Source organism: Sprattus sprattus, assembly GCF_963457725.1.
Source record: "Sprattus sprattus genome assembly, chromosome: 16".
NCBI lineage: Eukaryota > Metazoa > Chordata > Actinopteri > Clupeiformes > Clupeidae > Sprattus > Sprattus sprattus.
In genome coordinates this window covers 13,807,272-13,916,029 of record NC_137914.1, presented here as the reverse complement: position 1 = coordinate 13,916,029, position 108,758 = coordinate 13,807,272, and the positions used below count along the sequence as shown (strand labels likewise).

General features: G+C 43.4%; 5 protein-coding genes across 6 annotated transcripts; 4 read left to right on the top strand and 1 right to left on the bottom strand.

The window, feature by feature from the left end:
* The first annotated feature begins 877 nt into the window (after positions 1-877).
* On the top strand, positions 878-24,646 carry fgd1 (FYVE, RhoGEF and PH domain containing 1). The gene is made up of 17 exons (XM_080853974.1): positions 878-1,322; positions 15,523-15,741; positions 16,279-16,465; positions 16,834-17,542; positions 17,750-17,988; positions 18,582-18,738; positions 20,369-20,507; positions 20,969-21,027; positions 21,489-21,635; positions 21,911-22,003; positions 22,294-22,373; positions 22,653-22,683; positions 22,814-22,915; positions 23,025-23,153; positions 23,413-23,571; positions 23,837-23,983; positions 24,358-24,646. The coding sequence occupies exons 1-17, from the start codon at positions 1,163-1,165 to the stop codon at positions 24,625-24,627; spliced, it is 3,027 nt and encodes a 1,008-aa protein (XP_080710100.1). The 5' UTR covers positions 878-1,162; the 3' UTR covers positions 24,628-24,646.
* A 5,212-nt stretch (positions 24,647-29,858) lies between these two features.
* Positions 29,859-44,167, top strand: tfe3a (transcription factor binding to IGHM enhancer 3a). Of its 2 annotated transcripts, none has more exons than XM_080853969.1 (10): positions 29,859-30,106; positions 33,249-33,362; positions 35,156-35,393; positions 36,279-36,503; positions 37,957-38,052; positions 40,201-40,318; positions 40,676-40,726; positions 41,136-41,211; positions 41,779-41,935; positions 42,715-44,167. In XM_080853969.1, exons 1-10 carry the CDS (start codon positions 29,934-29,936, stop codon positions 43,195-43,197), a joined length of 1,731 nt encoding a protein of 576 aa, XP_080710095.1. In that variant the 5' UTR covers positions 29,859-29,933; the 3' UTR covers positions 43,198-44,167. The 2 variants fall into 2 exon arrangements, with proteins under 2 accessions (XP_080710095.1, XP_080710096.1); XM_080853970.1 differs by lacking the exon at positions 29,859-30,106 and adding an exon at positions 32,078-32,384.
* An 8,144-nt stretch (positions 44,168-52,311) lies between these two features.
* LOC308377785 (uncharacterized protein) lies at positions 52,312-57,112 on the bottom strand (the record flags this gene model as incomplete). The annotated part of the gene is made up of 4 exons (XM_080854522.1): positions 56,987-57,112; positions 55,103-55,231; positions 54,469-54,726; positions 52,312-52,568 (listed from the first exon to the last, which is right to left on the bottom strand). Exons 1-4 carry the CDS (start codon positions 57,108-57,110, stop codon positions 52,312-52,314), a joined length of 768 nt encoding a protein of 255 aa, XP_080710648.1. The 5' UTR covers positions 57,111-57,112.
* Positions 57,113-59,598: 2,486 nt separating this feature from the next.
* On the top strand, positions 59,599-65,712 carry cxxc1a (CXXC finger protein 1a). The gene is made up of 15 exons (XM_080853384.1): positions 59,599-59,757; positions 59,947-60,062; positions 60,312-60,412; positions 60,555-60,685; positions 60,786-60,941; positions 61,282-61,431; positions 61,701-61,808; positions 62,034-62,221; positions 62,538-62,745; positions 63,312-63,419; positions 63,612-63,661; positions 63,774-63,870; positions 63,972-64,124; positions 64,747-64,899; positions 64,985-65,712. The coding sequence occupies exons 1-14, from the start codon at positions 59,755-59,757 to the stop codon at positions 64,891-64,893; spliced, it is 1,716 nt and encodes a 571-aa protein (XP_080709510.1). The 5' UTR covers positions 59,599-59,754; the 3' UTR covers positions 64,894-64,899; positions 64,985-65,712.
* A 7,814-nt stretch (positions 65,713-73,526) lies between these two features.
* Positions 73,527-82,001, top strand: mbd1a (methyl-CpG binding domain protein 1a; the record flags this gene model as incomplete). Its single annotated transcript, XM_080853798.1, has 16 exons — positions 73,527-73,813; positions 74,170-74,304; positions 74,430-74,544; positions 75,495-76,024; positions 76,345-76,412; positions 76,571-76,617; positions 76,873-76,923; positions 77,061-77,105; positions 77,332-77,367; positions 77,542-77,589; positions 78,094-78,270; positions 78,455-78,760; positions 78,966-79,049; positions 79,438-79,482; positions 79,767-79,895; positions 80,131-82,001. The coding sequence occupies 16 exons, from the start codon at positions 73,527-73,529 to the stop codon at positions 80,623-80,625; spliced, it is 2,598 nt and encodes an 865-aa protein (XP_080709924.1). The 3' UTR covers positions 80,626-82,001.
* Between the last annotated feature and the right edge of the window lie 26,757 nt (positions 82,002-108,758).

The following is a 108,758-nucleotide window of genomic DNA, read 5'->3' as shown; positions in this document are numbered from 1 at the left end:
GGGAAGGAGGAGGGGGATACGCTTGGAATTGCATTTTGACGGCGTCGTCGAAAAGTTCCACACAAAGAATGGACCAGCAGCCGGTAGGGACTAGGGGACAAACTTTCATGGATTTGATGGAGGCCAATCTCTTCCAAGGCAGTAAATACGTAGAGGATTACATCTGGACTTCTTTATAGAGGCACACGAGAAGGATTCAAAGTTTTTTTCATACGGATTTGGATCTAGCTTGAAGGAGCTGAGTGAGCACATTTTGGGGTAACATCTCGAGAGGAAATGGGGAGAAAAGTCAAAATTAGTGAAGAGAAGACGGCTTCATCCTCGCTTTAATGAACTCGTCTATGTTCGAATAGGCTGTCCTATAGCCTAAAGTGGATGCCTTTCTTTCACGTAGCATTGCATGCTTTTAAACCATGACATTAATAGATGAATGAATTAAGGCATAATAATCAGAAAGCTGTCAGAGCTTTGTTTCGGGATGTCAACTGTTGCGCGAGTGTTGGGTAGCATTTGCGTTTATGAAATTTGAGTATGAAAGAGACTACAATTTGCTTAAAACGGTTAAGCTACTTTGTAGCACTGGGTCGATGTTACTCTTAAGATAAGTTAAGCCTTTTTCGTTCGTTAAATTGAGAATCCAAACCCCTCCCCACTTCTGTTTGAATTGTCCGATAAAGTTACATCCGTAAAACATATGGCATAGAATAGCTGTCTTTTGACCACTGAAACGGTAAGCTACTCAGATGATGTGGCTATGATCCATTATAACAGGCTACTTAGACCGAACAATTGCTATAGCCTATTTGACCTACATGTGACGTGAATCAGATTGTCTTTGATGGCGTTTTTTATCGTCCAGAGAGATTTTGATCGTAATTACACTTCCACAGCACAGATTCGGTGCACACAAGCTGGACACTACATTTTAGTGGGAAGGTTGTTTTTTAGTTCTGTTTGTAGTCCACAACTGGACAACGACGATATTCCAGTGGTCACTACCGGGACAGGCATCTTGACCGAGTGCCTGATGGTCGACCAAGACCACTCTGAAAATTCAGATTTTTGCTGGATTTAACGCTGAACCTGGAATCTATACCTTAATTCGTCTTTAAACGGAGAACACCACATCCTGTATCGTATGCCTGTGTGACTGTGACCAGGCATGCAGCTGAATCGACCAAAGAGCGCTCTAATCAGCTTCACTCCGCCGCTGTTGCCCTCAGAGACACCACATTCCTTTTCTAGTCAGTTCAAAACAATGCGGTTTTCATACCACATCAGCAGCGGCTTGCCGAGTCCTCAGCCGGCACTGAGAAGGATAGGTAAGTGCTGAAGGCTACACGCAGATGTTCATACTTTTCTTTCATCTGTCTGATCACATGCGGCATTCCATAGTGACATTTGTCATTCTGATCTGAATGTGTTTGCGGTCACCGAGCCCAGTGACGGTGCTTCCACAACAAATGTGTTTGTCCTTGTAAAGTCCGAGCCTGCAGCATCTGGAAATAGCTTGGGGGTCGAATTTAGTGAGTTGCACCTGGTGTCATAGTTAACAAAATAAAGAGGTAGCCCAAGTACTTGCCTTGGCAGAAATTAAGTCTGTGATTTCGTGAATCCAAACTTTTAACTACAGCACACATTTGTCAGGGGCAGCTGGATATGGATGGGGGTCATGATTTCATCATGGGATATTGTCATGCCTCTGATTCATGACCCTGCTTAATGTTTCAGGCTTCAAAGGGGCATAAAAGTTGTTTTGAAACAGTCTTGAAAGAAAATCTGTACATTAGCGGGGGGATGTGCTGTAGGCTATTCAAGCATTGAGAAAGCCTACACATGATGAAAAGTCATCTTGATGCTGCACTTAGGCGATAAGCCAGTGACAAAGGCCATGGCGGTGGAGTGGTATTGTGGCTGTTCCTTCTGTGCTTCATGATGACATTACACTGCCATGTTTGCCATTCAAATGTGTGTGAGTGTGTAGTCCCTTGTGTGGCAGTCAGTTTTTTTCCCTGTTTGCCCAAGCACCACAGTGTGAAATCCAATTAAGGATTGTTGTGAGATGCATCTGTGCTGACCAGTGGATATGATAGTTTGCGTGAATCGCGGTTCAGCCACTGCAAGTTGAAGGTGTAGAGAAAGTGCTTCAAATGGAACACTAAAGCCCATTTCTGCAAATATGAATGCCTAAGAAGGGGGTTGGTGAATGCATTCATGAGATGTGGAGCAAAAGCTGTGATGGGGCGATTCAGTTGCACGGCAGTGGAATGGATCGAGTGCTGTCAGGAAGAGGAGGAAGACTGTCACGCTCAATTGACATTGGTTCACCACTTACTGAGGGCAAACGGAAAAGAAGATCTCTGGGAGCTAAGTGACAGGCCTATCACTATGACTTTTTATGACCATTAAGGACAAGAGGATTACATTTTGTGTTTGTTCTCATAAGAACAGTAAATCCCCTTCAGACTTGCTGATTTTTGGGATCAGTCCTTTGACCACTAATCATGTAAAATTATTTTAATCTTTTGTTGTTTTTAAAACATTCACACTATCATCAGCTATACGATTGGGGGTTGGGGGACTTAAGAGGGCAGATGGAGAGTTTCTGCTTTTCTGTTAAAGTTGGTAGAGGCTTTAATCCAGATCGTCTTAAATAAATCCCTTTCTCCAGCTCATATTTGCATATATTAATGACCACTCTTCCTCACAGCTTAGGTTTGCATAGGTTTGACCAAACACCATAGTGTGTGGCACGTTTCTTACTGTCTCCCAGTCAGATGGGATTAAAGAATGACATATTTTTCCAAATGAATGTATTACATATTGTCTCCATGTTAATTGGCATTTACAATTGTAATATAAGGGGACTACATATAGGATGTTGTCAAAATGCTTTACATTTCTAAATCTAATGAACCAGTGGAAACTACATCATGCGTAACCGTTGTACTCCAGTTTAACGGTGTCTTTTTCTTAGAAGAAAAAAGTTGCATTATTTTCTTTTAATAAATTAAGAAGGCCTGTTCTGATTGATTGGGGTTTCCTGTAAACTCAGGGAGTCATTGTAGGCACTATGTAGGCGATGGCTATCATTATTTAACTCTAATCAAAGAGTAATTGCATCTGTCATCAAACTCTTAATCAAACTGTCCAGCTTAATATCTTCTATGGTGTTTTCCTTCTGCAAAGTGCAGCACAAACCCCAGAAGAAAGGCTCATTTTAAGTCAGCTGTCGACATTCATAAACAGTCCATCTCACATTTCCTTTGAACGCTGCATGCAGTAGAGTTTAACTTGTCTGAATGATTCAACTTCCCGGTGTGGGTGCTTCGATTGTACTGTATATTTGGGTCAGGAATGGGAGAGGCAGTCTCTTGTGGATCATTGTATACATGACTACCTAAATAGTTTAGATGAAGGAGCAGACGAAATGTCCTGCCTTGGAAATCTCTCCAGGTTGGGCAGAGGCACCCAGCTGACCTTTGACCCATTAGGTAAATATGCCACAACAGATGTACTCCACAGTAACCTGTGTAGCATTTGAGCTTGCTTCTGAATTTACAAACAGGGTAGCCATAGCCAGACAGAGCAGTCCACGGCACTCATCGCCACAGCCTGAGTTAACAAGATGCTAGCTTTAGCACTCTGGGCTTTAGTGAGTAGCAGATGGAATAATTGGCTGAGTCAGTTCTTTCATGTTGCATTGATAATGACAACCCCAGCAGTATAGTCCTGAGATACATTGAGGATGTGGTTTTATTTATTAACATATCAAGCTTGTTCTGTTTTCAGTTTTCAAATGTAGAAGTTAAGGTTATCTGGTTCTTATCTGTAATTTGGCACCGTCCCTGACAAACTGGAATCCTGTAATAGCAGTCCCTCTCTCTATATGCTGACCTCACTCAACTGAACAATGGGACCGGCACTATGCCTTTAAATCGCCTGTCATACCCTTTAAGACGTTTCATAAACGCCCCCAGTCTTGTATAAAGACCATCTGCTAGATAGATTAGATTACATGGAGATGGCTGTTTCCATTCTGTTGGTTGTGCATATCTGCATTTCTGATATCTTGCCTAAATATTGTGTGTCTGTGTTTAAGGGAGCAGTTAGGCTGATTTTCTGTCTGCCTATATTTTGCTATTTCAAAGTTGAACAGCCAGATTCATTCTTCACCATTCTGTTTTCTCTCTCCACACAGTTGCAAAAGTTCAACTCTTATTTACTCGAATACACAGCAAATCTAACGTCTTCACATTTTCTTGTCAAATTGAAGTACTGAGCCACATTGTCACATAAAATTCAGTTCACAGTCATGAATACATTGTCAAAAAAACTAGCGTTAATATTACATTGAGTATTATCATGTGGCTGTGTATCGCTGTGTGTTCGGTATGTCTTTGTCCTGTACTGTGTTTATTTGTTCACTGCAACGGTATACACCATCAACTCCATAAGATGGTGTGCACTCCCAGTTAAAGATGGTTTATAGAAGACAGCTCTCAGAGAGAGGTGTCAAGAGCTCCTGTCTCACCCCATGACGGTATAAATAGCAACTTAAGCAGCCAGTTTGGCAGGGGACTCACTTGTCCTGAGTTCTGTGGGGCCTTGGCACGATCCAGGGTTACGGCTCCACTTCCCTGGGATGGACTCATGGGACTGGCAGCATGGCGTTGTGACCCGCCTCCCTGCCACCCCTAGGAGTGTTGCTGTGTGTTCCTCCAGGCTGGGAATGTAAAATCATGTTCACCTCCCCACCCCCACCCCCCAAACTGTAAATGGAAACACTGATGTCAGCTGTCTTCCAATGAATATATTATCACCTTGAGTTGCCATGTGAGGAATGGTGGTGTGTCTTGGGAGAGGGCTTTCACAGGTACTGTGGGATGGTGTAGGAGAGTGGTGATGGTGGCTGAGTGGGTGGAGGCGGTGCTTCAACGTCTCATTTCTGTCTCTCTCATCTTCTCTCTCTTTCTCTATCTCTCTGACTCTTTTTTTCTCTTCCTCTCTCTCTGTGCTGCTCACGTGAAAAACACTGCATCCATGTTCTCTGGCCCTACCTTCTATTAGATTTGTGTTAAACGCAGCAGCTAACTCAATCAGGAGGAAATGTGGTTGCTGCGCAGTCACCGTCCTCCAGTGCAAGACGGCAGAGGACAAAAAGCAGCTTTGTGAATCCTCTTCTCTTACAAACCCAGCTTTGCATTAAGTAGGACTGAGTGAGTCTTTTCTAAAAATCTGTGTGGTTTCAAACCAGAGGCTGCAGCCGCTGGGTTTGCACTTTGTATGACAGAGTGTGTGTGGTTGTGTGTGTTTGTGTGTGCGTGCGTGTGTGTGTGTGTTTGTGTGTGTGTGTGTGTGTGTGTGTGTGTGTGGGGGGGGGGGGGGGGGGGGGGGTTACGTACATGTCTGCATTGTGTGTAAAATCAAGCTGGCAGCATGTGTGGGTAAGTGGTCTTAGTGTGGTCCTGTGTGTGTGTGTGTGTGTGTGTGCATCCGTGCTTGGAAACGCTATCTCAAGGAGCAGCTGCAGAAGGAGCAGCTTGGAGAGAGGGAGAAGGAGGGAGCGAGGGAGAGTGTGTCACGGTGTCAGTGTGTGGGAATGCCATGCCATAGGGAACCACAGACAACGTGGCAGGACAAGGAAGGAAAGAAGGAGAGAGCGAGTCAGTGAGGGAGGGCGAAAGAAAAAGGGAAACCCAGGAACAGAAATCAACAGAGACGGAATGGCAAGAGGCAATTAAAAGCCTAAAGCACTTGAAGGGGCACAGTAGAGAAATCCTAATCTTGGACAATTCCAGAGGGGCCACCATCAGGGGACAGGCAGGGTGCTGGGAATGGGCATGAGAAGGGATAGTTTAATGGGATGGGATGCTGTCTGAAAATGTTTACACAAAATAAAACCCACTCTAACTCACCTCTGGCTCTGCATTGCCTTTGCTGACATGCAATGAGATCAGGCAGACTGAAGACAAGGTGTGATTCATCATCGAGCATCACTGCATCTCAGCTAAGGGCTGGTGGAATATGCTCTCACTAAGCTGAAGCCTCTCGTTCTCCTGTGTGTGTGTGTGTGTGTGTGTATGTGTTTGTGTGTGGTGTGTGTGTGTGTGTGTCTGTACCTCTGGATAACATTAAAAGCAGTTTGTCCAATGGCTTGTTATTTATGTAGAGGTCAGCATAATTGTGATGAGAGACAATAATAAGCTGTTTTCGAAGAGGCTTAAAGGCTTTTCGGTTCCTTGTGATAAGACCAGGGGCAGCTTCACATGCATGGTCAATAGATTCACTATAAACAGATATTAGACTCAAGGGATTGCATTTTTTCCTTTTCAGAAATACAGGTCTATGGTGATGGGTGCATGGGAATATAATTATGTTTCCACTATAGTTACCACATGGTCTGCAGAGAGGAGGATTGTGCCTAAATGTCTCAATAGTCTATGGGTATTTAAAACAGTCTATCTTGCCACCCCACATTTCCAAAGGACTCTATTATGCATGCCATTTTGGTCTCAAAAAGGCCAAGTCAAAGATCATCAAACTGGCATTCCAAGCTTGTTGTTAGTGCACAAAGCACTTGCATTCCAGAACACACACATACTCACGTTCACCATAGAACAGAAATAGAAGGATGCCACAATGACAGCATCAAAATGGGTCCACCAAATGGCTACTGAGCCAGAAGCAGTTGTCTCCTAAAGGCTGATCTCTCTGTTTATCCTCATCTATGCCCTTAACACATATGCTGTAACATCTAATTCATCGCTTGTCATGTATGGATATCAATATCACATTCATGTACATATGTATTAGCAATAATTGGTGTAATACTAAGCTCTCTAACGCAATGGTAGATTGTTGTGGTTTCTACATTATATGCATAACCAGTCACACTAGTGGTGAGAGGGAGATTTCAGACACATGACCACATTCAGACTTCACATGAGTCATATTACATTCAGACAGCAGTCTATTAGAAGCAAAGGACATGCGATGTTAAGCCATTTAAATATCATTATCAGTCAATGTGTCAATGTTTTGTACAATTTTGTGCCTAATATCCCAGACAAGTTATAAACATACATACTGTATATATGTTTTCCTTGTGGCCCATGTGGTGTTTGAAGCTGCCTGCATATGTGGGATGGAAACGCTCTCGGTTTTCTCAGGCTTCTCACAAAAGGAGCCCCCCCAGCAATCCTGCAGAGGAAACTCAGATAAAGGCCTCCATTGTAGCTACCCTATCTGGCCTTTGATGTTTATCATGGTGCTTAGTGTAAACAGCTTTGTTTATTCACGCTAAGCTTTACTAGGTATCTTTTGTGCTGAAGACTCCTACCCAAATTACCCACACATTACAAATGTTAATATGGTTATTAATCATTGACCTCACATATGTGATGCTATCATGAACTGTATCAGCTTGGAGAATTTGGTACACAACACTTTGAGTGAATGCTTTTCATAGCCGCTTGGAAAAAAAGAGAAGGCAAAAACGGGGGGGGGGGGGGGAATGCCCCTGCCTGTGGCTTTTTAAGAGCATTTGTAGACAGCTTGAAACGGGAGAAACAGCTCTTCCCCACTGGGAAGGTTTTTACCATGACAGTGTCCAAACAGCTGAAACTCTCAAGGCTGTGGCATCTCCCAGGCCCAGCAACACCACCTCTACTGTACCTGGCCCACGTCCAAACTCAAGCTGGCCTGCGTCCAGTGTTGAGTTTACCTTTGCTCAAACTGATAATGGAGTTGAGGAAGAATTATATGTGGGTTTTGAGTTGCCTGGATTTTAAGCCAACTGGTAAAAGTATTAATGAAACAGTGAAGGGGATTCATGTTCACACTCTTTTCACTCTTTTAGTTAAGCAGCTGGCATGAGTGGGAAAAACAACATGAAAATCCTCAAATTCCCTGAGATTTATACCTTAAGTATAAGTTGTGACCGGCGATACGAGACAATTAAAAGTAAATATATTTTGAGTTTAAGATCTTTAAAATAATTTCCGACCGATAAAAAATCATTTGCAAGGTAAAAGACAACCAAAAACAGGTGTTGCATCTCATTGTATAACAACTGCATCTGCAATGCAATAGGATTGATTACTCAGGGATAAAGTGTATTCCTTTGTGAGCTCTGAAGACCAATGCAATTCTAATATATGCACTCAGACTAAAGGTCAAGTCAGTTGACCTTCATCCGAATAGCATCCGTGGCATAAAAGGATCAATGGGCTGTCAGGATGGTTCTTGTTTTACATTAAGTATATCTGGAATGACTGTGTAGGCTGTATTGCATACCGTATGCCCTATAAACAGTCACCAAGAGGATGCTAATGTTATAAGGCACACATTTTATTCACTGACATCCTGTGGTGTACTGTCAAACGCAGTGTATAAAAAGATGAAGATGGTCATTTGCACTGTCATGATAACTTTTTATTTGGGTCATAAATATTACTATGCTTCCGCTCACGCTTATCCGCGTATTAAATAAATCTGTTTGTGCTTCAGCCGGCATGTGCATGTACAGGAAGTGTTACGTCGCCTCCCACTCCACGCATGCGCAGATTGCCTGTAATAATGGGACTGGTGACAGTGGGCAGATGGCCCTGTCTCTTGGGAAATCAGGGGGGTAAATCTCTCCATTTAAAGCAGACAACCTGCGCCAGGGCTGGGGAGAGGAATGGCTCAGTGCCCCCAGCAGGGGTGACAGAACTAGAGCGGCAGCGAGAGTAAAGCAAGGGCAAAAAAAAGTCTCAGTAGTCTCTAATCCCAATTCACTCTCGCTAGGAGATTATGAAGCTGTTTGACAATTAAGGCACAGGAAAATATTCTGGCACCAAAGAATGACACACTGCTAATGTTCTCGTAGCCTACACGTTTGTCTTTTTGAAATTTGAAAAACGTTTGGCCTGTGGCTTAATGTCAGTAGTGCTGGACTTAGGAGGACATGTGGGGTGACAGTGACACACTTGTTTTCTGTGTTCCTGAAGCATTTCTCTTTCAGTGCTTTGCGTCTGTTTTAACCCCAGTGTTAATCCATTCTGAATGCCCATCTGGTTAGATGAGGTAGCTACACTGTAGAATGATGTCAACATGCTACAGCTCTATCACTTTTAAGGGTGTAACTCAGCACATGACACAGCCTAATGCTCAGTGTATTGTCAGTGAAGTGGCTCACAATCTTTTACTTGAACTACATATGCATTGTTTTTATCAAAGTAGCTACAATCTACACTCTTTTACCATATTTCTACATAAGTGACACATCCATGTTTTATTTTTCATTAGAAACCCTTGTCACTGTGAAAAACCTTTTCTCATTTTAGATACAATACCAACTGGCACTGAATACAAATAGCATAAACATTTTAGTTTGCTAAAACCATTGAATATCCATTGAAGGTTGAGCCTATAGAGGCCAGATAAGGAGGTGTAGGGTAATATCTGCAATAGAGCCTAAATTTGGTAGTGTATATTACACTGTTGCAATACTACGCTTTCATGTGTTTCAAAGGCATCCGAAAATCATTGTCAGACGTGAACACGTTTTAAAAAAATTAAACGGGCATGCCAAAACATTACTGTGGGCACCGACATCTAGTCACGGCAAATTTGTTGTCAAGGAAACTGAAATAGAGGGAAAGATGCGCGATAGAGTGAGAGGGGCGATACGGAAGAAGTAGGCCTATGTCTGTGTGTGTTGAAAAGGGGGAGGGTTGGGGTCATATTCTATGTGAGTCCCTCTGTAGACGGTTCTGCTGCTGCTGCTGTGGAGCTTCGGTATCAGGGCAGCCGGAGAGGGGTGGGGGGCTGTGAAGGAGGATTTTCATTTCGTTTCTGCTCGATATTTTGAAACACCACAATGCTCCGTCGTTGTGTGCAATCCTTTCATATCACATTTCATTAATGTGCGAATTAAATTAGCTTTAGACGACGGGAAAATAGCATTTTTACATCATTCGTTTTTGACCTACTGAGGATGCTCGCAGGCTCGCAGCCCACCCGACTCTTTGATGAGGGCTCTCTCCCTCGCGGTTAGCTTGTTTAACCTACATATTTGATTATAGGCTACCGGTGACAGAGCGACCGGTTTTTTCATTTGCATACGCCTTAATTGTGCTTGTTAATTTGTTCTTATTTCGTTATTTGAGCGATTGGGGGATTGCGTCTCCCGTTCGGTTTTTTAATGACTGGTTTCGTGTTTTGCTGCGCTATGTACATGGATAAAACCAGTGTGCTCCGGGGTAAGACAATTCACCTTATTTCCAACATTATTTCATTAATTTCTTGTTTCTGATGAATAGCCGACTTGAATCTTGTGCGGCAGATGTTTCGCTGCAGTAGCCTACACCAAATGTCCAGTCAATGCGTCTGTAGCATGTAATAGATCATACCGAGACATTATCCATGGATGTGATGAACCATAGTTCAGTGTGTCAGTATGCAATTGCTAAGGTCTATCATATTCTTTCGTCTGGGGAAAGAGACCATGCGATAACGCAGAAATCTATGTCGTGTGTGAGAGTATTGTCATATGTGTGTCATGTTAGCAATTTGAAATGCATTTGCAATAGTCTACGAGCTACATGCACCTAGGGGATGTGATTCAAGGCACACATCTCTGACGCTGCAGGTTTGTGAAATTATATGCCTGGATTGACAAATGGCTGTTGAGATATCCAGTATCCAACACAGTACAATGCCACTTTATCTCTATTCTCAGTTTTTTGGGCTGTTGGCTTTTTTACGTGATGCTCACCCCTCCATGCACGGATGCAACGCAGAATGCAACTGCAATAACATGTAGGCTACATGTAGGAATTGCCTTCAGGTGGTCCACATGAGCTTGGAGCTGCTGTCTTCATGTATTGCAGATCTGCAGCGTGAGGGCTGTGAAATGTTAACTTGTCAGTTCTGTGTATACATTATACAGTATATATTAATCCTGTATAGATATGTATGTGTGTGTGTCAGCCAGCTAATGTGTGCATATGAAACAGAAAAAAGGGGCATAGAGGTATGTTTCATTAATGAGATTCTGTGGACAAGTTCGGCAGGTTATGCATGGATGCAAATATTCATTTTCCTGTGTAATATTACCCTATATAGGAATAAGTTATCTTTGTACTCATCACTGAGTGGGTGTGCCTGGCCTTGGCATCAGTGCTTCTGTCGTATTGTTCACCCATGTGCTTTTCCAGACATGCTTTATCAATTTGTCAATGAAAAATATGGTGGATGTTTGTCATGTCAAGAAACATTGCCATTTACATGGTTCAAGGGTGTTCTTCCGAGGGGTTGGTTTGGTATTTTTGCCTTATTTATGAGATGTGACACCGCTAGCAGAGGCTTGTGCCTCAAATTAATTCAGAGCAGCCTGTTACTGTTTAATAGTCATAGGTGCAAGCACATCAGCACATCACCATGTGCATCTGTATGAAATTAGACTACCAGAAAACCACCACCAATTTGGAGGTCACTTGTCAAGCAGGGTCTCAGGGGACACAGACACGATGACAACCTATTTCTTAAATTTCGCTGTCTTGTGTTTAATTATAGGTATATATCTCAGTCACTCTCCTTAATTAATTAGACACATACACAGAGAGGATGGCAAGTTGTATTACAGTGCCATTGTTGCCCTTGTTCCAAAGCCTGTCTAAAAGTAGACTGTGCTTTTGTTTCTTTGAGTACCTGCAAAACATGGCTTTGTAGAGAAGTGATCACAAAACATCTGCCAGTGGCTCAGAGTTGGTTGTTGGCCTGCTGTTGACTGTCCTGTCAGTCAACGCTACTGAAGAGGATAAAAATAGGCCCTGTAGCTCGGAGCCTTCAACACATCCCTCGCCTGTGTCACGGTGGAATGGAACTTAATCATATCTCAGTGTTTTTCCATCAGCTTATTATTATATTTCTCACTGGAAATAGACCATAGAGTGCGGTCATGATGCCCAGGTCCGTCCCCCTGTCAGGTCAATCTTTGTCATGTCGGTGGTTTATTGACATGAAACAGCATGAATATTTAACGAGTTCTGAAACCTAGTGGACAGTCAGCGAAACAGTGTGTTTTTGAGTGGGTTATTGATTCGTCAGGGATTGACAGTTGAGGATTGGTGTGTTAGAGTCGTCCCCCCCCCACCCCCTCAGGAAGGCAGAGGCCATAGCCGATATCGAGTTTCTGTGAAACACTACAGATAAAGTTTAGCACTAACCAAGTCAGAGTTCGACAAGGTTATGTCTTACAACCTCGGGAAGCAGAATAATTCGGTCGTCTCTGTTGAGTGAGTTAATTGGCCCAGATGTGGCTCCTCTGGAAACACACATTTTTTTTTTCACTTCAGTGCAGAATGTTAGGTTTATTGCAGCCAGTATTCAAAATGTTGCAGTAGTGGTACGTGTTGCATTATGCTCTATACAGCATGTAATGCAGGGTGGCAAAGGCCTTCAGGGCATCCTTGGCAATGAAGTAGTTAAAGGCTCAGAGACGGATTGTGTCACCAGGTACTATAATTATTTGTGTGATATTTTGGTATTGTTTTAACCCTGCTGAATTCAATAATATTTTTTGCCATTGTCGACAGTTACTTGGCCCGCACTTCCTTTTGGCATTGTGATAATTTATGTTTTCTCTACTAGCCTTGCCACAGTACAAGCAAAGATTGGACTTAGGCGGCTAGATGGGATTTCTGCTTGAGAATGGCCTGTGGTACAGCCAAATGCTTTAATAGCTGTATTTTCATGAGCTTGCACTGTACCTAAGCACATATTTCCCACTGACCTTTCAAAATGGGTTGAGATGTTTTCTCAAGGAACAATGGAGGCTGTTGAATGGAAAGCTAAAGCGCACATTTCCTTGCCGCACAGGTGCAGGATATGTGTGTTTGTTCATTCTGTGCAGGCCAGGGAGCCACTGAATCGAGTTGTTCAACACACTAACTTTGAGTGTGATCTTGAAGGGCATTTTCCCCTTCAGGCAGGTTACAGTAGTGCTTCACTTTCCTCCCCAGAAATCTGTACTGCTGCTGCTGCAGTGCTCTCATCACCAGCACAGCTGCCATCGCTTCCCATCCAGACACGATACCCAGACGAAACAATAAAGCTCTACTTGATTTAATGATGTAATGGTCTTTGCAGGATACATATTTTGTTCTTTTTTTGGGGTACTTTAGTCTGAAACCCTCTCATGCATTATTTAGCTATGAAAACACTGGGTACAACGCAAACATTGCAACATCTGTAAACACACAGGTAGTCTGTTCACTCCGAGCTGCAGTAGTGGCCTGTGTGTGTGTGTGTGTGTGTGTGTGTGTGTGTGTGTGTGTGTGTGTGTGTGTGTGTGTGTGTGTGTGTGTGTGTGTGTGTGTGTGTGTGTGTGTGTGTGTGTGTGTGAGTGAGTGTGTGTAAGAGAGTGAGTCTCTGTCGGACCTCTTTAGGGGAAGTGGGGCATGAAAATGGCAGTCAGTCATGAGTAAAGTTTAGAGAAAAGAATCGGGGGGGGGGGGGGGGGGGAGTATTGAGTATTGAATATTGTCAGGGTACATTCATGTCTAGCTCTAGTTAGACATACAGCCGGCCAGCGCTTAAGAAGCCTCTTCCTGAATTCATTAAAGCTCTTGTATGTCAGTGATTATTGACATACAGAAAGAGACAGCATGAGAGGCAGAGAGGGAAGAAAAACAGCCCATCTGTCTAGTTGTCTGGACAGCTTAGCTTTGTAACTGCAAAGAAAGAAATGGAAAGAATTTTTCCCTCTGTCTACCATTTGACGACCATGGAAAATAGCGATTGTGCAGAATAGTAGCATACCTTAAAGTTGTGTGAAAATGGCTCAGCTATACAAATAAGGTTAGAGTGAGACTTTGTACACTTCGAAATTACTATGTTACATTGTGTTTTCAAGATGATGTGTTGTGCATAGCTCTATGAACTTCAGCTGTATTACATCTGATTGGCTGACTAACTAAGTGACAAAGACACACATCAAAATGAATTCAATACAATCCCATAGTCTTTTTATGTCAAACCACTGTGTGCAAGCCAAAACATGAAAACATCCACTTATTTCGGGTAGAAGGGCCCCTCCAGTTAAAATATTCAGTGTATTTCACCAGAAATGTGCTTGTAGGTCATTGCGGAAGATCAGGGAAAGGCCTTCAAATTTTCCCTGTCTAAACATTTGAATGGTACGAGGCACTGATTGATGGGATTGGCTGAATGGGCCATTTCAGGAATACTTTAAGAGGAAAAAAAGCATTAACTAAATAAGAAAACAGTGAAGCGAATCTCTGGCCAAGATAACGTGGGTTTTCTTTCTGTTGCTCAGTCTGTCTCTGTTTTCTCTCTGCCTCGCTCTCTCTTCCCCTCTCCCACTCTCTCTCTCCCCCTTAAGCGATCTCAGAGGAACATGTGGAAGTCATTTCAGCCCCCTGCCTGAGCAAGTGGGTATGAGTGTCATCATATGGAACCAATTAGGCCTGTGTAGGGGACTGGCGTGCTTTTTTTAAGATGGCAACATTGCCCGGACGCCTGCTCCTCATACCAGCTGATCTGGCACTGTCTCTTTAAAAGACTACTGTACTGACATTCGGTGCAAGACTATGTAGCTTTGTCTGTGGTCGTCTCCAGGTCAAATAGTTTTCTCTCTCTCTTTTTCTCTTGAAACATATTAACTTCCCGTAAAAGTGCCGCTACCCACCCACCTACCCTGCAGGCATGGAGAGAACAGATGCTATTTCAGCAGTTCTTGCACGGTGTGTTTTGTCGCTCGAGTCACGCTTCGCCTCGGCGGATTGACGGGATCTCCAGAATCCAAATTCGGCGCAGGAAAACAACGACCTGCTGAGCACACTCTTGCCCTTCTGTGTAGCACACTGACCTACTTAGAAACACTGCAGCCAGCCAGCCAGCCAGTCACTACAGAAAGGTTTCCAAGCCAACTCAACCCGCTGCAGGTGTTCTAGAATCATGACGTATTGCTGTACCTTCTGACAAAGTACAGTGGCCTACCTAACCACTTAGACACAGTCTCACAAACCCAGGCTTCACTAAATTACCTCTGAGTGTATATCTATGAAGGCTTGGGGGTCAGCTGTGAGGTAGAGTCTGTGGTGAAGGAGGGAGGTGAAGTGAGTTGTTTTTAAGTGGGAGGTTGGGGTCTAATTTGCTCCTTATTAGCTCTTATTAAGGACTTCTCTCTCCACCTGGTCAGTAATCTACTGCTGCTCTCTCAGACCTTACGTGGCAAATATCTCTTTTGCAGGCCGGACACAGTCAGTATTTTCCCCTCTCCCCTAGGTCTATACTCTTAGGAAAGTTAAATCTGGTTCCAACAAAGACTCTTCCAGTTGTGTCTGGTAGAGGCATTTTATGGATTCTTTGGTTGTAGCTTTTGTAGCAATTTGCAGTGGTGCTGAAGTCTTTATGGCTCTTTTTGGATTATTTGGGTGTAAAATGTGCTTGGTAGAACTGATTTAGGTTCTAACATCCAGGGTTAATTTTGTCACTCTTCCCCGTCCACAGGCCCTTCTTCCTCTAGTCCTCGGCTCCTCACAAAGAGCCTCTCCCTGGAGCCTGGAACTGGTCCTTGCCTTGGGGCGCACGAGACCCCCCAGCGTCTCTCCTCCGACCCCGGACCTCTCGGACCCATGCACTGCAATGGCACCAGTGAGAACGGAGCACAAGAGACGCCCCCCATGGCCCCAAAAACACGACCGCCTTTGCCTGGTCCAAAACCACAAGGTAGTCCACCGTCTCCTATCTAATGTTCATGTCTTAATTTTGTATTTTTGTGCTTGCATCAGTGGCAATTTCGACAGTTGATCAATCAATCATCAACACCATTTAAAAAATGTATGTAAACAAAGTATTGTTTTTAATTATTAAAAATGTATTATTGTGTGCTTTAATCTGGTTTCATATAATAATTAATTATTAATCTAATCTATTAATGCATAGATTTCTTTTTCACGATTTTTTTGCATAAGATATTTAATACAGTTCAAAACAGGACATTTGTAAGGACAATATTAAGAGAATAAACTGAGAAGTGAAAATGAAAATGCTGGATCAAACTGGAAAATGTCTTTGACATAGTGACATGAATATGCATATTTTCTGTAAAATGATACATTTTTCTTACAAGACTATGTATCTTTGGATGAAGTGTATTTTTTACCATATGTGTTGACATTTATATTTAGGCAATGTGTCTTGTGTGAAATGCTGCTCAAGGTCAAATGTGGTGTCATAAATCTCTCTGTCATGTGTCTCCTCAAGTGCCCCCAAAGCCACCTCATCTACAGCAGAGTGCACGTCGACCCCGGCCTCCAGACAAACCTCTGCCCCCACCACCTCCCTCCCGACCCCTCCCTGCGGACCCTCGTGCGCCCCGGCCAGCCGCCCCCCGGTCAGAGGGGACATCGTCCCCCACCTGCGTCCACTCCCTCATCGAGAAATTTGAGAGGTGAGATGTCAGCACTGTCTCAAACTGCTTCCGAGATCAGCATAAAGTCTGACACACATATTTGTGAAAACTGTCACAAAATTGCAACACGAATCTCCAAGGCTATGTTAAAACAACTGAAAATATTATTCACTATAAAGTCACTTTAAATCTTCCTGCCTGAATCCCTATCCTATGAACTCTATCGATTTTTACATAAAGTGAATGAGTTGGTGAGTGGACATTTTAAAAACGGCTCAAATAGGCCCAATTGATTTCATTCTTTTTCTTGGCTACAATATGTTCATTTCCTGATGCAACGTTTGGTTTTCATTTTTTTAATTTAATTGTTTTCACTTGAATGACAAGCTTTTTTTTCTCTTCCATAGAGAGCAAATCATTTTGGTGCCAGATATCACAGGTGGGGCTCTGTGTATCCCAAGAGTCCCTGAGCCTCAGTCAGGAAGTGGTTCCCTTACCCCCCCAGTATCAGACTCCCCCCTGCCCTGCCCCCTCCCTCAGGACGCCCTGGAGATGCCGCTGTCTTCCACTGAGAAGGAAACAGAAGTCAAGGAGGAGGAGATGGATGAAAATGAGGAGGAGAACGAGGAACTGGGCGCTTCTTGTTCAGAAAAACGTCTGTCTATGGAGTCGGGCTACAGTGCTTCCGACAAACTATTGGATGCAATGGAAATGAGAGACCTGATGGCGAGCCAATCAGATGTCCCGGCCGACAAGCTGTCCCTCCCTGCTCAGCAGACGGACGGAAAGTTGGCCAATAGGGACAGTGGCATCGACAGCATCAGCTCCCCATCTCATAGCGAGGAGTTGTGCTTCGCCGGTGACGATGACAGAGTTGGTCACGAGCGTGAGATTTACCCCTGCAGCCCTTTGCCGACTCTTCCTCGTCTTTCCTCCTCATCGTCATGTGGTTATACAGACGGGCCAGGAGAGGAGGGAGGGGCATCTGGAGGAGGGGCACGAGACTCGGAAGGGGACAGCGACCTGGAGGAGGGGAGCGGAGATGAGGGCGAGCTCAATCCCATGGTCCTACAGCCTCTCACCCTTCCCAAAACGGAAAGGCAAGACTCCGCTGAGGTAAGCAAAGGAACTTCTAACAAAATGGCTGGTTTACTTTAAGTGCATGCTATGCAAGTGCATATTTAATGGCATCCCAGCAGATGCAGACAGTATTCCCTCCAAACACAACCAAAATATAGACATATGCACACCTTTAACCCATCCCCAAAAGCTTTCAATTAGGCTTTCTATTTATATCCCCATCTGTTGTGTGTTGTTGCGCAGCTGTCGATTCAGCAGAGAGTGTTCAACATTGCCAATGAGCTGCTGCACACAGAGAAGGCCTATGTGGCCAGGCTGCACCTCCTGGACCAGGTGTTCTGCGCCCAGCTGATGGAGGAGGCTCGAGCACGGGGCTCTTTCCCCTGTGAGGTAGTCATGGGCATCTTCTCCAACATCTGCTCAATCTACTGCTTCCACCAGCAGTTCCTGCTGCCTGCGCTGGAAAAACGCATGGAGGAGTGGTAAGAACCGGATTGGGGCGCTTTGGAGTTTTGTGTTTCTTTTAGAAATACCAGTTTGTTATTCACCTGGTTTGTTTTTGTGAGAGAGTAAACAGAGAAGCTGAAGAACTTGCATGCACACACACACCGCAACACAAACAAACACACACTCACACACTCACACACTCACACACACACACACACACACACACACACACTCACACACTCACACACTCACACACACACACACACACACACACACACACACACACACACACACACACACACACACACACACACATACACACTCAGACATACACACTCAGACATACGCCCACATGCATAAACAAACAAATGAAACAGATTATCATTAATCTGTTCCAAGTCCTCTCATGTTCTCCTAAATGTTATTAGACTGCAGGCATGAGGTTGTTGGAGAGGAGCATAAGTGTTGCACACATTTAAACACTCTTAGGCAAACGTCCACAACAAGGGCCGCCAGGGAATGGAATTTAGAATTCAGACCCAGACACTGTGGGATGGAATTCTGGAATGTTGCCGTCCTTGACCTTTACTGTGTCTTCTTTTCTTTTTTTGTCTTCTCTCCCCCTCAGGGAGCAAAACCCTCGTATTGGGGACATCCTGCAGAAGCTTGCTCCCTTTATGAAGATGTATGGAGAGTATGTGAAAAATTTCGACCGATCAATGGAGCTGGTGAACACCTGGATGGAGCGCTCGTCCCAGTTTAAAGCCATCATTCACGATATCCAGGTGGGACCCCACAGCTGAAGTGAAGTGTCAACACAGTGGAACCTCCCCATAGGTCCTTTAAAGGCCAGGAAATGGCTCTAATGAAGGGGTTGCCAAAAAATAATGCAGGGGCAGTCCCTCCGCTTTCTTTATCCACCATTGACTAAAATGGAACTTTTTCCTTTTGGTCTTAGTTGGCAAAATGTCAAAGTTGTGGCTGAAGGCAGAAATGTATTGGTTAAAGCAAAACACGTCAAAAAAATCTCAGTATGTATCTTCCAAGTGCTAGATTTAGGCTCTGTATTTTCTATTATAGCCTCCATAATAGGGACTTAACTCATTTTTAGTAGGTTGCATGTTACACAAACAGTCCCAGAGACAAAAGTTTGGAGAATATTTCTGCAAGAGCAAGCAGGAGATGAGATCTTAGATCTAGTATACTTCATTGCAGCACCAGCACAGCTGCTATTCCCACCCACATGGAGGGGAGCAGGAGAGATTAGATTGGATTAGCACATAACTGTGGAGTACGTATGTGATGCATATGATCTGGACTCTACGCCAAGGCACAGAATATTGGATGGTATGCAGTTTATGCCAAAGTCCTTCAAATATCCACCTGGTTAGGTCTATAAAACACCAGAAGGTTCTGATGAATGGGCAGGATCAATTATGGCACATTCTCACCTCCAAAAACTCACTCTTTCAAAACATTTCAAAGAAAGACAAACCTTTAGTGAAAAATAATGAGACCACTGGACTACCTCTGTGAGGAATAATCTAGCAGATGAAAGCAGGAGTGATTCTTCAAGCCCTGCGTTTCTTGGAAGGAGTATAAGTATAAGCACAGGGAATACAAATAGAGGCCGAACGGGGGCCTACTGCACCACTTCAAAAGTCTGCATCTCACCTTGTGAGCAGAATACTGACATGGCCCCTCCTGTGCGCGTCTGTGTGTCTCTCTGATGGGGAGTGGGGTGGGGGGGAGTAGGAATGGTGGTGGTATGGGTAGTGGAGGAGCAGGAAGGGGGGTTTATGCTGTGGAGAGCCAGTAGAGCTGCACACCCACAGGGGCAAAGCACCGGAGCTTCCCCTTATAAGGCCATGGAGCTGGGAGTCTTGTGGTCTGTAACAATATAGTGGCTGCGTCCTCTGGTGCCGACGCTGGTGAATAAGTATCTGATGTTGCATTATCTTTACCACATGGAGTGGTGCAGAGAAATTCCTGTTTGTGTTCTAGATTTTGTTTCTGTCTGTGTTTGTGTGTGTGTGTGAGAGAGGAGGGGGGGCATGTTTCCCAGCATGTCAACTGATGTCTTGTGATGCTTGTTTGGTTTAGTTGGTTGTGTGTAAATGAGGTGATGTCTGTGTCTTTCGTAATGTCTGTAAGCTGGTGTTGTGTTGAGTCATATGTATTTCCCAACGGCTGTGGTTGTATGGTGGTGTGCGGGGGTGGGTCTCGGCTATTTAGTACCAAGTTCAGGGGTTAAGTTCCCAAGCAGAACATTTAACAGATAAAATCACTGACTTCCTTGTACCCATAAATCACTTAATATAAATAGCATTGTAGAGCTGCTAAATTACAAAATATTAGGTTCTCAATGTCTTGTCTTTTTGTGTGTGTGTGTGTGTGTGTGTATGTGTCTTTCAGAAAGAGGAACGGTGCGGAAACCTGACCCTACAGCACCACATGCTGGAGCCGGTGCAGCGGATCCCGCGCTACGAGCTCCTGCTCAAGGACTACCTGCACCGGCTCCCCGAGGATGCAGACGACTCTAAAGACGCACAGAGTAAGAAGACCTCTCCATCCCCACATCTCATACTGCCCCTCGTACTGGGAGTAACAGCCCTTAAACAGCACCCTCGTTAGGGGGCTGCAGTACTCTGTCAATGTCAAGGGCATAATGTAAATAAATATGTGATAGCACTGATACTATCAAAGTCATAATAGCATGCTGAATTTAACTTGACAAGGGCAGGGACAAAAGCCATTTAAGAAATGTAAACGTGTGTGTTCTTGCAACTTATACAGGTCAAGGTTCATTAAACATAAACTTTCTCACGCAGACCAAAAACCTTAATTATAGAAATTGATATTGTTAATTGTTTATCTGATACTTGATATTTGAGAAACCACAGATAATCGAGGTGTTTGTGTTGTCTAGCAAAGGCAGCAACAAAAGCGGAAGTAGCCAATACAAATTTGAGACGAGTGTTGTTTGTGTAACCCAGAAATGTATCTCCCTCTCAGAATCTCTGGAGCTAATCGCCACAGCTGCAGAGCACTCCAACGCAGCCATCAGGAAGATGGTGAGTGTTCAGCCTCTCACACCAAGCCAAATCTCTGACCACATCAGCAACTCACACCCCCAGCTTCGACCCTGCTGCAGGCAGCTCCAGCGAGCAGCTGGAGGAAAAAGACACTGCTATTTAGCAGGAGTTAGTAATTAGGAGACGCCTGCTTCTTTCATGTGCAGTTGTTTTTGAAAGTCTCTCATTTGGAACTGTTAATTGGCATCGCTTCAAGTTACAGCAGTGCCTCGATGCAGAAAGCAGCAAGGTCGTCCATTTTCTTTCCCTTTAACCCCTGGAGACAGTTCTGTTGAGTTTGCATTAATTATTGCTCTGAAGTCACATCAATGGTTCAATGGCTCAATTGCTACAGTGATTCAATGTGGCTGAAATATGTGCCTCTGTGTGCACATTTTGTGGGATGTATAAAGCTGGCAGTAAAAGCTCTGGCACCCGTGTTTTGTGTGCGTGTATCCTAGGAGCGCATGCGAAAGCTGTTGAAGGTGTACGAATTGCTCGGAGGAGAAGAGGATATCGTTAACCCCACTAATGAGCTCATTAAGGAGGGGCACATCCTCAAACTCTCGGCCAAAAATGGAACCTCGCAGGATAGATACCTCATACTGGTGAGCGTTTTGATGTGGCAATGCTGGGCGGTCATTGTTTTCGCAGGGTTTCACTGCTATTATTCATATTTTGGCTGCAGATTCTTGGACACATCCCTTTGTTTATAGGTCATATGAGTTTCAGTTTTTTGGTTCCTTGATATCTGAACATTCTGTTTACACTCTGTTTTTTTTAAACACTTCACATTTTGACATTAGTGTTATTTAACACATTTCTATCTCCATCTTTTTTACTCCCTCCCTCCATATCTCTCACTCTCTCTCTTTCTCTCCAGTTCAATGACAGGTTACTGTACTGTGTTCCAAAGTTGCGACTCATTGGGCAAAAATATGGAGTCCGAGCCCGGATAGATGTAGACGGCATGGAGGTTTGTCATCTACCTAAAATGCACTCTCATATTCAGAATATGTATTTCAAATGTATCTTGTGATAAATACTATTATTCTATAAACATTTTACATGTGGTACGATGAAACAGACTGAGGATGCAACTCCCACTGACTCATTACCAGTAGTACTCTCTTTGGATCAGAAGACGTTTTTGTGGATATTTGTAGTTCTCTTGTCAACCTCTTTGTGAGCAGTGTGTATCTGCATACTGTAGTGTCATTGATAACATGTAACATTTCTTTTTCCATGTGTCTGGATGATTCTCAGCTGAAAGAAACCAGCAGCATGAACGTCCCACGGACATTCCTGGTGTCAGGGAAACAGCGTTCGCTTGAGCTTCAGGCCAGGTTGGTAGCCCAAGCAAGTACTGCCCTTCTCCGCGTGCTTCCCTTGCTAGGCAACAGCACTGTTTGTTTAAGAGAAGCACAATGAACCAACAGTCTAGAGATTTCACAAAAGATGGTAGAAAATCTATACTAACCTTTTCTATTGTAACTTTGTTTGGGAAGACAATGGGTGACTCAGAGAATTCTGAATCACAATCCCACTGGGGGTATGCCATGTATAAACACTGCTTAAATGGATTAGAAAAAGTGAAATCCCAATGCCTCTTTTGTTTCTTGCAGGACTGAAGAGGATAAGAAGGACTGGATTCAGGTACAGTTTTTTGAAAATCTATAAAAGCATTTTATTTCCCTATTCTGTTACTACCTACTATCCTTTCAAATGTACCTGCCATCTTACACCATTTATAACTGCGTTCATCTCTTCTGCCGTTCCTCTCCAGGCTATCCAGGCCACTATCCAGAGGCATGAACAGACGCTAGAAACATTTAGGATGCTGAATTGCTCCTTACGTGAAGAGGACTACACCCCTCCTAACTCTCCTGTAAGATAACCTTACTCTCAGGATGACACATCCCTCCTCGAGTAGTTTTATGTGTTGTATGATGTCTGGTAAATGGTATCATAACAGTCCTCTTCTTCTTGTCTGTCAGAACTGCACAGAGCTAGGGAAGCGTGCCCCTACACCTATCCGGGAGAAGGAGGTGACTCTGTGCATGAAGTGTCAAGAGCCGTTCAATTCAATCACCAAGAGACGCCACCACTGCAAAGCCTGTGGCCATGTAAGGATCCTAACACTAGGTTTAGATTGTTCCTAGCCCACTTTTCCACCGAAGGCCCATATCATATTCCTTGCATGTCAACCTTACTCAATTAACAGGGAGACTTACTGAGCAAAACCCTGTTTTTTCCACTCTCTATCTGCCATCAATGATTATGATTATCAATGATTTCTCTCATATAAAAAGTCTAGAATATACTATTCCCCTGGAAGTCTTCATGCTACTCTTAGAGAAGTGACTCTTACAATCTTCTACTCAGGTGGTGTGCGGGAAATGCTCAGAGTTCCGCGCTCGACTGTTGTATGACAACAACCGAGCGAATCGCGTATGTGTGGATTGCTACACCACGCTTGTGGGAGTATCTCCCTCTCCTGCCTGCCTGAGTAGCAGTACCCATAGACGTCGCTCCATCCTGGAGGTAAGCAAGTCCTAGGCCGCTCAGATGACTTGGACGCAGTGCAGGGTAGAGTGGCAGACATCACTCCCTTGAAAGTTCTACAAGCTTTCCTGACAGAGCCAAGGCTGTTGGTTAATAGTCTGTTTAAGCTAAAGCTGTTTTCCACATTATATCTCAGACAATAGCAGGATAGCATAATTTTGACGGGACATAATTATAATAATAAAAATTCATAAATGAGACACCTGACTCTTACTATGTCTGTGTTTCTGTGTGTGTCTCACAGAAACAGGCCTCTGTGGCAGCAGAGAACAGCATCATGTGCAGTTTCCTGCACCACATGGAGAAGGGAGGGGGGCGTGGCTGGCAAAAAGCCTGGTTTGTCATTCCAGAGAATGAACCTTTGGTGCTGTATATCTATGGTGCACCACAGGTGAGATATTTCTATAGTCTTGTTTTTTCTTTATTCTTACGTATTCCAACCTCTGTCTGCAGCAGTTCAAATCTACCTTTCACATCTGTGAATTATTATATGAGGATACTCCAGTTAAGTGTTAATGCAATATAAACATTAGACAACCAATTGTAAAAAAAAACTTTAAACCCAGTTACCGCATATGTTTTATTTCTATCATTATACAGTACAGTTTACCTTAGATCACATGCAATGTTTTATTTCCTCTTTTTCATTTAAGAGTCACAAAAGGTTAGCAAACCAAGAACCAAGAGACATGTTTCATGTGTACGCCTGCTTGAGGCATCAGCTGATTGCTTGTTCTCGTTGTGTGTGATGTGTGTCGTGTGCAGGATGTCAAAGCTCAGCGCAGTATTCCCCTCATTGGGTTCGAAGTCTCCCTCCCTGAGCCATGTGACCGGCTGGAACGCCGCCATGCCTTCAAGATGAGCCAGAGTCACCTGACGCTCTATTTCAGCGCCGACAGCGAGGAGTTGCAGCGCCGCTGGATGGAGGTCCTATCACGAGCTGGCAGGGGGGAGGACTTACAGGCCCACGGGCCTATCTCGGAGGCCCTGGAGGAAGAGGGGGAGGAGCTAGCCCCTGTGGGAGAAAGCACATGATTTGTTTATAAACAAAAATATCACAGATATCATCCCTTTTGCACACACTCGAAACTGTACAAAAAAAGCGAGCAAACATAACCAGTCAAAAAATTCAGACACCCTTTCAGACATACAGACAAATGCCAACACACACACACACACCGGACACACACACACACACACACACACACACACACACACACACACAAACACACACACTCTTCTCTGTACTAAGTGTCAGTTGTCAGTTGCATGCAATATCTACAGGTACGTTTCTCCGTGTATTGCTCATCTTGTGAGTGACCAGTGTTTGCAATCCAGCCAAAGTGTGCACACCCTCAAAGAAGACGTATCAGAGACATAAGACCATATACGCTCTTACTGAATAGAAACCCCCATTCCCTCTGGCTAGCGATATTTCTTCTGTTGTTCAGTTGCATAGCACCCCACTCTTTCTGCCAAACTTTGCTGTGTTGTTTATTAATGAGTGAGGTCTGTTTGGGGTGGAGTGTTTGTAACTTTGTCCTTGCTGGCAGAAGGATTGTGATATTTCTTACTTCGCCGTGACAGTTCTGTTATCATTAAGTGTATTTACATGGAAAGGACTGGTCAAGTTCAGTTGTGGGATATGGTGAGCTTAGAGATGGATTGAGGAGAGGAGATACCACTGTCAGCCTCCATGCTGATCATACTCCAGCTTGCACAATTAGAGAGACTGCAGTGTTTGACTGATGGGTGGTGGCGCAAAAGGGTTTTAGAGACTTGTATTTTTTAGAAAGATGTATGTATGTATAATCTGGCAATAGGTCCCTGTTCTGTAATAGTTCCCACAATGGTGCTTTTTACAAGCGTATACATTGACACTTTAAAGAACATCTGAAAGGGGTCAAATGGCTCTGAGTTATTGAATGCCTTGTGGGCAAGATCTCCTGTAGTCAGGACAACTCCCAATGGTGCTGTATTAAGAGCTTCAAGACCAATCAAGCGATTCAACCACTTTAACAATCTTATTAGGGCAAGTGTCTAGTGCCTGTCCAGTGTCAGTTTGACGCAGGCTTGAGAGTGCTAATACTCTTCGACACTGGAGAGAGGATTTGCTTTTTTATGATTCAATCCTATTTTACTAAACAGCCCCTCTGCCATCCAGTGGAGTATGACTGTATTACAGCCTCTTTCTGAGGCCAAAGTTTTTCCCCTCAGTCAATCACACATAAAGGAGATACAAACTTCCAAATAAGATAACTATATATATATATATATATATATATATATATATATATATATATAGTGTGGCTGGAATTTTAGCTTTGGAGATGTATACCCTAAGGCTCATGTTTTTAACTTGAGTATGTCATTTTGTGAATTTGTGCATGGAGGTCGGTCAGCGACAGGAAGGCTTTTTTCTGGTATTTGATAAGATTGTAGATAATGGGAGTGTATTTGTAGCAAGATGATTTTTAAAAGTCTGAAACTGGGGCAGATTTGTATCATCATAACATCAGAGGTAATGCCTTATGAAGCATTTTGATAAATAATAGAAAGAGAAAGTATATATGAAGAAATACATGGCAGATGTTATGATTGAATTGTTGAGTGTTTTGAATAGCAGTGTTTTTGTGTATGGAAAATACAAAAGGTTATTGGCACCTGCATTTGTAAATATAATTTATTCTCCTCAAAGCCCAGTTTTTGTGGGTCTGGTATCGTTGAGAAGCTTGCTGTTATCTGTCATTTGTGGTCTGATTTGGACTTCTGATTAGCGTGGTGGGTCATACCACGGGGTATGTGGGAGTAGCTATAGTTATTTTGTCTGCTCCCAACCAGAGGTACTCAGCATTCGAGAAAAAAGAAACTTTATAACTTTGATTTGATTCCTAAAATTCTTACCCAACACGACACACCTGTAAAATGAATTCTGTGTAGTTTTTTTTGGTACTGTTTCTTGTCAAATTATTGCTCTATTCAAAAGCCAGGCCGACTAGTCAGAAGCATAAGGGTTGTATATAAACAGTTTAGTCATCTTGTGTCAGATTTTTCTTCTCTTCCACGTGTGCTGTCCAGCAAGATAATTCAGAATATGCGTACTTCAAGTGGTGTAAGATGAGTATGTGGGACAAAGTCAACCAGTTCCAGATGTATTAACATAATTTAGTGCTGATTAAAGCTCAGTAAAGTATTTGTTTCGAGCAATCATTTAGTCATTCGGTGATGAGATGAGATTGACCATTGTATGGATCTGCTGTACGCTGGGTTTTTCCCCCCTCAGCATTATCGTTTTTGAATCATGCCTTACAGTACTTGTCACTTAGCGCTATCATCATTTTATTTTACCTCTGCTTTTGCCAAAGTATACTGCAGGAACACGACTGAGTCATTGAGTCATTCAGTACATTTCTGTTAATTTGTGTTTATCTATATGTGTGTTTTTTATTTTTATACCTTGTATTTATTGTAATTTTCTTTTTCTTAAATTCCAGTTGAAACTGCATTAGGCCAAAACTAAAATCAAGCGTTTTAACATGTAAAAATGGGTTGATCAAAGCAAGTAGAATCTGTTCATGTCCAGATTAAATATTCTGTACCTCTAATTTAATTTAGTGCATGAATTTCTGTTTTATTTTTTTCCGTTATTTCTGAGGCTTAGTCAGATTATGTAAACTCTAGCAAGTAGGCATGAGTAGGCTGACGCCTTGGTGACATGGTCATGTTATCTTAAAACAGCAATCTTGTCTCATTTTCGCAGTTTTTATCCAGTCACAGATATCTGATTTTTCTTTCTCGAGTTGCAGTTCAGCGCATGTTCATCTTGACTACAAATGCATGTATCAGTTTAGGTCGCTTCAGCCTACCCCTTCTGAAGAGATTTTGCGATTTCTGATATCTTGAACATTTGAGTCCTTTTTTTAATAGTTACCCTTCTTTGAGCTCAGCTAGGCTCTTTGCAGAACTCTTTCAGTGGGCTTCTCCTACAGCAAACACTACCAGATTGCTGCAATGTCAAGGGAACAGCTGTGCTGGCGTTGAGCTTTTAGTTACTGTAATTTAGCTTCAAGATGGGCCCAATATGGCACCACTGCAGATGTGAATAACTATATCAAAGGATTACAACCTAGATATGAAAACCTGTGGTTCTGTTAACAGTTACAACCCTGTGAAATGGACGGCCACCACAGTCCATGATACCTCAGCAATATTCCTTCTCATGGGAAAGTCTGGCAAGATTGAAATGGTGAATGATTCTCCACAGTGACGCTCATATGGCTACATGTTAGCAACTCTGTAAAAATGATACTCTGCCACTCCACAACAAGTTAATAGTGGTCCTCATTTGTCTACATGTAGTTACATTTAAAATCAGGGATATCTACAGCTGGCCATCAGTGGCCTTGCAGCACTTCACCTTTGGAACTCCCCTCAGGGCATATTATTTCACTAGCTGTGTATGAGTCTAAAAATGTCTCTGTGGTCGAACTCAAATGGGGACCACCTAGTCGGTGTTAAATGAAATGCTGTTTGGAGTAAAGAATATATAATGTACTTCAAAAAACATTTTATGAGAGATGAAATCAGCTGAGATGTCCATAGCAGACTTGCTTGTAACAATCTTCCACTTTATAGCTTGAACACCACAAATAGTTAATAGTGATCAATCAGCTAATTAGTTTCTGTATTTCAAAAAGTTGCCCAACAATAGACCACACACACTACACACACAGAACACGGCTCCCATGGTGGTTGGAGAAAAGTGCTTGACAGCACTGTACAGACATCAAGGCAAAAAATAGCTGGGGCAGCAGGAGTATGACAAGGCTTAGGTGCTTATGTTTCCCTATGACAATAGCTGAAACAGTAATTGATTTGTGCCTTTACCTTTTTTTCGGGCTTCATCCATACATGCCAAACTCCCAGAAAGAGCAAGTGCCTCAGCCCCATCAGCCCTAGCAGACTCATACAGCACCAGTCCATGCATCTATGCACTGTAAGTATGATATGAGTGTTGAGGAGAAAATAGACTGCCTGTTACATCTTGCCAGACAACCCAGTCAGGAACATTGGAGGATACACAGGGACTGTGATAGTCTATGGTGAAATATGTTGTAATGACACAGACATGAGCAAAGTTCAATGTTGGTTTAATTAAGGAGCCTTGCTAAACCAAACTATATGGCACAGTTTTTCATGGTTACAAACTGTATAGGTTAATTGTAAACATGACCTGAATATTACAACAATTGCTATTATAATGATTATTGTTATTACTATTATTATTATTTTAGTGGCAGGCCACTGGGTACCATTGTATGTTGACATCCCGATTAAATCTGTGCAAGATCATGACAATGTTTATGAATTTAAAAAGAATAAAATAAACGGTCAGTGTCAATCAATTTGACAACACTTTTCATTGTGTTGTCTACACTCATAAAGAATCTTCAGGTGACCCTTTTAAATAAGAACATTTTAAAGCTGTTTAGTGAAAACCAAATGTTCTATGACATACACAATATATCACTGAATTTAGACTATTCATAATTTGTAATGTATCATTCACATGTTATTTATACCAAAAGAGTTTGATGTTATGGAATATTTGTCGCTGGTGTAAGGGGTGATGAAATATTTGGTAACGTAAACAAACCTCTACTGTAACCACATTGGTTAAAGAGAAACATAGTACCACTGTGCAAGCTCATTCATTGGTTCTCTGTCTTGCCTATCCAACCTCGGCTGATCCCTTGTTTTGAAGGTTGAGTCATCATGGATTTTCCCCTCCCGTAATTCTTCAACTGAAAAGATACAGTGGACTACTTTCACCGGTCGATACAAGCTAGAGGGCTAAATTTTTCGGTCTTGGTCGCACGGCCGGAGTAGCCTATGCTCATTCATTCCAGGAACGGGGCGAACGGGTAAACTGTTAACTCGCTGGTTTTCTTGGTATCACTGGTTAGCTGTTCAATTCAATGGATGATTAACAGCTGGCAGTGTTAAGTCAGATTTCTGCAGGAATTATTTTACGCTTGCGATATAAAGGTATCTAAAGCAGAGCTAGCTAACCCGTTAGCAGTGTATCGTCATCTGAAGTAGTCTCTAGCCGTTCGTCGTATATCTTATAGCTTTCACTTATTAGCCGATACCGCTAACTTTAGCTCACATTACCTTGGTAAGAGCAAGGAGTTGGGAGCAAGTTCCTTCGCTGGTCATCATAGCAGCTAGTTAGTAGGCGTAACTCTACTAGTAGCATCAAATAAGTAGCCGCTAGCTTCAGACCTTATTCTCCTCCTCCAACGACATACCTACGATCAAAAGTGCATTCCTGCGGAGACATGTATGCCATCTCTGGTTCAGAACAGAAGAAGGGCGAGGGAGAAAAAGTTAAAGTGGAATTTTATCAAAATGTCAATCCGATGGCATCACCGGGGCAGCGGGTGCCCCATGATCAACCCCAGACAGTGTTCGTGATTCTTGACTCAAATACGGAGGCCATGAACCTGATCAGGTAAGCTGATGTGCGACAGTAGACATTTGGGGACCACCAGCTGCAATGTTGTCAAACTTGTGGGCCTGGTAGTAGCCTGTTTTTTGTAATGTAGTCCTAGTAGTTGCCGTTGATTCTCTTGTCTCTGGAGCTGATGTGTACATGTTTTGGCTTGCATTCGAACTGAAGTAGCCTTATTTGTAAAATACAAGAATGTTAAAAGTCCACAAGGCTTTAGAGAATACTCAATCATGGTTATTACAGTTATATAATGATATTGTTGTATCAGTGTAGTAATTGATGTGTACTAATCACTGATAATTATGCCAATTTAGCCAGTAGTCTTTATCAAGTTCAACTAGTACACTCTAAAAGGTTATTTATTTCTGAACTTTGTGTCAACCTTATCTGTGTTTGTTTTTTGTGTGGGCTGGCCGGGCCTGGAACATCTGCTAAATGTTTTGACATTTCACAGTGGCCGTGCATTTTCTGCTGAAATGGCCTTAATGCTTGTAGTGTAGGTCTGTCCAGCCGTTTCTGTCACCAAACTTGTCTAATACCATAGAATCTGAGATCAGGAAAAGGTAAATAAAGTGCTAAAAACGTGCTATAAAAGTGCTAAAAGACTGGCCCTTGTTACCATGTAATGAATGCTGGTCAAATGAATGCCATTCTTCCCGGCCACAATTCAGGTAATTAGGTTAGGGGGAGATGTCAAATTGTTGATGCTATGATTAGATATCACAAGAGAATTGTTATCCGTTGTCATTAAGGTTGACACAAACAGGCTGTTGTCCAATGTAATTAATAGCTTGAGTGAGTAGATGTAGCCAAGGACAACAACCCAGCCTACCTAAAACCTAAAAGAGCAACTGATTTCTTCTTTGGTTTTTTGCTATTACCCAGGGCCCATTATAGATGGTTCACCACACAGCATTCCGGTTACTGTACAGTCACTGTTCTACAATGAAATGTTTTTTCAGTTTGAGATTTTGTTAACCGAACTGGCTCAGCCTGAGGTTTAATGTTTAACTTGTTAAAATGACAGCACATGGCTTTTTTACAACCACAGCCAGCCACACTGGAGACAAAACATCACAAACGTTACTCACTCAAATATATCACTATTGTTATGTTATCCAATTAAAATCACAACATGCATATCATTATAAGATATGCTCTGTGCATAGCAGCTCTGGCTTTATGATGGACTTTTCCATGGTTTGAATGTAGGCACAGTACAGCCAAGTACAATCAATTCCAGAGTAAGGCTTTGGACTTATTTTGTGGACAGTATAGTTCCCCAAATGTTTGTAAGCATAAAGTCAAAGAATGCTTTGAAAACTGTTGTCAGAAAAACCTCATGTGCTGTAAAGGCCTTTTTTATAACCTCTGGCCAGGACCTTGAATCCAAGAGGATGTGACTCAGCAGATCGTCCCACAGACTTCTTTTTTTTTTTTCATTCTTCCCTGCTTCACTCAGTTGTTTGGGGGATTTAGTTCAGCAGAGCTAAGCAGTATTTCTTCATCTTATTGTCTGCAAGGTATAGACCTAGTTATAGAAAAAGTTAACTTTCAACACAAAATGTTGTGACTTATTTTGTGGCCCTTTGTTTTTGTGTTCAATTAGTCTTACTCTGGTCAAGTTTGTTTCAAAATAGATGAGAAGTAGCCCATATGTAGGCCTGCGTTTTTTTGGCTGAGGTGTCAGATAATGTTTGACAATCAGTCAAACAACATGGTCAATACACGATGTGGTTTTGCAACGAGCAGTAGCCTATAACGTCGAATTCAGTCACACTGTGTCGCCCTCTTGTGTTCATGGTCATGAAGGATTTAGTTTAGTAGCCTCCTATTTATAGAAACTCAGTCGATGTGTTTTGGTCTCTGGGACCTTGCATAACTCTATTACCTGAGTGCGTGAGAGTGTCCCTCGGTGCATCGATTCTTCACGTCGCGACTTACGGTTACCTAGCTGTCAGTAGATGGATAGGCAATCTGGCAATGAAATGTAGGCCTAATCCCTCCATGTTTTTTTTTGCCGGAAACCGGTCTGGAAAAGAGTGCGTCGGCTCGAACGGAGAAACATGGCTTCTCATTAGCGCGTAGTGGTTAATAGATTGTTGGATATTTCTTACGTCGCTGTTTCTGCAGTGTTACTATCGACCGTTAACAAATGAAAGCAGAAGAAAACGATGCTTTTCGAATTAGAAATTGGCCGTTTGGATAAAGGTCTGCTTTGCTTTTTTGCGTCTGTTTGCCCATTCACTTAACGGAGGCGGCAAATCGCTTCCAGAAGGTATGGGTGTTCATTTTTCCCACGACACTTTAATATTTCAGTGAGATACCTTTTTTAATTTACGGGCCAGACGTGTTGATAACTTTCGTTTCATGTCACATTGCTTGTGATGTGTAATTTGAATGGCGGACATGCTGGCAGGACACCAGTCTGTTTACATTCGTGTGGATCAGGCACAGGATGTCGCCCACGTCTGTCAAGAATCCAGAGAACACCTGCTGTGTTAAAGAGGATAAGCTATAAACCATTTGCGTTGCGTTCTCGAGTTTTACTATGTAATGGCAGGCGTGCGCATTTTGATTCGTAGTTATATTCCCATATTTGTATTGCTTTATGCAATGATGCCTGACATATTCAGATGTCATATCACGTAGCAATTATTTCCGCTGATCTGTCAATTCAGGCTTCTTACTATTGTGGCTACCTTGTGTTGCAAGTGTTAGGCTAATTATATAAGACCAGTTGTAAAGCACTGGGGATTAAAACCTTAACAAAATGGAAATTATTAGCTTTTATGTTGCATAGCTCAACCTGAAGGACAGCATTTCTTCCTGCTCGGACTTAATTACACCTTGCCGTTTTCCTTTAAGTGTAGCTTGAAGGATGTTATCATTGGTGTGAAGTCACCCTTAGAAATATTGAGGGGCTGGTTGTTGACAGCATGGTTGAGTGGGCAGAACCAACACATAGCACAGCACTTAGTCATGCTCCTCCTCAGTTCTTTTGTTCATTGCACTGTCAATCTGAATTACTGCAAAACAATCACAGAAACTTCCTGAGGCATTGAAGTTTGTCAGTCCTAATGTAATTTGAATGTTGGCCTAATTAGTGCCTGATGCATTGTGGTGTGATTCCATTTTTCAGTTTGGAACCTGTCCTTCCTGAGTCTGGCATAGTCGCGGACATCGAGGTGGAAGGCATTCTCACGTCTGATTCTGACACCTTCTATCAGCTGAAGAGCCAGCCAATCTCTCTCAGGTGAGTCACTACCTACCAGCGTGCCACTGCTAGCCAGCGAGGTACAGCCTTATGTGAACTGCTAAACCCTAAAGCGTGGTAATCCCACCCAATTTAAAACCTGCAGGCTGCCACCCCCTCACTACAGCTTTGTGAATGTAGTTTTTTTTTTACAGGAAACCAAAGCTAGATAGCCTCAACTTCCTGTGCTCACAATGCACATTTTATTAAGGGGATTTCTTTGGGGAACTTTGTGTTTGAAGGTACCATATGGTTCATGTACTCCATGAGAATCTGTCGCTAACCATGATACATGGATCTGGCTTTGTGGGAAAGAATGTGAAATAGTAATTTTAATAAACATTATCTTGAAATGTACATGGTAAAATCATGCACAGTATGGGTGTTTGTTTGTTTTTTTCATAACATTATACATTTCACTGACCTTTATTTACCAACTATTAGGCAAGTCTTCAGGTTTGCTGGTTCAGTACCTAACAGTAGCATGTCCAGACAAACCTCTCAACTCACTAATAGCTTCTCAGCTGTTATCGTTATGAGATTATGCAGGCCTTTTCAGCGAGCTATTGTAAACGTTGTGGTTTTCATTTTCCTGACAGCCTGGATTGTTGGTCCTGTAGCAGGTTTGCACACGCAGTGCAGGGGGAAGAGCAGAGAGGTGTTGGGTTCTTGTTTACAGAACATCCCCTCCGTCTCCATCCAGGGACTTCCCCATGACTCAGCTTAAATGCCAACTGAATATATAACTGGATTGAACGCTGAGGGAGGGAGGGAGAGAGAGGGAGAGAGAGGGAGAGAGAGACAGAGAGAGACAGAGAGAGACAGAGAGAGACAGAGAGAGACAGAGAGAGACAGAGAAAGACAGAGAGAGACAGAGAGAGACAGAGAGAGAGAGAGAGAGAGAGAAAGAGAAAGAGATAGAGACAGAGACAGACAGAAAAAAGCTCTCATAACCTAAACACACTCACAGCCCCTCCCCTTATTTGACGCTGTGACCTTTTCCTTTGCGTTGTTGATAGATTGAACTCTGATACGCTGTCTGAAAGAGATAAAAACCCCAGTATTGACTTCCTTACTTTGCTCCAGACTGTTTTGAATACCAGAAGCATCCCAATGATTCAGCAGAAAGGCACACCCTGTGCAGAGGGGAAACACTTCTAAAAATATACACCTCAGTGACTTTTGATTCTGTGTTAAGGCTAGATGAATGGATTAGAGACCAATGCCTTGGATTACTGTATTTTAAGTGGGAAATTCCTCTGGGAAGGTTTGCCATCTGTTTCATTGTCATACTCCAAAAAAAAAATCACTTCATGTCTTAATTAGCGTGCAAGTCTTTAAATAGCCCAAAAAATTGTAGAACACTACAGCACTGCAGACTTCTGAAATCCCTGTTTTGTAAAGTGATTATCATAGGCATGGTCTGGTAGGTAGCAGCCCTGAGTTGATTTAACCCATATAACCCCAGTCGTTTGTAATCACAGTGAAATATACAGTAGCAGCTATTGTTTCTGCTAATGCTTCCCCCCTTCTGGATCAGTGGTGTGGTGTCTAGTTCATTAGGCCACAACCCTGTGCTAAACCCACAAACTCATGCCTTGCGTCATCCAGCTTGAGATCAACAGGAGGATCATTACCAAGCGTGCACACACACACAGACACACACACACACACACACACAGATAGACACACACACACAAGTATACAAACACATAGAGACATACAAGTTACAGTAACCTGAAGTAAAATGGGTGAACTGACTTGAATGTACACCTCTTTCCCCGCACCCATAGTTCCTCTGTGACCCCAGCCGACCCGGCGCCGTCTCTCAGCACCACCATGACGTCGCGGGTGCTGATGCGGCAGGAGCTGATGCGACAGCAGGCGCGCGACCAGGAGCGTCGTGAGGCCCAGCAGCAGGCCAACAGCGCCCAGTTCCGCCTTGCCGCTGAGGCCACGCCCGCCATCTCCATGGCAACTGTGCTGCCCGCCTCCAGAGCCCCCGCGCAGGTGCCCGTGGAGGTGCTGAAGGTAAGAGGAGTGGCCTGCTGCACTGCCTAAGTTTGGTCTCAATCAGGAGGTGGACCCACAGCTGTTGAGTAGGGTAGGGTAGGACAGAGTAGAGAGTAGGGCACATGTGACATGCTGTGTTGACAGCAGCAGTGTTGACAGTACCTGATCTGGTTGTGTGTTCGTATTGTTGTCATCCATTTTTATCCATATTTCTTGGCCATTGTTGTGTACTTCATGTGCACATTGTGTTAAAATTGAATTGAATTGAATCGAATGACAAACAGTACATCCATACACTGTTTTTTTGTGGTAGCCCACCTGAAATTTAGGTACTGAAAACTACAGCTACTGGAAGTCTTATTGCTGGATTTTAAGGTTGTAACTCTCAAATGTACTGGCTTTTCTGAGTTGTATGTCTTGTTTGGCTAAAGTCGGATATAATGCTGAACATATTTTAGTGCTATGTGATGGTGTTATGTTGTGGTGCAACAAATTAGTTTGAACACATCAGTGGCTCACTTGATTCTCTAGAGCTTTTAATTAGCTTTATCCCAGCAGATTTCTCTACCATGTGCCATTGACAGTAATTACAGAGCCACTTCTCACATAGTCCTACTGCATCTATTTAGAACAGAAGAAGCTGTAATACAACTTCCTTTATTTTCATATGCTGATGAAGAAAACCCTAGTTAGAGATATTGAGTGTACTCAGTGTAGCTTAAGCATTCTGGTGTGCGATGACAAAGCACCATCAGCTAGCTGTCTGTAAATCTAGGCCAGTTCATGGCAGGTCATGAAACAATATCCCATGCTGTTCCCATGCTCCTGTGCCTCCTGTTATTCTTTCTGCTGAACCATTTTTCTGCCAACCCTAACCTCGTGGGATTATGTGGGCTTTCACAGGTGCAGACACACCTGGAGAACCCCACCAAGTACCACATACAGCAGGCCCAGCGGTTGCAGGTGAAGGAGTACCTCTCCCACACGCTGGGCAACAACGTGGCCATTCAGAAGCTTGGGGCCTCCCCCTCCACCATCTCGGGCTCCGCCCCTGAGCTGGCCCCTGCAGCCAATAGCACACCCACCAGCCCGATGGCTGTTCTCAGTCTCAGCTCCGCCAAGGAAGAGGTGCGTAGCCTTTCCATTGCACTTCATCGTGGATGTGGCAAGCATAATCAACAACTCACACACTTTTCAGTTCATCTTTCAAGTCGTCTTTCGGCGGAATAGAAAAACCTTTGTAAAGAACCAACAAAAGAATAAAAAAAGAATGTAGTCTCATTACGTTATGATTATCTATTGCCACGCCATTGCTGTTAAGTGGCCATTGATTAGTCACTTTTTTCACTTATTTGTCACACTTCAGCAAGGAAGCAATTACACGACATTACTTTTGCTTATTATGGGATAGTAATACTGACATGTAGGTGGATAAATCACTGATCCGCTACCATAGGTTTTGCTGAAACACTGCCCCATATGACCGTCATCCAGTAGACTCCATTTGCTCTTTTTCACTCTACACATCAAACTAAGAACACACATAGATAGACAGATACATAGCTTTCCCAATTGTAATTAGCTCATGCAGTAATTAAATCGTAAAATATGTGTTTATTGGATGGTGTTGGAAGGTGAAACCTTAAGCCTTATTTTCTTCCACTTTAGCTTGTGTGTGTAATGTACCAGTGGCAGATACAGCAGCAGCAGAATGACAGATTTGCTTTACATTTATTTCTGTTTGATTTATATTCTACATCCACGACCCATACATTTAAAATAAATAACAAGTGAATGATTGAAATGTTCCTGTCTGCATTAGCACAGTAAGCCCTTAACGATGCTATTTAGAATGTCTTTGACAGCAGTTAACTGTTTGCCTCGACTATTTGGCCACAGACTCAGGCATTGTAGTTCTTTTCTGAAGTGTGCTCAGTTCCCCCCTCTCCGCATACAATAGCATGCTGTGTCACCCGCGTGTGAAGCTGGTCGAGCTCCCCTCATCAGGGCTCTGTGTGTTTGACACCACACAGTGCTGGGAAATGCCTCACGCACAGCCCACTGACCTCTGCACACTTAGCACCCATAGGCCATACAGCCAGCCTTAGCTACCACAGGTGCCCCTGTTAGGGGGTTTGCTGCTTAGCCTTAAAGCACACAGGGAAGGGGGATGGTGGGGGGCATCCAGAAGAGGCAGCTGGATGCTAAATGCTAGGAGGCCATGAGGCCACCTGTGTGGAAGAACAGGTCTGACTCATCTGATTGCGCAGAGCTGAGCTGAAAAGAATTATTTGTGGTCGTCAGGGTCTGCTGGCAAAGAGGTACTGCCCGTAACTGTGTGGAAAGAATGAATGGGTGCTGAGTGTCAGTGCCCGTCATTTGTACGTGGCCAATGTGTCATCCCCAAAAGCGCTACGCGGTGTGTTTTTATAACCCTCCGTCGGCTGACTCAGTGGGGAAGCGACGGCCCTCCAAACCGAGGCCTTTGTAGAAATGTGTGAAACGGCTACCATCGGCCACAAGAGTTTCTGTTAATCTATCAAAGTTGTTCACTTTGTTCCTCGTTTGTTTTCCCCTGTAGATTGAAGACGTCATTGAGGACATCATCAGTTTGGAATCAAGTTTGAACGATGACTTCATCACGTTGATCGATTCAAGCTTGCAGCTACCCAACACGGTATGATGCTGAAAACTGGTTAATGTGTAGGGGAAGGGTGTTTGGGCTGGCGTCACTTCTGTCGTGTGTGTGTGTGTGTGTGTGTGTGTTTGTGCGCACGTCTTGTTGTCCTTTGTGTTTTCTGGAATGCATTCAATCAGTGATCTTTTGGAAGTGTGCTTTCCACTGTAGGCCTTAGCCTTAATCATTGATTTGTGCTGCTCCTTGCCCTTGTCTGAAAGAGTAGACAGATCTGACAGATGTGATACACCCGTCTGGTTCAATAGGGATGGCGATAGCCACAGAGGCAACGATACAATGCTATCATGATTTCTTTTTACGTTTCACAATACAGCAGGTGTTGCGATTCGAATCTGTGATCCATTACGTTTCGTATACTAGGAGTCTCTGCAGCCATCTTGCCACTGGAAATTTGTTCTCAGCTCTGTAGTTTTTTTGTCCCACTTCTACTTTTGTCCAACTTCTACTGTTCAACCACATTCTTGTCTGATAAGGTTCAGATGGAAAGCTGCACATGCACACAGCTTACCAATTTCTTCATCATATCAAACCTATGCGCCTGTATTTATTGACTCACGTTAATTCACTCAAAGGTAAAAAAAAAAAAAAATGAACTGAAGCATCTGAATGCTAATTATAATTAGCAGCAAAGTTCCCCATTATCAGATATATCTTCACTTAATTTGGTTTATTGCCATACATTTGGTTTATTGGCAAAGCCAGGTTGCTCTATCTCTGTTTCAGCGTGTGTAGGCTGACTGGCTGGCTATCACTGCTGGGTTAATTGTGCAGTAGAGTTTGTGTGCCAGAGCCCCAGGAATCCTGTAATATGGCAGTGGGAGTAAACATTCACTTCTGACACATGGCTATCAGTGGCCAGGCCTGAGGTAGCGTAGGGTCAGTTTGGGAGAGGAGAGAGAGAGAGAGAGAAGAAAAAGAGAGAGGAGGAGGAGACAGAGAGTGAGGGAGCAAGCGCAAGAGAGGGAGGAGACGGAGAGAGAGAGAGAGAGAAAGAGAGGATCTGCAGTGACGCTGGGCCTCTGCGAGTGTTAGAGCAGATAGCTAACTGGCTGTGGTCTCCTCCCGAAAACCATTTCCCCATTTTACAACAGTCCTCTCTTTTTTTGTGTGTGAGAGAGGCAGATAGGAAAGAGGAAGCGCTGTGCATTGAATGGGAGAAGATGATTTTGGTTTTACTACAAGAGCATGAAAAGAAACGAAATAAGACTGAGGTAAATGACTTATTTTGCTGTTGTTTTATGACTGTTTTAAATGGATGTGGTTTTCACGTGTGCTTCACATTTGACTGTCTGGTGATTAGTGTTTTCACGTTGAAGCTATATTTAACTTAACATGAGCCAAAGTGCACAGTGTGTGTGTGTTTCGGTTTTATGTTGTGGTATGGTGTAGGAGCACATGTTATTCAAGTGTGGTGTGAAATCACTTTAGCATTAGTGACTTCTGAGGACATCAGTGATGTTTAGCTGCTCCTTCCTCGTCATGTTCTTTAGTTAATCAAGCATCTACTTTTTTTTTTTTTTTTTTTTAAGTTATTTTCGAACCCATTCGATTGTAGCATGAGTCGATGCACAGAAGTATATGATCAGTGCCACGCCGCCAGTGTCATTGCCCAATCAAAATCCGGTGCTGGACATGCAATGTCTAACTGCTGTTCGACTGACTGCCATGCGTGAGGGTGTGGGGGATTTCTCAATGTCCGTGCTGACAGAAGTAGAATTTTAAACCACAGGTGCATTTCAGCAGAACTACAGCGGAGGACAGCGGGTTGTGGATTGGGTTTGTTTGCACCCGTGTAGTTTCATATCACTTTTTCAAATCTATCTCCAAACTTAACAATGACTGCCTCCTTGTTTTGCTCTGTCACCCATTGTATTCTTTCTGCACTGTATGAGAATGGTGAAGCCAATCCAGCTGGAGTAACGTGGCTAACGTTAAATGTTTGTGTCAGATTAGAAGCTGATAACCCAGTGCATAGTTCCTCCCTAGCCGAGGCTATCAGCAGAGGTTCTCCATATCCTCCTGCTGCAGAATGCCGTCTAGAAACCCTGTTATCTGTGGCTCGCCATGGAGATAAAAGAGTGGACGGGCCCTTGTGTAAACCGGCTGTTGTGATTGGTTGTCTTGCAGCTGCCAGTCTCAGGGGACCTCCTGGATGTGTACAGCAGCGTGGGGATGGCCGCCTCGACCATCACCGCCAGCAACTCCTGCCCTGCTAACCTGCACCACGTCAAGAGGGAGCTGTCGGGTAAGGGCCGCTTCATCCCCCCAACCACACACACATACACACGTCTCTTGTATTTCTTTCTTTTCTGTACATCTTTAATTTTTCCGTTCTGTACATATTTCCTTTTTCCGTTGTTTCCCACCTTTGGATGTGTCCTCTGCCCCAGCTCTCCCAGCCATCCCTGGCCTGGCGGCGCTCTCTGGCCGCTCAGCCTCGCGGCTCTGGCTCCAGTCTCGTTTCCACATCCCACTACTCACTTCCCCTTTTTCCCTCAACGCACAGCCGATGCCAATAAATATTTCATCTATGTACCGTTTATAAAGTTCTCCAGAGCAGCGCTATATAAATGGAGTGTTTTCTCTCCTCCGTCAGATGCAGAGACCAAAGCATTTATGAAGGAGCGGCAGAAAAAGGACAACCATAACCTCAGTAAGTTCCCCTTGTCCACTCATATTAAATCTCTGTTTGTCATGCATCCACAGGAAGCCTTTATAACCAGATTTACGTTCTAGACTTTAGACTCTTCCCACCCACCCACCCCCCCTAATTCTCATTGACCTGCACCCTAAATGTGCACGGCGCAGACATTTTTAAGAGGCGTTTCAATTCCAAGCATTCTGGATCAGACGGCAGACAGGTCTGGACTGTGCATTGCTGCTGAACTTTGACACTGGTGGATTATCCAGGGAGAAACATTGCCTCAGAGATCCGTCTGCGTGTTAGCCATTTCTTTTGCCTAGCTTTCTCAGGAATTTGCATCAAAGACAACATCGGGTTGACCTAACGACCCGTTTCATGCTCTCCCTGTTGACAACTCCTACGTGTCCCTCTCTTGCAGTTGAGCGCCGGAGACGGTTTAACATCAACGACCGCATCAAGGAGCTAGGTGCTCTCATCCCCAAGACAATTGACCCGTGAGTTTTAATGATGTTACACTTTTTTAATCCATTTCCCATTAGCAGACACTCACAGGGGTTTAGTCCAATGTAGTGCTGATCAAAAGCAGAAATGAGTAGAGGAGGGTATGACCTGTCTAGTTCCTCCTCCAGCCAGATTGCAATCTTTTGTTCTATTTGTTCTTTTAAAGTGATGACTACTACTGGCACAAGAGGTACTGTTAAGGACTTGTACTTCCTCAAACTGTAATGTCTCCCCCCATTGTGTCCCTGTGATTGCTGTTGACCAACTGTACACAGGGGTCATGCTCATTTAAGTAATTTCTAGAGAGACCTTAATGATGATTTTATCTTAAATACGCTGTACAGAAATAGTATATAATATATAATATATAATATAATAGACATTTCTCACTTCAGAGTTTTTAACTTAAGAGTTTAACTTAAGAACTTAAAAGTGTATCTCTCTCTCTCTATTTCCTTTCTGTCTTTATTCTCTTCTCTCTATCACTATCTGTCTCTGTTTTTGGACTGTTGCTCTCTCTCTCTCCTTCTCTTGCTTTGCGGCTTTGCTCACCACTGCAGGGGGGACAGGGATATGCGCTGGAACAAGGGCACCATCCTGAAGGCCTCGGTGGACTACATCCGAAAGCTGCAGAAGGAGCAGCAGCGGGCCAAGGAGATGGATATGAGGCAGAAGAAGCTGGAGCACGCCAACCGCAGCCTGCTGCTCCGCATCCAGGTCAGGGGAGAGATATAGAGAGAGAGACACACACACACACACACACACACACACACACACACACACACACACACACAAACAAACTCACACTCCAACTCACACACTCACACTCACACTCACACACAAACACACACAATCTCTCCGTCCCTCAATGTCATTTTGGCTTTGTATTCTGTAGTTGGACCTTTTGCTTAAAGGTTTTGCTCCGGTGAGAGCTATAAGAGTGAGAGAGAGAGTAAGAGAGTGAGAGAGAGTGAGTGAGTGAGAAGTGAGTGACAGTGAGAGAGAGAGAGAGAGAGAGAGAGAGAGAGAGAGAGAGAGAGAGATAGATAGATAGAGATAGATAGAGAGAGTTAATGTTGAGGACAGAAGGCAGAGAAAGGGAGATCTAGATGGAAAGGAAGCCCCAGAAACAGCCACTCATTTCCTTTCTGCTGTGATTGCAAACATCCTTCCACATTCATCCTGTGCTGGAAGTCAGTTTAGGGGCGACAGTGGTACAGGAGGTAGAGAAGTCGTTAGGCTCTAGTAATTAGTTTGATTCCTCACTGTTGAAGCGTTCTCGAGCAAGACACTGAACCCCTCATTGCTCCTGATGTGCAGTGTGCCATCAGTGTAGATGTAAAATGTATATACTCGCTTGTAAGTCTTCAATAAAAGCATCTGCTATTTGACTAAATGTAAATGAGACGCCAAACAGAAGGCAGAATGATGGTTGCCATGAAGTTTTTCATATTGCATCAGACTTACGGCTAGCTTCTCCGCTCCCATTCCCACAGGAACTGGAGATGCAGGCCCGTGTCCACGGCCTCTCTGCCTCCGCAGTGCAGAGCTCAGACCTCCTCTTGATGCAGCAGCAGCTGCTGCAGACGACGCCTCTGGAAGCCGCTGGGGCCGACAGCCTGTCCAAGACCCTGCTCAGCCTGGGCGGGGGGTCGCTGGGCCAGTCGGCCGCCTCCTCCTTCCTGTCAGAGGCCACAGCCGTGTCCCCAGGGGCCGGCGGCGGCACCCTGAGCTGCACACTGGACCTGGGTTCGCTCTCCTTCAGCGAGCTGGCCGACGACCCGACCGGCTCCATCTTCCACACGGCGCTCATGGCCGACATGGGCCTGGGCGACATCCTGATGGACGACGGCAGCAACGGCATCGGGCTGGCGCTCTCGCCAGTAGGGGGCGCCGACCCGCTCCTCTCCTCCGTCTCGCCGGGCGCCTCCAAGACCAGCAGCCGCAGGAGCAGCTTCAGCATGGAGGAGGACTTGTGAAGGAGGGACCGGTGCGTAGTGGCGTTACGTGATGTGAACTGACACGAACTCAGAATCACAAGGCCATTCCACCCTTCCCTGGGGGGTGACGCCATGGAGACATCGTGCTCAGATGTCCCCCAATCATGTTGAGTTTTTGGGCCAACTGTAGCGCAGTGGACCTTCTGGCATATTCTGATGGTGCTGTGTTTTAGCAGAACTGCCCCTCCCTCCATCCCCCTCTACTCTCTGCTCCTGTCCTGGCTCTGTAGTCTCCTGTTGGCCACTCAGCAATGCAGCACAACTTTCATAACCAATGCAATGCAGATTTTTCTTTCAGTTTTTTTTTTTTAAAAACCTTTTAGGTTTCTTAGTGATGTGATGTAAATTAGATGTACCACAGAATTAGAGACAACCAATTCAAAAAGCCCCTCCCTGTTTTCTCTAATTTCACTGTACAGCTTTAAACCTTGGTCGGAGCACCCTATTCACTGTATACACAAGCCAACAATGCTTTTGTTTTCAGGACACACCTGTCTCCATTCTGTTTCAGTGGAGACAGCAGAAAATCTGACATAATGTGGGGTCTGACCGAGCACCAGGCACCATCTTTATATCATGTACACCCTAGCTGTGTTTAACTTTATCATGATGACCACACAGCTGCTTTCTTTCTTTAGCTGGGAAAGCCAATTTACGTTAAAGGGATAGATCAGCATTTAAGAATCAGAACGTACAAACACAACCAGTCTTTAAAAAAATAAGCCTTTTTTTAAAAAGCCGTCTTCGAAGGTGTAACTACGGTGTGCGCACGTTAAGTAGAAAACGTATGTGTAAAATTCTCAGGAAAAAAAGAACAGAGACATGAACTTCCTGTTCAGCTGTGTTTTTCCCCCATATTCACCTCTTTTTTTTATAGTCTGCTGGGAAATTGTTTAGTTTGCATCTTTCCTGTGGATTTCGCTGGAGCCGTGAGGCGGTGATAGCGAAGCAGTGGCTGTATGTGTGTGTGTGAGATGGAGAGGGTGGGGGGGGGGGGGGGGGGGTTACACCTGAGGGAGAATGTGACAGTAGACAGAGCTGCAGAACATCTCACATTATAGACCCTCTGAGTTTGTCATTTGTGGTAGCGATGCCCATTGTATTATCATTTGTATTTGTAATATTCTCTGTGTTGTTTTTTTATATAGTATATTTTCTTAACCTTCAACCTGTAAATGGTGGTCTTACATGAATTCACTTTTGCCCATGATGACATATACTAGGTTAGGCTCAGGATTTTGGTCTTTGATTACTGGTAATCTACATATGCCCCATTGCTGTGTGTGTAGGCTCCACCATTAATCACATGGCAGTTAAGACCGTAACACCGTACAAACACCGTACAAATTTGTATTCAGTTCACCCTGAGTACCACATTCCTGATTGACAAGCACCTAAATGAAAACATTTTCCACAACAACGATCCTTATGAATCTCAGTCATGTCCCTGCCTAAACCATGCCCCTGTGCATAATCCTGTCCTGCACTGTTTGTGTAAAACCGCTTTTGGTATGTGTCAGATGCGTCAAATTCCAGTCTTTAAGCTGCTGTAAGCAGTTCCTTGTAACTCCATCCAGATGGGGGTACCCTCTCCCCTCCTCTCAGTGTGTTTTAAACATGCAAAATAATTGCCAGGCAAGTCTTCTCAGAGGTTTCCAGAGTTTGACAGAGTTCAGATTTGAGAGAGAGAGTTGAGAGTCCCAGAGACCTTACGTTTTTCTCCAAACATTTAGTTTCTAGTTAGCTCTGGCAATGTATGGCTAACCAGCTTGATGAGGATGTTAGCTCCTCATGCATGTTCCCACCATAATAGCTCTAACTGAAATAGTCACGTAACATAACACTGGTATTGCATAGAGAGTTGTGTTGTTGTTGTACAACTCCCATGATGCATAGTCATGATCTGACACCGAGATTTTTTATATGGCCCTAGCGAAGGGATTGCGGTCATTGTGGATGTGTTGATTAAATGGTGCTGGTATTTTTTTGTTTTTGTTTCCACACAAGTCAATCTTTGAGTTGCAAAAAAGTTTTATCTTTAAGTTGGGTGTATAAATTGCCGTTTTTACAATATTGTTGTTTTTACACGTCCTTTTTTATCCAGGATCACAGTTTGCATGCAGAATTTACGAGTATTTCCAAGTGGGCCTATTCCAATGACCAACAGGTTGCTCTTGAGGGGGAGAGAGAGAGAGAAGTCTTGTTCAAAGCCAGATCAGTGCCATAAAAGCACTGCACAGATTGTGTAGAGGACACCGAAAACATGGCCAGCACAAAACCTCCAAGACCTGTTTTGTTTTTTCAGAAATTACTCAGCTCAGAGAGGCCTGGCTTCAGTTCCCTGGTCAACACACTAGGACAGCTAGTTCCTCTGTTCTTGGCTGTCCACCCATGCTGTATAGCTTGTGTTTGTATGTTTGAACTTATTGTCTGATTCTGTGAAAAGCAATATGAATGGAGGACGAGAATAGCCAACACTTTTATGTGTAATTGTAATAGCACTTGTAAAGACAATTACATTTTGTTTTTAATCCTCCCGTTAACATTAACAAAGAAGAATATTTTTATTCCATTCCTTAGTGTATATATATCTCAAAATGCCATTATTTACTGAAAATGAATTATACCATTCAATAATGAATTGTGAACAATATAGTAATCAATATATGTAGTCTTAAAGATAATAATCATAGTTTGTTAGAAAACAAAGTTTATTTTCTTTAATACTGTTTCATTGTGTAGGTGAGAGTCTGAGATTTTTCCCTTGAATTGTTTTATGAGCGGTGAGGTTCTAAATGCAGGACATTTCAGGAGAGGCCGTTGTAGTCCAAAGGGAACGCCTTCCACGGGGCGTGTGTATGTGTGTGCAGTTAGTGTGAGTGAGCACTGTCTTGTGGTTCCTTTCCAATCTCTACGCTTAAGGCCGAGTTCAGCCACTCAAACGCAAGCAATGATGTCATTGGCGCAGCCTCTGTGTTGTGGCCTGCCTGCCTGCCTGCCTTCACCTGCACATACAGCATAGTGGTGGTTTAAGTGGTGTGTTCTCCAAAAAAGAAGAGAGACAGTGAGCAAGTTTCTATGCAATTGTTGCAAACTGTGATGGTTTGTGTGGTCACGGTCAAGTCACACTGTGTATTTGCTGCAGTCACATGTCTTATTTTGGCGGATTGGGCGCCAACGTCGGTTACTTGTTTTCATGGCACATAATGTGGACAATATCCAATGTTGTTAGGAAAACCGTCAAGCTAGGCGTTCACTATGGAATGTGACATCATGAATACCTTTTTTTTTTTTTTTTGAAAAAGTAATGATTCAATGAAAAACAAAAATGTTGTATCAACTGAAGTGGCATTTCTCCCCTATAAGACATACAAAAAAAAATGTTAATCAAGACACCTTTACAAATATATGTAAAATATGTGTGTGTCCTGGCTGTATTGTGCTATTAACGTGTACTACAACAAAGAAAATCATCATAACTTCATGATGTACACTAGACATGGTATCAGGACTGTAGTGAAACCATATGAGATGTGGTAATGTTTACTTTTCATATCTGTTTTGCATTTTGAGTTGTATTTTATGATAATCATATGCAGTGCACAAGTGAAACCTCTGAGACATGAAAGGGAATTTTTTTATGTCTTCTGTCTGTTCTGTCTTATTTTTTCTCTCAGTTCTGCTTTGGAGTGCGGTGGCTGTCATATGCTGTTAGCACCGCAGCTACCTGACAGTGATTTTCAATTCCCTTGGTTTTAGTCACTGTGTAGGTTATTTTTTACCTTTTATGTAAATGAGCAATTAAAAACGAAATGAAATTTCCATTTTCTGTCTTTGTCTTTGCTGCTGTCTTTTTTTTCTAGAATTTAAAAACCGTCATTAAATGCTTTATAGTTGTACCATATTTACCAAATAATTATCAAGCAAAATAGTAATGAATATACCTTTCATGAGTATATATGTTTCTGAGCATGACGAATGTTATCTAAATCTTTTTAGTACCTACAAAGATACCCTTGCTAACTGCTTTACTTGTGGAAGGGTGTTTAAAGTAGATGTTGGTAAAAAAAAAAAAAGTGTCATTTGTTAAACAGAATAAGGTGACTCTACTTGCAGAATCAAATATTTACCACTAGATGGCACTCTTGGTCATCTCACTCCTTACTGTGCTGCATCGGAAAGCTGTTTTTGCAAATAAATGTTATTTATTCATACAGTGCCAATAACAACTGCCTCTAGGTATTTTACAGAGCCCAGATCCTGAACCCAAACACTTAAGTGATGATGGCGTGGGGGAAAAAAACTATTAACTGGAAGAAACCTTGAACAGAACCCAGCTCATAAAGGGGTACCAATCTGTTTGTGGCCGGCCGGGTAGAGAGACAGAGGGCAGGCAGGAGAAGAAAAGAGAATCAGAAGCAAGCCCTGAGTCCATGATCTTGATGAGTTCATGTTCTTGCATTCATACTAGCAGTGACCTAATAACGGATCATTGATGAGCTCACCGTTAGATGTCAAATTAATTTGATTGATGATGAGGCATTAGCATGTTACTGTGAAATTGTGTGTTTTTGTAATAAGGTAAATCGATGTTTAAAACAGGGCTGGCTTAGGGCTGGGGGGTTGAGTGGGCCGCCACTGCCGGCAATTAACTTTCAAGGACTCTGGTCCTGCTTATTTCAACCGTATTTTTAAGAGTAGGCCCTGGTTTGTCTTGGCGGAATTTGCTTATCCCCACTTTAAACCCCAAACCACAGCAGCACAGAACAATCACATTCTCTCTCTCTTTCTCTCTCTCAGTCTCTCTCTCTCTCTCCTTCTATCACGCTCTTTCTCTGTCTCTGTCTATCTTGTTAAATTGGGAGCTATTTGTCCATAACCCCATTTCCCCGGGCTGTCTGGCCTATTAGTGTTGGACACTTGTCATGCCACCTGTTGAGCGGTGTTAGTTTAACCTAGTGCTTTCGTGGGCTTTTGGAATGGGTGGGCATGCTGTTTTGGTAAATGAATACTGGATGAATTTCCTGGCTTGCATGTTTTAATAGCATATTATACAGTCTGTAACGGGAGGGTGTTCCATTTTATCTCTGGGTGTTGCAGGCAAAGGATGGGGCCTTGTGTTGTTATTCGAGGCATGACCTCTTTAAAGGACCAGGCCAGTGGGATGGGTTGGTATTGGTTTTGGCAGGCACTGTCCACTAGCTCTGTTTTTGGACCAAGTGTGCACATTTAACTCAAAATGAACAAGGCCTGGTGCTGTCCCCATTTTTTTTTTTCCCTTTAGCTTCCGTTGTTGAGAAGGGAAGATGTATTAGAAGTTAAAACATTTTATGTTCAGATTTTTAAAATTCGACCAGGCCCAGAATAGGTTACAGATGGCAGATTATAATTATATTTATTTTGTAATTCAATTATGTAACTCTATAACTCTGTTAAGTGACTTACAAAACAAGTCAAACCTAACTTTTTTGATCATTTATGAAATGCCAAATGGTTAAACGTTACCAAAGTGGACAATAACCTCGGTAAGAGATGGAATTAGACTTTATATTACATCAACATTTTTAATACCCTGACCTCTACAGTTCAGCAGTCAGTTTGAAATGTTTGACAAATTAATTCTGAATTTGATTCAGAACACAGATTTTTTTCACACTTCAAAACAAGCGTTCTTTTATAAGACATTGGGCCTCATTTATAAAACGTACTTACGCACAGAATTGATCTTAGACTGTGCGTGCGATCAAATCCACGTCTAAGTACAGATTTATAAAAACCGTCTTAGACATAGAAAAGGACGTATCTCTACGTCTGGTTTTAGTTCGTGTAAGTACATTTCCTTGTGGCAATACTGGAGTACTGCAGGAATTTAGAACTCAAAGTGCCAACACGCAGTTTCATTATCATCATCGTGCACCACCGTCACCATTAGGGCGAATGTTTCGCTCAATAAAATCAATTAAACTATTAGAACAATTCACACATGAATGAGATTCACGTCTAATAGGTATTCCGTTTTTATTTCACAAGTGTAAAACATTTCGCTCAATCTATAGCCTATAGAAAGTCTAATAGTGGCTTAGTTTTCATTAGGAGATATAGCTGCATTGGCGTTGTTAGAGGATATTGCCAACTGCGCAATAAGGAGAGAAAGGGTTTTTTCGTGATCGCACACTTTTTGACACAGGATGATGTATGGCTGATAAGCAGGTAGGCCTACAGCTTGTCGAGAGCGTTGTGCCCAAATAGCCTCTCGTCTACCGAGGCGCACCAGATGCAACCAGGCCATTGTGCATTGAGGATGCGCTCTGTTTGTGCATTGATAATATGCTGATTAGATTAAATAGGGGCGTTTTGAGGGCGGAGATTCAGTTGCGCACAATTTCACGACCATTTGTGATTTATAACCGAAGGATTGGCGTACACGTGTTTTTTGTGTGTACGTCTGTTTACTGTGGATCTCACTTACGCTCATTTCAGGAAATGTCTTAGACAAAATGTAGGATGGTTTCTACGCAACGTTTTATAAATGAGGCCCATTAGCTAGTGTCCATTCCAGATGTCATTTGCGGTCTGACTAGATTTATGGGGTGTCATTTACGTTCTGAAAAATCCTCCACCAAAGAATGCCATTTTACCCATAACCGCAATATCCTCCACACAATATGTTCATGGTTTCTTCCTTCACTGCACGGAATGTGAAGAACAGTTGTTTTCATCTACTGTAAGGGTTGAGGCCATCTGTTTTTTTCTTTTGCAATGTCAGCACTTTCTCCCCTGCAAACCTGCTCAAAAGAGACCGGGTGTGAGAAAGAAACCAAGCGGAGGCCAGCCGTGTCAGTGAGTGAGAAAGTTCTAGAATGCGTGACTTTAGAACATAAATCAGCTGCTGTGGGATAGCAGTGTCGTGAGTAGAGCTTTTCTTGTGTTATGCCACAATTGTGTGTTTGGTTATCCATATCCATGGAGTGTCTATGTTCATGTTGTGTGAGTATTTGTGCCTGTCCATCAAGTGTGTGTGTGTGTGTGTGTGTTGCACTGCTGTGCATACACATGGTTGAGTGCGTGTAATCCGTGTGCGCGAGCCATGAAAGCTGTTTCCTGGCTGCTTGGCTGGCGCGGGCCAGCGGCTCGTTTGATGCGTGGTGGGCAGAGGTCAGGAGTCAGCGGCGGAAGCGACCGGCCGCTCCCCCGGAGGCCGACCCTCACCTACAGCACTGTCATTTCAGTCACTTCCTCCACTTCCTGTTGACGCCACTTGGCATGTAGCTACAATAAACAAACCCTTCCTGCTTGTCTCACTGCCCACATCAAGTCTGATCCTATGAGAAAAACACCCCAGTCCACCAACTGGTCGGGCAGAAGAGCCACAAGTGGCATAGGCACTGTAATATTGTGGATGTTAACTAGGTGTGATAATTGCAGAAAGACGAAGACAAAAGTTGCAGTTCTCATCAACACAGATGACTTCAGTTAAAGTAGTATGTGTGTGAAAATTAAAAAAAATGTGTGGCTCTTGCTCTTTCTATTGTATGCTGTGATTATCTAGCCATGGTGAGAAATTGGTTGTTATGCGGGGGGATTTTTCCGTTTCAGAAGGTAAGCAGTAAATTGAGATTTGTGACTGAGCCCATCTCTCTTCCTCTGAGGCAGAAATGTCTGCCAAGTCTGTTAAAGGTCACAAACCTCTCCATTGCACTTCAAATTCTAGGCGAGATGGACCTTTGACAAACAGGTGGTGATGGCCCTGGAACAAATGCTGTGTGTATGTTTGTGTGTGTGTCCTACTTCCGGAGAGCCCACTTGAATCAGGGATTTACTGAAAAAGGCCAGGTTTCTTTTTCCATCCTCTTTTTTAGACTTCCTATTATATCCGGCAGAATGTTTTCTGTAAATGTACTAAGCTTTCCACAAGCGACTGAATTAACTGATGTCCCACAGTGCTGTGGTTTCACCCGTCCACTGTTCAATGCTAAGCTTTTTTTTTACACAATGTCCACTGCAGAGAAGGCTGTACAAACAAAGCCGAAACGAATCGAATAAAAATTAAACAGAGGCATATTTTGGCTTGGACAGTGACGACTGTATTTAAAAAGCCATTTGGGGGTTTTCCTGCCAGACTAGGTTCATAGGCCAACCAGACCAACCACGGTTTCATTGAGCACTTTCTTTGTCACCCTAGCAGATGGGCCAGCAGTGGTCTCTCTGAAGTGATGTCCACTGACACTCCATTAGTTGCTGCTGCCTTTGGCAGAGTCATCTGGAGAATGGCTGTGAAATTCAACAGGCACAGGGGAGAATGCAAAAAGGCTTTATGATTTATCCAGGCCAGCTATTTTTGCATCGGTTATAGAGAGAGAGAACATTCATTACCCCGGGTGAAGATTAAAAGGCCCTCTGTTGTAAGAGAAACACAGAAAAAAGTGTAGGAATACACCCAGTGTGGAGTGTAGGAGGACACTACTACTGTATAGGGAGTGGCATGTGTGTGAGACACAACAAAATGTCATAAAATCAAACCAAAACATGATTAATGTTTGGTAAAAATGTCATTAAGTCAAAGTCAGTAAATATGAATGAGAAAACAGAACATTCAAGAGAGTACAAAAAGACAAAAGACATTTTACTACTTTCTGCAGCAGATAAATATTCACAGGGACATATGCAACAGTCATGTAACTTTGTAACATGTAACTTTTTTTTTAAGGTGACAATCACACTTGATGCCATTCTTTTTCTAAGATTCATTTTCACATCACATACTCTCCACAGCCCAGCGGGGCTTCTGTGCACCTCAGTGTGTCAGAGTGAAATTGTCTAAAACACACCATACATAACATAACATACCATGCCTTGTCTGTGAGCTTCATGGGCTGCTCACATGAACATGTAGGGCATTTAGAGCCTAGCTCATCCAACAAGAAAGTCTCTTTCACCAAACATTACTCATCCATCAATCACCCCTCTTTTGACAACATTCCAATATATCAAAATAAATAAGACGATCAGGCCAAATAACTACTTATTTTACAATACTGAATTACCGCTTAGTTTCTAAGCCCTTGGATTGAATTCCACCAGGTAAAAGTGGGTTTAGGCAGGAAAGCAGATCGAACAACATTCCAAACAAATCTCTAGACAGTCTGAGGACTGGCAGCAGTCCTCCAGTATCCCACAATCCAACAGGGCCGAGCAGGCATCCTCGCTGCAGGCCAGGCCCCCGGTGGCTGCCTCACCGCAGCAGCAGAGGGCTTCACAACCGGGCCCACAGGTCAGGCACTGGGCGAACGCGGAGCACAGAGACGTCAGCTCGCAGAAGAGGCACGCCAGCACGCAGTGCACGCAACAGTCTGAGACATAAAACAGGACACACATCAGTACAGCTCAGCAGCCATATGCACACAGACCAGCAAAAACATAAATACACACACATGATCACACACCAGCACACATATGAAAACAGACCAGCACAATGAGCACATACATGAAGATAGACTGACACACACATAGACCAGCACACACGTGAACTCCAGACATACAGCTGAGTAGCATGAACTTAAATAGCCCAAAGTGCAGCGATAAGCCCCAGAGGCCTGGCGGTACAAGTCATTTAATAGTGGACCTTAACATTTTCTGGTAGGGTTTATTTGAGCCCACAGAAGGTCTAATACACACACAGCTGTGTAGTACTTGGCCCACTGTATTGGCCTAGTGTCATTTAATTCAGGCGTGATGGGGCTAATTATTTCATAAAACATGTTTAAAAGTAGAGGATTTCAGTTAAACGTTGCACATGTTGATATTTAAGCTGACAAAGCACTCAAAGTTACATGTCAATATATCTTGATATCAAGCTTGTGCGTCTCAAGTAGAAATTAGTAAGAATATGAGCTGAGTGTGTGCTACTTCTGAAACCCAGCTCACAGAAACCTATTACCTGCAGTTGCTATGCACACAAACCCAATGCCTCCTCATAGTTTGTTATATAGTGAGATTGGAGCCTGCCATTTCTGTTTTTAGTAGGTTTTGTTTGGCAAAGACGGAATACAGAAATGAAAAAGAGAAAAGAGAACACAGAAATGTTTTTGTGCCATTGCTGGGGTTTGCCATCTGAACCATTGAACCAAAGGTGCTATACCAATATAACCTGCTAGTTACAGACCACAAACTGTGCTTCTATTGCTGTTAACTATTACTGCTGTTAGTGCTGAGGTTCTCCATTTTGTTTCAATACTCTCTTAGAAAGATCCCTTTCAAAAATAATATGGTTGACCTGTCTTCAGAATATTTGGCTTGGCGTGGTATATGGATGGATCCTATGGCTGAAGTGTCCATCCGTTGCTCATTTGAAGTAGGAAGAAAAGTGTAAACACATATTGGAAACGAGTGCGTTTCAGTCGTCCTATCTAGGCCACAGCCTCTGCTGTCACACAACTCTGATGGGATTTGGTGAGTCAGACAGAGTAAGAGTAGCCATTCGACACAGATGTGTCACCTACACAAGCACTTTATCAAAGGCTGACAGACGGACAGAAACTGAGACATGAGATAAACAGCGTGGCAGGAATGTCTCAGCGTGGCTGTAAGATAAGGCTGGGTCCAGCGCTCACTCCTACCCAGGTCAGGGGCGAGGTGGGGGGGGCTTCGGATAGCAGAGGCTCTCTGGGGGTGCCAGGGGGGTGTATCTGTACTCTTAACACTAGCAAACACAAAGCGAAACAAGGATCTCTAACGCTAGTGAAACAAAGATCTGTCCCAGTGAGCGGATGAAAATCGACAAGCTTGGTTTATATTAGCCAGGTTTCAAGGCATAGGTTTAATTTAGGGTTAAAGGTGTAGCTTGTGATTCTAATCCACATCCTTATCCTAACCATACATTTATCTGTCAAATTCAGCTAATAGATCCTCACAGTCCTCTAGCTGTTTGTTCAGTGTCAGTGCTAAAAAAACACTCCAGTGTTCGAACACGGCCCTGGCTCTGTAAATGGGAAGCAAACATGGTGACTTGGGCCGAGCCATAAACAAGCCCAGCCCATCAATATGGTGCGTCATTGGCTACTGAGCTCAAATAACAACAACCTTTCGCAAAACCGAAACCGAATCATGGACTGCATCTTTAACAAAATAAACTGTGAGTTCGGATGGACATTTCCTTTCTCAGCATATAAGATTATGTGTTTGTGTAATCTGAGATTATGGCATATGCTGACATTTCACTCTGAAACAATAACGGGCTCCTCCGCAGCATACCGTCTCCAGCCACCTCCTCGATCTGGGTGGCATTGGCTTTGAAGCTGTGCTGGCTCTTGGTGGTGGAGGTCAAGCGCTTATTGTGTGGGTGGCGGTTGTGCCCGTTACACTTCTGTGGTGAGGCCGAGCCGGGCTTCACCGGGGTGCCAGAGGCCGCCGGAGGAGTGCAGATGGGTGTGGCTCCGTTGGCCACACCTTCTTGGAGGGGGTGAGCAACCGGCTGATTGGATACCACAGGGTTCTCTAAGTGATGATCATCTGAAAGTGGAGGGCAACAAATTATCTGAAGTCGCATAATTAATTTAAGAATTTGTTTGAATTTATCCCATCACTGTGGCTGTTTTTTCCTATGTCTTTAGCAAAACTAAGGTCAACCACCCCCAAATGGTCTTTTTCCAAAATTCACCACTATGAGCTCAACCCAGAACTAACTGCTGATCAAAATTAGCACAATAAATAATCTCTTAATCAGTCACAACAGACACATCCAGTGATACTTTTGTTAAAAGGGAAAGTTACTTACAACGTATGTGCTTGAGTAGCTGACTTTGTGTGATGTTAATATAAACTAATGATATGCAATAAATAATAATAGACACAGACAGGGACACAGACATAGGAATCAGGGAATTACCTTTGTTTATTGTCTGCGAGATTGTCGGCGTATGGTTTGGAAGGAGAAGAGTGTCTTCGTTTGTACAGCCCACATCTGTTATAGACTCATTACTGCTGCACTGGTCTGGTCTGTCGGAGAGAAGAGCTTCTGCACAGAGGGAGAGAGGGGTCTATTCAGACTACAAAATCCAAGCAGTAATAACACAGTCACAAGTCACAGTCCCTGGTCTGATGTTAAGTGGTAAGGACCAAATGAAAGCAAAAGGGAGAGAGTGAGAGAAATAGAGCAGTAGGTCAAGACTTCAGACAGAAGGCTAAAATGAAGTGACGATGACTGAATTGAAAAAAAAAAAATGTTATTGTGGGAGGGCTTCACTTCAGGCCGAATCGGGACTTTGGGGAAGATTTAAGGATGTTATTGTGTCCAGGAGCTGCCTTTTCTACAGAGGACCTGAATGTAAACAAAACAGTATGTTTCACTCTCATTCTTATTGAATCATGAAAACAAACTAATTCTGCCAGTTCAACAAATACAGTTTAAACACCTTTCATTGAAATGCTACAGACATAATGCTGTTGCGAACTGTCTACCCATAATTGGACATTTTCTACCAGCCACACACAGTAGGAACAGATTAATGTAATGTAGGTAACGCCCAACGCCCCAGCATGACTTGCAAACACATGATGAGAGGTCCATCACTCACAACAAAGTTAATATGAGTAAATCCAAACTGCGTTTAAAAAATGTTTTTATGCATATTATATATTTTTTTATATATATTAAAGGCACCCAGTGCAACTTTATGTAAACATTCAATGAAAAATAAACATTCAATTTCTAGTCTTTTTTACACGTAGTAAGTTTCAATAACTCCATACCATTACATATCGTCATTCAAGGAGCAAAGATGAGACGTCATTGTGTGGTGAGAACTGATAGAAAATCGTAAACAACAACAATCGCCGGGGGGGAGAGGCCATTTTTCCATTGACTGGAAGCCTGCTGTATTTATTGTAGGTTACAAAAAATAAAGAAAATGGCGGCGATTGTTGTTGTTATCGATTTTCTATCAGTTCTCACCACACAACGACGTCTCATCTTTGCTCCTTGAATGTCGATATGGAATGGTATGGAGTTATTGAAACTTACTACGTTTAAAAAAGACTAGAAATTGAATATTTATTTTTAAGCCTCGAAAGTTGCACTGGGTGCCTTTAAAAAGTAAAGTGTTTTATAATTAAGCAATAAGCCCCAAGAGGCCGTGGTTTGCGCTGATTTTAGAACACTCCCCTTACCTGTTCTAAAATCACCGCAAACCACGGACTCGCAGGGCTTATTGCTTTTCTAAAACTGTTACTACAAATATTTTATATGGTTTCATTAAATAAAAACAATTCAATTTAAGACATTCTTCCGCCACTACAAAATATAGTTCCTAAATAAATCGTTGCCAAGCAACCCTTGAAGCAACCCAACAGCCAGATGGAACACCTGCGCTACCGACAAAAAAGGAGTGCTTATATATTCACATTAATTTGTATATCGCCATTAATAGTGCAAATAGGCTCCTCTTTGCTGATGCAGCGACAGGGGTATCCTGATTTTGACCCTTCAGTGTCCCAGATGATGTTGCTCCACATGTGTATGAAATGTGATGTATGAATTAAATTGCCTTGCCTTGCCATTCGCTGCGCAGTAATATGGAATGTTATCATAGAATGTTATTAGGACAAACTGTTAGGTTATGCTGGATTTTACAACGGCTTTTAGCCAATCACAATCAAGGATTTGAACAATCAGTTTTAGAATTGTACACAACTCTATCCTTGGTCTCAGTATACAACCAATTCTCCTAAGTCGATGTTTTCACTAACCATACAGGAGTAATTGCAGATTTACCTTTTGGTTCCACCTCTGGTTCCTTTGTGGCATGCTGGAGACAGTGGCCCTGAAGGCTGTCCACACTCTTGGGCCAATCCTGTCCAACGCCATCACCCCCCTGTGCCTGTGGATGCCCATCCATGGCTTCTGTCTCCTCCTGAGACACAGAGAACCCCCCCTTACAACCGAAGAGAGGAAAACAAAACAATCCAGCTAGCTAATCCAGTCCAGTTTATCCTACGGTTATGGATATCATGGGTGACACAACACCTCTAACGAGTAACGTCTGTGTGTGTGTGTGTGTGTGTGTGTGTGTGTGTGTGTGTGTGTGTGTGTGTGTGTGTGTGTGTGTGTGTGTGTGTGTGTGTGTGTGTGTGTGTGTGTGTGTGTGTGCGTGCATGTGCATGTGCATGTGCGTGTGCGTGAATTATGAATGTATGATATAAATGTGTAATAAGATATAATAATATGTCGACATGGATCATCACATATATGACATACGTACATGTATCAAAATGTAATAAACAGGAACAGGAAAGCACAACAAAATATGTACTTTGTTATTTCATCTTCAAACAGTTCCTTCTGTTTAAACACCTGCATAATTAGGTCATCTGACATGGATTCCTTGAGTATTTGCAACAGGTGTGACAAGACATGCAATAAAGTCGAGGTGTTTGTATTTTGTACCACAACTCATAAGTAGATTATTAGTGTCACCTTCAACTCTCTATCAACCTACACAAAATAGATTGGAGGGCTTACAAAATCCTGTGATATTTTGTCCCTTCCACGACGGGCATAGGATACTATATATGTTAAGTTAAGTGATATTGTATAACTAAAATTCCAAATTTTGAGTAAGAATGCATTGAGGTTTACACACTGGTTCTGGTTTGGGTTGAACAGAACCAAAATAAATGTTCCTGGTTGTGCATTTCAGACAAAAATGAAGGATAAATCCCTTTCCTCCACTAAAATATCAAAAAGCTTAGAATAAAGCATAATTTAGGTATCAATACTTTTCTGATCCATTTTCAATTGTTTAAGATCCACTAAGAACTAGCCTATTTTTTTTCACTAGCCTATAGGCTACTTCGCCTGAACGAATCTCCGTGATTTTGCATTTTACCACAGACAAAAGCAGTGGAAAAGGGGTGACCATATGACATGAAAGTTTCATGTTATTAAATGATAATTCACATGTCCTACCTTGTTTTATGGCAGGTTTACAAAAGTAGGCTATTGTCTTTTTGTTTGTAATACTTCCTAAATGCATAGCTCTCGCATATTATATTTTGATTCAGCAGTCAGCTTTTGACCAAATTGGTTACTAACATGGGTTACTAACAACTAACATTCGATATTTTACTGTAAACTGTTAGCCTACCTTGACTTCTTTTGATCCAGTCTTAGACCACGGTAGATTAAATTATATGAAAAAGGAGCATGTCAAGTCTGAGAATTCCCCTTAACCCTGTTGGCGGATTCGGAAACGTGGGTTCGTGAAGTTCCTCTGAGGAAGCCGACTACACTACATCTGTGTGCTGTCAAGCCACAGGCTTTAACAGGAGGGTCTAGTGATATGTCGGAAGTTAATGTGCACCTCCTCCCTATGAACGTGACCGCTATCAGTTTAACCAATCCATTTTGCAACGTTAATAATTTCAGGACCCTACAATTGAGAAGACTGTGGGTTACTTAATTAATTAATTGTTGATTGTTGAGTAATAAGATCCACCAAGTTATATGGTCAGTTTCATATGGCTAGATATATGCTAAATAGCCTACCATCTCATCGTAAGAAATCATTGAGAACTTGGAGGTAGCCTTTTAGTTATAGCCTTTCATGTGTCCCTTTTCTTCTTTTAACATGTTCCTTATTTATTTTTTAAACTAAAAAAAAAACCCCAATTTCATGGAACCGTGGTTAATGAATCACTGAATGGCATAGGCTAGGCCTACTAAATCATATTTATTAGGCTATGGTGCCCTCACAACTGACACAAAACCCTGAAATACCACTGGGCAAATTAATTTATTTTTAGTCAATTCATTTTATGTATTTAAAGTCAGGTGGTTTTAAGATAAATGTACATTACACCATTACTGTTATGATGATAGGATGATGATGGGATACTTTTCATCTGGGTAATTTTCATAGCATTAAAATATTCAAGACAATTCTACAGGTGGGGTCTTCATAAGTGAGGTCCACTTTCCCTACAGGCTACGAATTTCTGTTCTACTGTAGAGACAAGGATAGCCTATACACAATGTGGAATACATATGAATATGAATAGTCCAAACGATAATAAAGTTATTTTCACAATTGTTAAGTATGGCAATAGGCCTACTACACAGCTTTAAGAAAAGAACATGTCTGTCACACACGACGACATAGCAACATCAACATGATTTTTCCAAAACCACTTAGGCAGTGATGTCCTGAGTCAGTAGGTTGCAGTTTCTAAACCACGAGTAACCTATCTTATTGGTGTAATGTATGCTGGCTGTACAGTAGGTGGCACTAAAGATTTTTTTTTTTCAAAGGTCCCACAAAATGAAATGACCGAAGAAAAGCTAAGCGGAAGTTCATCGAAAAACGACTTGTCTCGATAGCTTTCGAGTACAGGTTGTAAACAAACTTCGAGTTTGAGCAACAACTTACAGATAGATCCTCATGGTCTAGATTTTATTATTCATTTAAACAATTAGACACTTTTTTGATATGTTTGCCTTTTTAACGTAACCACACAGTTTGACATAACGAGTGTCTGGTCGACATGGTAGGTAACGTTAGATATCGATAACAACCAACTAGCTAGGTAACTATAGCTATGATAACTAGCGATAGCTAGTTAGTTAGCCGACCCAAACAAGCTACGATTTACACTACTTATGCTAGATATCATAATGAGTTGTTAATCACATGCACAACATTTGTAACTAACACATTCTTCTTGCTGTTTTTATAGGAAAGGGGGGTACCAGATTTTGCCCTGGGACCTAAAAGAGGCCAGGCAGGAATGGATAGAGCAAACGCCCCCGTGTATTGTGTCTGCCGCAAACCAGACATCAACTGTTTCATGATGTAAGTATTGTGAATTCTGCCCTTGTGCATGTTTTGATTCAACCTACATTAACGTTCGGGCGTTGCGCTGTAACAGGTACTGCTGGTACTATTGCTGGAGTATGAACTAGTAAACGTAGGCAATAGCTTAACTTGGAGTTACAGTGACCGTGAGACAGTGACCTGTCTTTTTTGAATTCAGTCAAAGGAGAATACAATTTGTTTCTTCAGGTGAGTTTTCTGACACATGTTTATTTTATTTCATAACAGAGGTTGTGACAATTGCAACGAATGGTTTCATGGGAACTGCATCGGTATATCTGAGAAGATGGCCAAGGCCATTAGGGAATGGTATTGTGAAAAATGTCGCAGTGAGTAACGCTTAAGATGTTTTAGATAATAACCCTTACATAAGCGAGGCTACATAGTTTGATGTCATGAATTGGCAGTTACACAAACCATCCTAGTCCTCCTACAGTAATTGTGTCTCTGATGGATCCTTGTATGTTGCAGGCCAAAACGGCTCATTGGAGATCAAATACCGCCCAAAGAAAAGAGACAAAGACACAGAGGACGACAAAATGGTGAAACAACGTGGCGGTAGCACACCAGATTTCAAACAAGACGGCAGACGCGGGTCCAGAGTAGGCTAATTCTGCTGACCATGTCCTGTCACCTTGACTAGTATCTCCTCTTGCCTGATTTAGAGCCTGGCTCATCATGTTTCTCTCCCATTTTCTGCAGGTGAAGCGATCTGCCCGTATGTGTGGGGAGTGTGAGCCGTGCAGACGCACGGAGGACTGTGCCTCATGCGACTTCTGCAAGGACATGAAGAAGTTTGGGGGACCCAACAAGATCAGGCAGAAGTGCCGATTCAGACAGTGTGAAGTCCGGGCCAGAGTAAGCTTTAGAGTTAACTGACTAGCAATGTGACATGGAGTCTAAACAAACCAGATTCCTCAAATTTTACTAATCCACGAGCTAACTATAAAAAGCTAAATGTCTCCACTTTCTGTTGTCTGCTTGACATTTAAAATGTCACTGAAACACATTTAGCTGAATGCATTTTCTTCCCTTATAAACTGCAACATTTTGTTTGGATCACCACAGAAATAAAGTGATGTGTGTGTGTAGATGTATAATTCATACATTTATTTTTAAAGAAATACAAGCGATGTGATGAGAGAAAGGCAAAGCCGATGATGGCTTCCTGATGATCTTATTGTGTTTTGTTTGGCAGAAAATGCTGCGAGTGAAGGAGGAGGAGAGTAAAAATGCAAAGGACCGCGACTACTACTCGCGAGACAGTCAACTGTCTGATGATTTCAGTGAGAACGAGATGGAGCTCTACAAGCATTACAGGGCTGGAGAATATGATGAGCACAACCAGGTATCCACCTCCACTCCCCACAAACACTTTGGGCACAGTGACAAAGTGTATATCAGTGGAACACTAGCACAAAACACCTCCCAGTTCAGATTAATTTGGTGCTTATGCACAAATTAAACTTCAAATTGCTGTTTGTATGCCCCATGAAACACATGGATTGCAATTCTCTCTCCTCTCACACTGTGTGTGTGTGTGTGTGTGTGTGTGTGTGTGTGTGTGTGTGTGTGTGTGTGTGTGTGTGTGTGTGTGTGTGTGTCTATGATGTTTAGGACTGGGGAAGTGATGAGGAAGAGGGTCAGTATCTTGACCCATCCCTCCACAAGAGGGCTGTCAAGGTTAAACATGTAAAGAGACGTGAGAAGAGGTCTGAGCGAAAGGCAAGTAAAACCAGTACTACCACTTTAGATAGTGCTTCAGTTAGTATGTCTATAGTGAGCTTTTTCTGCAGTGTAATAAGAAGCTCTTTATGCTCTGTTTCTCTCTTTGCCTCACTGCAATGTACTTTACATGCTGTTTTTATCTCCTTCCACTTGTGCTCTTTCTGTTCTCTCTCTTTCTTTCTTACTTTGCCTGCCCTATGATGTTTTCTGTTCATCCTTCAGAAAGAGGACAGTAAAGTGCGTCGGCATAAACAGAAACAGAAGCACCGCGACAAGGTGCGGCACAATGAGCGCCCAGAGCCCAAAGACACCCCTGGGTTGCGGCAGTGCCTTGGACCTGGCTGTGTGGAAATGGCATGCCCCAACTCCAAATACTGCTCCGATGATTGTGGCATGAAGCTGGCAGCCAAGTAAGATTCTAGTATAGGATGCCTCAAGAGAGAACTCATGTGTCTGACAGTTTCATGTGATTTTAAATAACAGAAACATTTGGAGAGCATTTGTGTTTAATGTAGAGAATTGGATGAACTTGGATTAACAGCAGAAAGAATGAGAACACACACATACACTATATATTTTGATTGTGCCTGTTTTTGTTTATGGCACAAGACGCACCTCTAGCCTGTCGTTGATTTATATTCGTATAGCAACTGTATTGGGATAAAACAAATAGTTTCTTATGTGCTAAGATGTTGCTGACTTGCCCCTTTCTCCCCGCATGGACAGCCGCATCTATGAGATCCTCCCTCAGCGCATCCAGCAGTGGCAGCAGAGCCCCTGCATAGCTGAGGAGCAGGGCAAGAAGCTTCTGGAACGCATCCGTCGCGACCAGCAGCAGGCCCGGCTGCGGCTCACAGACATGGAGCGCCGCTTCCATGAGCTGGAGGGCATCATTGCCAAAGCTAAGCAGCAGACTGTACAGGAGGACCAAGAGGTGAGGAGCAGGGGCAGGAGGGGACGGCTCTCACACAAAGCTTAACTGTTACCGGATGGTTCTAGATAATAAATAATGAAAAGCATGTTTTTACATGTGGTAAGATAATCGTCGGAAAGTGAACTGATCTCTGGTGAAAAATGACTGCAGGCTAAAAGCAGAGTAAATCTTTGATGTCTGAAGTGGAGGTTTTTTCCTGTAAACAGCTGGAGCATTTATATCTTTATGACATTCCCCTTCTGAGCCATTCACCACCGGAATAGTCTATCATCCATCATGTCTAACAATAGTGAACGTCCCTGAAAATTAATTAAATATTTCTACAGTAACATTTCTATAAAGTGTTTTTTTGTCATTTATTGTGAAAATGTTATAAATATTTTACTGTGGCAGACTAGACAGGCCAAAAATATGTATAATGTAAAAATGACTGTCTGTGCTGTTTCTTTTTTATTTTTCATTGAGGGTTAGGGTTAGGGTAAATGTTGTTATTCTTCGGATTTTTACTGAAATGAAACTATGAGAATTATTAAGTCTCTCATGCATGCATTCTTGTATTACTCCAGGTGAATGAAGGGGATGACGACACCGACCTTCAAATCTTTTGTGTGTCATGCAGTCACCCAGTTAATCCAAAGGTGGCGCTACGACATATGGAAAGATGCTATGCAAAAGTAAGCAGTTTCCACAATTTCATCAGTCTCAATTGTACAGTTGTTCATCACAGTCGAAATGTTGTTTAAACACAGTAAGTCAGTCACTGGAGGAGGAAGTTTCAAACAATGGATGTTTTACAAATGTTATACAAGCAATGTATGTTTTTTTTAAAGGCCAAAAGGCTACATAAAACGTTTTTCTATTCACAGTATGAAAGCCAAACATCATTTGGATCGATGTATCCCACACGCATTGAAGGGTAGGTTTGTTCAGTTTTAAACATGCTTTCAACATTGTAAAAGTGCAAAGTGCAAAAAAATGTTGCTACTACAATTTATTATTAACATGTTTTCTTTGATTTGTTCTTCCAGAGCAACAAGGCTTTTCTGTGATGTGTACAACCCACAGAGTAAAACCTATTGTAAAAGGCTTCAGGTCCTGTGTCCAGAACACTCAAGGGACCCAAAAGTGAGATTATGAGATTATCTATTACAAAATGTAATCTACAAAATGTAACAATAATAATAAAAAAATGAAACATATTTTTGCTAATCGAAATCTTTCTCCAGGTTCCAGGTGACGAGGTCTGTGGATGTCCCCTTGTGCGTGACGTGTTTGATCCAACGGGAGATTACTGCAGGGTGTCCAAGCGCAAGTGCAACAAGCACTATTGCTGGGAAAAGCTCAGAAGAGCAGAGGTTGACTTGGAGCGGGTGCGAGTGGTCAGTACACATGCTGGAACATTGCTGTTATCTAGGTTAAAATATGCAGACGCCTTCCCTTTGTTTTGGTCGTCAGCGTTTTGGTTTATTAATGATTGCACTGCCTGGTAAAAGTGAACCAATTACGATTTTTTTTTTGCTCAAATATGGCATGGATCAGATATGTATTATGAACGTGTAAGCAGGTAAAAAGCACATGGAATAAGATATTGTCAGATCTGTTTCGGTCCTCATTCATTTGTGGAAATAAATCTGATATTAATCAGATATCTGCCGATAAGAATAAACGGACAGTACAGATATTCCCAGTCATTGCAACTCGCACGTCATTGAAAATATGACAAACTTTAATGACGTATAACGTTACTTTCATGTGCACAACTGGCAAAACAGCGAAAAGTGAAATGAAGGATGAAGGCTCAGGTCATGACACCTGCCGAGGCTACCTGTCTTTGCGGACCTCTGATGATGCCTCGAAAAGCAAAAGATTGTATTTTTTGTTTGCGATTTATTTACCAGGCAGTGTAAACTCAGCCTCACTTATTATCATAATTCAGTATAAGGTTTGAGGTTGGTTAATGTTTCTGTGTTGTTTCCCACTTTATGTGCTCGACGCTGACAGTGGTACAAGCTGGATGAGCTGTTTGAACAGGAACGGAACGTTCGTACAGCAATGACGAATCGAGCAGGCCTACTAGCCCTCATGCTGCACCAAACCATTCAGCACGACCCCGTCACCACAGACCTACGCACTAACAAGGAGAGATAATCTCAGGTCCGGATCTACATACATCAGAATAAAATATGAATTGGAATATACATGTTTTGTTGTGTGTTTTGACAGTATTCTATTTTTTTAGGTTGTTACCTTGTGCAAGATGTCCCAAGAAGAGTTGTGGAATGGATCACTGTGCTTCTTTTAAACTCTCTATTTACAGACTGGTTTTACATTTAAGTTTGCATCAACTTTTTAAAAGAATGTCCCAGTGCTAGTCATGTGTGGCCTCAGGGGTGGCCCGTGGCATATGAGACATAGGTGGGTGGCATCGGGTGCAAAATGACGGAAGGGTGCAGCACCAAATTGTAAATCTTTTCAGAAATGCGCCCTCTCACGTTTGAAGACTTGTGTCACCCTTCTACTCGGCTGCTGAGCTAGAGCCAATCAAAACAGTGCTATACGCAGCCACTCGGCTGTGTACGCACACAACTGTTTCTGAAGAAATTTTAAAGGATTAGCTAGCATTAGCCTATTAGCAGAATGACAGGATGTCTATCCAATTAAATCTATGATTTACTGTGTGGAGATTGGTCTGGAGGGGTGTATGTCATTGCTTACACCTTCTAAAACAAGTAAGCTACTAACAAACCTTGTGAGACCATTGTGTGCTAGATAGCTCCATGTGGCTAGTGAGTTTCTGTCACATCACCAGTGAGATGTATGTAATATTAGCCTGTGTACCCAGTTAACAGATAAGTGAAGTCGAGGCCGTAATGTCTTGTTACCTAAGAAGATAAAATTAGCTATCATAACCTGTTGTTTGTGACGGAGCAGACTTAAGGATATGACTTAAATATGATATAATGTAATGAACATAAAGATAAAATAAAAATAAAGTTTTTTGACACACACAAGTTATGAGTCCGTGATCATGGCGAGTGGCAAGAATCAGTTTTGACTGTCAAAAATCAGAATCATGAATGAAAGGGTGATCTGCTTTAAGTGATTTTGTAGGACTAACTTAACCAAAACACTGTTCCATCCTGGACTGGAGTGAGTGTCTTTTACACTCTACTTTGCTATCTCAGCAAATTGCAGATGGGTTTCTTTTGATGAGCATTAACCATTCTAGTGTAGGCCAGTGACATGGCACTATAATTGTTGTTATTGTTTTCTTATATTTATTTTTGGTAAAATAATGTATTTCTAGTAAAATCTTGCTAAGGCCATGAACACAGTCAGGACCGACCTCGTGTGACCTTATTGTAACAAAATATAGGCTGCCCGTTTTTGGGTGAAAATGATGTATTTGACAATCTTGTCATGTTTTATATGAATACTGACAAAGAAACCTTCCTCCAAAATAAAAGGATGGAATGTTCTCAAGTTGTGGCAGGAGGGCAGATGACATGGCTTAAACGTGAAGAGCATAATGTCAAAATAAACAACTGTGGCTGAAGCATGAAAAATGTGTTGAGTACGAACATTTTGAGTGGCCTCTGTCGTTCAGCTCTGTGTTCTGGTATGAAAATCTTTGCTGAGTGAAGATGCTACCGGGGCGACTGTAGGTCACCAATAATGTTTCATATTTTGGACCCTACCCAATTAATTGCTAAAGTTAAAGCAGCACTAAAGAGATTTTGGCTTTGAGCTCCCCCTAGCGGCGAAACCTGTTGAAATTTGCTTTCGTCGTTTATGACAAACTAGCAAGTCAACAACTTTGCTAACACAGTCAAACATCAAGCAAGTGCAAGAAGGGATAAAGCAGGACAGCAAATAAACTACTTATCGCTACTAATCCAGCAGAGAGATGGCTAGCTCTGAATCGAAATCCGACCCCGATCCTAGTCGCGCATGCTCAGACACAAAGGACCGGGCGGCTCCAGAAATCCTACAGGCCACAGTTATTTCCCTACAGACAATGGCGGAGAGGCCATTCTCCATATTAAAAGTAATTGTACTGGCACAATTTTTTTTCAAGCTGTTATTTTAAGGTGGAATTGTTACATAGCGTTACTTTAATATTTCCCAATGTTATACTGTAGGTTTAATGTTTTTAATGTGCTTTAAGGCTTGAAATATAGTTACATATTGTTATGGGGATGTTTTTTTCTGGCAAGAGCATAAGCCGTAGTGTCTTTGATGTCTTTTTTTTGCCATGTTCAAAAGCAGGATTCCATAATTTATTTCAGTTAACTTCAAAATAGTACATGAGCAGTTTGATAAGTCCTAAACAACGCACGACCCATATCGACTTAGTTAAGTTGTTCAGATATAAACCTGTCTAAATACTTTACAGACTAAGAGTTTTTGAGACAGCGTTTCTTCTGAACTGATTAGAACTTCATACACGCCAAAAGAAAACTTGGCTATGTGCTTTTAAATGTAATTATTGGGTAATTATTCTGTATTGTTGCGGTATAGTGAAACTCTAGTTCACGGTTGACATCAACCAATATGCCTAAATTCACTACTTTCAATTGATCTGGTTAGCGACGAATTTCGTCAAGCTTTCGATCAGCATTGCACATGCTCAGTGTTTCGCGCTGCAAGACTGTTGGGACGAAGACTGGAGTGCACGAGGCGACGCTGTAAGTAAATCGACCTGTTTTGTTTTATGACACATTGGATGTGTTTAAATGCACCGAGGGTTCGTCATTGCACGCGATTGTCTATCCAACTCGATGACTTTTGGGTCCTCTAAATTAGGACTTTGTCCATGAAAGCGCTAGACTGGGGTAGCGATTCATGTCCGCAACGTTGTTTTTCAACGAGCCTTCGCTCTTGTAGGACGTAGGCAGGCTGTTGGGGGGAGGGGCCACCATGTTCAGAGCTGATTATAAACACAGCGCAGAAGGGCTAGCGCTGCTAACGAAATCTGCGCTATCAGACCGAACACGTTGTAGATTTACGAAGTAATTTAAGTCCACAACTTTATTGTTTTACCACCAGTGTTCTGTCAAAACATTATGACCACATCATGACCCTGAACTTCTTTACAGAAACTCAGTGACCAGTTAAACGTGACAAAGATGATTAACATTGTGTCAAAGGGCAGGTCAAGCTCTACAAATTCAGAGTGTATTAGTAATGTTTATGACTTAACATAATTCTCCAGAACAATTTGACCTTAGAATTAGGTTTAAAACGGTATCAAAGTATTTGCAGTTAAATTCACAGACACCTTTTGTTTTACCTCCCATATATATTAATTTGTATTTATGACAAACGGAAAGCAACGTGATTTCTTAACGGTGAGACTAGCTAGCTAGCTACTTTATTCAATTTGGCAGAAGAAGCCCCCTACTGGCTAACGTTGGTTTCCCAAAACTGAGAACTGCAAATAGTCCGTTGACATTTGAAATGAAAGTTAATAACACCATACAGCTGAAATGTTGTCTGGGAAGTCCCGCCCCTCTTCTTCCAGCCAATTTGATTTTGCCTCCAGAAGTCGGTCTGGCAAACTTTCTATGCAAGTTTTGTCCAGCATTGTAAGGATCCTTGGAGCCAATCACAAACTGGCTATTGGCTACCTGGCGCGCCATTGGCGGATTTAAACTAACCACGGCTACGTAACAAAAGCTACGGCAAAGAGAGTTTTTAAACATCAGACATGGTGGCTGCCGAAGCACTGCAAAACTTCGATAAGGCAAGTTTTCTTTGAAAACAGAACAGAAACTTGCCCTGGAACAATTCATCCATAGGAAGTATGTTCCATAACTTTGGGGCGTAATTGATAAAGGCTGTATCCCCGATTTTCTTAGGTCTGTTGTTGAGAACCTCCAATAAACAAGCATTCAATGATCGCAGGGTTCTTGAAGACAAGTATTTGACAAGGGAGTTTGCATCGTAACTGGGTCGTAGCCCATTAAGGGCTTTGTATATAAGGAGAAGGACCTTAAAATTGTAGATGAAAATGTGCTCTCTCGTCTTGGTTTTGGTTAATTGCCGAGCTGCAGAGTTTTGAATGAGCTGAATTCTCTTAGTTGTTTTATTCGGGGGGCTAGTTAGAATTGCATTACAATAATCAAGCCGGCTTGAAATAAAGGCATGAATCAGTTTGTCAGTATCTTCTGATATGACAGTGATCTGTTGGACGTACACTATATGGACAAAGGTATTTGGCCACGCCACACCCCATGAAGGGAGGGAGTGGTAACTGGTATGGGGGCTGTTTTTCAGGGTTTGGGCTAGGCCCCTTATCTCCAGTGACGCTCAATCTTACTGCTTCAGCAGACCAATGCTTCCAGCTTTTTGGCAACAGTTTGGGGAAAGCCCTTTTCTATTTCAACATGACTGCCCCAGTACACAAAGCAAGAACTATAAAGACATGGTTGGATGAGTTCGGTGTGGAAGAACTTGACTGGCCCACACAGAGCCCTGACCTCAACCCCATCTTTGGGATGAACTGGAACGGAGATCGCAAGCCAGGCCCTTTCGTCCAACATCAGTGCCTTACTTCATAAATCCTCTACAGAATGAATGGGCTCCAATTCCCACAGAAACGCTTCTTGCGGAAAGCCTTCCAAGAAAAGTGGAAGCTGTTACAGATGCAAAAGGGGGACCAACTTCATATTGAAGTATGTATTTGAATACCATGTCATTACAGGCCCTGTTGGTGTAATGGTCAGGTGTCCGAATACCTTTGTTCATATAGTGTATATCAGTTTGCTATTGTAGGCAACACACGAATTCAGTTTAATTTAAGAGAGAGTGAAGGCACACTAGCCAGTAAGACTCAAAGACCCCATTTCGTAAATAGGAAACTGCGCTGGGAGCAATAGGCGAGATGAGCCATGCTAAAGGTATGCTCGAGCCCAACCAAATCGTGGCCATTGAACAAGGAATATGTAAATACAATTGGTCAGGCAACCTTTACCTTTTTCTTGTTTTACTCTGACACCATTAAAGAATGAGTAGGGCATTATTAATGGTCGTCTAGAAGCGAGTTTATACATCAGATAACATCACACTAGAACTGTTGTGCCATGATTTATTGGCAACATTAGAACTATGAAGTTTTCCGAAATCATTGTGTTAACTATGGAAAGAGAGTGTTCAAAATTATCTCATCATTTAACTACGGTAGTTGTTCAACGACGGTTTTTTTAAAGCACACCCCTGGCTGTGACATGGATATTTTGAATGGCTACCCAATACCACACTACCATCAGGTCGCGTAGAATGGTATCCGTGACCGCCACAAATAGAGGAATATGGTTTTGAATGGCCCGGTTTGCTCTCGTGGAAGTAGTCTGCTTGAACCTCTTTACCGAGTATTTTCAGTTTTCCCCCTCCAGACACACCTCTTTAAATTAGTCCCGAGTATTACGCGAAGTGTATTTTCGATCGCAACCGAACGGACATTTTCGCTCCCCCCCCTTGCAGTTTTGCCCATCGTCTCCATGAAGGGCAGGGGGTTCTTACAGAGTTCGAGGCCACTCGTGCGTTTTCACGATCACTGATGCTCATCCAGATTCGGTGAGATTGTTCTCCTTTCCATTTAGTGTGTGTATGAATGCAACTACGATATAGTGACTTGAGTGTGGGATTTTCTTACAAGATTTGCCTTTGTTGTCTTTTTTTCATACGCTCTGGAGCAGATTCTTGAACATCCAGGGGGCGCTCGAATAACTGAAGTGACCACACATCCGCGTTTGTTACATCCGGCACATCAAATTCGACGGTCGATTTGTGTTGTAGCTTTCGCTAATATAATTAAATAAAAATGTCCTACCATGGTAAGCTGTGATTGGTTGGAGCACGTTTTGTAGACTGACAACTTCCTAACTTTCATCGTTCAGCGACATCTTGACTGAGCTGAACCATAGTTATAAGGATATCACTTCGGCACTTTTTTAACCTCATGGACCCCATGGTGTTAGCTAAAGCACTTAAAAAGCAGCTGTAGAATATGATGCAATATTTTGACGAGTGCTGTTCTATATATTCTTGACTTAAATTGTATTTTTCAAGATAAGGCCTTTAACCATTTTGTAACCGTTCAGATAAGTATGTTGTAGTTGCAACATGTTTAATCAGGACTTTTATATGAGTGATCCAATGTCCAAGTTCACAAATAAAGATTTGGCATCAGTATTAACTGGTGACTTTGGACAACAGACTGTCTTAAGCCATAGCCAACCTCTCTGATCTCTCTTGGCAAGTACTTTATTTATGTATCACAAAGAAAAACCACATTGGAACCTTGATTCTCAGTCTCAAGACTTTACTTACACACATTGAGAAGGCGTAAAGTAAATGCAGAATGTTGCAGTCTCTTTCAGTAGAATTGTTGCATCAAAATATAGTTTGGCATTGTTACTTAGGACATATGTTTTGATAAACCAATGCAATATTTGTATTGAATTAATGACAGTAGTAGATTTCTCCATTTATGTCTTTGAGCCTTGAGGTGGCAGAGATTCCTACCTGTGTGCCCATTCTTATCCCACTGTATCTGCTTCTCACAGTTGGGTCAAGTTTGGGATTGTTTTTTTTTGTCATGTGGAGTTTGGATCGGGTGCATATACTATAATGTATAACGTAGAATCCAGATGTATAATTGTATAATCCAGATTGATGTTAATGTAGAAAGATGTAAGGAAGAATGGGGACTGATGATGGCTTTAAGGGATTGGCTGGTGGTAAATGCATAGCAATGGGTCTTAGGGTGCAAATCCACTTGTGTTTTGGAGCTTCCTCTTCTCTCCGGTCTCTTCTACTGCTCTTTCTGCTCCTGCTTCTCCTTTCTTGTCTGAGTGTGGAAATCCTATCTTCCCCTGCACTCTTATTCTATCAATCTGTCTGTCTGTCTGTCTGTCTGTCTCTCCTTCACTATTTATGTAACCCATTCATTTCAGGTTTGGTTATTTATCTAAGGTTATGTTATTTTTAGAGCTGTCAAACGATTAAAATATTTAATCGCGATAAATCGCATTTTTGTCATAGTTAACTCAAAATGAATCGCGATTAATAGCAAATTAATTAATCGCACATTCTAAATGTCCATCATTTTTATTTTATTTGAATGCTCTTATCAACATGGAAGGTGGATTGGCTTGCTTTATGCAATGTTTTATTTTATTGAAAAACAACATTGCCAAACAGGGCAGTACAAAATAAAATTATAAAGTGCACATTTCAGATAAACAAGGACTCAGCCTATAGAGCAGTTAAACCATGGCTTAATATTTTCCTTTTTTCAAGTTTGCTGTGAACATCAGAAGTCAGGCCTCTTATTTCAAAAACAATGAACCGTAACAGTGCTTTCAGCCAGCTGCCTGTTGACATTTTTAGACAACAGTGATACTTGCTCCTTTTGCACAACACAACTTTTAAAGGTAAACTTTCTATTCAGAAGCTTTTTATCATCCATTTCACCGTATCGCGCTCACCATTCACGCAAACGTAACCTTCGCCTACTACACAGTTTGGGAGGGCAAAAAGAACGTTAATCTAAAAAAATAAAAAAAATAAAGTTTTTTTTTTACCACGCGTTTATTGCGCGATATAAAAATTAACGGCTTTAAAATGGGTTTGCGTTAACGCTTTTAATAACGCGTTAAACTGACAGCACTAGTTATTTTCTATCTCATGCATTCAGGTTTTCTTTGGTCATTTAAGGGAATTTGGTCTAATTGGCATCCAACCTGTGTATTTACTTGCTATTATTTACAATTGTACTTCTCCATTCGGGTCGTAGTTTACATTCACTTTGACTGACACTTTTAAGCATTTAAGCTTACCGTTTATTTAATTAATAAACTGTTTATTAACCATTCATTTAACTCCTTGTGTGTCATGCGATTTCATTAATTAAGATCTCACAATTGGTCTATATAATGATTGGTAATATTGTAGGTAATTTAATATTTAATGGAGTCAGATTAATTGTATTTTCTGCAGTATTTATCACTCTACTGTCCCGGAAGGTTCAAGCATGTATAAAGCTTCCAGCCTGGTGTTTTCCATCATTGGTTTCATTTTGGCTGTCCTAAATTCACCTTATCTAGGTGAAATTAATTGTCATTCTCCGAAAAGCAATGTATGATTAGCTTAAAACAGTTTATAACCTAACATCTGTGCTTGAATTACCAATAGAAATTAAAATTAAGAACAGATTTCAGTATTATAGCATACTGGGAAGTCCGCTAACGTTCTGTTCATCTTATTTTGTAGACCAGGTTATCCCAACCCGATGGTGAGCAGATTGATCTCGGCATGGAGTAAGGGTAAGATGTTTGTGAATGCTAGCCTCCTTTATAGTCCATGTGTAGTTATATAATCTTCATTTTTTTCTTCATTTTCCTGCTCCTCTTTTCCTGCTCCTCACTTGTCACTCAATCTGTGCATTTCCTTAACAGTTTTGACTTTTCTATTATTCACATCCAGTCACTTGTCATCCCAAGTGACCTTTAACTCTAGCTGTTGTTTTCTAATGACTGCTTATCACAACTGACAGTCTTGAATGTTATTGAACTGAATAAATTAATTCAAAATAGCACAAAAAGCCCATAAAGTATTACACACAAGATTGCAGCTGACAAACGAGGGCAGGAAATTGCTCAGCTTTCAGGTGTTTAGCTATGTAGCCTGCATCTGACTCCTTGAACAAGGAGCCTGTTGAGGGAACTAACACCAGAGCAGGCAGTGCTAATGTCTGAGGTGTGTCACGGACCCAAATGGCCATGACAACCGGAACAGAAAGGCCCGAAACTGAGAAGAACACTGAGAGATCCATGCCACTGCTGAGGAGCGTGGCTCAGTCCGACCAGAGGAATGAGGCTCTAGGGATGCCCCCCAAGTTTGGTTCTGGGGATCCCACCGATGGGCCCCCTCCTGACTGGCTCGAACCCCTGGATGACTTTAAAGAGGAGGAGGAGGATGATGGTGGCCAGGGGTTCCTTATTGGTCACATGAATGACACCACTGCAAGAGACGGTTTGAAGAGGACTCATCATGATGGCTTGTATGTGGTTGCATTTTGAGACCTTTTTAGATAATTTAAACCAGCTCCACTGGGTGTTTTTTTTGGGCATAAACTACAGTGCACCTCTGTCTTAACTGCAGCCCTGGAGATTTTCCCTCAACTCTGCCACCATAGAGTTGCACTGGGGTCTCAGGAAGCTCTCTTAAACTGCTCTTTGACCTCTGTCTCAAGATCAACTACACTAATAATGACTAACAGTCCATTGAGACCTTAGTGTAGTTAGAAGTTAGTGAAATAGGACTACTACTACTGATTAGTGTTGATTATTTAAAAAGAATGCTATGACTGTTTCACACATGTGCTGTGCGCAATTGACTGTTGTTTCTCTTCACCAGGGCTGTCTCCAGACAGAAGAGGGCTCACACTGCATTGGATGATCTGTGGACAGACTGGCCCTCTTTGGGGAAAGGCTGGAAGAGGAGAGAGGTCTATCGAAACTGTGGGATTAGAACAGACACTTACTACATGAGGTACAGACATGCTGCAGTATAAAGCAGGAACTGGCAATGGATGACTTTATATCAACACTAAAAAAAATATTTTATAATCTTTAATCTTCACAATCTAAGCTTTCCTCTCTGTCATCCTGTTTTAGTCCGGATGGTGTTCGTCTGAGGAGCAAAGTTGAGCTTGCCAGACACGTCCACCATACTGACTTGAGCCTCTTTGCATTCAAGACTGGATTGTTCTTGAAAGAGACAAAATCAAAGGTATATAATTACACAGACAAAGTGTAAAATCTGTCATGACTGGTATTACAAATTGGAGGGTTTCGTGGTAAGTGTTATTGTACAGCTGCCATGGTATTTATTATCAAGTCTCAAGCTTTATGGCTAACTATACTTGTCTTTTGCCTGACATGGAAAAGATCTCTATTCGTCTTTAGCTATGTGCTTCTCTGTGCTTTGGTGGATGTTTGTGTGGCTGACGTTAGCGGACTTTGATTCAAAATAGTCTTCAAACTGTTTGAAGTAGAAAACTGCATTTAGCACAATGTAAAGACTATATCCCAGTAATAAACACAGAGTAAGAAAATGGATGTGTATTTCCTACAGTAGTTACATAAATATAGTGTGCCTGGTGTTACCGTGACTGACGTTACAACTTGTCCACTTATAAGAAACAGTCCACAAGGCAACACTTTCATATCTCTGCTTGCAGCTTGGGTTGTCAGAGCTATGTTTTAAAATTCTAAATGGCAACACATCATACTAATCCTGTCTTCTTGACAGTTGCAATTATGGTAAAGTAATCAATTTACTGCAGAAGAATTTCATACTGAAGACCAATTTGTGTGTTGACAAGGAGCTTTCAAGTATGAAAATGTATTCTATAAATATGTGGCAGCCACATAAAAAAATATGAGGGGCCCTATGGATCGGATCTGTAATTGTCAGGACCTCTCAGGTCGCAGTACACCAGTTAAATATTTTCTACAGTAATTTTTTTATTTGGGCCATCTCCATTGATGGATGTGCCCGCTAGATTATTTTCCCAGAGATTGATCACAAAGATTTACATAATCCAAACCAATACTTCCCCCACCTATTTGGTATAGGTACTAGTACTGTTGTAATCTACAAGTAGACGTTCTGCCAAGCTCAGCGAAAGCACTAACTATGAATTTACTAATTATGTTGTCCTGTTGGTGTCCCTTCAGCAGAGGCCCCACCCCCGTGTCAGTAATCCAGAGAATGGGATCGTTTTAGGACCCACCACCCCATCAGAGAGGCCAGTCACCCCGACTGCTCAACTTGGAGCACCACACAGCATCACTGAGATCTGCATGAGCACACCCCAGCGACCAAACCTAAACCTAAAACCCGTGTCTGACCCACCCCGCCCTGCCAGCAACTTTGACAGCCCCCCACACCTCTCCCCGATCTCCCCACTGGTGCGTCGGTTCAACAGGTCACCTGCTCTCCACCCTGGAGCTCTCAGCCCTTTCCCCACCTCCAGCAAACTGGCCAACGATGCCCTGCTCTCCCAGACGTGGCTGCACCCTGGGCTGGAGCCAGTGAGTCCCACTCCGAGCCCCAAAGAGAAAGATCGCCCTGTGCCACCAAATGGTCAGACCCTTCTGAAGACTCCCCCCATGTTCCCCTCACCCCCTATGACCCGGCGGTCCATGGATCCCGACAAGGTGCTCACTGCTATCAGTCCACCATCTGAGCTAGGCCCTGTGATCAGGTGAGCACTTAATTTGATGCTACTTCTAGTAGGGGGATTTTATATACAATTATTTATAGTCTTTTTTTTTGTTAAATCCGCAGAACAAATAACATGTTTTCTATCTCAGCCAGTTATATTCAGAGCTCAGTTTCATTGTCTTCAAGTGAAATTGTGTCTGTGATTTTATTACAACCATCCTTTTGAAATCCTCAGCTGCGCTGTTTATTACACCGCTGGTACATCATAGTTCCTCACAAAGCACTGGCTTTGATGTAGCCATTGGAAGTTTAATGATGGTGCTAAGATGTAACTTGTTTGTACTCTCTGCCTTCCTCCAGTGACTGTGCAAACTGTGGAGGTGCCTTTCCTGCAGAGGGAAATGATGAGCTCTGTTCCTCGTGCGCTAGTACGTCATCAAAGTATTTTCCATGCATTACAAACCAGACGTTTATATTCACTATTCCTAGGAGCACATGCTGACATGATGTAGCTGACTCACCGCACCGCACATGAATTTCACCTCACCAAATTAAAAACTGAAGCATTTAGTTTGTTTTATTCCAGCTTTGAAGAAGCTTACAAGCCCCAACCGGAGTATTGTCTTCAAGAAGGTGTGTTACTCAGTGTGTTTTCTGAGCTGTCCTGAGGGAATTCTCCCTCTTTATTTGCATATATGTTTCTTTGCGTGGATGGCTACCTGTTCTGCACTGTTACCTATTGCTCCTACACATTGGCTCATCTGACTCCAGAACTGCAATTATACAACACATTACAATATAATAGACAATAACAACAATCAAGTCATGCCTACAATATGTTGTGCTCTTTATAATGGTATTTTAAATTATGCTTTTTGTGTGTCTTAGATTGGACAAGGCAAGTGGGTCCTTGCCAAACCTCCACACATGACGCCAGAGGTGAGTCTGCAGTAAATCTTGACTGAGATTCTTCTGTGAACCTTCACTGCAGTAAATCTGAAATCTGAGTGTTAGCAGTTAGTAAACAAAATGGCACCTGGTCTTGAGGTAAAATGTAGATTCATCTGTGTTTTCAGAAGAAAGCCAAGAACACAGAGAATGAGAAGAGAAGTCATTCATGGGTGAGTGCGGAGAGGTTTGGCCACCTGAAAATTATAAATGTGAAGTCGGTGACATAGTTGTGTGGTCTAAAAAGACTTTCGGAATGGATTAATTGACCCACAGCTGTATATCAAAGCTGGGGAAGGTGGATTCAGAAGTAAGCATATTAGGGGTGACTCAGTATCCGGTTAAGTGTTACATTCTACCTCTTGACACAAACACGGTTGCTGTCTATTTCTTGTGCAGAATTCCAAGAAGCTTATGAAGCCCAAATTAAAAAAGGTAAGACAGTATACCTCTACTGTTGCCACACTTCTGACTCATGTGTGACATATTGCAGTGTCTCCTTTAAGGTGACATGAAGGTGATACTGTTTTGAGTACTCTGTACTCTACACAAGGATTAGTGAACTCAATCTAATGTATTCTGATCTGCTCTGCTCTAATTGAATGGCAGCGTCCTCAGAGCAGCGACTCTGAAGATTATGATGGCAATGCAGCCGAAGTAAGTCCTCACATCTTCACTTTGGGATCATAGCTGGCACGGCACTAATTAGCCTTGAGCGTTAATGGCTTAAAGTCTCGCAAAAATCACTATACCTAATGAATGGGTGTGTAGAACCACCCAGTAACTGGTAAACATGTACAATCTGCAAATGTATTTGATGTATTTATTGGTGTTATGTATGAAGCTTAATGTCCGCTTCATTTATGGTGACTACTAGGTGGCACCTGTGTCCTGTATAAGTTGGGTTCGTAATAAACCAGACTAGCTGAAGTGATTGAACAAGCTAGAAGTGTTTCAGTGTTGCTCTGTGTTTGCATGTGAAATTGTTTGCATATAGGCTAAATATTAGAAGCAATATAACAGTTGGTTTGGTTGATTTTCAAAGATTCATCTGAAGCGCATGTCATTGTAGGGTTTAGGCACTTATTATTCTTATTATTCTATAGTTACTTTCATTCTGGGTCACTCTGGGTCCTCTCCTCACCTGCCTCTCTCTGTCAGTCTTGGGTCACGAACCCGAAGAAGCGGCAACGCCGAATGTGCTTCAAGTGTGAGGCCTGCCTTCGCGAAGACTGTGGGAAGTGTGACTACTGCATGGACAAGCCAAAGTTCGGGGGCCTCAACAAGAAAAAGCAAAAGTGCCGAAAGCGCCAGTGCTATTTTGAGGCCAGGGATGACGTAAGAAGGCTTGATAACACATCATAACAAACACAAAATTGATCAAAATCGCCATATCTTCTGGTGCATGAGTAAATCCAATTTGAGTTGGTCACTTTGTAGCAGAAGTTGAAATGGTACTGATTTGGAGACTGCTATGCCTTAAACTTCTTTCATGTGGCTTTATATTTGTGGTGGCTTTTAGCGGAAAAGCCGGAAAAAACCTCAGTACGAATATCAGTACGAGAAAAAGGCCACTTTTGGGGAGTACACCAAACCCACCAGGCCACGGTCGAAGAGACCACACAAGAGGCCAGCCTGGGAGGAAGACTTCACAGACGCAGAGGATGACGAGGGCAAGAGGCAGAAGAGACGAGGGGCCAGTGTTGAGAGGGACGAGGAGGACGGGGACGAGGAGGACGGGGACGAGGAGGACGGGGACGAGCAGGACGGGGACGAGCAGGACGGGGATAAACATGACGAAGACTATGGCTTGTTTGAGTTAGAGCAGGTTGGTGACTTATTCTGTTTTTTTTAATAATATCTTTTTAGCTGTATACATTTTTTCTGTTTGTATGCATTCTATTTTACTTGGACAGAAAGGCGGTACCAGATCGGAACAATAAACAAATGAACTGGGTTCTGTGGATGTGGGTGTAGTGGGCAATTAGATTTTTTTTTCTTCAGTTTGTTCATCTCTTGTTTCCCTGTCTCAGAATGATGACACCACCAATGACTACATCAGTGGTGCAATTAACACTGAGGAGATGTCAACACACACCTTGCCCATAGTCTTTCAGGTGAGCGCACACACACTTGTCACTGAGAAAGAACTGTGGACTTGTTAAGTGTTCTGAAGAGGAAATGACTGGACACAAGCAGTGTGTACTGTGGTAGTAATTAACACCATCTTGTTCTGCCCAACTATATTGGGTCCAATACAATTTTTACAGAAGCTTCCAAGTTGTCCCTCACAACACCATTTGTGCACAATGTGTGTGTTTAGCAAACAAAGGTTGTCCCCCTTCAGTTCATTTTCAGGAGTACTTCTCCCTCCTGAGGTGTTAATGTATAAAAGTTTGACTTAGTGTGATCATGTATGCTAATGTTGCTGTTCCACTGGAGAATTCTGGCAGTGTGGACTACTCCACTGTCTGCTGTCTTTGACCACGCCTCCTCTCTCCTCAGAACGGAAACCTACAGGTAGACAGCACCTACCAGCAAACCACACAGGTGAGCAACAGACGGGTTAGAAATGGTGGAAATTTTCTTAACATTGAACACTCTGCCTCAACTTCTGACATTATTTCATGAATGGACTTTTTTTTCCGCTCAGATGTGTGGTGGGGTACAGGGACATATGGCGCTCGTACGCACACATTCAATTCAACTTTATTCAATTTTATTTATATAGCACCAAAACAATAAAATTGTCTCTAGGAGCTTCTTCGGTGCAGTAATAATGTGTGTTCTTTCCAGCCTGCGTTTGGTCAATGTGCTGTGCTCTGTGCTTTCAGGGGCCTGTGATTGTGTACAGTTTGGCTGGTCCAGCAGAAGGCGCTGTGGAGCTTAGTGAGGATGTGCAGATAGTGAGGGTGAACATCGGTGCACCGGTCGGGGAGGATCCACTGGACTTCCCACCTATTGTGAGTGATCAAAGTTTTCTTTGTCTTTTTTTCTTCTTTTTACTTATTTCTCTTATTCTTGTTCTTTGCTTACTCCTAGCGTGTTCTAGCATACTGACTCCATCCTTACGTGACTTCTCTGAACTGTGGCTACATGAAGAAGGATGCTTTTAAACAACTTGAATAAACCATTCCTCTCTTCTTTTCTCACTGTCCCGTTTGTCTCCTTCCCAATTGTAACGTTCTCCTCTTCTAGATGTCTGAGATCTTAAATCTCGCTGACGGCTCTGAGCCTCTGGAGGGCTCTGGCGAGCTGGAGCTCCAGCACCTGCTCGACACCCTGCGCAGCACCATCCTGCCGGCCTACTGGATGGCGGTACTGGCTAAGGGCCCTGCTCTGCAGCTGCTGCAGTGCTCCCGGCGCTCGCCCGTGGCCGACGCGCTGCTCCAGATTGAGCCGGGCTTCTGCTACGGGCTGAGCGTGCAGGGCCGGCCACTGCCGCCAGCGCACCCGGTCTATGAGCGCCACCCGCCACACCTCACCTCCGTCAGCCTGGTGGTGGAGCTGCTGCTGGACCTAGAGGGCCTTGCTGTGTGCCAGGGCTATCCGTGGGGGTCGGCGCTGGCGGTGAGGCCATGCACCAACGAGGGCGTGCTCTGCCTGAGGGACACCTTCTGCCAGCTGCTGGTGGATCCCGAGGAGGAGGGGGAGCGATGCGACAGGTGCCACCCGCCCTCGTCAGATGCATGAGGAGGAGGAGAAGTGGGCAGGGCACGGCCGGCACGAGACGGGACTAGTAGTTTGTAGTAGATCAGGGACCAGGCAGGCCTGTGGGGGCCTATGAGAGTTTGGGGTGTCTTTATCGCCATCCTGAAATCTGGTTCAAATTAATAATGCTTGTTGTAATGAAGAAACAACAGGCGAACGCCTCTGGGAAGAACTCACACCCAGTGACGGGAAAGCCTCCGGAGAAATGTCTCTGTACAGGCACAGATGTGCCCCTGTGCCTTTCCTCTGCCCGTCTCCTATTCCATTAGTGGAGGGTTTGACGCCAGGTGCAGTTGAGATGGCACACGTTTCATGTTCCTTCCTTTTCCATTCCGACACTTCCCCGCCAGCGCTGAGGATGTTCAGGGGAAAATAAGGTGAGCATATGGGATCAGTCCTTGGAGAGACAGGCGTGCTTCCTGGCCTTGCTGAAGCAGGTCCATAAGCACAGCGATGCAACAGGGACAGGAGCTGTGTACAGCATCTTTGGTGTTCCCTTTTGCGCCAAGTCTATAGAGCCTAGAGAGAGGCCTATAGAGAATTTGGCACTTTGTGTTTCCACACTGAAATTGGATCCATTGTGGTGCTCGCTGTTGTAACAAGTGGTTATAATGGTATAGTTAATGACCCACAGGTCACTTTTGAAGTTCCCTAGTGTGCTTGGGTGCAGGGACATATTTGCCTCAGTGCTGCTTTTGGTTTTACTCAGTGCAGCAGTTGAAGAGTTCAACCTCTACCTCTCCAGGTGCTAGACCAACAGTATATTCTGCAGAATTCGGTTTTAAGTGTTGTTGGTCCTCCCATATTGACAAAGCGCAGCTTTAACAGTTTACATTTCTCTCTCTCCCGTTATATATATGTATAAATATATATATAATATATATTTAATATCTTGCCATTTTGTCACATACAGTTGGCATTTGGGCAACAGGACAATTTGGTAATTTGTACCATTTTAAAGTTGTCTTGGAAAAGATATATTTTCCCTGTTTTTTTTTTTTTTTTTGGTTTGTTATATTTACAAAGAATGATCAAGTACTTAATTTTCTTTGCTTAAATTCTCTCAGGGGATGGAAAAATAATTCAGTTGATCTGTTTTGACATCAACATTGAGTACAATTATTCAGCCTTCTCGATATACATGTTGCATTGACTAATATTTCAAAAAAGTGTTTTTTTTTTTTTTTTTTTTTTTTAAGTAGCGCTAAATCATTGATGACAGTGGTGCCTACACTTTTTAACAAACATAACCAAAATATGTCCATCTTTGTAAATCGTTGATGTCCGTGCTCTGTAAGCGTGTGAGAAATGGTTGCACACTGGAATTGTACTGCAAACAGTTTTCTCCTTTCCTGTCAAGTGCCTCTGTTGAAAGAATTTTCCCCTAACTTTTGCTTTAGGATGTCATACTACATTATTTTATGTTACCACATTCAGAATCTGAATGAGTAGGTTGCAGTTAGATTTTGTCATGTGAAATAGAATTGTGCTCTGTAAAATACAACATTTGGAGAATTAATGTTGATAACCGATCAAAATTTCTGTTTCTGTTGAAACAAGGTCTTGCACTTCTGACATTGTTTTTCAGAGATAGCACACATTGTATTAAAATTACCCTGTTTCTTAAACTGTGGTTTTGTATGTTTATTATTGTTCTAAAAGAAAAATTCAACAATCGTAACTAAGTATAACATAGGGCTGTAATGATATAATACTTGTGCCTCAGTCTATCTAGGTTCTGTTAGTCCCAAACTCTTAAATGGATTGGTGTCTTAATGGCTCGGCATTTACTGTGTCTTTCCTCCTTGGGCCAAATGCTGCAGAAAACACCTCAGGGGGATCTCTGTAGGCCCTTCTAGGGGCAAAGTCAGTTTTCCTGAATAGGACTCAAAGTTGCAGTAACAAAGTCGTCCAGAGGTGGGCACACCACATCTAAAAAACTTGTGGAAGTGAGCTAATTGTGGGAGCTCTCCAGTACACCACTACAGATACACCTACAGGTACATGTGTCACCTGTAATGGGCAGGAGGACTTTTTCTCAGCTGGAATGGCCAGGTCATGGGCGGCAGAGTAGGTAGAATGATGGAGCTGCATAACCACAGCTCTCAGCTTAGTGGGCTCCCTCATCTGTGTCCGCATGCGCACCAATAAGGCCTCCTCCTGAAGGAGGTGCCGTGGGACAGAGGGCTACGCATAGGCCCTACGCTATGCTGCTGTTCCAATGGGTGCTGAACTTAAAAGAAATTAATGAATATAATAGGGATCTAGGTTGGCATGTAACTGCATAAAAATCTTCAAACACTAACAGGGTGAATCAGGTGTTGTTTTCTTTTCATTGGTTTTCTGTAAGGAATAACTATCATACTGGGGAACCCTCCTTTAGCATAATTATTAATATTCATGGTGGCCCATGTAGCAAAGGCTTAGATGTCTAGCAGCACTCTGAGCCACCTGCACTTGAGCTTCTCCATCCTCACTGCCAGCTCAAAGAGAGGTCGCTCAGTGCATGGATGCACCGTGGTAGGCTAGTGTGGCCTGCTCTTGAAAGAGCTCCTTTGTCTCGTTTTAATATGAAGAGGAACTTGCCTGAAAAGAAGCCTTTAAGAAGCCTTTCATGCAGCACTACAGGAGCAGTGACTTGGGCAGACCTAGGAGATGGGTGATATCTTCCCCTAACGCGCGCAAACACACACAGTGCATTCATTAAGTGTGACAGCTGGATCAAGTTCTGGGCAGTTGCAGACTTTCAAACCATTTCTGTTGAATTGGCTTAATATGCCAAAGACAATATTTGTAAAGTACTCGACTGATAGTAAACTGAGCCCATTAGTTTGAAGAAAAATGGCGAGATGATATCAGTTGTTTTACAGTGCACACTTGATAAACAAGATAATCACAAAAACACTTTCTCTTGATACAGACACAGTACATCTATAAAAAGATCAGTGAATTGGTAGTTTTATTGATTATCATAACTTTACTCAAAAGGTATACACTTGCACTGGTGGCATTAAATATCACATAAGTAGATTTCCACAACCCTACAAGCCCAAAATACCGATGATTTAGCTCCAGGCGTTATTCACACCTTTTTTGCACCTCGCGTCTTTCCCCAATGTGCTCCTCTATTTTTAAAATGTGCATATGAAATCTACTCACAGTACAGGTCTTCATTTCGCTGCCTTAAACCATTGTGTTGTGGCAAACACAATGATTTATCCTCTTTTCAGTTTATAATCTCTTTCAAGGCTGATGTGGATTATTGCATATGTATTAACCCTTTACACGCCTATCAACAAATTGCTCCCTAACATATGGTTAACGACAGATCCGTAGATTAAAACCTGGTTATTAAAAAGGAAGCTTAGTGTTAACTTAAATTCATGAACACTATTATTTCGTTTCCTCTGCAACTGCCTCCGTGTTAAGACGCACCACAATCCATGTGCATTTAAGTAAAGGCAGGTGTTCCACGGAAAGGGTTAAAAAAGAGGGACATAAAATGTAGAATCAGAGCGATAGAATGGGATTGGCGTGATCGTCGGGGTGTACTTGAAGCTACGATAACAACCCTTGTCCGTGAAACGGTAGGCTACAAGCGATGCGAGAGGGGTGGGGATAATAGAAAGCATGCCTGTCTCCAAGTAAACAGAGGCACACAATGAACACGAGGGAATGTGGACATCTAGTTCAGTTAACTGGAGGTGAGTAGAGCATCTCTCATCCGTTGAAGATTAATTGAATAGCCCTACCTCTGAGTGTACATGATAGCGAAGATTTCACGAAACACGCGTGTCAATTGGACATCACCTGGATTTGTTATGGCGGAATTGTCATTAATAAAGACTCTCCAAAGATAAGAACAAAAGCTTAAATTGTGCACGGAAAGACTGGAGCAACATCCTACCTCAGGTGAATATGGACTGGAAATGTATTAACCTCTCCGGTTTTGCCTAATATATAACTCAGCTTGCTACATGTGTTAACATAAAAGCTGTCATTCATACACGCAGCTGATGCATTCAGACCTGATGTGTTGTTTTGGGACCTATTTGACAGACATCGATGTAGGTCAGAATTTTCTAAATGAAGTACAATAATGACAATTTGTACTGCTGGCCAACAGCTGGATAATTGCCAAAGCTGTACAGCTGATGGTGTAGTCTGTAGCCTATAGGAAACAAGGTAACGCTAACTGTAGCCCAAGTGTATTTAGCCTACTTATAAACGCCATTGATAGATGGATGACTTGAGTGTAATAACATTCTCACCTTACAGTCTGTGATGAAACACGAACCACGTATATGTTTTTCCCCAGTGCATAGGCTATATTTGTTTAGATTTTTTTGTTTTGTTTGTTTCTTTCTCAAATGGCCACTTGGATCTAGGGAGTCGTCTGTGTGCAGTGAAGGTTTCCACACGTGCTTATCCAGGTAGGACCACGGACTAAAGGTGTAAGCAGTATTGTCGTATTAGGAGAATCGTTATTTTCTCAGTTTTTTTTAATTGGCCTGTGTTCTGTTTCGTGAATGTAAACATGTATTCAAATGTATTCGCTATGTGGGGGAGGGTGGCATCAGTTTGGATGCTTGGTAGGGCGCGTTTGCGTTGCAACAATGCCACGTGCTTGTGCCATTTGGAAGCGAGCAGGAACAAGTCATCTGATTGCAAATTAAATACACAGTTAACAAGAAACAGCTGGCAAGCAGTGACTGTTTAATTACCTGGAAATGTAGGCACTTTCCTCTTAAAATGATGTTGGTAGGCGGATTACATTAGTTATACATCAGGCCATAGTGTCAGTGGCACAATCATGTAAGTTTGAAAAACTCATGTCAATTATCTTGCCCAACAGTTTCTTCAAAAGATTGACATCTATTACGTTTTTGGAAAGCTCCTTAGATCTGCCTAAGGGTAGTCTAGAACAGATGAAGTGAAGGCAGGGAGCTTTATTCATCCAGTGTCTGATCATTGCAACAGTCCATCCCCAACAGTCCAACCCATTACCCCCCCAACATCATGCTGATGTTTTCTCTTTCTCTCCCTCTCTCTCCTCACACTTCATTCATTTTAAACAGAGAATAGTCCTTCCGGCCCTCCTGTCCATTTTCACTTGTTCTCATTTACCAGTGTTATGCCTCTCCCCCATCCATTCTCTCATGTAAATGTAATCATATCAATGGGACATGTAATGCATTAAGACTCGGCCCAAACTCTGGTGAGAGTTGGGCTTAAGAAAGAGACTTACGCCATTATCCTCTTTGCAGATCATAATATGCAGTGTAATCATGGGATTACTCCTTGAGTTTCCTTCAAGCTCTCGCATGTGTGAATTGGGTCGGGCCCTGGGCCGAGGTGGAAAGGGCTCCGCGGGCGTAATTCTCTTAACCTATATTACAGAGGAGACCTTTCCACTAATCCGCCCCACCCTTTGCACTCCTCCACTCTGCCCCTCTCTCTCTCTCTCTCTCTCTCTCTCTCTCTCTCTTTCTTTCTTTCTCTCTCCCTCCATTCATGGCGGCAAGCATATGGAATCACTGATGTTTTTTATGTGGCGGGGCTAAATGATTAGGATCAAACAGGAGGAGGCGAGGTCTTTGAACTGCACGTTTCTACTTTTAGCCCCCTCTGTCTCTGAGGCGCAGCCTCTCAGTGTGCCGAGCTACGCTGATTACAACTTTGCTGTTTTTTCTTTTTCTCAAGATTCACCCACAAGTGTCACTGGGACATTTTTAGAATCGATCAAAAGAGGGTGGTGTTGTTGCCAGGCTCTGTCGGAGTCGATTGGAACATGGGGAGGGCGTAGGAGCATTCCATGAAAAATACAGTCAGCAGTAGCCAGTCCACTAAATAGTGCAAGTGCATAGCGCGCACGTAAGTAGAATAAGGGAGGGGTAGGATGTAGGGGTGATGCCAGAAAAGGGAGCATTTTGATGTATTAGGTGATTTGAGGATGAAGGTGGAGAAAGGAGAGGGGGGAAGAGAGAGAGAGAGAGAGAGAAAGAAAAAGAAAAAGAGAACCCTGCGCTGAGCATAATTAGGACAGCCTTTGCTACGAGTTTCTAATTAGACATTCAGGGCAGCACACTCACTTGTGCCACTGGAGGCTGGGTGAATATTTTAAACAGAGCCTAAATCAAAGTCTTTTTCTCTCCCATCCTTCACCCTCTCGCTGTCTCTCCCTCTGCCGCTCTCTCTCTCTCCCTCTTCCTCTCTCCCTCTCTTCCTCTCTGCCTGTGCCTCGCACCCCCACCAGCTGGGACAGCCAGAGCCGGGGAGAATGTGGGTTGCTGCACTCTCGACGCAGTCCCTGCTTAGTGTGCCAAAGCCAAGGTGTGAAACCCTGCAGATGGAGAGGGAGAGAGAGAGAGAGAGAGAGAGAGAGAGAGAGAGAGAGAGAGAGAGAGAGAGAGGGGGAAGGAGAGAGAGAAATAGATGGAGAGGGGGAGAGAGAGAAATAGAGGGAGGGAGAGAAAAAAGAAAGTGGGAAAGAGAGTAAGAGGAAGCAATAGATAGAGAGAAAGAGCACGACAGAGAGGGGGAGAGAGAGGGAATGAGAGAAAGAAATAGAGGCAGAGGGGGAGAAAGAAAAAGAGGGAAAGAGGGAAATAGGAAGAGATAGATAAAGAGGGAGAAGGAAAGCAACAGAGAGAGAGGGGGAGAGAAAAAGAGGGGGTGAAAGAGAGATAGAGAGGGAGAGAGAAAAAAGAGATAGCGCTGCGTGGTGCTGTGCTATGTGGGCCCTAGAGAGTTGAGCAGCAAGGGCACATGCTGATGCTGATACAGACTAGAGGCACTTTTCAAACCCAACCTCTGCTGTTGCTGGGCTGAGAGGGGAGGAGAAGAGGAAAGGGGAGAGGTAGCGAAAAGGAGAGGAGAGCGGAGGATTCGAGGGCAGAAGGAGAGATAGGAAGAGTGAGGCAAAAAAAGAGAGGTGTGAAGAGAGAAGGAAATGAGGGAATGGACTCAAGGAGAAAGAGAGAGAGAGAGAGAGAGAGAGAGAGAGAGAGAGAGAGAGAGGGCAGTGGAGGAGAGGCAGAGTATATATAGGCTGCTGGTGATAGCTGGGTGTGAGACTGCGTTTGTGACAGAGCTAGGTCAGCCATCAGCACAGACACAGAGAGGGGCTGAGGACATTGAGGAGCCGCTGGCTCCGTCCAGACACACTTGATGCACAACTGTAGCTGCACGCCTCAGCTGTCACACTGTGCCCTGCGCTCACATTGCAACAGTCGAGAGAAAAAAAACGCTTAGGAGTTTATTGAGGCCACTGTGTCAGAAAATCAGCATTATGTCACAACCGGACTCCTGGACATGTTTGAGTGTATTACAACAATGGCACTACTTAAAGGCATTTTTTGAGTGGCCATATGACTCTTCTGCTTCTGTTCAACCCGAGCCTGATATACAGTATAAGGACTAAAGTATAGGGCCTTAAGTATGTGGACTTAAATTTAGGTAAAGATTAGACTAACTGTAATCTAAGCAACACAAGGATCAGGCACAGGTGTATTTCATTCTGTGCTGAAAGTGTGCTTGCTTTTATGGAATGATGATCATTGTTGTATTGAAGTAGACCAAATAGGTCAGCTCATCTGTGAGACTAAAGCTGCAGACATACTGCTCACGCTCCAGATTCAAATATCATACATTAGTTACAGCAACGCTGCAAGGGCATGAGAAGGCCACCCCCACAACCTGTGCTTGGGAGTGAAAGGTGGATAAGGTTTGCAAGTTCAGCATCTCCACATCATTGAAATGAGACACCCCAAGGGAACGTCTGCCCGAGGAAGAAAAGTGAATAACACAAATATTTCCCGTAGCTTCCAAAGAGTAATAAATGCACCTTTGGAGTTCCACACCGGACAGGCATGCTGATGAGAAACAGGTCCAAAGATTCAGTGATATCAGATGAGGTTGGATACTTATAGCCAGGATAAGATTCTATATTAGACCAAGTTAGATAAGGTGATATTACTTTTAACCCTAGGTACACTAGTGATGTAGTGGTAGTGTAAACAAACTACGAGAATGGGTAAAGCTATGATTGATAGGGATAAGGACAGAGAGAGAAAGACAGAGTGAGAGCTAGTCAGCTAGTGAAGAGTGAGAGAGACAGTTAGACAGTGGTAAAGAGATGAAAAGAAAGAGTTGGGTAGAAGAGAAAAGGGAATGATAGAGAAAAGCGAGAAGTGTGAAGGAGAAACAGGTGGGAGAAGAGTGGAAGGGTGAGAGAGGGTTTCAAAAAGTGAAGGTATGCAGAGGTAGGAGAAAGAGGCAGTCGCCCATTTGAGTGAAGAACAGCTTATGCACATGTTTTCAAACACAGAGAGTACATCCGCCAATTACTGTCTAAGCTTTTGAGCCAGCTTTGCGCGTTTCACTTCTGTCCTCAGAAAATCTCAGGAAACTCGAAATGATTATGCTTGAAAAAAATTGATCTAACTCCTATAATTACAATGCAATAACATTTGGCACAACCTGCTATTAACCTTTAATTACACAGACATTTACCTTTTCTTAATACAACGCAATATTAACACAGCACTAAATACATAACTAAGACAAATGATTGACTTGTCTTGGGGCTACTGTGTGCAGGATAGGTTCTTGTAGTGGGCAAAGGTAAACAAAGTTGTAGGCAGGTAATTCTGTCCATATGATGCAGGATCGAGACTGCTGGCCTGGTCAGATATGATCATAAGAGAAACATTGTGAAGGCTTTAATTCGGTCAGTGCGCTTTGATGTAAAACAGATTAAAATAGTTTCCTCAAAGCTCCGTTTAAACCCAGTAAATTATTACACAAGTCACACCAAATCACGCTCTCTCCGGATGGTTTTGTCAATAGTACTTTACAATATGGGCTAAATTAAACGGGATAGGCCGTGGTTAAGCAGATTAGTGGCTTTTAGTGGCTTTTCCCACATACTAGAAAGCATTAACTCCTGCACGGACTGGCCATTCCTCAAAGAACAGCGGGGCTTCCACTTCGCTGGCCACATTTTAATTAGAAAGCATTTCTGGATCTGATTTCAGATGGCTCCTTCAAAGGGCCCCAGTCAAGTTCACAGTAGAGTTCAGCAGGGACTTAACTTCACCTTGCGACCTTTGTGAATGTTTTATTTTCTGAAACATACCATTGTAGTGCTCACTTTGTGGAATGGATGGTTATTGTCTAAATTAACTAACTACCCCCACTAAAACGGAATCAAAGCTTCACTTCATTTTGGACAGGTGCCTCACACATGTCAGTATAATTGAAACAAACTATACCCACTTTCTCCACTATGGAGAAGTTTTCTTCTCACAGTCTCTGTGCAGGATGAATGGTGACAGAAACTGAGACACACACACCTTGCGGTGAAGCTGGTTCCACTCCACTTCGTTTTCATTATTCAGCGCCCTTCTCCACACATCCACCTGAATAATCCTCCATCTTAAAGAGGGGGCCTGCCATTTACATGCTGATTTGGCCGAGTCCCTGTGAGGAGCGACATGACGGATGAGGCTATCGAGGATCTTCAAAGACATCAACAGACTGAGGCAAATTGAGCTGACCAGTGGGACAGTCGTGGTTCTGGGGTGTGACCAATGCTGCTGGAATGTCTGTATAGCGAGATGCCCCGAGACTGTTTGAAGGACAATCCCCCCCTTACCCCCTCCACCCGAAAAAAATGTAAACGGGCATATAACCTTCTGGATGGTACCAGAGAGGTGCTTTTGGCTGCCACAGCAACATCTGTACACACAACGGCTTAAAAATGCTTGTCAGCGGCAGCCATCGTGCATCACATGCCCGCATTGTCTCACAGATGCTGTTGCCCATCACAAAGCGAGCAAGCGAGTGGGGTTCAACGTGAAAGTGACCCCGTCGGCTCAGTCCAGACATCTGGGTCTGAGTCACTCACCCAAACGCGCTCTGACATACCGACCCCACCCCGCGTGCCACCCCCCCCATGCCAGCGCCCCGGGGGTGAAAGGTTATTGGCTGCACTGTCAGAGCAGCTAGCCTCGCGATATGCCGCTATTTTTAGTAGGGGATTTTCCACATTGTTGCCATGCAGTGGTTGCCTTTGCCGTTGACTGTCTCCTTATTTTTTCTCTCTTTATCTTGCTCTCTCTCTCTCTCTCTCTCTATCACGCTCTCTCTCTCTCTCTACTCTCTCTGTCTCTATCTCTCTCTGTCTCTCTGTCTCTTCTCTCTCCCCCCCCCCCCCCCCCCTTGCATTTGTTTCTCCCACGTCGTACAGTTTAGCTCATTGAGTGTTGTGGCGCTGTGGAGAAGTCGAACTGTGACAGATCTGTGGGCTTCGCTCAGGCAGAAAAATGTAGGTCATGTTGTGAAGCAAACACTGAGAGAGCGAGAGATAGAGTGAGCCAGGAAGAGTGGAAGATAGAGAGAGAGAGAGAGAGAGAGAGAGTGTGTGTGTGTGTGTGTGTGTGTGTGTGTGTGAGAAAGACGGAGAGAGAGAGATGTATAGAGAAAGACAGACTTGACTAGAGGACATTATAGGATATTCCATCATGAACGGAGCCACTCCTTTGGAAGCCGGAGATCTTCATTCATTTGCTGTTCTTCCTCCCAGAGAGAAGCATTTATGGCGAGCCAGTAAGAGTGACTTGTGTGAGACTGCAGGCTATAGAGTGGGTGGGACTGTTGTAGGGGAAGAAAAGAGTTGCACTGGGAAGCGCTAACTGCAGTGTCAAGGACGAGCTACTTGGCAGAGTGGAACCAGGAGTGCATGGAGACAGCAGTAGCAGCAATGAAAGAGAAGAAAAGAAATGAAAAGAGAAAGCAAGAGGGAGGGAGAGGAACCTCTTTTTTGAAGGTGGGAACAGAACAGGCAGAAATAGAGCAGAGATTCTAAACAGCCTCTAAGGAACTAGAAGGGTAAGCAGAGTGGTGTAGCCGTGGCGGTACAGTATATCTTCGTCTCCTGTCCCTGTCCCTGTCTCTTCTCCGTCACCCCCCGTACTGGGCGTCCCATAAGTCACCTTCATCTGCCCATCCCTCTACCAATCCCCCTAGATTGCATTTCAGCTACATAAATTGACCTGGCCTTGAACTCTTCAGGGGGAACAAATTGTTTTTTTTTTCTCTCTCCATCAGTGTCCATCTTTAAAGCTCACCCCTTTACGTTAGGCAGCTTACGGTGCATGAAACAGTGGCTGTGGAAAAATAATTATCCAGCTTTTAGCCTCTTGCATCATCCTAAGAAACACACGGAATCCCTCATCCTGGAGTGTTCTTGTGGGAGCGCCAAACATTTTACAGCCAGTTAAAGACACCATTTGTCACAGCACGCTGCATTTGCTGCCCTCAGATAGTTCATATTTTATCAGCCTAAAATATAACAGATGGAAGCACAGATTTCTGTGTTCTACATTTGACTTTAATGAATTCAAAACATTATTGCTACCAAATTACGCTGACTTTCATATGTTTGGTACCTAGAAAGCCCCCATGAATTTCCAGGGATTTTAAATTGTGTTTTTTTCTTTATTGGCTTTTATAAGCTTCATTTTAAGCTTCATTTCAAGATGTTAAATTATATAAAGGTTATCCATTTGTAACGGTTTGTCCTGATATCCTGAGTACCGGAAGAACTGTCCATGGATCAATTTAGTCTTAAAGTAAACTATATTATGAACTGAGCTGAACATGGAACTTTCCCAGAACCACTGTAGTTTTCGTTTGCAGTGCCTGTGTAGTACCTGGTCAGTGCCAGTGGGGGCGCTCTTGCTCTTCCCCATTCCCATGGTGGACTGTGGTCTGACCCTCTATGCCGTCTGAGTGCCTCCTTAATCAGCATGCAGCAAAGTTCGGTACGAAACAAGATAGTCTGACTTCACACTCCCTATATATGATAGCAATTACTGCTCATTTCAGGGTTGACTGTGATGGATTAACCTAAACTGCCTTAAGTGCTCCTTGCCTCAGACTCTGCTCTGCTGTCTTTAAGCACTTTTTGCTGCACTGCACCATCTTATAGTCTACGTAATGCCTCAACTCTGTCCCTGAGCTCTTACCTCCAGGGTCCTATACTCTTGAATGGGTCTTTATTACTTGTTGAATACCTCAGAATACTTCATTACTGTCTCCCCCACTATCATTCTCCCTCCTCCTTTTTTCTGGGACACCTCATCTGGTTAAAACACTGTAGACAGCAGAATGAACACTTAAAGCATGGGTTGATGTCAAATAAGTGTGTGGACTATTTGCATTGTTTAAATACTGAATGTTGGTAATCCTCAGCACCAGTAACCAGTTGGTGTCTGATTACACGCGTTTCGCTGCCGATGGGTTGTATCATCTCCGTGCTCCACGTGAGAAGTGCTATCCACAGAGGGCACTCACGCTGTGATAACGCAGCTGTATCTGTCTGCTCCCAGCCCTCTCTCACAGTCTCTTCGCTAACAGCGTGATGTTGTTGCTGCCTAATCCTCCCGCGCGTAGAGGTTGTTATGCTAAACCTGCCAAGAGGCACGTCTGTCTGCTGATACATCAGCGCTCGTTTGCGTGAAGCGTGGCGATAGCATGTAATGGAAGCCCCTGGCCCCTCAGGTGTTATGCTGGGAATGCGGCGCTGGGCCGATGACAGGCAGGTAGGGAATGGAACAAGCAATTGGAACACGTGGGACATATTTCACTGTAAGAGGGAAAAAAAAGAAAAAAACAGGTGTTCCTCCCTTCCTTGACTTCCCACAAAACAACAGTTGTGTGCTTTCACCTCTGAGGGGCCCTGAGTCACCACAAACCCAAACATATACACACATCACACACACAGTATCCTACAGAGCGTAGATGTGATGATGCAAAACTCTTGGAAGCTTTACTGGTGCTAATGATCCGGGGGCAGCTTGTCACCTCCTAACCCCAGCCAGACCCATACAGACCAACCCCCAGCTTCTCAGAGCCCGGCTGCAGCTTGCGGGGACACAGGAGTGTAGGAAATGCAGGTCTCAACAAGCCTGAGACCCTGTGGAGTGTTTTGGTTAGTTTGCCAGGGCCGTCACACCTCCCCCCTACCTCCACACTGCAGCTGTTCATCTTCCCTACAGTGGGACACACACACAAACACACACACACACACATGCAAAAAGAAATTCACACGGAATATTCACACACACATGCAAAGAGAAATTCACACAGGTTACTCACAGACATGCAAAGAGAAATTCACACAGTAATATACACTCATACACACACACACACACACACACTCACCCTCACAGCCTCGCACACACACACACACACACACACACACACACACACACACACACACACACACACTCACACTCACACCCACACACACCATGATTAGACTCAAAAAAAAGGGGGCAGGCCCCTGCACTCTGCAGCTAAGCTGAAAGATTTCCCTCCACTCCAGGGGCCACCAGGCTCTTAATTAGAGCAAGATCCCCCATCATCAGATCTTAATCATCGCTCGTCAACTCCAAGGGCAGCGCTTCTGTAACACTCGTCTGGCATCCCGCATGCCAAATAAACTGTTATCTAACAAGAGGTCAAAGATGCCGAGCTCTCAGCAGTTATTTAGCAGGTTAGGAGTTCAGTGGATCTTTTCCAAGCGAAGGGATGCCCTCTGATGATTTTGAGGGTATTTTGTATGGGCAGGATTTTTCTGTTTTTCTTGTGCTTAATTGGGCCGGGTGGGGGTGATGGGTAGGGGGTGTTGGAGTTGGGGCGGTGGTGTTGAGACGGGTAGCAGAGTTGCTGGTGCAGCAGTAGCAGTTGAGCACCGAGGGCTGTGTTTGGGTTTTCTGCTCAGCAACCAGCTCCTCTCGCTCGATATCAAAGCCACTCACGAAGAGAGACAGAGGCAGACAGAAGGAGAGAGAGAGAGGAAGGGAGAGGCAGAGAGAGAGAGAGAGAGAGAGAGAGAGAGAGAGATGTGGCTGTTTGAAGTTCTGCTCACAGGCCACTGCAGTCTCCCATCAGCCCAAGAGAGAGCAGACAGTCGGGGAGTGAGGAGATTGGCAGGGTGGTGGGACGCCACATTAAAAAATAATCTGAATGTCTGCTCTTAACATTCACAGCAAAACCTCTGCCTCCGAATACTCCATTAGTGTCTCTCTTCCTCGCTCTGTCCCTCTGTCTCCCTCACCATCGTTCTCCCTCCGTTTTTTCTGGAATTAAACCAGCTCTAATAAATTGAAACACTCACTTCCACAGAATGAACACAATTTAAGGAAATGGGTGTGTTATCAACAGTAGATTACACAAGATAAACACGCCTGGAGAGAGAGCAATGTCATCAGCATTTGAATCACTGCAGCTATCTACAGCATTCTAAACAAGCATCCACGTAGCCAGGAGTGCAGGGAACAGTGGTATGCCAGTGCTTGTAAATCACACAATAAATCAAAGCAGCAGAACTGAAACAACTCTGAGGATCTTCCTTAATTTGAAGGGACTATTAGGACAGTCCTCTCTCCAACAGCTACCACTGGAGAGCATAGAGAGAGAGAGAGAGAAATAGAGAGAAACCCCCCTGTGGTCTTAAGCTCTGTAAGTCAAATTAAAGGCACTGACTCCAAGGCCCTGGACTCAGAAACTCTGTCAAAGAGCATTGTGGTCTCTAAGGAGGCTTACATTTTCTCTCTCTCTCTCTCTCTCTCTCTCTCTCTCTCTCTCTCTCTCTTTCTTTCTCTCTCTCTGTTCTCCTCTCGAACTGTATTTGTGAAGTCTTCTCTTCTCGCCTTGCAAAAACAAAAGAACTACAAAGTAATGAGTTGGCCTGGATAGCTCATTGTTGTTGGAGAAGGAAGGGGGGGCTTTTGTCAGGATCCCCCCCCCCCCTTTATTTCCTTAAAGCCCTTTTGTGCGCTCTCAGGGCAACACTCAGGTAGCATTACTGAATCACTTTTCCTCTGGTAGGAAACCTGTTACATAATGCCACATTGCCTCTCATGCAATATGTAATTTTGGTATGCGTCGCTGTTAATAGACCACATAGGTTTAAAGGTGTTGTAGCTAATCTAGCAATGGGTATCACCACTGGTAATTAGAATGCCTCATCAGACAAATGGGAGGCAAAATGAGGTGCTGTTGACGGATATGTGTGTGTATCTAAAGCAGTTGCTCACACTAGTGAAATGGTAAACATTCATCACACTCACCTCAGTTTACGTCCAAACATGCCTAACCGCCAAGGTCAGTCATAAAACAATAAACTTACTGGCTTTGAAACAGACGCAGTGAAAAATGTGGTGTGTGCTTCCGTTGCACACTGTTTACCGAATGATAACAGAGCCTTGTACAGTAAACTAAATTAAATGTTTATCAGATGGGTACAGCATATCAAAACTATACTAAAATACATAACATTGACCTCAAGTAGCAGTTACTGGACATATCTACTGTATCTCTTGTACTGATGACACTCTGTTTCAGATGCATATCAGTGCATATGTGAAATGCATGTAGCATATGCTTAGACGTAAGTCCTCCTATTGTGAGCGAGTGTGGATGAAAGTGAAAGGTGAAGGCCTTGTGAGGTCTGCGGGGCCTGGGAGTGGATCGGGCCCAGGCCTCCTGAGGAAGCAGAGGAAGCCCGGCGCAGGGAGGGGCCTGCAGCTCGTCCTGTGAAGGTGGCGAGGTTGCGTCCTTTTCAGTGCAGGAAACCCAGTTCTGACTACGAGCTTGACCCCACTGTGGCACCCTTCTCACTCCGTGCACTCGCTTGCTCACTCAACAGTGCAGATGTCCACTTTATTACTCATCAGGTAATGTGATAGCATGAGAACGGCCAGACAGCCGCACCTAGTTGGGTCGTGTCCAGTCAATTAGCACACTGCTCAGCTCAGCAGTTGAGTCCCCTCGTAGAAATATAGAGTAGTTCATTCTGATATAATCACTGCCTCTGAGAGCGGCCATTAGGGTACTCACAAGTGAGCTGAATGAAACTTAGCTTAAATGAGCTTGTACAGAAAATCTAAATGTAATGCAGAGTGGTCAGTCTTCATGAAGATTGGCACTCGGTGAACAAGAGACAGCTCGACGAGCACGTCTGGAGAATAGTGGAGGGCCGCTGAAGTGTGACCACGTCTCTGAGGCTGACACTCCTCCTCCTCGCGGCGAGTTAGAACAAGCGCTGGATTAGCGAGGAGGACTGCAAGAAGGGACTGATTCTGAAGGGGGGGTTGAAATGAGGGTTTTCTCTAGATGAGTCCAGGAGAGGTTTTGCTGAGCGAGGAGACACTGCCAACTGGCATGAAACGAAAGGAGTCGCATTAAATGTGTCAAGATCAGCTGTTGCGAAGTCGGCCACACCACCCCCTAAGCTCTCACACACACACACGCACACACACACACATACCCACACATTTACAATGTTTAGACGGCCTAGCACACACTTGGCTGCTATGGCATCCATTGTCTTTGCGCAGTAAATCTCCGGTTCCATTAAGAATCCCATTCAGCAGAGGACTGTGTGTCTTTGCCTCTGAGAAGATTCAGCAAGACCCTCAAGATGATTGTCCTGGAAACATGGCAGATTCTCTGCCCCCACATAAAAATGCGGATGGGATTGTTTTACAAAGCATACAGTACTTCTAAATACAATCAGGGAGTCACTTGTGTTCTAAGTGGTCATTTGACATTTTAAAATATACACTCAGACCAAGACAATCATTTTTATCAAGACCAAGTCGTAATGGTCAGAAGGGATTTAAAAAATAAATCTTTGATGCTTAATAATTGCAATTCCTGCCATGCCAATAATCAGGATGATAAGTGGATCTTGAGCAGAACTTTGTTTAGATGTCAGCCCAGTGTTGACTAGAGGGATAAACTTGCACTTTTCCAACGGAATGTTGGCACTCAGAACAGCACCCATACAAAGACCAGGAGGTTTGTTGTGGGCCCGTCATTACTCCTCTAATTTGTGCAGAGGCCCTTAGACAAGCAGTGTAGCCAAACACTCCTGTGTTGTGGTTTTCGGGAACAAGTGTGTTGTGGGGGAGAATTCACTGCTATAAAGTAGCATTTCAGACCTCGGCTAATGGTAAACACCTGTGTGAGGGGGGAGTTGGGGGAGTGTTTTATGTTAAGATCTGTTAAGCAGATGGCATCATCCCATAACATCCCAAACAGGCCTCCATTTGGTGCATGGTTGGCACCAGCTTTCCTCCAGCCTTCCTTTTTCCTGTTTTTTTGCTTTTGTTTGTTCTCTGCATTTGTCTGTAGGGATTTGTCAATGTAAACAAATGTGTTGTTGGTTTTTTTAATGATGGGGTTTCGTTCTCTTACAGTAGAGAAATAGTATGTTTGGTGTCATTTAACGTTGTCTGCCCACTGGGGGCCATGTTGTTATATGTGACACTGGGCTGATTGATGAACCCCCTGCCATAGCCTCTGCTGGAGTTCACCCCAGTGCCGGGTCACTCTCTCTCTCTCTCACACACACACACACACACACACACACACACACACACACACACACACACACACACACACACACACACAGAAAGCCAGAGCCCTCGGCCCCGTGTGAGAACCCACCGTCACTATGGCCTGTGGAGAATTCCAGGAAAAGGGGCAGGAGATGCTCTATGTTCGCTGAGCTCCGGTTGAACTTCCCCCCATTCTATCCACATGCTCAAAATTATACAGAGCCTCTCCTGCTCTACCCCAATGCAAATCCCAGATGACAGGGTAGCAGCTGACTGGCTGCCATTGCGCTTTGGCTCTCTGTGTTTTTATGGTGTGCTGCCTCTGTTATGACATGAAATGCTTTAAGTGTTTAATACGGTGCTTCATGTATGGAGGAGGTCTGTAAATCTGTGGTTTGTAATGGTGAGCACATGAGCGCAGTCTAATACTAAACCATATGGAGAGTGGCTTTTTATTTTAGTTCAAAAGCTCAATTCGCATGGCACTGATTATGAAAGTCTAGAACTGTTTGTGCTCTATGTGATGGATACTCTGTTAGAAGTGCGTCCTTGAAAGGGAACACAAGCGTATGTGGGCACACACACACACAAACACACCAAACTACATGTTCATACACCCACACACATACACATAAACATTTGTACCATTGCCCAACCTTTCGTGTGATAATACTGTCTTTTTACCTACTTGTGACATCATTTTTGCCTGATTTTGTTCTTTGCTTAGGAATACTTAGGCTAGATAACACAATTTTGTTCATAAGATCTCCTGATTAGATCTCTGCTTTGCAATACTTAGGCTAGATAACACATTTTGGTTAATGTTGGTACAGCGATACAGTTGGAGCACAAAGTAATCAAAGTAAAAAATAATTTAAATTACATCTAGACCTTTTTGCGTTTTATAGACACTAACATACGATCTAAACAGAATGTGTGCTTAGATCTGGATATGCAAGAAAAACCCTTGGGTGTGGATGAGCATACATTTGAATGAAGCTCCCCATTTGTAGGCAAATTACCTGCTATTGGTTTGCAAATGAACCCACTAGTCATTAAAGAAAGATGGTAATCTCCTATTGCTATACAGTAATTAGATGCATGATGTCTATTTGTACCAAAGCATCTTTGCTGTCTGTTCAATCACAATGAGTAGGTTTAACTATTATGCTCGCTGGACCAAACGTGTTGGTCCATTCGAATTGTTTACATGGGATTCAGTCGAATTTTCGAGCTGCATGTTTGAATGGTCATCATTTCACGCTGTTAGGTTTTAGTCTTCCTTTGAAGTAACTTGGACGAACTTCAGTGAACTTTTTGTGGCAAACTCTCGGCCCAGTGAGAAGTTTACAGGTGAGAGAGACTTTGAAACTTCAGGAGTGTAAGAGTTAGGATTTAAGTCAAACGGGCTGGTAGTGTGTGGCTTGAGCATGTCGGTCAAGAACTGTATTTCATTCAATCTGTCATTTCAATTAATCTGACGGACGGAATAATTTTAAGCAAGTCGATATTCACGCAGAAACGAGCCGTTCGTTTCCCTAAACCCCCCATTCATGGGAGTATTTGGTCTCGCCCCTCTCGGTGCGCAGAGTTCCTCTAACCTGAGAGCAGAAGTCAGTGAAACAGTCGGTCGGGTCTCTGAGGGGCATCGTCCGCGAGCTTTTCAAAAAAGCCTTTTTCGTGTTATTTCTATTTCTCGCCATTTTCTTTCTCACGAGTCCGCTTCGTTCTGTAGTCTAGGAAGCTCTTTCTGAATGGATGAGTCTTCTGCAGCTTGACAACCGCCTTTTACAGTGGAACATCACTTATGGAATTGATGCTTATGCATAATGGTGTTAAAATAAGGGGCTCGGCCATGGAGATTGACTGACGGCGATATGGCGACTGTAACTGAAAAGCTCATTTTAATCATAACCTTGTTTGAAGGTAAGTGTTATTGTAGGCTACTTTGGAGTTACATCCTCAAATGTAGCGTACGTGTTGCACCATTTACAGGCTACCGTTTATTGTGAAAAACATTCGTATGCTTCGTTTTTGTCTTTGTTATTGTAGGCTACTCTTTAATTTTATCCGTTTAACGTTAAAACTACTTGAGTTAATGTGGGCGTCAGTAGGCCTACGTGTTAACTTGTGGATATATTTTTCATGGATGCTCATCATTAGAAGTTTCCTCCAACTTTCCGACACAGTCGAAACATCCTAACAGTAGCCTATATTCCCATGGGAATTTCCTGTATAACACTTTACTATTACATTTGGTGGGACATCAAAGGATCTATAATCAAAGTGTGTAAATGTATTGTGTATCAGTTAATCTGTAGCGGTCACATTGTGATGTACAGTGAGACATACTTTGTAAAATGAATTTGAACACCACTCTTGGTCCTCTCTCTGAGATTCCTTATTTATTTCATATAAGTAGGCTACATGTGTGGACAATTGGGGTATAAGCCACCTGTAACAGCATTTTTATGACAGCTCACTGTTTGCACTTGATAATGACTGCCGGATGCATCTGTGCAAAGTCCTTCTTTGCAAGGATGGCAACTCACCTCATTTCCAGTCCTCGGGGGGCCTTGGTGCACTCTGGATGGTTCATTGGGTTTGATTCCAGAGGCCTGGACCAGGTCTGGATGAGGCTAATACAGGGTGAAACCTCCCCCTGTGCTAAAAAAAAAAGGTCTAGTGCGTACAGAAAAATCCTGCAACTACAGGACTCACTGTTGGACTCAGCTGAAATTTGTATGTGCTTACCAAAGCCCATCTTAAAGGGACGTGCTTTATTTAAAGGGGGTATGGGTGGAAAACCTGAAGTGTGTGGTTACGGTGTCATGCAGGAATGCATGAAAGGCACTACAGGAGGAGGACTCCAGGGTCCTGTTTAACGGGGCGATATGAAGTCTGGGAGTTTAGTGTTTCGATTTATGGGGATTAAAAACAAACATGTATGAAAGCAGCATGTCAACGTGATTTATCAATGACGTCCAGGCAACTGTGTTCAGTGTGACAAGTATCTGGTCTTTAATGTGGCAACAAGGGTCTCACAGCGTGCCCCCATGGAGCGGGGCTTAGGACATGTTTGTAGGGGCTGTTGAGCTGTGGCAGTGGTATTGTTCCCTGGCAGGTAGGAGATTAGCAGAGCATTTGGAGTGCTACCTAGAAACCATCTCTCCATTATTTGGAACAGGGTTAAGTCCTCATCGGTTTATTGGAACCAAGGTCAGATTAGGTTGAGTAGAAAACATCACTCTTTATGATCGCAAAGGAATTTCCTATTTCGTTATCAGCTGACTAATGGATGCTGTGTTCGTTCCTATGTCATTTGTCTGCATTCAAACTCAACGCAATACAAAAGGACAACATATCTTCTTTTGGTTGAATTAATCGTTCAGTCATGCAGTTTTATTTTAAAAACACTAGTTGGTCTTTGTTGCACTGGTTGCTGTCAGCATGGGCTATGGGCTTCATTGGCCACCATTCTTTTCTTAGTCAGCTGTTCTTTGGAATGTTGGCATATGGGCAAACGTGACAAATGTTATCATTCCAGAGGAGCATAACATATGTAGATACACAGTAATGCAGTACCCTAGGGACTTGATTTAGAACTACTTGCATACCAGACTGTACCATAGAACGCACCTTTTTTGACGGAGGCTAATAGACGTATAGTTTTACACTGTTCATTGTTCATTGATTAAGAGAAGGATTGCACTGACTTTGCCTACTGAAACACTGGGGACTGGAGGAAGCCTTCTGTCTCAGGGAAACATGTGATTTTCTCAGCCTCCATTTCCCGGTTTTGGCCAAGTTTTCACTTGTTGTTCCTTGGTTACTCTGTAGTGATGTTATTGACAGGAGTCCTAATGTTCCCAGAGGAAACTGGTGTAAAAATACTTGGGAGAAAACTTCCTCTACCAAGTGTTTGTGGAAAGTCAAGATAAGGACTCCACTGGACAGCAAGTAGAGCTGGTTGAATTTAAATCTATCAAAAGCACTTCTACATTGCACTTAAAGTTCAACCCATTGCATCATATCTGATGTCTGGGGATATCAAGTAACGTATTGATTGCTGGAGTTCGTTGGCGGCATAATAAAATGGCTTCCCTAATCTACATTTGGAGCGTTTTGAGCTGATCTAAAATCAGCAACAGACCCTGTAGACTGCTTTAGATGGGTGTGTGGATATCATAGAAGTAGCTGCTTGCAGAGAAGCTGTCTCTGAATGCTTTTATGATGGAGCATGTCTCATGGTGCCTACGAGCACATCAAAACTAAAAAAAAAAAAAGTAAAACAATGAGCAGATTTTTCTCCTTGTGATGTTTTGTTTGGCTTGTCAGACAGAAAAGAAAGTGCAAGAGAGAAATGGAAAGAGAGAGAGAGAGAGAGCAAAACATTTTCTGTGCAGGGGTGTAGTCGCTGAAGTCTGCTCAAAATGTGGCTGATGCATGCAAATCGGACCCACACAGAGGCTACGTGCCAAGCTCAGGCCCTTTGTGTTGTATTTCTGTAGGATTTATTTCTCAAATGAAGAGCATGTTCAGATTGGTATATTGGGTTTATGCGACAGAATTTTTTTTTTTTACGCGCCATAATTGGTACGATGCATTGTCTTTTGATTTTGCAAATTGCGCAAGCACTAAGCACTTATCAGAGGAATCAGATTTGTATGGCTTCCAAATCTAACCCTCCATACATACACAAACACACACACACACACACACACTCACACACACACACACACACACACACACTCATTCACAGTCACATGCACAAATACACAAATAAGAACCCTCCCCACTGGCTTTAAATATTCAAATCATCTTAAAAATCTAGTTTGTATTCTCTCTCTCTCCCTCTCTCTGTCTGTCTCTATATCTCTCTCTCTCTCTCTTTCTCTCTCTCTCTCTCTCTCTCTCTCTCTCTCTGTCTGTCTCTCTCTCTCGGCACTGCTCATGTTTAAATTAACTGTCTTCCACTGGCCTTGCATCGCTCTGAAGTCTGTGTGTTATCTTTTATGGCTTAATGAGTTTAAACCCTTTACATCCTTACATCCCTGCTCTTCCCGCTTCTCTCTCCTACCCCATCCTCCTCCATCTCCCCCCCCTCTTTGTCCCTCTCTTTCATGAGCTCTCCTCTCATCTCCTCATCACTCTATGCGTTCTCCATGTACCATTTTTATCCCTCGCATATGAACTTCCCTCATTTCATTTCTCTCCTCCCTTCATCTCTCCTCTCTCTCTCCCTGTCTGTCCTCTCCTCTCTCTTCATAAGCTCTTCCCATAGGCTCTTTTCATCCCTTCATAGCTTTTGGTTTTCACAGGGGTTTGGGGGGGTAATCATTGCAGTGGTTCTCCACAGGTTTTAGGTGAAAAAATGAAAGAGAGAAAGAAAAAATGAAAAGAAGTCGTAAATCCTGTGTAGCCAGCAGGCTGCACGAGAGCCTGTTGCTGTCCGGCGGAGACTTAAGTGGATCTCCTCGGCGGGCGCTGTGGCTGTTTTTTTTGTCGAACTCGGAACATGCTACAAGGCATGTTGGACATCTCTCGAATCCCTCTCATGCACGTAATCCGCGTCTGTAGTTTTTATAACGCACTTCAGACACACAGGCTGCGTGGTGGAATGTGTTCTGTGTTGTGGTTTGTTCAACATGAAGGCTCACTGCATCTCGATGCCGCCACCCTCTTTTCTCTCCCCCTGCCATCCCCTGGCCCCTGGGGGTGTGTGTGGGGGGGTGAGACATATGCCCACCAGATGTGCAGGTAGCTGCTGTTTGTCTCCCAAGAGGGCAGTTCTCTCTCAAGCCTAGCTACCTGATGTACTGCTACTGCAAGATTTAGTTCTCCTTCCCAAACTTCTGCTGCAGGGCGGTTTCTAGAGAGATCCAAAAGGAGTTTATGTGCAGCGCTGTGAAACCAGAGGGCCAGGCCAGGGCAGCTGATGAGGGCCGCCTCAGTTGATTAAGTCTCTGGTATGGCATGCATGCATTTGCTGTCTGGGTGCAGTGGCCTGGTCGCCACTGGATTAGCTGAGAGAGGGTGCTTGTCGGACTCAATGTAGCTAGATCTGCTCCATGGCTTTTTTCAGTCTTGTTGTTCTTCGTCCAAAACAAATCAAGCTGCTGTCCAGGTTTCAATGAGCGTTTGTTTGAATCGTCACTCAACAAAGACAAATTAATTACACATGACGAATGACAAATGTCTAATTAATTTGTGTCACATAGCCTGCTGTAACTAATTACTCCATTTTGTGTAACTTTAATTTTGATTCGACTGGGTCATGCATCAACAAAGAAGCCTGGTACTACAGCGAATGCAGAATTATTATCACATAATAAGCAGTACACTTTGCAGTGGTTGCAGTTTCAGAGCGTAGAATCATAGACCAAGGTTGAAAAGAGCTAATGCTAGCCCCATTGTGAACACTAAGTGAGGCTGGACTGCCACATGGCCGGAGTTTCATCTTGGACTCATTTCCTAATGTCCTGTCAGAACATTTGTTTGTCACCACAAGCTAATGAACATCCCTCACCACCACACGTGAGCATAGCTCATTAGCGTTGGTTTGTTTTACCTGGTGTCCCCCAGACTGTATCTGTGCTGACCGTCAGCGGGGCCTGTGAAAACCCCATGTATGTTTAATGCGTTTGAATGTTTTAAGGTTTTCAGGTCGACGCCGAGCAGCTGAGGCGAGTTTAGTCGCATATGCTCTGGCCATCTGTCGTCGCCCACTCCTTCTTCTCCTCAGACCCCCACAGCTCAGCTGGAGCTGTTGGCCCTGCCAGTCAGAGGAAGTGTCTGTGGGTGTGTGTGGGTGTGTGAGGGTTTGTGTTGGTGTGTGTGTGGGTTTGTGTGTGTGTGTGCCCTCCAACTTGCCCAGCCGGGCAGGTTGGCCAGTGCTGGGAGTGTGGAGGGGGTGGGAGAGGGGCAGATTTAGTTGGCCCCTGCCCCCGGATGAGCACCAGGGTGGACGGGGGAAGTGGTGACCCTCAGTCATCAACAGCAGACAAACTCAGCTGTTAGCCTCTGACCTGACTGCTTGGCCAACAGCTGCCTGAGGTGGTTTTATAAGGAGGTTTGGTGTATTTCTTTTTTTCATCAGCGTGGCAGTATTTTGCTCTGTCTGTTCTTTCTTTTTTTATTAAGGAGCACATTCCAGTATGGGCTGAACCCTGTTTGTGTCGCGGCGGTTGACTTGTGCGTACAGTCGCTGGCGAAAGCTGCCATCTGTGCAGGTGCTGGGCATGCAGCGAGCACCTGGACGTCTCCCTGGGGCCTCGTAGAGGTGCGGCGCTGTTCCCTCTCTCCTCGGCCATTCATCTTACAGGAACACTCCCCTTCCTGGGCTGTAGGGCAGCTTTTAAAACAGAAGGCACCTTTAACTTCAGGGAACAAACACTCAGTTGTTGTTGCAGTTAAGTGTTGGGGTTTTTTGATCAGCTTTTTGCAGTGGAGGAAGGACACAGAATTGGTGTCACATACCTCTGCAAGTGAAAGCTTACCAGGTGTTAAACACTTCATTTTGTAACAAAAACACTTAGTTTGTATTTGCTTCAATTTGCTGCACTCCACAACCGCAAATACCATCAGTTTTTACAGCGTAAATAATTAAATAGTCGATAAATAAGTAATCAGTGTACTGGCAGCAGAAAGTGATCCATCCCTGTTTTCGCATTCATCTGCCACTGCACATATTTAAACAGTTGTCTGTAGACAGATGGGGAAATGCCAGGTCTTCCAGTGCCTTAGCCACTGGTGTTCAAGGGTTGGTCAGTGGATCCATGGGATTGACCGGGAGGTGCCAAAGACCTGCAGGAGCCTGGCACTCGGGCAGCCATTTGGTCATGTGTTGACCTTCATGCGGTGAAGTAGGCAGATGCCTCCTCACTCATGGTGGCTTTCATCTACAAACTCTTCAGTTAGAAAAATTAGGTGACAGGTCTTTTTGTTGTTGAGAGTGAGTTGCTAAGGATCCTTTTGGCAGTTTATGAATTGGCTTTTATGCAGGACTGGCTGCTTTGGAAGTGTTGCTTGGGCTTGTGTATTAGCTAAAGGTTATGCATGAATTATTCACTGTGTTTACTTGAAGCATGTAATTTTTGCGCAGATTTCTTTTATATGCTGTTTTCAATAACAATAGAGATATGTAATTATTACAAAAAGTTCAACTGAAGTTCACTTATGAAATGCCTAATGACCTAAATAATTGCATTATGAAAGGGAAATAAAACATTCATTTTTTCCAAATCAGTAGCTTATTGTGTGTACAGTGGCAATTGTAAATCGTGGCTATGGCAACAGGGGAGAACCTGTGGTTGAGATAGGTGCAGCCATGTGGAAATGCAGCTGTGTTCACACTTCCTCGTTTGTGCGGGATTAATTTCCAGCGGCACGCAATACGGGTCTGTCAGATCCACTGGGATCAGGGGGTAGGGGGAGGGGGTCACGTCGAGTCCTGGCAGAAAAATCTGCTGAGTTGTGCCATTTATGTTTCTGCAGGAACAAAAAAATGTGTGTGTGTGTGTCTGTGGGCTGTGGGGAGGGGGGGGGGGGGGGGGCAGATTTCAGCTCAGAGAGGGAGAGATAGAGGCGGGCATGGAGGTGTGCATCTCAAATGTTACAGTAAATGCCGAAATGTCATTGCTGTGGCACACAAGGCATTGGAGGCAAAGAAAAAGACAAAGAAAGAAAAAAAATAAGAGAGAGTAGGAGAGAGAGACTGAGAGACAGAAATGGACAGGAGTTTTTCATCGCTCCCCATCAGCTCGGCGAGAGTGAGGTGATGCAAGCTCGGACATGACCGAGAGAAGCTGCCGGAATGCCTGAGCGTCTCGTGAGGACAGGAGGCCATTTGTCCCACCATTTGTTTCGTTTCTCTGGGTGTCTGGCACACACACACATACGCTCAGTTGGAGCCAATCCACACTCCCTTTCCATCTGTCTCTCCCACACACATATACATCTTCATCCACTACACAGGAACTACATGCTCAATCACATCAATTCAATTCATCTTTTTCAACCCTACAGTGCTTTTCCATATAGTTTGGAAAAATCAGAGCCCTTTGACTCTGTCTGCACTACCTTTATAAGCATGAGTGTTTTAGATACTGTCTATGTTCCACCTTCTGTTTAGGTTGCCAATGAAAAGATATCATCAGTAAACTGATAATACAGCCATTCCCAGACAAAACAATAACATGGAGGCCTTTGCGGTTGCTAATGTGAGTTCAGCTAAAGCCACTTAGCTTTAAATGAAAAGTCAATGTGGTGAAAGGCATTTCTCATGCCTGCTGGCACAACTGAAATCAGCGTGGCCGTCAGATGAAAGTTGATCTCTGGCTTACAATGGGATTTCATAATGGCACAGCACCAATGGCCGGTGAGAGGCTTATCACTGCGGCGCTAGCAGCGGTGTTCCATTCGGTGTAACTCTACACTAAATCAACGGAGCCAGGCATGGCACGTATGTTTGCTCTACCAACATGTGTTTGTTTTTGTTTTGTGCTTGTCAGCTAGAGCTCCCTCACTTTCGTCTGTCCCCTCACTGACCTGTGTGTGAGTGTGGTGTGTGTATGAGTGAGTGTGTGCGTGCATGTGTGTCTGTGTGTTTGTGTGTGTGTGTGTGTGTGTGTGTGTGTGTGTGTGTGTGTGTATCATTATATACATATGTATGAATGTTGTGTGTTTGTGTGAGAGAAGGTGTAAATACAAGTGTATGTGTTTGTTATTCGTGGTGTGCTGTATGTGTGAGATCACTTGTAGCCACTCACACAACTCACTTTGTTTCACACGTAGTATTTTGCCCTTCACTCAGTCACTCCCTCTGCCCATCTCTCACATACCTGCTAGTCATATGTCACATTGAAAGTAAGTGCTGTCAGCCAGCCTTTGTTGCAGCTGTGTACTGCAAGCAATGTTACCCTTTATTCTGAATCTTCTCACCAGAACGTTTTCCCTGACAAATCAGTTCTCCAAGACCCGACTCACCACGCGAGCGACCCGAACGGAAATTATAATGATTGTTTTGAGCGCGATTGTTCTGCTCCGGGTGACCATGAAAAATGAAAAACAGCACGGAGGACTAGCCTCTGGGCACGTCCGCGGGAGTAGCTGAGGCCTGGCGGTGGGTGCCTGTGGGATTCCCAGAGAGATCACGTTGAGAGAGCGTGTTTTGCAGGAAGTGGCGGGCAAGTGCACTTGTGGCGCGTAAAAAACCTCAACCCTGTGTGTGTGGGTCTGCACCATTGTCTCGATATTACCACATCTTTGAGCATAACTGAAGCAAACTGAGAAAAGCTACTCTGTAACTGGAGAGTGTGTGGTTGAAGTCTTTGGGCCACGGGTGTCGGAGTATTGTTTGTGTCCATCAGTGCCCCAGGCTGCCATTTCTGTTTCCCTCTATGGCTTCCCGCTCCTGCTAACCATTTCCTGACCTTGCTGAGCTGGTCTTCCTGCTCTTCCTGACCCTTCCTGGCCCTTCTCAGGGTCGCCCATGTGGCTGGGGGTTGCAGGGGGAGGGGGGAGTGTGGGGCCTGGACAGCCTAACTGATCATTACAGGTCAGAAAGCTCTGACCCGGGTCAAAGACATGTTTACGGAGTGAAAACAACGTGGTGAACAGCCAGCAAATGAGCCGTGGGACTTCAAAGGGCCCAAGCGGAGAGTCTCCGAACGCCTGCTTCAGACGGACCCGCTGAGT

Coding starts and splice junctions, on each gene's coding strand:
- tfe3a (XM_080853969.1), top strand. CDS start 29,934: ATGTATGCCATCTCTGGTTCAGAACAGAAGAAGGGCGAGGGAGAAAAA. Junction 35,394..36,278: donor TGCCCGTGGAGGTGCTGAAG/GTAAGAGGAGTG, acceptor GGGCTTTCACAG/GTGCAGACACACCTGGAGAA. Junction 40,319..40,675: donor CGTCAAGAGGGAGCTGTCGG/GTAAGGGCCGCT, acceptor CGTCAGATGCAG/AGACCAAAGCATTTATGAAG.
- fgd1 (XM_080853974.1), top strand. CDS start 1,163: ATGCAGCTGAATCGACCAAAGAGCGCTCTAATCAGCTTCACTCCGCCG. Junction 17,989..18,581: donor GAAAAACGCATGGAGGAGTG/GTAAGAACCGGA, acceptor TCTCCCCCTCAG/GGAGCAAAACCCTCGTATTG. Junction 22,374..22,652: donor TCGCTTGAGCTTCAGGCCAG/GTTGGTAGCCCA, acceptor TGTTTCTTGCAG/GACTGAAGAGGATAAGAAGG.
- cxxc1a (XM_080853384.1), top strand. Junction 61,809..62,033: donor AGAAGAGGTCTGAGCGAAAG/GCAAGTAAAACC, acceptor TTCATCCTTCAG/AAAGAGGACAGTAAAGTGCG. Junction 63,871..63,971: donor AACACTCAAGGGACCCAAAA/GTGAGATTATGA, acceptor ATCTTTCTCCAG/GTTCCAGGTGACGAGGTCTG.